Source organism: Onychomys torridus, chromosome 9, assembly GCF_903995425.1.
Source record: "Onychomys torridus chromosome 9, mOncTor1.1, whole genome shotgun sequence".
NCBI lineage: Eukaryota > Metazoa > Chordata > Mammalia > Rodentia > Cricetidae > Onychomys > Onychomys torridus.
In genome coordinates, this window is record NC_050451.1 from 89451923 (window position 1) to 89560055 (window position 108133).

Genomic DNA, 108133 nt, shown 5'->3' on the forward strand with positions numbered 1-108133 from the left:
TCTCATTGGTTTCCACAGTTAACTTTGGTGGGATTGTATTTGGTTTGCTGTTGGGATCTCATCAGGAGGCAGACATGGTTTATGTCTACCCAGGAAGAAATTCTCACGGTAGGTGGACAAGGATGTTGTGTGGAGTATTAGCCAAGCAGTAAAAGAAGAGACACCGTGTAGAATTTCAGGAGTCTGGGGCAAGGCAAGTTGTCTGGAAATTGCCCTGGCATGCCAACCAGCCCCAGCAGAACTGAGAACCTAGCAAGCACCACAAGCGATCGTACAACTGCAACTGCCGATCATGAGCCAGACATTGCCAGATTTACCAAGTCACGATGTTGGGCAGATACTGCAGCAAGTCATCGAAAGATAGGAAGGAGTCAAGGGATTGGAAAAGCCATCCAGGTATAAAAATAATAGCCAGAACATGTGTGGGAGAGTTGGAAATTCCCCAAGAAAGAGGCAATCTTAGTGTAATAACTTTCCCCCCACTTCTTAACTAATCTCTCCCTGATTCCCTCTCTTGAATACAAAATAGCAATATGTCAGGTCAAAATTCTGGAGTCATGATTTTTGACTCCTACATATCAAAAAGGATTGCTACTTGTAATATTATCTTTGTAATCTGCATCTGCCTCTCTGTCGCCATGAATGCTACCTTAATTATGTAAACTTTTCTGCATTTCCCACATAATTGATAAATGATATTTCTGCATACACGATCATGCTATTCCCCTACCTTTTGCCATAGTAAGATGGAACCCAGGGCTTCATGCACAACAGAGAAGTGTTCTACCATTCAGCTACCTCTTCAGCATCATTCCTCAAATAGTCTTTGCGGATCTACTATGCACTGGCCATTGAGTTAAACCCTAGAAATGTGAAGAAAATGAAATTTGTATTACATCTTGCATCCTGGAATTTAGTGTAATGGAGAAGGGACATTCAAAATCCTGCTTAAAGTCCTTCCGTTCGTACCAGCACTTAGTACATTGTCAGACTCATCTTTCACAGTGGCTCTGTATTGTTTCTCAAGCAGAATCGAATATCTATCTACCTATCACCTCCATCGATCACCTGCCTATTACCTGCATCTCTGTCAGTGCGACAGCAGATAAGGCCAGCGTATCATTTCAGTATCCTCACAAAGAAGCAAGAGGACCAGGATTCCAACAGCCTTCTTCAGGCTCGCAAACCCGTCCCACTCTCACAGCAGCGGGAATCGGTGACGCGCCCCCTGGAGTTTCTGCTTAGCCTTGCAAGAAGGCGAGCGCCCGCAAGCACGCGGCCCAGGCTAGCACGGGGCGCATGCGTAAAACTCGGGTGCTCGCTCGGGTAGGGAGAGTCCAAGTGAGAGGGGAGCTCACTGTTGGCTCCGGCTTTGTTTTCCTCGTGGCATCGGGCATAGATCATAACGCTCACGTTTAATCGCTCTGTCCACAGCAGCCGTCATCATCGGATGGCGCCTGCGCTGGACGAGGCTGAGAGTCCGGAGGTCGTGGAACTCTTTCGTTGAGCTCCCCCCGCGTGGCGGCGTGTGGATGGTACCGGCCGGAGCGCGCGGGGGCGGAAGCGGCGGCGGCGGCGGCGGCGGCGGCGGCGGCTGTCAGAGCTGGAGAGCGGCCGGCCGAGCAGTCATGGAGGGTCAGCGCTGGCTGCCACTGGAGGCCAACCCCGAGGTGAGCGCGGCCGGGGGGCCGCAGCCCGGGGCCCAGCGAGTCGGGAGGCCGGCGCCAGGTGGCATGCGCGCGTCTCTAAAACCCTCTTCTGTCTCGTTTCAGGTCACCAACCAGGTGAGTGCGGTGTCTGTCACCCCGGACGGACCCCGGCGTCCTTTCTGCCTTCCCCGCCAGCCTCGTCGCTGCTGGCCTTCGCCTCTGCACCCCCGAGGAGGATTCAGGGATCTCACCCCGGGAGGGTCTCCTGCCCCCTCCCCCCGGTCTGCGGCCGTGGGCGGCTCCGCCCCTTTCAGGCCACCACCTGGCTCCTGGCGGTGCCCGTGAACCTCTCTGGCCCTCCTCGGCCGGACCCCAAGTCTCCAACGCCGCCTGGGGCCTTGGGGGTCCGAGGGTTGGTGAACTCTCACATGGTATCCCCCGGTCCCCTTCCCTCCTCGTATGTCTCCTGGCTGTCGCGTTCCAGCATGTTCCCTGCCCCTGTCCATTCTAGGTGACTAATTTGCCAACACTTCCCGACTCCCGTCCCGGCTTCGTAAACTTGCCCACCCAGTTTTCTGGCTAATTCCATCTAACAACCTGAACCATGAAATCACCTTGCAGTAATCTTCTCTTGCACCATCAAGTTGCTTCTCTTCCCTGCCACGCCCCCTTTCTCTTCCAGTCTTTAAAAACCGTGTAGTTGCCTTTTGTACCATACAAAGCCCGGTTTAATCATTGTCGTGTAGTTAGTTCTTGGCCACCTGCTACTCTTAAAAGCAACTTTGTTTTGGATACTGAAGATTGGGGCAGGGGATGGCAAGTGGGGATGCCTATCAGCCCCCAAATTAGAAAAACAAAAAACAAAAAAAAAAAACTATTAGTTTTAATTTTTATATTTGCACAGGTATGTATTGTCTTAGTTATACTGTTTTTTTTTTCTCCTGCTTTCAACATGTAGTTCACCTTCGACCATGCTCTTAGTTTGTTATGTAATTTTCTTTTCTTTTTTTTTTTCCCTCCGTCTTAATCATCACTAAAGGATAAAGATGTATCATCTACTTTAAAAAATGTTTTTGGAGGCCAAACATCGTGGCCCATGCCTGTAGTATCAACATGTGGGAGGCTGAGGTAGGAGGATTTTGAGTTCCAGCCCAGCCTGGACTGAGACTGTCTCAAGCCTGCTCCTCACCTCCAGTTGTTGGTTTTGTTTTATTTTTAAGTGGATTTTGGTTTTCAAAGCTTTTAAGCACATTCCTTATGTAAAGCATACAGGCTTTATGTTGGATGTGACATTCTTTGTCTTTTTTCAAAACATTCTTATTGCATTTATTTATTTTGTGTGTGGATGGGTGATGTGCATGTTCAGAGGCCAACAGTTCACTCCTTCCCTCAGATGGGGCCTTGGGATTAAACACAGGTTCTCATGCTTGTTGCTGGCAAGGGCCTTTACTCACTGGCCCAGCTCCCTGTATCTTAATTGAGTTTATTGTGTGTTTTTCTTACTATCTCAGTGCTTACCTCCTTAGTAAGGTTCGTATTACTGCTCACAGTGCCTTTTCCTGAGAATGTCAACATTCTTTGCTTCTTACCTTTTTGAGACTTGCTCCTCTCTTTTCCTAACACATTTTATTTTCTTTGTCAAGAGAAAAATCGTAAGTCTGAAGAAATCAGAATTTGCAACTTCTGTGCATAGAAAGAGATGTTTATTCCAGTTGTAATCCAAGCTCATTTTTACACTTTACTGATAGGAAAATATCTTTCGTTCCATTGGCCTGTCTTTTTACCACTGTCATCTTAATTGTAGCTTTCTAAGTCCTCAAATAGTGTGAATCCAACATTGTCCCTTTTGAAAATTTGTTTAGGCTTTTCTACTTACTTTACCTCTCAGATAAATTTTAGAATCCTTGTCAGTTTCTACAGAAGTTGATGGTGAGGGTGTCAAGTGGATAGATGTGTTTCAAGGAATGAATCTTTATTGCCTTGGATCTTGTAATCTCTGAAGGAAGTGTGTCTATCTCATTACTTAGTCCTTTGGTTTCTTACATCAATGTTTGATTGTTTGAACACATTGCTCTTGGAAAATTTTGTTATATACCTACAAATTTGATGGTTTTTGGGTGTTCTTGTGTAGATGTAACTGTCTTGTTAAATAAGAAACACAGAGCCAATGGCAGAGTTAAAAGCAGTCTCTTGTGGAGAGGAAAGACAGAGCAGCAGTGAAGGGTAAGGTTTTCAGCTCTCAGCTATTGCTCTGACCTCTTGGCTTTTAACTCTGCCATTGGCTCTGTGTTTCTTATTTAACAAGACGGTTACATCTATATTCTTGTAAATGGTATGACCTTAAAGTTTTGTTTTTGAGTTCTTTGCTATGTATGGAAATCTAATTTAAAAATGTGCTCATATTCTCTACCTTGCTAAATCCACGTATTAGTTGTGGTGTGTCTCCCCTTTTGTGGGTTCTTTGAGGATCTCCAGACAGTTGTGTTGTCTGCACTCAGATGCTTCTTCCCGTTCTGAACAGCTTATTGCTCTTGGAGATACCTTACAGCTGAATCTGAGGCATCTTGTTTCTCATCGTAGTTGGGGAAACATTTACTCTTTTGTTCTGATTGTGGCAGCTATAGGTATTTTGTAGAGGCTCTTCCTCAGGCTAAAGAAGTTCCCACTTTTTCCTAATTTGTAAAGGTTTTTATTATGAATTAATGTTTAATTTTCCCAAGTGATTTTTTTTTTTTTTTTTTAGCAATTCTTGAGATGATCATGGAAATAAGTAAGACTAATTCTGTATAAAAAATAAAGGAGCAGAGATATGGCCATTATTACTCTGGTGCCCAAACCATAAGAATAGAAACTGTGGACTTATATGTCTTGTGAATATGGCTCTAAAAGCCTTCAACACTAGCTATAGAAAAGCATAAGCATATAACCAAGAGCAGCTTTTTCTTATATTGAAGAGTGATTTACCATTCAAAATCAATCAGTGTAATTAGCCTTATCAATTGATTAAAAAAACCTTTAAAATGATACTATTTATTGTTTTAAGTAACCAATAAACAAGTTTACATAACTGGACACTTAAAGTCTATGACTCAGCTGATAGAGAACCTCATTCCTGATGACTTTGATGAATTATAAAATGCATTTATTTATATTAATTAAATGTTTTGAGGTTACCTTTTGCATGACCAGTTGTCTGAACAGGTGCTAGTTATGCTTTGGTGGTTAAAATATTCTTGTTTTTCTATCCAATGGCAAGACAGAAAGTAAAGCAAAATAAATCTTTAGCAATTGTTATAAGTGCAATGGAAAAAATTAATAGCCTTTAATCCCAGCACTTGGAAGGCAGAGGCAGGCGGATCTCTGTGAGTTCAAGGCCAGCCTGGTCTACAGAGCTAGTTCCAGGACAGCTAGGGCTGTTACACAGAGAAATTCTGTCTCAAAAAACCTTAAAAAAAAAAAAAGAAAGAAAGAAAGAAAGAAAGAAAAGAAAAAAAATTAACAAGGTCTTGGGGTTGGAACTTAGGTTGGATAGTTATAGGATGCCCTTTTGAACTGACTTAACCAGAGATATAACTGTATGCCGTATCTGCTGTGCTTTGGTGTGGCTTGGTTTAAATTTTTTTTTTTAAGCCACATATGGTGGCTTGCAGGTATAATGCTAGCACCAGGGGGACTGAGGCAGGAGAATCAAAAGTTTGAGACAACTTGGTTTACAGAGTGAGACGGTCTCAATTGTTTTTCCCATTATTGGATAATGTGTTTTTATTTAGAAAATGGGCAACTGTCTTAGTTAGCTTTAACCAGAATTTTTGTGTTTCATTGGTGTCCATGTTTTGCACAGGACTAGGGATGGAAAATGAGTAGAAATTTAATTAAATGACTAGTGATTTGGAGATTTATCCCAGCAGGTCTTGAATTCACAGTCCTGCCCTTGCCCGCCTCGTGTAGGTTACAAGCACCACACCTGGCCCACCCCTCCCTGGTTTTTCTTATTTCTTTAGCCTAATGGGATCACAAGAGGAGCCTAATCTTGATTTCACTGTGTTAACCATCTGGCAGTTAAAGGCCTTATTAACTCTTAGTTTGAGCAAGTACTGTTTTATTCTGTGATGATGCCTGGTGCTACATTAGAATACTCATTGTATGTCTACAGCATGAAGGTTAGTGTTAACTGCCAGGTGGTATCTAGTATCCCCCTGTCATAGCAGATCCAGCAGACAGTGACCCACCCTTCCTTCCTTCCTTCCTTCCTTTCTTCCTTCCTTCCTTTCTTTTTTTTTTTTTTTTTTGTTAGTATCCTGTCAACCCCTTTAAAGATATTTTGCCATGCTACAGATTGGGCTTAAAATAAAATCATTTAAAAAAAGAATTTAAGAATTTAAGCTCTACCTTATTTACATATATATATTTAAATAGGTAAAAGTAGCTGGTGGAAAGTTGCAGATAACTGAGCATTAAGAATTACAACTTTTTAAAGAATAGAATAAAGATCCAAAGGCAGCAGGAAGTATAGTTGATATCCTGGGTAACCATTATACTAGACTTGACATGTCATTTTTTTGTGATTCAAGTATGGTCTGTCAGTCTGTCTATCAATCCATCCATCCATGTCTGCCTATCTGTCTGTCTATCTGTCTAAGTTGTAATTTAGAAAAATTACGATTTTTTTAAAAATAGGGAACCTCCCTAGAATTATTCTTAGTTGTGATGTTACTGAGGAAGTAACATTTTTTTTTTTTTGTTTCATATCTAAAGGAAACTTAAGCATACTTTGACATAGTTTTGCTATTTAATGTAAATGCTCAAAGGTGGAAACAGGGTTGGAGACCATCTCCTAGATGATTACCAAACAATAATAGCGTAGTTCTCTTGTAAGTAGATCCCACTTTTGGGAAACAGATGAGCAGGCCTTGATACCCGGTCTCCCGCAACTTCTGCCTCCCTTCTGTTTCCTGCTTTGTAACTTCCCCAAGGCATCATCTGTCTCTGCTGGTGCTACACCACCTCTGTCCTCTTTGTCTTCACTCTTGTCTAACTTGCTTCCATCCCCACCATTTCCTAGTGCCTCAGTTAGGGTTTCTATGCTCTAAAGAGACACCATGACCACAACAACTCTTAGGAGGAAAACATTTAATTGAGGTGGCTCACTCTCAGTTCAGAGGTTCAGTCCATTTTCGTCATGGTGGAAAGCAAGGAAGCGTACAGACACACAAGGAGCTGAAGCTGAGAGTCCTTACATCTTGATCCAAAGGCAACAGGAAGTAAACTGTCTCAACAGGTGTGATTTGAGCATAGATGAGACCTCAAAACCCGTCTCCACAGTGACACAGTTCCTCCAACAAGGCCACACCTCCTAATAGTGCCACTCCCTTTGGGGCCGTTTTCTTTCAAACCACCACACATTGTAACTACTTTTATCAGTTTACTAGTGATCACACTTCTGACTTACCCATGGGCTGCTTTTCTGTTACTGTGTCTCATGGCCTTTTAGTGGTATTGGAAGAATAACTGTTCTATCCTTCTTGAAACATCATGCTTCCATTTGACTTTTCTGATCATTGTGATTTTTCTAATTCCCCAGTTATGTCTTAGTCATCTCCCTTCTGCATGCTATGGAGTTCCTCAGGAATTCCTCTGTGAGGTTAACCTTGATTGTCAACTTGGTGTGTATATCTGTGATGAGGACTTTCTAGATTAGGTTTACTTGTGGGTATCATTTCGTGGTTTGGAGTCTAGGACTGAAAGAGAATGAAAAGTGGTGGGTGAGGTAGCTCAGCAGGTGGAGGTGCTTGCTCCCAAGCCTGGCGACCTGAGACCGATCTGTGGGACCCCCAGGACAGAAAGAGAGCACCAACACTGGGAAGTGCACACACACTGAATGTTTTAAAGTGCAAGAAGAGGAGCTGACGGCAGCAGTCTCCCCTCTGCTCCCTGACTAGTCACAGAGTGACAGCTGCTTCATGTCCTTGCTGCCATGCATCCCACCACGATGGACTGTAACCTCTAACTGGGAGCCAGAGTCAGCTCTTCCTTCTTTAAGTCGTTGTCAGGTGTCTGGTCACAGCGTCAAGAGAAGTAACTAATATGGTTCCTTCTAGATTAGCAATCTTTGCCTTGCGCAGTTTTCTCCTAATGATGCTTCCTGATATGTTGCTTTTATACTTTGTCATCACATAGATGGTCCAGTATCCCTCTCAGCTCTTGTGTATTTAATTACTTCTTTGATATTCCCATCTGATACTTATAATACCTCAAACTTGATAGAACTGAAAAAGAAACGTGAATTTCCATCCTCATACTTCTCTAAACTGGTTTCCTCCTCTGTCTTCCAAAGATATCGCCAGCTATCCTTTGCTCAGGCCAATGTTAGTGACTCTTCTGCCTGACCATGCTGTTTGGAAGATGCCGTACTGTGTGGCTTTGATTCTTTAGTTAACATCTCTTCTACATGTGTGCATCCTGAGACCATGGCTGTCTAAGCCTTTTGTAGTCTTCTGATCTTGAAGATTGTGTTCAAAGTGCAAGCCACCATCCTTGACTCTGTCAGCTGCTGTCGACGTCTGACTACTTGGGCTTATTTTTCTTCCCTAAAACCTGTTGTTTGTGTGCTACCATCTCCACTTTGGGTTGGTCTTAGAAAATGCACACTACATCTTGTGATCTGCTTCAGACACTAGCGGCCTTCACTGCTTGTTGTTCAGAATACCATGCAAGCACCTCTCACTGAGGCCAGATAAGGAGGCACTGCCCATCTCTGCCCAGGCTGCACTCCAGTTTTTAAATGCTGAGGCACCTCCCACTTGGAGTCTTCCCTTGCTTAGCCTATCCTTGAGTTGTTTGACTTGAGATATTTTATGGAAGCTTTTTTTTTTTTTTTTTTTTTTTTCCCTCATTTATGGCTCAATTTCAAGATGAACCAGTTTTTCTTTGGTGACATACTTGTTTTTCTTTCCTCTTTCTTCCCCACTCCCCTCTTTTCTCATTCCTTGTTTTTCTTTTTAGATAGGGTTTTGTGATGTAGCTGAGGCTGGCTTTGAACTCTCAGTCTTCTTGCTTTAGCTAAGATTGTAAGCAGGAGCCACCATATCCAATTAATTTCTTTAAAATTTTTACTATGTGAAATTATCTTACTTGTTTGTGTTTCTTTTCTCTTTGTTTTTTGGGTTTTTTTGTTTGTTGTTGTTTTTGAGACAGAGTCTCTTTCTGTAATTCTAGCTGTCCTGGAGCTTGTTTTGTAGACTAGGCTGGCCTCGAACTCAGAGATCTTCCTGCTTGTGCCCCCTGAGTGCTGGGATTAAAGGCGTGTGCCACCCTGCCCAGCTATGTGTTTATTTTCTTTGCCACTAAAATGTAAGTTCTTTGAGAGGAGAGAGATGGCTGGATGGCTGAAATGCTGTGAGTGTCTCATGGCCTCAGTAAGCTGTCAGGACAGTTATCAGAGAGTGAGCGGCCTTAGAAAGCTGCTCTCCTGCTCTGGAAAACTGTTCTCAGAATTTAGTGTGCTAATGAATCCTTTCCTGAATCTTTCAGTGAGCAAAATTCTCTCTTCTAAGGTGCTTTATTGTATTTTTTATTATAGCAATGAGAAGAACATTTAATTAGTAAAAGTGTTATTTATTTTTGCTAGAACAGATTTGCTTTCTTACAACTTTTGATTGTTCATCAGTCCTTTCATTCAGAACATCTAGAACAAATGTAATTGCTCTTTCCTGACATTACTAGAACTGAGCCCAGGGCTCAGTAATTTAAGTCCTATCTGAACATGCTCGTGTGTGTTACTTTTCTGTTGCTGTGATTAAAATGGCTTGACCAAGACAACTTAAAGAAGAGTTCCAGTTCCAGCGGGAGAAGAGTCCTTGGCTGTGGGAACGGTGGCTGCAAATGCTAGGCAGGAGGCGGGAACAGCGAGCTGAGAGCTCACATCCTGAACCCCCAGCACAAAGCAGAGCAGACAGTAGGGCCAGACTGGAAACAGTCAGAGCCCGCTTCCAGTGGTATATTCTAGAGCAAGACGGCACCTCCTACATCTCCCCAACCACCACCACCAACTGTGTGGCCAGGTGTTCAGATGCGTGAGCCTGTGGGGACATTCTCATTGAAACCATCACACCGTATTTTCCACTTGGACATTTCTCTAAATACTAGGGTCTCTGGTTGTAGTCTTTGGGGTCCTCCTCTTATCGTTAGCCTTTATGAAAGGGAATGCTGTTCAGGGCTCCTCCATAATCTATGGTGCATCATCTTGGCTTGGTACAGAGGGCTGTTGCTTTCTTGTCCTGCATGATGCTGCTTCTGAGGAAACCAGCATTGTGTCTCCCTTTGATAATGTTCACTTAGGCCATATTGAGCCTGCAGTGAAGAAGAAAATCTCTTTTTTCTTTTAACTTTCACATAAAATATTTTCAGTGATTCCCTATTCTTGGGTTGAGGAAATTTGATCTTGTTTTATTTTTAGTCAGCCTGTTAAAATTCATTTTGGGAGTTCCTAAGCTACGATTTCTAATTTAACTTATTTCCCTAGCTCCATGCATAACAATCACTACTAGTCTGCGGTTACTGGTGGTGATATGAAGCAGTTGCTAGACAAGTGTAATTAAGTCATAATTCCACTCATTAATCAACTAGTAACAAGCAGGGGCAAAGGCTGTCTCGAGTAGATCTTTACAGCAGAGACAGTGTGGTTGTCACTGCACACTTCAGAAGCTGAGGCCCTGTTCTGTCTTCAACTCCACTGTCTCTAGATCAGGGGCAGGGAGGGGGTAATGGGGAGGGGGGTGGTCGAGGACACGCAGGGATGGGACTCCAGAAAGCAGTTTTTGGACAAGGTTGAAAGGAAACCGATTCTTCTCCATTGATTTTTACTTTTTTTTTTTTTTTTTTAAGGAAAAACTTCTTTATTTTATATATTTATTTGAGACTGCATCTGTCTGTATAGGCCAGCTGGTCTTGCTCTGTTGACCCTCCTGTCTCAGCCTCCTGAGCGCTGGGACTATAGTTGTGTGCTCAGTGCCTGGATTTAACTATTCCTCATCTGGTGACAAATTTGTGGTAGAACATAAAGAATGTTAACTAGAGGCTGTTTTTAGGACTACTAATTTATTATCGTATCACAACAATAGTAGTGTACTTAAATAATATCAACACTGCCTAGATTTCTTATATAGCATCTCCTTTTACCAGGAGGTATTCTCTTAAAACTAAAATTTTTTTTATTCCAGTATATTGTAATTTATAAATTATCTTTCTCAATTTGATCAAAATTTTAGAGTTGTAAAATTTCAGTGAGCTAGTCAGTTAGAATTTTGTGGTGGTTGTTACTTTATTGTCCAGTATTTAAACTAGAAAAGACAGAAGACTGTTTGGCATTAGAAATTATAAACGTCCGATTCGTGCTTGATTCAAACAGTAACAGTTCTACAAATGCACATACAGGCAATTTCTTATGTTGTTGTTTGTGAAAACGTTTCTTGGGCACAGTTAATTTTTGTTTTATTCCTTTTCCTTTTTTTAACCTGCAGCTCACTAATTTGGATACACTGGCCAGCAAGGCCCAGGGATTCACCTTAACCTGCCCTGTTGTGGAGGCATTACAAGAGTTTGCACCATGCCCAGCTTTTTACATGCATTTTGAAGGCTTGAACTCAAGTCCTCAAACAACAGGGAAGCAAACACTTTACCTCTTGAGCCCCCCCTAGTCCTGAGTTTCTTTTTTAAGACTACTATTTTGAGTTTCCTCTTAGTTTTGGAGATTTAAATTAAAATATGTTCTAGTCCTATAGATTTTGTAACTTACTGATTAAATTTGACTATTATAAATTAACATATTTAAAAAAAGACAGTGAAAGTCTATACACTGTTCAACTAATTGTACTTGACCTTTTACACAATTTATCTTTTTAAAATTTTCATATATTATTTTAAATACAGAGTTGGTGTTTGTTTTGTATAGAAACAGGACAGTGTCATAATTACTTTGTTGTTGTTTTTTTAAGACAGGGTTGCATTGTGTATCCATTGCTGTCCTGAAACTCACTCTGTAGAACAGCTTGGCCTTGAACTCAGAGCTCTGCCTGCCTCTGCCTCCCAAGTGCTGGGTTTAAAGCTGTCTGCCACCATGCCCAGCTGTAGCACTTTAAAACTGTTTATTCCTTGTATTGTGTGATGGTTTCCAGTCAGTGACTCCTGGCATCCTGGAGCCAGAGGGTATATATAGCTAATATACTTAATAGATACTAATTGAATTGAGTTTCTTTACGTTATATTATTTAGTGGCAGGAGTAAAGAGAAGGTAAATTGTCACTCTTGTTAAGATTTAATAATTTTTATGATTTAAGCTAGTGGGCTCTTTAATCTTCGTTGTGTTTGTAGCTTATTCCTGATCAGTCTGATTACTACAGTTGCTGCTGTTAGATGTTGAGTCTTGCTTGGCGCTTGTTTTTGTTGTCTTTGGCTGACATAAAGATTTATATTGAAGTTTCTTTACAGTAACTGAGCAGTTTTGTCCAGGTTGCTTTCTTGTTACATTGTTTCTTTATTTTGTACTACACACATGGAATTACTGGGTCATATGTGTCATTTTGTGTAACTTTATATTAGTATGGTTTTATGAGCATCAAAATTAACAAATTTAAGCCCTCTTTAGGTCTTATAATTAGATGTTACAAGTTGGGGTACAGCCTGGTTTTTCCAGATTCTTGGCATCTTCTTCAAAGCACTGAAATAAGTAAGTGCACATGGATTTACAAAGATAGCGGGAATACTTTCATTTAAAATAAAATGATGGAATAGGTGAGGTACACTGTTGAGGTAACAGCGGGCCATGTGACTAAGTCCTTCAAGAGCCCCATTTGTTTGTGAATTCCTTTTATTAGTTCAGGAGAATGCGAAGTTTAATTACTAGGGGTGTAGTTGGGTGGTTCTCTATTTTGATTGACAGGTTTTAAGTTATGATCATTTCTGCACTATATACATCCTTTCCCATAATGCATCTGATTTTAATAATATGCATGCCAAATTATGCATGAACATAAAAGAGTAAATAGAGGAATCTCCCTAAAAGTTCATTTTAGGTACATAGTTTGTTTTACTGCATATGTACCCAAAAGCAGTTCAGACTGGATTGTCCTTTCCTTTCTTTGTAGTGAGCTAGCTGTGCATGGTAACAGGTTGCTAGGTACATTCATTGTTCAGAGAAAGGGGTATTTGGGTTTTTTATGATTTATTTATTTTTATGTGCATTGGTGTTTTGCCTGCATGTATGCCTGTGTGAGGGTGTCAGATCCCCTGGAATTGTAGTTATAGGCAGTTGTGAGTTGCCATGTGGGTGCTGGGAATTGAACCCAGGTCCTATAGAAGAGCAGCCAGTTCTCTTAACCTCTGAGCCTTCTCTCCAGCCCGAAATGGGTATTTGTGTAGTACACAAACGGCTGTCAAGTTTGTTATCAGAAGAGAGGTGGATGGCTAGCCCACACCAAGTAGAGTCCCAGGTTTGCTGAACTCCCCATGCTTGCCTGCTTCACAGATGTCAGTCTTGTCAGGGTAATATGCAGAGTTGATTTAATGAACATCACATTGTAGATAAGGAGCTAAATGTCCCAGTCTTCTTTAACTGGCAGAAAAAGGAGTATACATTGAATGTTCAGTGTAGACGAATTTCTAAACGGTTTTATTAAATAAGAAACACAGAGCCAAATAGAGGAGTGAAAGCTGTAGAGATCAGGGAAATAGTGAGAGACACCAGCTAGCCTTAACTCACTACGCCACTGTAGCTTCCTAAGAGAGAGAGCTACTTCCTGTCTACCCAGGCTTTTATTGCCTTGCTCATTATTCTGCCCTCTCATTGGCTACCTCACTTTCTTGTCACTGTCTGTCTGTGTATACCTCCAGGTCTCTATGGTTGGTACTGGGATTAGAGGCATGTGTCAACACACTTGGTTATTCCCTACTGTGTCCTTGAACACACAGAGTCTCTGCTTGCCATGTGATCAGATTAAGGGCATGTGCTACCACTACCTGACTTTTGTTTATGGCTGGCTATGTCCTCTGATCTCCAGGCAAACTTTATTTATTAACATACAAATAAAATATCACCACAATGCAGCATGAACAAGCTTAAGTAACATGCAGTCATACAGATGGCAAAGTTATCTATTAAAGTGTATTCATTTCAGTTCAAGTAATACCTGGTTTGGCCAGGTATATGTCCTTAGCAATGGGAAAAGATAAGAATTTCTTACATTAACACTGAGCCTTTTTAAAATATTTTTTGTTTGTTTGTTTCTAGGTAGGGTTGAATATTAAGACTGGCCTAGAACAGTACATTTAGAGGAAATGAAGAAGGGGAAGGGATATATTTTCAAATATGCCTGTGAACGTTACTAACCCTGAAATTATTAGTAATGTGGTGAAGAATGGACAAAGCAGAGAGGCCCTTGCTTTCTGTGTAGTTCTAGACCATGCAGCTTGATGGAGAGGCGATGTAATACATGCCATATACTTTTTTCCCCCAGAGATTCTTATCTGCATTTTATTTATTTATTTATTTATTTATTTGTTTGTTTGTTTTGCCTGCATGTGTGTCTGTGTGCCATGTTACTTTTTGCTTGTTGATAAAATACTTAGCTCTCTTTCATTAAATTCCAGGAGTTATTTTTGGCTATCAGAGTAAACTGTTGATGCACTAAAATAATTCATTGTTTAATTGATACAGTAAAGGCTGGAAATAAGTTCTTAAGGTGACTTGTATGTATTTTGTGAAGTCCTGGCTAACATACTCAATACCAAAGTAATAGATTTTGAGAACAGATTTGTTCAGTATGTTCTGAGTTTTAACTGTTATGTGATATAAATTGCTCTTGTCCTACCCTGCTCACTGTAGACTTGCTTTCCTGTGTTTTTTCACCTCTCAGACTGTGGTGTACTGACAATAAGGATTATGTGTATTTATGGTGTGCATGCTGTGTTTTGACAGTGCCGTCCTCTTCATTCTTACTGAACACCAGTAGTATTTGGTCACAGTCCTTTCCATGTACTTTCTGTAGATGCTGCACGTACTTGTTATCGTTTCCCTGTTAACATTCTTCAGGTTTTCCTTTACCACTTAACTTCTGCTGCTTTCCTTCTAGTTCCTCAAGCAGTTAGGCCTGCATCCTAACTGGCAGTTTGTCGATGTGTACGGGATGGAGCCCGAGCTCCTCAGCATGGTGCCAAGACCAGTGTGTGCAGTGTTACTCCTCTTCCCCATCACAGAAAAGGTAATTGCAAACAGACACAGAGTTTCTGATAAATGCACATTGTTGACACTGAGTTAAAAATGGTCTTTAAAAACAAATAATGCCTTTTTTGCATATAATCAGCAAACTAAGAAGTAAGGAAATCTTAAGGTCTCATTAAAATAGAGAAGATTTAGATAAATGAGGATTTAAATAAAATAAAAGCTTTAGATTAAAGATTGACAATAAAGCTCTGTGTTGGTCTTTTCCCTTCAGCTGTTTTCGCCTTGGCTTTGGTTTAATGTAGCATTTAATAACATTCTCATGAGTATTCTTTGTTTTTGTTTTTGTTTTGCCTTGGCTTTGGTTTAATGTAGCATTTAATAACATTCTCATGAGTATTCTTTGTTTTTTGTTTTTGTTTTGCCTTGGCTTTGGTTTAATGTAGCATTTAATAACATTCTCATGAGTATTCTTTGTTTTTTGTTTCGTTTTGTTGCTTTTTTGAGACAGGGTTTCTCTGTGTAACAGTTCCAGCTGGCCTGAAACTCATTTTGTCAGTCAGGCTGGCCTCGAACTCACAAACATCCTCCCACCTCTGCCTCCCAAATGCTGGGGTTAAAGGCATGCCCCACCACTGCCTGGCCTATTCTTTGAAATTTTAAGTAGATATTATAAAACATATGAATAAAGAATATTCAGGTTTTAAACTTATAAAGCATATAAGCTATTTTGATTATGTTTATAAAAAACAGACCTTTGTTTATTTTAAAGAAGTAGGGGAAACTGATAACATGGATCCTATTATTTTCAATACAGACTTAATTTGGGGAACATTGCTAAGCTTAGATACGGTTTAATTGGCAGAATATACTGAGCATGAAAAATAGCTACCTTAGGTCTGTTTTGAAATACTAGTCTCTGCAGTTCTGTGTGCATGAAGTGGAGTTGGAACGTTAAGTGCAGTTTATAACATCCTTGTAGTCTGACTGTAACCTTGGAACACTAAGATGAACTCAGGCCTTGTGAAAACAGAGATGTGCTTGTGGCGGTGTGGGAGAGCTGAGATGTGGATGAGTTGACAGGTGCACACTCAAGTCATGCTGCTCTGAGGACAGATCTGCCTAGGTCACCGAAATGCAGTGAGTTGCTTCTTGGTGACACAGATCCGTAGTTGCCCTGAGGATAAATAACACTGAAGGTCTTCTGCCTCCTCTGTGAGCGCTCTACAAAACAAATTACTCAATGAACTGTTCTCTCCATACTTGTAACAGTCGTAGAAATTTAGTTAGGATTTTTTCCTTTTTCTTTTTGAAACAGGGTCTCACTATATAGTCCTGGCTGACTTAGAATTCACTGTATAGAACAGACTGACCTTGAGCTCACAGATTCCCTGTTTCTGCCTCCAGAGTGGTGGGATTAAAGTGTGCACTGCGTAATGGTCTCTGTAGGAGTTTCTTTTTTTTTCTTTTTCTTTTATTTTATTTTGGTTTTTTGAGACAGGGTTTCTTTGTAGCTTTGGAGCCTGTCCTGGACTAGCTTTGTAGACCAGGCTGGCCTCAAACTCACAAGATTCACCTGCCTCTGCCTCCCGAGTGCTGGGATTACAGGCGTGATCCACCACTGCCTGGCTAGGAGTTTCTTAAATTACTAGTTTTAGATCAAACAAATTTAGTGATGGGTTTTGCTGAAACTTATGGGAGAGTTAAGACAAAATCTTACTGTATTAGTCCAGTGTTGTCATCTTTTTTGATTACTAAATAAACAGTTAGAGATCGATCCTCAGACTCCAGGAGTAATGAGCCATAAAGAGAGAGACAGAGAGACAGAGACAGACAGAGACACTTGTTTATAGCTTCGGCTTCTTATATTTTATTTTCAAATAGGATCCCAATATGTAGTCCCAGGTTAGCCTCTTTTGTAATCCTGCCTTGGCTTCTTGATGATAGAATTATCTCTGGGGTCTTTTAATGCCCTGATACAGTGCTGTCGGGCATGACACAAAAGGCTGACCTTATAGGCATGTGTCAGCATGCTTGACATAGTTGGGCTTTCTTAGGCAATGCAATATTAGGTCAAAATGCACTGACCCCGTGTGGGGGCAAAATGAGCTGTTGTTTGAATCAGAATTTCTGAAACTAGTGATTTTCATGATCTGCTTTTTTGGCAAAAATGAGTTAGCTCCTGTCCTTTTCCTTTAGTGGGTCATCAGCATTTAAAAAGCTTATAGTCCTAATCAACATCAGTGACTTATTACTAGCAAGAACACAGTTTTTATTGCCAGCACCACCAAAATGAAAACAGGAAAAGGAAGAAAAAACAGGCAACAAACAACAACCCCTTCTACACACAGTTTTAAAGTATTTGTACTTATAAAAGTAGGTAATTTATATCAGTATGTATGTATACTTATATAAGGTATTTACCACTTTTTGGTATCTCTTCTAATTTGGTAGATCACGTTTCTTCTCAAAAGTGACAAATTACAAACACTGAGAGTTTGTCTAGTACATAGTACATGTTTGGGAAATACAAGGTATTTTAGTCTTGTGACTCTGAATTTGGAAATTTAATATGGAGTTGAAAATACTTATTCAAACACCAATGGAACTGTCCTGGGTACTTCAGTATGTTTCTGTAATGTCAGCAATGGTGTTTCAAGTGTGTTCTTATTCTTACTTACTAGCCAGGGGATTATAGGTAAAGAGGTTATACATTTAATATATATGATATTTGTGTTTTTGTACTTGGTGTTTCAAGTGTGTTCTTATTCTTCCTTACCAGCCAGGGAATTATAGGTAAAGAGGTTATACGTTTAATATATATGATATTTGTGTTTTTGTACTTGGTTGTTTAATGTTTTTCCCCTTTTTCTTGGTGGTTTTTGTTTGCTTTCTTCTACCTTGTGTCATTTTAGGCTTTCTCCCTTAATATTAAATCTTTAGAAGTTACTAGGCCTTATTTTGCTTTGTCAGCATTAGCATTAAACAGCAAACTAAATGGTAGAACTACATAAACACTTTAACACTGAGACCCTGATATACTCAACTTTTTTAAAAAAATCAGTTTAAATGAATGATTTAATGTTGGCACCCTCTAAAGATATTGCTTAAAACTTTGATTTAGAAATACATTCATAAAATTATTTTTAAGCATAGATACATTTGTTCTCAGAAGTACTTATTATTTTTTAGATTATTTTTATTTTATGTGTATAAGTATTTTGCCTGTATGCATGCATGTGCAGTGCCCAAGGAAGCCAGAAGAGGGCATTTGAACTTCTGGAACTAGAGTTACAGCTACTTATAAGTCACGTTGTGGGCTCTCTGATTTAAACCCAGAACTCTGCAAGAACAGGAAGTGCTCTTAACTTCTGAGCCATCTCTCCGGTCCCTAGAAACACTTTTAAACTCTGGGTTTTCTATAGATACCTTTGTATCCTTTATTATGTGGATCAGAAAAAGACCCTGTGAAAGACTTCTGTAAAAGACCAAATGATAACAATTTTGGCTTTACTATAGGCATCAAAGTCTCTAACTTCTCAACTGTAGACAGATAGCCATATCAGTACATCAATAAAATTGTACTTAATGGAAACAGGAGTGGGCAGGTTTAGCTGTGTGGTATGCACTTTGCTTACCCTTCCTCTCTTGGACTCTCAAAATTGTAGACGCTCAGGTAACAGAAGCAGTCATCTTTCTGCTTTCCTTTCTCCTCACTCAGTTTTTAACATAAAACATGTAGATATACTTGTTTGTTTTATTCAGTGTGTGTGTCTGTGTGTCTCTGTTTGTGTTGCCAGGGATTGAACCTGTGGCTTCATGCATGCTAGGCCAGCACTACCGTGGACTTACACTCCCATTGCTGGTTGTACATTTGAATATTATATATATATTTTTTTCTTTTCTTTCTTTCTTTTTTTTTTTTTGGAAGCTGAAGATCGAACCCAGGGCCTTGTTCTTGCTAGGCAAGCGCTCTACCACTGAGCTAAATCTCCAACCCTTGAAGATTATATTTTAAACCAAACTATTGCAAAGGTGATTGTTTATTAGATGGTGTGCACATTGAAAGTGTTAATATAGATTCCTATGTGCCTCCTAGTGTGGTGGTATTGTGTTCCCTGAAATATTGTGCACCCTAATAAACTTATCTGGGGTCAGAGACAGAACAGCCACAATATTAAACATAGAGGATAGGCAGTGGTAGCACACACCTTTAATCCTAGCATTCCAGAGGCAGAAATCCATCTGTTCAAGGATACAGCCTAGCATTGGTGACTCACGCCTTTAATCCCAGAAAGTGAGCCTTTAATCCCAGGGAGTGATGGTAGAAAACAGAAAGGTCTATAAGGTGTGAGGACCAGGAACTAAAAGCTTAAGGATCAGCTGAGGAACTGGCAAGGTAGGTAGCTGTGGCTTGTTCTGCTTCTCTGATCTTCCAGCATTCACCCCAATAACTGGCCTCTGGGTTTGTTTTTATTAATAAGATTCTTTAAGATTCATGCTACATCCTAGTATGGTTGTACCAATGGCATATGATGCTGAGTGCCACCGAATATGCCTGCAGCCCATGCTTGAAAGGCTGAGGCAGGAGAATTATTTGAGCTCAGAAGTTCCAGACCTACCTGGACAACACAGGGAAACCCTTGTCTGGAAGCAAGCAATGAGTAAAGTAAATAATTCGAGACTGTCCTTTTTCTCATGTCTCTATTGACACAGTTTCCATTATCTTTTGTCAGTTTGTGATAATGTTATAATCTTGCCTTAAATATTTTCTTATTTAATCTAAATCTCATCATTTTATATCCTTTACAAACTCGAGTGTTCTTTTTAGTGTGTGGTTTTTCCATGTGTACTATTGACTTTTTTCCCAATAGTATGAAGTGTTCAGGACAGAAGAGGAAGAAAAAATAAAATCTCGAGGACAAGATGTTACGTCATCAGTGTATTTCATGAAGCAAACCATCAGCAATGCCTGCGGGACGATTGGACTAATCCATGCCATTGCAAACAACAAAGACAAGATGCACTTTGGTAAGTCATTCTCTGTCTGCTTTTCCCTTTAGATGTGTTAACTTGATTGAACAGTAGGGGGTGCTCTAACTCTCTCCAACTATAAAGCAAAGCATCTCTTTTGTTATGGGAATATATGTGAAGCCAGGAGAGAAGGATATTAATCCTTCCCATTTTTTCATATTGTTGATGAACAGGCTCAGCAAAAGAACATTTGACTTTGTTATTTATCCTAAGAAAATTTTTTACCTAAGAAAATACTGTATTCTTTTTTTTTTTTTTTTTTTTTTTTTCTGTAATTAAACTTAAATTTTTAATCATTTTGACATTCTCAGAATCTGGATCAACACTGAAAAAATTCCTAGAGGAGTCTGTGTCAATGAGCCCTGAAGAAAGAGCCAAATACCTGGAGAACTATGATGTCAGTACCTTCTTTCTGTCTTGACCTCATCCCTGGGCAGCGTTACAGGATTGTAGGTTCTCTTAGTGGTTTGTCTTGAATCTATAGTTGGGGGGAAAAAAATCATATCCATTACAAGGGCTTATGTTTTTTCAGGTAACTATACATGAAATATCTAAAATGTTGTTCAGTTGACAGTTCTGTGTCCAGGACAGAATGAGCAAATATATATAGTTTGCAAATTAATAACTGTACTCTCTAATCCAGCTTGAAATGATTGTTCTAATCATTTATTAGTTTTGAAATTATTTTTCTGAAGGATTTTTGTCTTTTAGTACTATCAATAGATGATGTTCTTTGAAATTAGAAAAGCAATATGATATACATTTATTATAGTGTTTAGTGTTCCAAAATACTTTAGTTGTTTTAAGTTTTAAAAACCTGGAAATTTAATAAGAAATCCTTATTTTGCATAAAAGTAAAATAACATGACAGTTGCCAATAATTCTACCAGTGAAAGGTAGCTATCATTGATATTTTTATAAGGAACATGTATGTATATACACAATATTTTTTTAAAAATTTGATCACACTGTAATACTGTTTTATAACTTGCTTTTTTCACTTATCACAAACGTATTAATACCAGTAAGTATATATTTAACATTATTATTTTAATGGCTGAGTAGCTTTCCATTGTACCGTATATTTAACCAGTAAAATGATGTTTGGAATCTAAGAGTTTTCTCTCTCTTTTTCACTACTTAAAATTATTGCAAATGTACATTACTGTGTCTGAGGTTTTAGAACCATCCTTAATTTCATATAATCACATATATTACATGTATCAACATAGTTACTCCTAGAAGAGAAATTGCTGATCAGTTTGCATGTCTTTATGGCTTTAATACTTATCACCAAATTGCTATATGTAACAGTTATACTTTCACCCCAGGTTTTCTAGTGTGTTCATTTCTCTGCATCTTTAATAATAGTGGGTATGATTAGAGCATTTTTAAGTTCAGATAACTGAATTCCCTAGCTTCTCATAAACGCATGCCTTTTGCTCCACATTTTAAATTGCCGACTGAAATGCATGAGTAAGCATAAATGCAGCCAGAGCTGCAGGAGCATGCACCTTGGAGAGACGGATGAGATAAGCTGCTTCAGTTTCTGTCTGTGAGCTGCTCACTTTATTCCAGGTCTCAGGGAATAAAGTGCTAAGTGTGGCCTCTAACAGCTAAGGAAGCTATTTGACCCTTTCCTTGCACTTTGCAAATTAACTGTGAGCTAGTCAATTTCCTAATGCTTAAGAGATTTGTGGGTAGAAAGGACAGCAGCTCATTTGCCTATCTAGATATAATTTTGAAAGGTTTAGTGCTAAACTGCTCCTAAAGTTCTTCCAGTTTCCCACCTCATTACAGGATTTTAGGTGGTAAAAATTGAGCTTTGTTACTATTTTCATTTAAAAGTTAGATATAGCTGTTTTATTTTTTTGTAAATAGTTTATATTCTTATTACAGGCTATTCGAGTTACTCATGAGACCAGTGCACATGAAGGTCAGACTGAGGTATTTCACATTTCTTTTAAAAAATGTTGCTGTGTATAAATTTGACCTTATGCTGTGGCTTTGGAAAAGTATTTGACGCCTTTGGTTTTCTTTTTCTTTTTCCTTGGAATTTGCTCATGCAGCAGCAGCAGTCAGAGTGATAGCAGAAGAAATGTTTTTCCAGGCTGCTAACATGCTGCATGAATGGCTGATTTACTTTGCCTGATCCTTTCACAGGTTACAGATTGTGTATTCTTTGCTTTACTTAACAGGTCGCCTGTTTCTTCCCTCTCAGGTTCCTGTGACTTCCACATACATCCAGTTTTTAGCCTGGATAGTCTTTGGGCACCAGTATCATGCCTAGCTTCCAGAAGAAAAAAAAAAGGGTGTTGCTCAGTGACTCTGTACTGGGCCACCATGATGATCTTCAAATTTATGCTGCATCGAGTTCTGCTGGGTCACTTCCCATCCTTCTCTTGCCTCTCTGCTTACTTTATTCATTTCTCTCATCCATCCCTTCTCTCTACTTCTCTCAAGCCCTTACTCTCGAAGGAACTTTGTCAGAAAATATTCAGTCAGAATGAATAGAATTGGATTAACTCAACTGGTATATTTACAGCACCAGGAAACTGGACATTTCTTCCTATGTGACTTGAAATCACACCTATCAGAGGGGTGATTATTTTGGGAGAAGAAGGGAACCGGTGGAAGGGGGAAGGTGTGGGGGCAAAAGAGGGCAATGAGGGAGAATGTGATAGTGTATGCTATATGAAGTGCTGTTAGGAAAATGTCGGAATGAAACTCCTGTTCTGTACAGTTAATGTATATTAATAAAAACGGGGGAAAGTCACATTTTCACAGTTAGGATGATATTGCTTATTGGCTTTAAAAATACTTGGGAAATTGATTTTAGATTATTATTAAACCCTTTTTACAGTGAAAATACTTTGATACTATGATATAGCTGTAATTGTTCTTTCAAACTGTATGACTATGGGTGTTGGACTAATTGAAACACTAAGTGTCCTTGTAATTGTCCCTTCTAAGCTGCTCAGTCTCTTTCCAAGTTGTAGACTTGATTTTTACTGTTTACAGTAGGCGCACACAGTAGGCAGCTGTGAAATTTGTTCAGTGCTCCTGCTGTATGCATGCTTGTTGTGATCTAAGGAACTCTGGGTTGCAGTGTTGTTGTTTACTAAAACTGGTGATGAGGATTGTAGAGAGGGCTCAGGGTAAGAGCACTGGCTGCTCTTCCAGAGGTCCTGAGTTAGTTCACTTCCCAGCAACCACATGGTGGCTCACAACCATCTGTAATGAGATCTGGTGCCCTCTTCTGGCCTGCAGGTATACATGCAGGCAGAACTCTGTATTCATATTAAATAAATAAATCTCTTTTAAAAAGCTGGTGATGAGGCAGATCAGTATAAGATTATTTCAGCTCCAGAAAACTGCTTTTGTGGTACTTTCTTTTATGTGCATTCTGGATCTCCATCCAAGTTATGGCTTTACTACTGAATGATAGTCACACCTCTTTCTGTCATCCTTTGTGACTGTGGATGCCAGTTGGCTGTCACGGGAATGACCTACTGGCATTGTAGAATGTCCTTTCCCACTGCAGTGATTCTCAAAGGTGGAATGGAAGGAATGTACCGTCTTTAGAGGGCTGGTTCAGGCCTTCTCCCATAGAGTTAATCTCTCTTACCACAACCTTACAGTTGAGAATCACTGCTAGAGCCGTATCATTTATGTCCATTATGACTCTGAGACACTTTGGGTTGAAAAAATTAGTTTGAGGGCCATTCCTCAAGTTTCTGTGTCAATTTCAGCCTCTTTAACAGCTTCTCCTAATCCCAACTGCTCTGGCTATTTTCCTGAAAATATTTCTCTCTACCAATATCTTATTTTATTGCTATTTTTTCTTATAATTTCTCTTTATGAAAATACTCCTTCTCTTGGCATCTGCATTTCTGATTTCTACTTAGCTTTTAAATTGGCTTCACTGTGACACTCTATACAAAGTACTTCTTATAGTCTGTATGTATTTGATCTGTTCTACACACTCTTTCATGTGACTTCAATGTTCTGCATTTATTTTCATATTCTTTCTTAGCTATTTAAAATGTATTTTTTTCAAGCAAAATGTGGTGATATAAGCTTATGTTTTAGCACTTAGACAGCTGAGGCAGGAGAATCAGCAATTTGAGATAACCTGGTGTGCACATTGAGTTCCAGGCTCACCTAGGCTGCATAGTGAGACCCTGTCTAAACAAACAAACAAACAAACTGTGGTATACATTTCCCTACATTTTAATAATTCTAGAATTAGGACCTGTTTGAACTGTTATCATAATTTACTTGTTGTTATTTCTCCCTTAGTGGTATATAAAATGCCTCCTATAAATAGATGGTACCTTAACTTATGAGGTAGGGAATTTTATCTTTTGTTGTGGTTCTTAGGTCTAGGACTGATATTTGGTTTATTTGTACATTTTAAATTATTCAGAACTGTTCTTTGCACATAGGCTCACTACATATTTACTATTTCCAGTATTAGATTAGAAATGTCTTTAGTGGTATAAAAACTTAAAAAAAAGTCTCACGGGCTAGGGTATGGCTCCGTAGTTAAGAGCACTTACTGTTCTTCCAGAACAGTTCTTCCCGCTGCTTGTTACTATGGTTACAGGTTATCTGACGCCCTCTTCTGCCCTCTGTTGGTACCTATGTGCATATGGAGCCATACATACAGTCAGACACACACCTTTAGTCTCACTACTTAGGGGAGGCAGAAGCAGGAGAATCTCTGAAGAGTTCTAACGCAGCGAGATCTATATAGCAAACTCTAGACTAACTAGGGATACACAATGAAACAAAAACCAAAAGACAAAAATCTTAGTTTTTTGGAGTTCTACAGTAAATATTTTCACTAGAGCAAAGTTAACATTTTTATATGAGTTTAATTCCTTGTTTTATGAGTTTGATTTGTACATTACAAGATGGTCTTATTAGTAGCCCCTAGTAATTATAAGTTAGTGACCTCTTGCCCCTGAAGAAAAAAAGCTGACACTGTATAGTCTCAAAATCATTTCACAACCAGCTTCGACCTCTATCAGGAGCAGTTTGCTTTCTTTGTCTTATTTCAAAGTCATTTGCCACCTGCTGCCCGTGGGCTTCAGAGTCGTGACACAGTTTCTCTATTCCAATTGTTCTGTCAGTTCCTACACAAGACCTAGGTCTTTCCCACCCAGTCATTTTGCCTGGGTTGCCCCCAAATGATAATTGAGTGGCTTAGACAACAGAAACGGTTTCCCTCACAGTTTTGGATGCTAGGAGTCTAAGATAAAGGGCTATCGGGCGTCTCTCCCTGACTTGCTGACAACCTCTGTGTGCATTTTGGGGGGTTTGGGTGATTGGGGAGGAGAGAGCAAGAGAGATTGAGAATGAAGATGAATGTGTTTGGTGTGTCTTTCCTTCTAAGGATTCTAGTTATACATCCTATGGCCTGTTTGTTCTGGTTTACTTTCAATTGCTATGATAAAGACACTGATCAAAAGCAACTTGGGAGGAAAGGGTTTATTTTACCCTTACAGCTTGCAGTTGATCGTGAAGGTAAGTCAGAGTAGGAAACAGGGTGGGAATCTGGAGGTGGGAACTAACACAGAGATTGTGAAGACTGCTTACTAGTTTGCTTCCCATGGCTTGCTCAGTCTTTCTTATACAACCCAGGACTACCTTCCCAGTGATAGCACCACCCTCAGTGGACTGGGCCCTCACACGTTAATCATTAATGAAGAACATGATGTACAGACTTGATTAACTACAAACCAAGCAGATAGAGGCATTTTCTCAATTGAAGTTCCTCTTCCCAATTCCTAATTCTAGCTGTGGCAACTTGACAAAAACAAAACAAAACAAAACAAACAAGCCCAGAAAAAAATAAACCAACTAAAATTTAATCAGGGCACTATCAAATAATAGAGACTTGGTAATAGAACTTTGGTTTTAGTATGATGATCAGCCTAATACCATATTTGGACTTTTCATAGCCTAGTAAACACAAGAGCCTTCTGGGCTGCCTCTTCTTGTTACAGAAATGGTGTGGCCCCTTTCTCATCTTTCACATCTCAGTCGTTTTTTCAGGGAGGCCTCTTTCACCATCTACCTGTCTTTCTGTCATAAAAATGCCATCTTCCTCCTGCTCTTTTAAAATAGTCTATAATGAGTTGCTTTTCCCTTTCATTTATTCCTTCATTCTGCTCATTTACTAAAATGTGGGTCACATGACATCACATACCTTGTTTGCCATGGATGCTGGCTAAAATAAACTTCAGTCAAAAATAATGTAGTATCAAGGTTAAAACATAGGATGTAGGTTTTTATACTGATTCCTCTGCTTATTTGTGTGGGCAAGATATTTTCCTTGTGTAAACTACTGATAATATTACCCACCTTATGAGATTGTTTGAAGATTAGTGAGTTGATCTCAAAAGCTGTTTTAAAGTAGTTCCTGGCATTTAATGGGCAGTCAGTAAATATGGATGGTGACGCTATTTTACTAGGTATTGAGAAAACTAATCTGAACAGTCATGATAATGAAGCCAGGTAAAAGGAAACTTGGACTTCTTGGGCATTTTAGAGTTACTAGAGATGCTATGTGTAGTGTTTATCAAATTGGGTTCAGATCATGAAATTTATTTACTTTATAGTGGAATGTAGTGTTTTTGACCTGTGAAAGGCATTGAGCTTATGTGTAGAAGTCTAAAGGTCATGGCAGATATCTTTAGTCTCTTATGTTTGGGTAGAATCTTGTGAGCTCTCAGGAGAGAATACCTGCAAGGCAAAAAGAAATTCCAGGGTTACTTAGGTGTTAAAAGGAGCGGACAGAAGAACAGGAGCCAGTAGTTAGTAGTGTACCCTGCAGTTGATCACAGATGGTGATGGCATCATTTCCACACTCAGAACATTTTGATGGGAATGGAGGGGCAGGAAGATTATTGCATGCTGAGATTTACAAACTAACTGAGAAGTCTGTTAAGTTGAGTCACTAGTTAGTGTTCAGAGGTCTTTTCAGAAGATTGGCTGTGGCCACAGGAGAGTTGTTACTTGGATGTTTTTCACTACCTCACCATTACTGTCTGTCAGATGTTGGCTAATTCAGAAGTTTGGACAGTGGACCAACTTCACTTAGCTTTGTTTACTCACTGAAGGACGTTTTGTTTTTAATTAAACTTAAAAAATAAACAGGAGAGTGGCTATGAATAGTTTTCAGTGGAGGAATCGCTCTATCCTGTGATTTCTTTTAATTTGCTCCTTCACCATTTTGTATTGGATTCTAGATAGTAAGAATGAAAGTGTTGTTAGGTTAGTTTCCCCTCCCTTGACAGTGCTGTGGAAGCGGTTCACAGTGTGGCTGATTACTTCGTGGGAGCGTTAGGATTACAGCTAGGATCTCCCTTACAGACGGAGCAGCTGCCACATCATGAGGTGCAGCCACTGTCCCCAAGGCTTAGCCAGAACTCGAACTCGGGTAGTCTCGCTTTGTGGTCCTCTCCTAGTCCTGCCAGCCAAGTGCTGGGATTGCAGGTTGTGCCCTGTGCCAGGCCACACAGCAAACTAACACGTCAGTAGGCGGATTGTGCAGTAGGCAAATTATGATTTGATTAAAGTGATGATCATCCTACCTTGGGTGGAATGGACTGAGTGAGAAATAATAAATGGATTGTCTTTGGTTGTGCTTGAATTGCATTTCTCCAGTGATTTTGTGTGTTTTTTTTCTTTAAAGTGCCATGTTAAAAAAATTAGTGAGGGGGCTGGGGTTGATTTAGCTCAGTGGTAGAGTGCTTGCCTAGCAAGCGTAAGGCCCCGGGTTCGGTCCTCAGCTCTGAAAAAAAAAAGAAAAGAAAAAAATCGTAGGATTATATTAAGCTAAGTTTCCATTGACAAAAATGTTGTTCTACATGTATACTACAGTAATATGTGGCCCAATGCTAAATGCAGTTAAATATTTTAATGGTTACTGATTTGAAATGACTATAATTAGGTACAAGCATATTTACTTAATTTAAAGAGGACTCTAAATATCCTATCTAAGTCCTTTTAGAATGTTCGGAACGTGGCAGGTGGTTCCAAATTGATATGGTCTGGGCTTCTACCAGGTAGATTAAAAGATTCTGTTCAGACATGATGATTTTGGTAGCATGAGTATTTTTAATTGTTAATGAATAGTCCACAGTGCAAGACTGGAAAAAGTCTGCAAATCATACATGAAGGCAAGAAAGAAAACTCCTGGTGTACTTTGCCTTCAAACTACTTTCACGGCATTTGCCAGAACCTTCATGTAAATTACAGTAATAATTTTTATATTTCTAGCTTACAAAAAGCATGTTATTTTACTATGCTTTTAAATAAACATGTCAAAATTGAAAGTATACCATAAGTATACTTAGCATTTAGTTATATACTTTTTTTTTTAAGATTTATTTATTTATTATGTATACAGTGTTCTGCCTACACGCATGCTTGCAGGCCAGAAGAGGGCACCAGATCTCATTACAGATGGTTGTGAGCCACCATGTGGTTGCTGGGAATTGAACTCAGGATCTCTGGAAAAACAGCCAGTGCTCTTAACCGCTGAGCCATCTGTCCAGTCCAAGTTATATACTTAATTGTAGCATCTTAGCATAATCTGAACAACTGAGAAAAAGGAGATGTTCTTAATATTTTAATATGAATATTTTATTATTTAAAACTTTTTCAAAACTGATTCTTTGCATACTTTCAGGTGAGTAATTCAGAATTTACTCTCTATTTTCTTAATTTTGATGCTTATATTTTTAGTTTTTCAACTTAAAAATAGATTTTTATTAAATATCATTCTTTACCCAAGTGTTTATTGTATATTCTTCCAAAGAGGTTTCTTTTAGGTGTGACTAAAGGGATAGGCATTCTTAAAGTTTTCAGTTGATAGTGTAAATTGTCTTTCCTTTACTTGGCAAACTAAACCGGTGACACGTTCTGTGTCAGAGGCCGTGCATGATGAATAGGAATAAGAAATAGTTTTTGTTTTCTGAAGTCTTTTTTGCTTTGACAGAGGGAAATAAGGTCTCATTTCTAATGATCCTTCAAAGATCTTTAGTAAATTTGTGAAATGAATTTAAGTTACAATATCAAATTTAAAACTTAATGAAATTACAATGTAATCTGGCCAGGTTAGTTAGTGTTGTTGACTTTTAAAAGCAAGTCTGTTTAATCATTGGGTAAGGTTCTGATTCCAAGTATGTAGTGACAGATAGGTATATATAATTAAGGATATACCACACACAGTTGTGTCTCTCAGTATTTCTAGTGGACAGATTGGCTCCAGGAATACTCATAGATAACAGATTCCTTGTGTAAAATGTTTATTTAACTTCTATTCATTATTCATTTTATATGTCCTTTGGAATGGGTTGATATTTGCATATAATCTATGCATATCCTCTTGTGTCCTTAAAATCATCTGTAGGTTACTTATTAATAGATATTAGATGTTAGGGAATACTAAGAAAAGAATATATAATAGAATTTTCAATCTGTGATTGGTTAAATCAAAAGATGGCAGCTGGCTTGTAGTGGCTTACGCCTTTAATCCCAGCACTTGGGAGGCAGAGGCAGGCGGATCTCTGTGAGTTCAAGGCCAGCCTGCACTACACAGTGAATTCCAGGGAAGGCACAAAGCTGCACAGAGAAACCCTGTCTCAAAAAACAAAAACAAAAAGCCAGATGGCGAGTTCATAGCAACATAGCTGTGTGTGTGTGTGTGTGTGTGTGTGTGTGTGTGTGTGTGTGTGAGAGAGAGAGAGAGAGAGAGAGAGAGAGAGAGAGAGAGAGAGAGACGGATGGATCCAGCCAATTAGAATCTAGGTGACTTTTGACTTAGCCAGTACATATTGTCAGTGTAGGAGACAAGTTTAAAGTTGTATCTTTATTGTGTAGATACAGTTTATGGCTTCATTGCAAACTGAAGTGAAGATATTTACAGTTTTAAAATATCTCATTACCTTTATTTTGTGTGCACCTGCATGCATGTGAGTAAATACCATGTCATGTGCGTGGAGGTCAGAGGCCAGCTTTCTGCAGTCAATTTTCCTTCCACCCTGGAGGTCCCAGGAGTCAGACTTGGGTCATTAGGCTTGGTGCAGGAACCTGTGCCCCTTGAGCTGTCTCACCTGCCCCGAAGCATAGCAGAAGTCCTTCCATTCAGCCACAACCAAGCCTGCATGCCTAAGGTTAAGTGCTCACTCTCATTTATAGTCGTCTCTGAGGACGCTTGTGTCTTTTTCCTCTGCTATGAAAGAAACAGCTGTTAGGAAGAACTTAGTTCCTATATAGAGTTTAAATTCCTGATTCTCTTGGAAGAGACAAGTGGAAACAGCAAAATGTAGCTAAGGTATGTAAGTCTGATTTTATCAACAAGATTGAGATAGAGACTAGGGAGATGGCTCAGCATCTGAGCTTGGTTCCTAGCACCCATGTCAGGTGGCTCATGACCCCTGGGCAACTCCAGCTCCAGCATACCTGGAACCCTCTGCTGGCCTTCTTGGGTATCCGTACTCACATGCACACATCTCCACATGGACATACACATACTAAAAACAAAATAAGTTCTTTTTAAAGTTGACAATAATTTCCTGCTCATTTTTAGCTTTTCTGTACTTTCCACAACCTGTTTTCCTTATTTTGACACGACTTGGAGTTGGGTTTTGGGAGGCAGTTCCCTTTCATTTTGTTCTCCACGCTGGGATGCCGGGCCTCCCAGCCTGCGTCCTCATGCTTTCCTCCTGCCTTCTCTTCTCCACTGCGGCCTGAGTGCAGGCCTTACGCTCCTCCTACCTCCTCCTTCTCTCTCCTGTTCTCGTCTGAGAAATGGGAGCACTAAGCTGTTCCTTTGAGGGAAACATCTAGACTGCCCTCAGCAGTTCCTCCTTTCAGACCTAACTAGATATGCTGCTTCCATCTGAAACTGCCTTAGGTATAAACATGGACCAACATGCATGGAGATGAGAAGGTTTTTCTCCTCATATTCTGACTTTACAGTTCATAGGGCAGTGTCAGGATGGAAGAATTTGCACTTAATGAGAACCGTATTTGGGGCTACACTCAAATGATATGAAAGAAATTCTGAACCTTAGCTTAGGTAGCTTGACAACAGTAAGCTCAAATTTCATTGAACATTAAAAATCACAGAATGAAGTGAAGGCAGTTGTTAGACTTGCAGTGGGGTGTGGATTGGGAAAGAGTATCTGGAGGCGGTTGGCCTCTGCTGCATATGGTGAAGAAAGGTGCTCTGGCGTACATGGCCTGTGGAGTCTGTAGTGCTAGTTTATGTATTTTGATTCTAGTTTGTGCTTTATTTTGACAGCTTTGCCAATTGAACAGGGATGAGTTTTTATCTTTTGCATGGATCTGACTACTTTACTTTTCTATTTTAAATTCAACTTTAAATTTCCTCTAAACCTTAAAATCAAAATTATAATTTAATTCTAAATGAATTCCTGCAAATTTTAGGCTAGATTTTAGCACATGTGTGCTTGGTACCTGCAGAGGTCAGAAAAGGGCATTGGATCCCCTAGAACTGGAGTTATGGATGGTTACATGCTGCCGTGTGAGTATTGGGAATCAAGCCCAAGTCCTTTGCAGGAGCAAATGCTCAGCACACAGGAGACTGAGACAGGAAGAGATTGAAGCCAGCCTAGGAATGTAGTGAGACCCCATCTCAAACTTCGCTCAACCTTCCCCCAAATTTCCCATGAAGTCTTAACCATAGTCCTTTGGTAGTCATGTTATATGTTTTGGAAAATAGTGTTTATTTTAAGTATCTTTCATGGTCACGAAATTACATGTTATAATGTAATTATAGATGTAATGACAAATTTAAATGAAAATGCTTTGGCTATAAGCCAAAATATACTTATTTTTGTAGCATTTTAAAATAATTTAGATGTTACCTACCAGACATTTGGTTTTTAACAGGGAAGTACTTTTAGAAAGGTCCTCTGCCCTCCTTTTTAAAGTTCTGGGTATTTTTATTTTGGCCTTTATAGCAATTCTAATTGCTTGGTGTTAAACTATTGGAAGAATACATTTTTAAAAAATATGTAGAGTATGTGCATATGATTTGTGAAAGGAAAATTTCTCTTTAAGGACCTGGGATTTATGCTTTTATTTACCTCTTTCCTGCAAATAGTTATAAATTTGACAGTCAGAAGGGAAATTAGAATTACATTTGGGAAATGCAGGTAGAAATAATAGATGTGTCTGTGAATCAGTTAAATTCTTGACATTGATGGAGTGAGGTAGCTCTCCATATTATGGAAAATATTGATATTGAAGCCGGGTATTAACAAATCCCATTTTGGGATTAAAGTTATATGGCCTCTGGCTCCAGATGAACAGATGAATCATTGATCTTATATTACCCAGAATTAGAGTAATATAGTCACTATTACCCTCCTCCTCATCTTCTTTTTTTTTCTACTTAACTTTGAGTTTATATAAGAGTCAGAATGTTTAGTTTTTTATTTAAAAATTTTTTTTAATCAGTTTCTTTAATGCCATTCTGTTGGAAAAGTAGAACATTTTTTTTTTTTTAATGTCTTTGGATTCCTAGAAAGTACCTGTCTGAAGAACTAGAATTAAGATATAGGTTTACAGATTATACCTTGTTTTGTTCCTCTCCCCTTAGTGGTCTTTTGTTTGTTTGTTTGTTTGTTTTTTAACTAATTGAAGGTTTCTGTCTGACAGCATCATTTCTCAACAGTTCAGATTATTAGCATTCTCACCATAAAATGTTTTAAGATCTGTTTATGATACTTTTAGACATAATGCTTCTGTATACTTAATAGACTATAGCTAGTAAAAATATGACTTTACATTTACTGAACAATAAAATATTGTGTGACTTTCTATTTTCATTTTATTACAGTAATCTGGATCAAACTACAATATTCTTGAATTATACAATTTTCTTGCATATTCTATGTAGAGTGGTAAAGTCTCATTACACCATCAAGATACCAATGTAGTCTGCCAGTGGGACATAGAGTTCTGTTAATGTCTTGGCAAACATTGGTACTGTTAGTACTCTTAATTTGATAATTATTAATGACTTTGGATTCCATTATGAGAGAGAGAGATTATCATTATGAGCTATAAGCAACTATAAAGGGAGTGAAAATTTATAGTTACTGCTTCAGTATTTAAAATTTCAAATATTTAGTTATTAGCCAAGCATAATAATGCATACTTTTAATCCCAGCACTTTGGAGGCAGAGACAGGGTTCCTGAATTCAAGGCCAGCCTGGTCTACATAGTGAGTTCCAGGACAGCTGAGACTACACAGAGAAAACCTGTCTCAAAAAATAAAATAAAACAGAAAAGTTACTTATTAAACCCTTAAGGCTGGCATAGAAGCAATAATACCCTGAATAATAGCTGTCTAGGAGTCATTTAAATATACATTCAGAATCTAAAATGGGGTGCTAACCAGGTACAGTTTCAATTCCAAAAGCTCTGATATTGGAAACACTTTTGGATAAGGGCCATTTGACCTGTTGTTACATTATGGGAAACAAGACAGTATAATAATGTACACATTTTAATACTGTATAACATTAGTCACATATACAAACATAGAATTCTTGATGTTTGAAACATACTGAGCTGGCATTGTGATGCCCCCCCTTTCCTCTGCCACATATGCTTACACTGAAAAATATGATGTGCAGAAATAGAGCTAAAATCACACATAAATATTATGACAGTGTTTGGGCAAAAACCTCTATCTTCATGTTTAGAAATGATCGTAATTTCTATCTTGAGGGATTGTTGTGGGACTCTGCGTAGCCTTAGTATCCTAGGACACCTGGTATGAGGTCTTGTTAGCTGTGACTACTGTTGTATAGAGAGATTTGTGTGAATATGTTCATTAGGACATTGTTTATAGTTGTAGAAAACTAGGGCCACTCTAAAAGTGCGGTGTCTTCAAGGTGCATCGTCTCTGACATTAGTCTTTAAAGACTAGTATGTTGCATTGGAGAATGTTGTGGAGATACTGAGATAGGTAGGCATCTAAAATATGACTGATGAAAAGGAAACACAGAGATTTGTCTAATTTTGTAAAAACAGAAGAGCTATAAATGTTAGCAAATTGTGACAGGCAAACTCTTGCAGGCTGTCAAGAGAATATAGAGTCCCTGTGAGCAGTCCCAAAGGGAGGGTTCACACCCGCTTTCTACAGATCTCACTGGATACAAAGGAATTTGACTGCAGGCCAACAAGGCAGAAAAGAGCCTCAGGTGAAGGTGTAGAGGAGGGGAACAATGGCCACTGTGGAAAGCACTTACCTGGGCTCATCTTTTCTGGAGAGCAAAGTTTAAAAACCCTGAACAACAACAACAACAAAAAAACCCTCTTTCTAGGATCTCTGAGAGATCCTCTACTACTCAGGGAATCCTTGGAAAAGCCCTGCTGTGCTTGATGTACAGGAACTAAGGAGCTACCAATGACAGATGTTGAACAAGAACAAAGGAAGACTTTTCATCACCACCATTAGACAAGAAAGCACCCCATGTCCTGAGGTGAGGGTGAGTGCGTAGCATGAAGAAAGACCTCAGGCACAGGCTCTGGGCAAAGGCCTAAAGCTTTTGATGGAGCAAGAAGTGAAATGAAAGACTTCAGTAACCCAGTGTTCAGTCTCAGTGTGGTGGGATGCTGAATTTTCACCTACGGTTGTCCTGAGGGTAACTATACCCAAAACAAAACAAGACAGCTCAACCTCTGGATGGATTAGAAGAGTCATTCCTCTGCACAGACATCATGATGGGGCATGCCCATTCCTAAATGTAGATACTATTTATCTCTGTCTCTGTCATACTATATAAGATGTTCGACTTTTAAACAAAAATAGCAAGAAAAATTACATCAGCTCTCTATCAGGAGACAAAGCAATCAACAGAATGAAGCTTAGCTACACTGTTAGTGTTGGACTATCAAAAAATATGTAATAATAGCATTAAAGGTTCAAGTGGTCAAGATGGGCAACATGTATCAAGAGGGGGAGATAGTTGGCAGAGTTGAAAACTCTAAGAAAGAATTAAATGGACATGCTAGGCTCAAAAATCAGGACCAGAAGTGAAGAATGCCTTTAAATAGCTTTCCAGTAGAGTCAGAAAAAACTGAGGGTGGAAAAAAGCTCATTGTATTTGGGCTGCGGTGACAGCTCAGTGTTTGCTCTGCAAGCCTGAGCTCCGCAGCACCCACAGAAAAGCCAGACATGCATCACAGTGTCTATAAACCCAGTACTCCTATGGTGAGAGGGGAGGCAGACACAGGAGAATCTCCCGAAGCTCATGAGCCCCCAGCCTGTGTATGGAACAGAAAATAGTGAAAGAGATTGCCTCAAGCAAGGTGAGAGATGTGGACCAGTGTGACCAAGGTTGTCTTCCGTCCTCCGTGTGCTCATGCGTGTGAATTCACACGCGTTTAAAAAAGGGTTCAGTGAATTTTACGACAAACCACTGAAAGTTACTTAAGTTACTTCACCTACAGAAAGAACTAAAAAGTCTGTTGGACAAGAAAAGACAGGAATATCTAGGCGCTGCAGGCAGTCTCAAATGGTTAGTATACTGAAGTGGAATCCTGGAAAGAGAGGCAGAGAGCAAGCAGTAAGAGGGGTAATAGGGAAAGGGGGCCTTTGGATATAAAACGTCAGAAGAGTCAATGGTTAACTGTTTTTTCGAAAATAACTGGCCACATCTTCAAGAACTTCAGAAACACTGTAGAGTAAATATTCCTGTCATCAGACACCCTCCCAGGTAATCAAATACTTAGAAAGACAAAAGATAAGTAGATGTTCAAGCTACTCAGAAGACCCAGAAGAAACAGGTATATAAGAAAGAATTATGGCAAGATTTCTCATCAGAAATTCTGCAGAGTAGAGCACAATAAGATACTATTTTTAAAGTACTGAAAGAATTCAGTGGAAAAAGCTTTTAAAATGGACAAATAGAACCTGTATAACAAAAATGAAGAAAACTCATTCCCACTTTATTTCCACTATAAGAAATATAAAAGAATTTCTCCATGCAGAAACATTGTGATAACAGGAAGAAATTTGGACCCACTCAGAAATTGGGAAGTCCTGGAGATGGGGCAAGTAAAGGTAACTAAAAATATTTTTAAAGATTTATTTGTACTTTTAACTCTGGGTATGTGTGCGTGCATGTGAGTACCTACAGAAGCCAGGACATCAGGTCCCACTGGAGCTAGAATTGTAGGTGGTTGTAAGCAGTCTGATGGGTGCTGGGAATTGAGTAAGAGCAGGTAGGTATTAGCACCTGAGCCATCTTTCCAGCTACATTTTTTTTTCTTACTTTTAATTGCACCAAAAGATACTTGTGTAGCTGGGCACAGTGGCACTCACCTGTATCCCAATACTTAGGAGACTGAGACTGGAGGATGTCAAGTGGGAAGCCAAATTGGGCTTTGTAGACCTTATCTCCAAAAGCAAATGAAGCCTGAATTGTCTAAATAAACAGTAACCACATATTGGAAGTTTATACCATATGCAAAAATATTTGATGCTAGTACAAGGAATGGGAGAAAATATTTTGATGGTACTGCTGTGAGGTTCTAATACTACGTGTCAAGTGGTGTGTAATTATTTGAAGAACATAGCGAGGTGGTGGTGGCGCGGCGGCCGCGCATGCCTTTAATCCCAGCACTCAGGAGGCAGAGGCAGGTGAATCTCTGAGTTAGAGGCCAGCCTGGTCTACAGAGCAAGTTCCAGGACAGCCAGGGCTACACAGAGAAACCCTATCTTGAAAAAAACCAAACAACAATGTAGTTGGAGTTCTCCTGCCTGGCCCACAGTCAGGACAAATCTCTCTCACCCGCCAGGCCCATAGACGCTCAGAACCAACCAAGTAAACACACAGAAACTTACATTGTTTAGAAACTGTATGGCCATGGCAGGCTTCTTGTTATCTACTTCTTTTATCTTAAATTAACCCATTTCTATTCATCTATACTTTGCCACATGGCTCGTGGCTTACCAGTACCTTACATCTTGTCATGGTGGCGGCTGGCGGTGTCTTTCTCCATCCAGCCTTCCACCTCCCAAAATTCTCTTCTCTCTTGTCCCACCTATACTTCCTGCCTGGCCACTGGCCAATCAGAACTTTATTTACACAGAGCGCTATCCACAGCACAACAACAATAACAGCAAAAAGAACACCAGGACTAAAGAAACTTAACTATAAATCCTAAGACAATTGCTAAAATAGATTTGTTTGTTTGTTTGTTTTTCGAGACAGGGTTTCTCTGTGTAGCTTTCACCTTTCCTGGAACTCACTTGGTAGCCCAGGCTGGCCTCGAACTCACAGAGATCTGTCTGACTCTGTCTCCCGAGTGCTGGGATTAAAGGCGTGCACTACCACTACCCGGCTTAAAATAGATTTTTTTTTAAAACTATAAACATACCTATAGTAAAGATTAGTAGAATCACAAAAATACTTTTTAAACACACAATGGAACAAAGATTGGAGTAAACAAAATTAACAATATAGATTATAATCCAACCATAGGGAAAAAATGACATGCAATTAATACTATGTAAGACATTTAAATGTAGATATGTAAGTTGAAGAAAAATTAACTTAGTTGAAAAACATGGCTCAACTATATGATGTTTACAAGAGACCATTTTAAATAAAATTCACAGAAAGCTGACAATTAAAATAATAGGGGGGCTGGAGAAATGATGGTCGTGTGGTCAAGAGCACTTGTTGTTCTTTGAAAATACTCAAGTTTGGTTCTTAGTACCCACCTCTAACTCCTGCTCCAGGTATCCAACATCCTCTTCTGGCAGCTCTGGGAAACTGCACACGTGCCATATACACTCACATACAGACACACACAATTTAAAATAGCAACATATTTTTTGGAAAATGTTAACATGTCATAAAGACAAAGACTGCTGGAAATGTTCCAGATTAAATGATTTTTAAAGAACCATGATAAATGATGAAGTCATGTTAGTCCCTGACCTGTTCCTTTCCTTGCCCTCCTTAGAGAAGCTGGCAGCACTCTGCCCTAGGGAAGTCACCATATTGATCCCAAATTTAGTGTGAATATCCTATCAGCGTTGCACACTAAGTCCCAGAACTTCTGGACTCAAGTGATCCTCCTGCATCAGCCTCCTTACTAGAACTACAGGTGCGTGCCACTATGTGCAGCCTCCTACAGACTTGGAAGACAATTGTGCATAGGCCATGACTGGATGAACCAGAAAAATTAACATACAGGTTGGACATTAGACAATCTAGATATTGTGCTAGTATAAAAACATAGATGATAATTGCACTACTGTTACTAAGAGATTTCCTTGATTTATACTTAGTTGACCTTCTATATTCATCATATCTGCATCTGTACAGTCAACCAACCACGGGTCAAAAATATGCTTTAAAAATGTTTCTCAGAGCTGAAGAGATGGTTCAGGGGTTAAGAGCATGTACTCCAGAGGACCCAGGTTTGGTTCCCAGAACCCACTTACCCACTTTAGGTATCTCATAACCAAGTGTAATTCCAGCCTGGGAGATCTGATACCTGGCCTCCAAAGGTATCTACATTCTTATGCATGAGCTTGTGCACATACACAGTCACACAAACAATTAAAAAACATTTTATATATATATATAAATAAAATGTGCTTCTTGCCAGGTGATGGTGGTGCATGCCTTTAATCCCTGCACTTGGGAGGCAGAGGCAGGTAGATCTCTGAGTTTAAGACCATCCTGATCTACAGAGTGAGTTCTAGGATAGCCAAGGCTACACAGAGAAACCCTGTCTTGAAAAAACCAAAAAAAAAAAAAAAAAAGAAAGAAAGAAAGAAAAAGAAAAAAATTGCCTGTATTAAAAATCTACAGACATTTTTGTCATTATTTTCTAAATGATACAGAACATTAACCTTTCATGGGTTGATACTGTATTGGATGTTGTAAGAAGTAATTGAGGTGACTTTGAGTATATGGGAAGATACATACATGCAGGTTATATGGAAGTACTATTACAAGATTTTATATAAGAGATTTGAGTATACCCACATTTCTGGAGCCATTCTCTCATGGATATAAAGAGACATTTGTGCTTATGGGTGAAAATATTGGATATCATACCAATAAATGGGTTTTGTTTACTCTTAGATAGTTTCAGGAAGAAAAGTTATGAGGGAAGACATGTAATTACAAATGATCAAACATGAGGCACCAAGGACATGCCTGGGTATTTCCTGTACCATTTGTAGTTTCTGTAACTTCGTAAATTTGAAGTTACTAAAACAAAAGTTGTAAAAATTGTTTAAAAAAATCCAAGAATGAGACCATTAATACCTATATATGTGTGCATATAGTAAACAACTTAAAGGAATGAGCGTGTCGGCCTGTAGGACAGAGTGCTTGTTTGCCTACTGCTTGCTGTAAAACAGTGCTCTCCTCCAACTTAACAGCCCTCTCCTGACACACAGCCTCCTGCATGTGCAGCAATGTCCTTATGTGCCTGCACATAGACTGTCAATCCTCCTTGTGCTATGAATAGTGAAATTATATCTACCTAGAAATCTCATGGCTTTGCTGGCACCCATGGAAAATAACACTTAATTATTAGATTGAAATGTAAAAATCAAATCCCAGACCTACTCTTAAACATGTTCTACTTGTTCTTAGTGTGTGTGTGTGTGTGTGTGTGTGTGTGTGTGTGTGTGTGTGTGTGTGTTTAATGTGATTTTTTTGGCCCAGAATACCTTTTCCATTTCATCTCTACCAACCTCCCATCATTATTTCACTGTGTGACTGTGGTATGATACTCTTTCCTTCCCTGGATTCTTAGAAAATAGTGTTTGTTTCTCCACCTCTCTTTAGTCTCTACCCCATCTCACTCTTCACTCCATTTTCCCTCGTTCATTCATTTGTCTTTTCTCTTCTTCCCGTTGCCTCTCATTTGAATGAACTCAGATTGAATGCACCAGTCTGTGAGAGCAAACACTATTATATTTACCTTTATTCCCAAGTGGAGTCAAGTCTTTATATGTTTCTAGTAGATGATTAATATTATGAATGCTGGCTAACATGCTGAACTTAAACCTCCAAGGGGGAGAAAATGACAGTTTTGTTTTAGGCTAGTGTTTAACTTACATAGATCAAGAGTGCCAACAAGGATCGTAGACTTTGAAGGGTCCGAAGAGTTTTGGAGATCGTTTCAAGCTAAAGTCCCTTTCCTAATGTCATAGCTGGTAAAATGTAGTATCACCAAAGAACTGACGACTAGCCTTTTTTATTCTTCTCACTGTAGTTATACTGGTGATGGCTTTGTCAAGCTAGAAACAAATCCCATATACTGTTGCTGTCTGCTGAAAATGCCAGTCGTAAGATGACTGGATTACCACTGATAAGTTAGTTTTACATCCTGTATATTTTGTGGATCCACAGCATTTGGGAAGTCATCCCCCAGTATCTAGCCTTAGACAATTACACTTGGCTCTGTTTTATAAGACAATTATAACCTAGTGTAATAAAAGCTGTCACCAGAACCTTTCTCTCAGCCACACAGGCTCTGTGCTGGTGATTAGGACCATTTAGCTCCAGAACCTCATCTCTTGGGTTTAGCTGCAGTCCTCCGATGTGCTGCCAACACGACCGAGGTCCTGTCACTTCACCCATTGGCGCTCTGCTTCCTCTGATTTGTAAGATATGAATACAGTTGTAACAATCCCACCAGTTACTGGGAGATTAATGAACTGATAGATACGTACCGTTCAGAGAGTACCTGATGTAAGTGGTACACATTTTGTATAATGTTACTATGTACTCAAAAGATGGACAAGAGGCTATAATGCTTTCCTTGTAACTTGTCAGCCAATAACAAGGATTATTAGTTGATTCAGGTCATCACCTTCAGAGGGGTTAGTTTTGCTCTTATTTGTAATTTTAAGGGTATACTCCCTTTCAGAGTTTATACTATCTAAATAATTGTTTTTACCAATGCCTATTATGATTCAGTTTCCTTTCCAGTTTTGTTCTTTATGTGACTTGTCTTTGTTATGTGGATTTTGTGTATTACGTTTTTAAAGCCAGATATATAGATATAGATATAGATACTATTTTAGTGGCTTTTAAATCTTTAGTTTCATGAGTCTGTGCAATGGAAATGAGGATATGTAAATTTTCAGATGTGCACTTAAAAAGTTATGTAACATAACCTTGTGCTTGATTATAAATTCCCACTTTACCCATTTTAAGCAACATTCATATGTGATCTTTTACTAGAATACAATTATTAAAAGTACTTGACCATATGAATGCAAGTATGACCATACGTTGCTTTAAGGATAAATGATCACCCAGTAACGTGGTCTAAGTAAAATATTCTCTCTTTTAATTATGTAGTCCTCCTCGCCATCCTCATCACAGCCTCATTCTAGCCACTGCAGAACGAAGGCCTCATCATTGTGTCACCATGCATCCCTGCCCTGGGTCAAACGTAACCATGTAGGCCCTGCAAAGGCTACCAGTCCATCTCTCCGTCTTCGTCGCTGGCGACCCTTCTTACGCCTACCATCTTTGGGTCTCCATTCTGTTGTAAGTGTAGTCAACCTTCCATCTCTTCTCCCAGTGACAAGGGCAGTCTTTTTGTTTGTGTGTTTGTTTTCCTTAAACGTCTCCAGTCTTTAAAGTGCTTTTCTCTTGGTTCACTCAACCATTAGCTTTTTCTACCCCAATAAGATTGCAAGCATACCTCCATGCTCTGCAGTCTAGCTTGACTTTGCCTGTGCCTTGGTGAACATCCATCTTTCCACTCCATATCCTGTGAATGTAAGGAGATGTGCCTGTTGATGAATACTGATTGGCATTTGTGATAACACGAAGTTCCTATGAATTGTTAAGTGAGTGTGTATTTCCTTACCCTTCAGCTTTCTGATTTCACTTAGATAACTTAGGTCAACAAATGCTATGTACCCTGAGTTCTTTGCCATCTATTCCTTTACTATTATTTTTTTTTCATATTTCTGAGCATGACTAGTCTCTTGCCATGCTCTGGGTCACTTTACTTACTCTGTCCTCAATCTAAATCCTTCATGGTGTAATGTGTTGCATCTAAACTATTTTATTCCTTGATGTGGCTCAGGTACTTGGTTTAATCTTGATCCAGTCTTTCCTGCCAATTCAGTTTCTAATGATCTTTTCAAGTAGGAGGTGGAGAGTTGCTCCTTGTGTATTGATATAGGCGTCCTACAAATTTTATTTCTCTTGTAAGCTAAAAGTATCAGCCAACTATTATAATATGCATATACATATGGCCTGAAATATCCAGGTTGATAGAATTTCAATAGTTCCCATACATTAAAATAAACTGCAGAATTAAGCAACCACGCTCTTGTCTTTGTGATGTTCTAAGCTACTGAAGGCAATGACTGTGGTTTGACAGAGCCCATCTAGAAATGAAGTATCTGAAAGCTTTTGTGTGTGCCATACACCCATAGGAACTTGTTATTTCTAGAAATCCTTACAGAGTTTGAAGCAAGATGTCTAAATATGCATATATTTTAACATTTAAAAGCAGTTGAATGTCAGATATTCTTCCTTCCCCCTCATTTACCCTTTTAAAGCTGCCTTCAAACTATCAAGTCAACAGTTGCCTTTAAGCGTTTGCTTGCACTGAGTATCAGTATGGTTATCACACAGTTTCCATTTGTGCTGAATATCAACAGACTGCTTAGTATTCTCTCCCTCTTCTTTCTCTCCTTCTCTCTCTCCTCTCACCAGATCACAGAATTTATTTGTTATTTTTATTCATCCATCCATTGATATTTGTGCTTCTCTGCTGTGTTATGTACTGTTTGACACAGTGAGAAATAAAGGTGAATTAGAAGAACACAGTGCAATCTAATACGTTCTGATCAGGAGATCATTTATCTAATTCTAAGCATGAATAATTTCTTCTGTATTTAAAAATTCTAAACATAAATGAGCATGTTATTTGGCATTTCCAGTGTTATGTTTTTGTGTATTGTTGTTTGTTGCTGCATCTTAGTTCCATTGACTTATCACTTTGTAAACATTTCCATAGCATAGTGCTTAAGAACATGGACTGGAGCTGCACTGCATGAGTTGTAGTCCAGGGGCCATCACTTGTTAGTCATCACATGTGTTACTTGACACCTTCCTACTCTGTATTCTTAAGTATAAGATGCAAATGAGCATATAAAGCTACCTGACTGGGTTTGTGTGATCAATTGGCAATACAAATAAGGCATTCCATCCGTGCCTGGTATAGATTAAGTGCCTTATAATTATACCAAACCTTTTTCTCATGTGAAATTTATATTTAGTAATTAATGAATGTATTGATTATTTATATCACTTTTTAGTTCTTTGGGATTAATGAGAAGCCTTCTAAATTGAGGATTTAAAAGATCGAAACCATAGGCAGAACTTGCCAATCTCTAGCTTCTGTTTTTCATATGTGTGGTAGTTGTTTGCTGACTCTTCTTGGACAGGAAGACATGCTGGAACTTGTTGCTTGCTTACTCTTGGGTTTCCTGGAATACTTGTTGGGTAGTTGAATGATTGCAGACATTAGACTCTCAGACTAATGGAGTTGGTCAAAGGATAAAGCTCACCAGAAATAATGAGGTTTTGAGGAAAGTTGAAACATTTACCTTTCATGACAAGTCGGAAGGCTTTCATACTGCTTTTTGTTTTAAGACAGGATCTCGCTGTGCAGCTCAGGCTAGCCTCAGAGTCTTTATCATCCAGCCTTAGATTGTGAGTGCTGCGATTACAGGCATGTGCCAGCACTCTGGGCTTGAGATTTGTATTTTAATGTTCACTTTTACTTAAAGGGACATTGGTGCATAATTTTGATACATTAGATTTGATACTTGCTTTCATTTGTGATGTATAAATATTATAACAATATATAAGGTTTATGTAATGCTTAACAGTTGACAAATATTTTCACAATCTCATTTAAACTTCAAGGGGGTGGGGCTGGAGAAATGGCTCACTGGTTAAGAACACAGGTTGCTCTTTCAAAGGACCAGGGTTCAATTCCCAGTACCTACATGGTGGTTCACAACCTTCTGTAAATCCAGCTGGGGGATCAGACATTCCCTTCTGGCCTCTGCAGGCACTGTATGCATGTGGTGCCCAGACATGCACGCAGAGAAAAACATGCAGACATGTGAAAGAAAAATTAAGTTAAAAAATGAAAATAAATAAATGAAACTCCTGATGCAGTTGACTACAGCTATAAGCTTAATACTCATTTACCTCAAAACAAATAGGGAACCTAAAGCTCCCAGGGATTGGGTCCACATTCAAGTCCCCAACTCCAGTTGAAGTTTTTTAACGTCTAGTGACCTTGCACTTCACTAGCAAATATGAAAAATGGAAGCTATATGATGTTTAGTTCTTAAGGGACATTGTTCAAGTAAATCATTTATGAAAACAATAACTCAAAGGCTTCAGGTGCTTGATGTTCTTTAAAAACTGTCTTTCTGTCAGTATAATGAGATTCTCAGTTAAGGAATTCCTTGCAGCATTTCTGTTCTGTAATGAATTTATGATTTTTCTTGGCTCAGCCTTGATAAGACCAGATTCTCTTCTAGTCACTGATAAAATGATACAAGATTGAATAATCACAAGTACTTTTTTGACAGGGAAGTAAAGAAATTGATTATCATTGCCTTTAAGTATGTGAAGAACCATTAGATTCAAGAAAGACTAGGCTTTTGTTTAGCATAATGGAAAACACCAGGCATATTTTAGCCTCAATATGAGACATGACTCTACAAAACTGTCAAATTAGTGGAATAGATTGTCTCAAAGGTTACTGGCAGTTCCCTGTCAGTAGAGGGGCTGTAGTAACGAGGGTGCAGTAATGGAGTGGTGATAAAACTACGTAACTTTGATTGTACCAACTGTATAATTCTTTAGTTCTAGGCTAAAATGAATGAGAGTTAGTTTGCATATCAGTTTGTGAAGACTTTTTTTCACTCATAACTGAAGGGAAATAATTTCAGAAGAATAAGATTAAAAAAATCATTTTGTCAGTAAACATTTAAAGACATTCTGTAGGCCTTACAAAAAAAGTAGTAATGAATAAAAAGTAATGGTTATTCTGTAACTTTAATTTCTGCACCAAAAACATTCACATTTAACTATTGAAAAATATATAATTATTTGAAGGTGAAACCTTTGGAGTTATAAGATAACTGTGTTACTTAAAATATATTAGGTAATAAAAAGCATAATTTGATTTAAGCTACTTGGAAATTTTTGCTTCATACAATGAAGTTCTGTATATATTTACCTGTGGTTGCACTTCATTTTAATTTATTTAGAATTGGTAAATAGCTAACACATTTAATATATATCATAAGATGCCAATTTGTGTATTAACTTTACCTAAGTGATTCAAATGTCTAAGAAATGTGAATATTGCTTGTGTAAATTGAGTTTGAGAAGCTTAGGAAAATGGAGGTATACTTAAAAAAGCAAGTTGTTCATTAAAAGTGAAAGAAAAGGAAGAAATATAGGTTATAGCTTATTGTATGTTATTTTTTCTTTCCTCCAGTTATAATCATTAGGACTATTTCCTTACATCTATTCATTTATAAGCTGTTTGAATCTAGAATGTTTGTTTACACTGCATTATTCAAAACATGAGATTTTTAAGTTCAGGCAGTAGCCCACTTTCTGGTGTCCTAAAATTTAACTTCAAAAGAGTTCCTAACTTCAAGGATTAAGAAAAATGTTTTAACATTCATATTTTTAAATCAGTTCAGTCATTCATTTCACTAAACGGTGTACATTGTGCTGTGCACACGCACAGCATCTTATGCTGGACAGGGAGAGTTCCAAGTTAAATGAAATGCTCAGTTTCCAGATTAGGTGAGACTGAAAGATGTGTTTTCCTTGTTGATGGTGAACATGATGTCACAAACATACACATGGCCACTGTGCATCATATCAGTCATTTGCTTTGAACCATATTGGATAAATGTTGTCTTCTGTCAGTTGATATTATTTATGTACACTTATTTGTACTTGATTGATTTGCTTAACTACTAATATACATAATATATTTTTCCCTCCTATTCTAGGCACCAAGTATAGATGAAAAAGTAGATCTTCATTTTATTGCGTTAGTTCATGTAGATGGGCATCTCTATGAATTAGGTAAGAACTATTTTAATTTATCCTGGGGAGAAAAATGACCAGGCTTTACTTGTTGTAAATGGGACTGTTCCCACTTTGTTTACTGAAATTGATAAACAGTAAATATAATGTATAATCAGAGATTATAAAAGTGATGTTGTCATTGAAAATGAGAGAATTTACAGAGAAGACAGTAACATCTAAGAGGTTTGGAAAACAACAGCGAGAAAGGAAGAGTTCTAGGAAAAACTTAATGGGGATGGCTGGAGAGAAGGTTCAGGAGTGGAGAGCGCTGGCTGCCTTCCAGAGCTCCCAGGTCCAATTTCCATAACCCACAGGGTGGCTCAGAAGGCTCTGTAACTCCAGTTCCAAGGGATCAGACATGACACCCTCTTCTGGCTTCTGCAGGCACCAGGCATGCATATGGTGCACAGACATATATGTAAGCAAAAGACTCATATGTAAAACAAAGTAATAATCAAAAGACAACCCCTCGCTGGGTGGTGGCAGCACACACCTTTAATCCCAGCACTCAGGAGGCAGAGGCAGGATCTTTGTGAGTTCAAGGCCAGCCTGGGCTACAGAGCCAGATCCAGGAAAGGTGCACAGCTACACAGAGAAACCCTGTCTCGAAAAACCAAAAACAAACAAAAAACAAAAACAAAAGCAAAACCTCTCAATTTGATTGGTCAGATTATTCTCTGAGCCTAAAGGCTTATGGGGAATTTATAAGGAAAGATATACATCAAAACTAAGCTCAGGCTGGAGAGGTGACTCAGCATTTAAGAGGACATGCTGTTCTGGCATAAAACCTAAGTTCAGTTCCCCGGCACCCCTATCAGGCAACTCCCAACCTCCTATGACTCCAGCTCCAAGGGATATTGTACCCTCCATCAGCCTCTATATGCATGTGTTCATGCACAGGTACACATACACACAAACACACACATATATTAATATTTTAAAAATATATAGAACTATATGTATTAAAGATTAGAGTTTTTCAAGTGAGTTTAAAGAAGTTGAAGAAGATGAAGAAATGTAAAGAAAGCCCCAGTCTTATAAGCATTGTAGAGAGTTGAGAAGGGTGCAAAACAAATAAATATGCATAGTTGCTGATTCCTTCAGCAGAAATTGGTATTACCCCAACATGAGTGACATTAATGGTCCTAATAAGTTCAAAAAGAATGTTGAGCAAGTCAAATAATTCATACTGAGTTTGTGAATAAGAATAGAGATTAAGAGAGTACAAGCTTTAAGAAAACAGTTATTTAGAAATCACTATTGGTTCTTGGGATTGTACCTAGGACCTCATATATTCGAGGCAAGCAGTCTGCCACTGCGCTCTCCATCCTGTGTAATCTTGTTTTTAGGACCATCTGATTGTAGGGTGATGCAGGTGATTCCTACAGGACAGTTGCTTGGCAATGCTACTTACTTACTCTTCAAATAGATTGTGAGGTTAACTGATGAAAAAGACCAAGTTATTTCTGGTTTTTAATCATTATTTCTTTTCCTTGAGGCCTCAGTAAGTTCCTAGCATATTTAAAAATGAATCACTTCTAGATAAATTAGAAGATTGAAGTTCAGTGGTGAATTCCAAGTAGACAGAATAAGCAGACTTAAAATATTTTAACTGATGTATCACTGTCTTTTAAAAGTAAGCTTGAACAATTGTATCTTTGGAATAATTTTGGATACTTATGGAAATTAGAGCTTCCATTTACCTTTCTTCTAGGTTTGTCAGATCCTGTTAGTATTTCTGAAACATTGGAAAATATGTTATAGATATGATGTTGTAGTATCCTTTAATAGCTCTTTATGTATTTCCTTAAAGAGGTGGATACTTTTCTGTATGACTGCCATATGAAATCAGCATTGATGCATTAGCACCTAAGGATCTGGTTATGCGTTTATCACAGTAATGCCATTTAGAGGTTCTGAAGTCAACCCAGGACTATGGCCCTGTTCTGTGTCTTTGTCTCCCTGAATCCCAAAAGTTCTTCAGCCTTTTATTGTCTTTCATGTCACATTTATTTAAGGTGATAGGACTTACTTACCTACTTTTAGATTTTCCTTCAGTCTGGGTTGTCTGCTCTTTCCTCATGATTTATGCATTTTGCGCACGAATATAACAAGAGTGATGCTGCATTCTTCCTAGTGCATTGGGTCAGAAGGCCATTTGCCCATTTCTGTCATTTTTGATGTTAACTTTTGTCACTTGGTTTAGTTAATATCTGTCTGGTTTTTCTACTACAATGCTAATTAGTAATTATTCTATGTTTTGTTATCCCTCTCTTCTTTTTAGATAGGGTGTAACTATATAGCCCTGGCTATCTTTAAAATCACAGAGATGTGCCTGCCTCTACCTCCCAAGTGTTGAGATTAAAGGTGTATGTCACTGTGCCTGGCCAGTGGTTACCATTCTTAACAGATATATAAAAATAGTCCAAGCCTGGTGGTGCAGGCCTGAGATCCTAGTACTAGGGAGGCTGAGGCAGGACGATCATAAGTTCAAGTCTTACCTGGCTTACAGAGTGAACTCAAGGCCAGTCTGGTCAATGTAGTGAGTTTCTACCTCAAATTAAACGAGGATCAAGGATGGAGCTCAGTGTTTTCTAGCATATTTGGTGCACTTGGGTCAGTCCCCTACCTCACAACATCAGTAGCAAAATCCAGCTGAAGGTCGGCTGTCTAGCACCTGTGCTATCTTTGCTCTAAACTGATGTTGAATGAAATAGTATATAGTTTCATTTTGCTCATTTTCTTTGACATCTAAAGACCAATTATTTAATATTTACTCTTAATAGGTTGATTGAAATTCTACATTATTTTAAACTGCTGCCTATGAATGAAAATTATTCAGGAGAGTTTATTGCTTCACTAGAGTCTAATAAGATATCAGAATATAAATGATACAACCCAGGGAAATATACACATTATTTATTACTGTTACTGAGGGGAAACCTACATTGTTTTGCTTTTACATAAAAATTAAAAAGTGAACAATACAGTTGTGTGAGGTAGACTACAGTGAGTATAATCTGTTCTTCCAGCAGCAGGACAGAGGGGCTATCAGAATGAGCAGTTGCCACAACACCATTTCATTATTGTGTTTGTTTTTGAAACAAGATCTCTCCATGCTGGAAGTTATAGATTTGGATCTAGATCGGTTCACTTGATTAGCATTGGCTTTTGTTATTGTGGACTTTTTTATAATGTTGAAAAGTACTAGCTTATTGAAGATGATTGTGAATTTGCATAAGTAGTCCTAGGTTGATGAAATTGTTGCTTTATGTTATTTTCATTGATGGTATTCAATTAAGTCACAGTTGTATGACTTTTTCATTGAGAAAATTATGCCATTCTTACATAAAATCTTCTGATTTAGCTTTTTAAAGGTAAAAAAGGTATTTGCATCTTTAGGAGTAAAAATGATTGCTGGACAGTGGAGGCACATGCCTTTAATCCCAGCACTCAGGAGACCAAGACAGGCACATCACTGAGTTTAAGGATGGCCAAGGCTACACAGAAAAACCCTGTCTTGAAAAAGCAAAAAAAAAAAAAAAATTATTATGGGCCAATTGGGATTTTCTTTTGTAGGAACCTATACATAAAGCCAAAATTGTTATTTGAAGATAGACATGCCTAGTTAAAATGTACATTGTAAATACAGGGACCATTCAACAGTAACCCAGAGAAGCCCCCCAATGCATCAAGGAAAGAAAGTGCAGCAGTGTAATGTGCTTATTTGAAATGAATAAACCAGAAGCAGAAGCCTCTGCTTGGGGTTGGTGTTAATCCAAACTCATACTTTTAAGTGTAAATGGTATAAGTATACTAATTGTGATATTTGGGGGAAGCTAAAACCATAGGTTACATATTTGAAAGTTCTTGTTTTAAGATGGATTGCTTAAACTACTTAACTCTCCTTGATTCACTGTAAGAGAGGAAATGGAAGGTAAGATACATTCTCTGGTAAAAACAAGGAACAATTTACCTATTTGTCTATTTTCCACAGATGGACGGAAACCGTTTCCAATTAACCATGGGAAAACTAGTGATGAGACGTTGTTAGAGGTAACCGGGAAAGAACTGGCCATTTCAACCTCCCTGACCTTCTTTAACCTTCTTGAAAGATGACTGGAAGTTTTTTCTTTTGTGGATGCTTCTGGGTCCTTGATCTTTTTAGAAAATCCCCAACCAAAATTTTGAATTAGTCTTAAAACTATGCAAGCAAGAGGCTTCCAGAGCTCTGTCTGAGCAAGCTGAAGTTTGAAAAAGATAAAAATGAGTTGCTCATTTTTAGGTCCTATTCCATTCAGTCCAAGATACCATTAATTGTGACTTGATCCTAATTTTAGAGATCTTTTAGTGGGAACAAGTTATGTGGTTTATTATCAAGGAATTATGTAATTTTCAGGTTAAGTTTTTTTTTTTTTTTAATTTTGTTTAGATCTCAGACAAATTCTTGTTATGTAAACAGTACTGGCTGGCCTGGAAACTGGCTGTGTGGACCAGGCTGGCCTCGAATTTGAAGAATTCTGCCTACTGAGGATTGAAATTAAAGGCTATATTGCCATGCCTCATGGGTTAAAAGGTTTTGAAAACCCCCTCAAGGAAGAATATTCATCAGCTGGGTTTCATAGCAGCACAGCTAGTTGGAAAAATTAGAGAAGAGAATGGGAGCTGACCTGCCTGACTACAGAGTGAGTTTAAGATCAGCCTGAACAACTTGGTGAGAGTGAAAATGGAGCAGGCACAGGCTTGAGTAAAGTGCTTGCCAAGACTCTAGATTTGATCTTCAGTCCTGGAAGAAGCAGGCGAAGGTGGTGGCAGTGTGTACTTTATGCTAAGCAAATGAGTTTGCCACCTGTTCATTCTTTGACGTTTTTAGTTTTCATTTCATTTTGGAAAAGAAGTCTTCAGTATAAAATTAGTGAGAATTAGAAAAATACAGACTTTATAAACTGAAAACTTATGCTTTCCTCCCATAGGATGCCATAGAAGTTTGCAAGAAGTTTATGGAGCGCGACCCTGACGAGTTGAGATTTAATGCAATTGCTCTCTCGGCAGCATAGCTTCTCGACAGAAACACCAAACACTGTATTATCTGCAACAAAAGTTACATTTCTGCTGCCATAGCTAACTCAAAATTTTTGATATTTTCATTAACTTGACTGATTAAACTTTATGTGAATAAACTTTGACATTACCTGTGTTTCTTATTGTTTTTGCTGCAACTTAAGGGTCAGTTCTTTGTTCCTTTTCCCCTATAACAGATTTATCTTGTTGCAGTACTGGCAATAGCCTTCTTACTCCTTTGATATTTCAAGAAGATCGTGTTTTAGGACAGAGGCACACTTCCCACCCATAGTGGGAATGTACGTTCTGTTTTATATGTATCCTTATGTGTGTAGAAAAACCGTTGTTGAGCATTTACTTGTAACAGGGTGGTAACTGTTTTCGGCACAGGACATAGCAGCTGTGCACGCTGTTGACTGATGCCATGTCACGAAGATCATGTTCTTGTGGTCAGAGGTGGGTAGCAAACACAAAAGGGACAGCCAAGCAGTGACAGAGGCCCCACAGTTAGAGTAGGTTCCTGCTGGAGAGTAACTGAGTGCTCTTTAGGTCCTCTTGATGAGAGGGCCTCTGTGAAAAGTTGACCGAAGCTGACACCTGAGTGACAGAAAATTATAAAGTGTGGGTGGGCAGGAACAGGAGATAATCATCTCAGCATCTTAAAATTGTGATAGGACCCGCTAGAAGGGTCCACTGGCCTGCACATAGGAAGTGAGGAACGTAGCAAACAATGGGGTCAGAGAAGGAAGGAATGGGTGCTGCAGAAAAGGGTGTTAGGATTTACCGCCATTGTGATGTCAAGTCATGGGGGTTTTGAGTGGGAGAGAGTGAGCTGATTTGATTTATAACTTTGGAAGATCATTCTGATAACTGTGGCTTCAGGATAGAGACAGAAGGGCTTGTAAGAAGCCCACAGAGGTAGCTCAGTGAGAGGTGCATTGGTGTGTGCTCGAGGAAGGAATGACTCAGGAAGTTTTCAAAGACAAGTAGACGGCTCTGAAAAGGTGGGAGAGTGTCTACAGAGTTGGTTACTGAGATGAAATCGTTTAGATGTTTGCAGCGGAGGGCCTACTTGGGTGTGTGCATTTACCAAAGCTCATTGAATTCCACACTTCAGATCTATATTTCACAGTATGTACATTTCAACTCAGATACGAGACAACAAAAACAGATTGGATTGGACTGAGTATAATAGAAGGGCCAGCCTGTCCTGAAATTCTGGACCAGTGACCAAGTTTGTAGAGGATTCACTGAATTAATGTGGTTTTTTGAGGCAGTTATGTGGCAGAAGTGTCTTTTAGCAAATCTAGTGTGGTGGTGGCTTGCAGAATGAATTAGATCTTTAATATCTAGTTGCATCAGTACCTGGGAACTTATAAAAGATGAGTTTCAGAATCTGCCCCACAACCTGCATTTTAAACTAGGTCCCCAAGTGACTCATGAATGTTTGGGGAATCTCTAGATTAGGAAACAATATGGTCTAATTGGGAAGGCCACTTTGGAGGATATTTAAGTTTCCCAGGTTTCCATCATTGTAAAGAGGGTCTAGATGAGTGCATGACAATTGGTATGGACTAATCTGAAATCCATTTTATACTGTGCCTACATACATGCATGATGCCTTTGGTTTATCAGTAAGGAGCTGAGCGCTCTGTAACATCTTATAACATCATGTATGTGTTCACACACATGTCATGCCTAACTGCATTTCCCCCACTATACATAACTGAGTTCTAAAGTAATGGCACAGTATCCAGGATTACTCTTCCTCCAAGTTTACTATGAAGAACACTAGGGGAAAAACTAATTGGTTGACATGTTTTTTTCTTTTTTAATGTGTAAGGGCCAAAATAGAGGGTATTTGCTTACTGTGTTTCACTGGAACCTTTAGTTTTCAGGGGAAACTCATCTGTCTGAGGATGGATTTGCTCTGTTTGATCTATTAGTCTCTGTTTGATTATGTGACATTTGGTGTTAAGTGACTTCATTTTTGGCATGGTCTTTTGGGGCTTAGGGCAGGAGGAGCTCTGTCTAAAGGGCCTCCTATAATGTTTAACAATCCCTTATGAGCCAACTTGAAATTTTTCCCTTGCTTCCTTTTTCTAAGTACTGGCCACATCATGTGCTCTGTGCCTTTCAGTACTGTGCTCAGTCATGTTCTTAAGACTTGGCACCTGTAGGACAGATAAATAGTTTTCTATAGAAATCTGTAGAGACAAAGGCCAAGAAACTTGTGGCCCTTTTCTTTATAATGTGAATCACTATGATAAATCTAGGAGGCATGTTCCTGATATAGAGAATAAATGTATTTGCATTAAGGGCTTTCAGAGTTGACTGTAATCTTATCAGGAGTAATTGTTTGCTTTGAATTCGTAACACAGTTAGGTCTTCCTGGTGATCTGGAGATTTCTTGAAGAGTGTATATAGATGATATGAACCTACTGTGTTACTTTTGGTTGTGGATGTTCTGGAGTTTGGTATCAGGTGATGTTGGAATGGCCAGGACCAGTCCACAGAGAAGGATACTTGTATGCCCTCACCTTCATACATGTTCACACTTGGAATAGGCCAGTAACTTAGGTCTAGATTCTCGGTATTATTTAAATCCTTGACTGATGCTAAGGAAAAGCACTTGCAAAGTGTTTAATCATTGTAAGGTATTTTGAGTGCTAGTGTGGTAATTTGAATGTAATTGGCCCCCATAAGCTCATAGGGAGTGGCATTTTTAAGAGGTGTGGTTTTGTCGGAATAGGTATGGCCTTGGAGGAAGTGTTTCACTGTGGGGGTGGTCTTTGAGGTCTCATAATAGGCTCAAGTCAGGCCCAGTGTCTCAGTTCACTTCCTGTTGCTTTTGGATCAAGATAGAGACTTCTCAGCTCCTTCTCCAGCACCATGTCACATCATGATAATGATAATGGACTAAACCTCTGAAACTGTAAGCCACTCCATTAAATGTTATCTTTTATAAGAGTTGTTGTCATGGTGTCCCTTCATAGCAGTAGAAACCCTAAGACAGTTTAGAGAGCTTTTTCTACACATAAAGTTTGATGTTTTTTATCTTTTAAGATTCTCTGGTAAGATTGTGTTCCTGGTACTTCCATAAAATTATTACCAGAACCCAAGTATGGAATATGCTGTGTTCAAATAGCAGAAAATGGATCACTATTTTTTTTTATTTTGATACAAAAATTTGACCTTAAAATAAATATTGTGATATCAAAAATTGAATACTGTTAAGGCATGGGCGGGGGGGGCTGTGCCAGTGGGTCAGTAACTATTGTGACTTCATTTCTTATATATTCTCACTTTTTCTTTTAAATAAAAGTTACTTTAAATCTGTCTTTTGGTAATTCTAAACCTGTTATTTATAGCTGTGTATTAGATGAAGGTCCTCAGTGTGACATTTCCACAGTCCACACCTACATACTCTAAAGGAACCCACCAAGAGAATGAAGGCAGTCTATTGTCCATTGCTCCGGATACTGTAGTTGGGAACCCCTCACTGCATACAACCTATATTGGAAACTTATAAAATGAATTAAAATTACCTAGAAAATTATAATAAAGATTTTTAGATACACAAAATACATGTGGTTTGAATATGAAATTTCACTCATGATCTTAGGTGTTTGGACACTTGGTCCCCATGTGATGCCACCGTTTTAGAAGGTTGTGGAACCTTTAGAATTGGAGGCTTGCTGGGATAAGTCAATGGGGTTGGGCCTTGAGGTTTGATAACCCAGACCCACATCCTGTCTTTCCTGTCCTTGGTGGCTTCCTGACTAGGGATATGATGTGACGAGCTGCCTTAAGACACCAATGACCATGCCTTCCCAACCATAGTGAGCTATATCCCTTTTGACTAACTGTAAGCCAAATTAAGCCCTTCATTGCTTAAGTGGCTTCTAGTCAGGTGACAGTATGAGAAAAGTCCTCTAGTAGGGATGAGTATAAATTATTTTAAGTTGTCAAAAACAAGTCCCTAGTGTTACAATTCACCTAAGAGGTGAAAATGTATTTTTTGAAGATATTTCTATCTTGAACATGAAGGATTTGAAGTACATAGGAATGTTGTAAAGTCAGCCTTTTTTTTTTTGGTGGTTTTATTTCTGTTTTGTTTTTAATGTAAGATTGATGAAATTTTGCTTATTGAGAATTTATCTGTGTGGTGACATACAATGGCATGTCAATTTTGCTTTAGGACAAAGCTGTAGGAAGTAGTTTTCTAGGAGGGATCCTTCTCAGTGTTCTTGACCACTGAGTGTTTTAGGGAGGAAGCTTCTACCTCATCTACCTCCACTGTGCTCTCGTACACATTGGTCATAGTGCGCACAGTGAGCATGAATGCTGTGCTGTCTGGTTTTGTTTTTGTGTGTTTTTATGTTTGTGTTTTAACCACCAAGACCAGACATGGTATTTCATGGTCTGGGTATAATTTAAAAAATGCCTTTTGAGAAATTGGCTTATCTTACCAACTAAAAAGCAAACCACCTTCAATTTGCCTTTATTGAGTATGAAGAGAATGTTTTCTGTCAGCTGCTGTCCAGTATGGCTTGATAATTGAGCACAGTATGAAGGTTTCAAGGTAAGTGTTGATTTTGTTTTAAGAAACTTTGAAGCCATGGCTTGTGAGCAAAAACGAATGTGAAATGCTTAGTCAGCTATTCACCTCACTTACTGTGAACTGTTACCCATTCTGAAAGCATGTGTTCCAGTTACCACAAGAATCCCAGTGAGGGCTTTCTGTTTCACTGGACTAATAATGGCCACCCCCTGTGGTCTTAGCCTGGACTACCTGGGAAATGCGACTAGAGCTAAAATAACAGGAGACACGGTGCTTGGGACAACTATGGTATCTTTGCTTTTCTTCTCCTCTCCCTCCCTCCTTTCCACTCTCCCTCTCTCTAGCCTTCTCTCCTCCCCTCTGTCTCCTGACCCCTCCCTGCTTTCCTCCCTCTCTCTTGCTCAGTCCTTCCTCCCTCTACTTCTCTCTCCCTCTCCCTTTTTTCTCCTCTCCTTGCCTTTCTCCTTTCCACCTTCTCTCCCCCTTCGCCTCTCTCCCTCTCTCCCCCTTCACCTTTCTTCTCTGTCTCATTCTCCTCTCCCTTTCTCTCTCTTGCTCTCTCTCTCCTCCAGCTCCCTCACCCTCTCTGCCCAGGCTAATTTCACCTAACTTGACAAAAGCTAAAGGAGAGGGGCCTCAATTGAGAAAATGCCTCCTGAAGAGTCTGCAGGAAAGCTTGTAGAGCATTTTCTTAATTAGTGATTGGTAGGGATGTGGGGGGTGGGCCACCCCTGGATTCTGTATGAAAGCAGCTGAGTAAGCCATGGGGAGCAAGCCAGGAACCAGCACTCCTCCAGGGCCTCTCCATCATCGCCTGCCTCCAGGTTCCAGCCCTCCTTGAGTTCCTGTCCTGACTTCCTTCAATGATGAACAGTGATGCAGATGTTTAATACAAACAAATCCTGTTGTCTCCAAGTTGCTCTGGTCACGATGTTTTGGCACAGCAATAGTAACCCTATACACAATTCACTCCCCCCCCCCTCTCTCTCTCTCACACACACACACACACACACACACACACACACACACACAGCAATAGTAACCCTATACACAATTCATTCTCTCTCTCTCTCTCTCTCTCTCTCTCTCTCTCTCTCTCTCTCTCACTCACACACACACACACACACACACACACACACACACTGTATATATTCTATTTCTATAAGATATTTATATTCTACTCTATATATTACATATATAGTAATCTAATAAATCCTATATATATATATAGAATCACAGGAGATAGTCCATCTAATCCAACATTGTGGGCTATGAACAGAAAGCTCAAGAATCCTGAAGTTGCACCAGTCTAAAAGGCTGGAATTACAAAGAAGTGGGCTCTAATGCAGTGAAGGAATGGACTTGCTGGAATGCTAAGATCAAGCAAGAAAAGAGTAAAAGTTTCCTTCTTCCATGTCCTTCCATGTTATTGCAGCAGATATGGCCCTGATTAAAGGTGTGTCTTCTAGCCTCAAGATTCAGATCAAAGGTGTGTGTCTTTCTACCTCAACGGTCAGAACTAGAAGTGGCTTCACCTAAGCAAAAAAAATCCCTCATGGGTATGCCCTCCATTTCAGGATTATAGTTCATTCCAGACATAGTCAAGTTGACAAACAAGAGTAGCCATCACACATGGCAAGCAACACTGAGTGTTTAATATAGTGGCTGGCTTTGTCCTCTGATCCCCAGCTTTATTGGGGTACATAATATATCACCGCTCATGTGGGCCACAGGGACTATAGGCTTGGGGACTTTTACCCACTGAGTCATCTCACCAGCCCAGAGCTCAGGTTTTCGGTGAGAGACCTTGTCTCATTTTGGGCACTGAGTACTCTAGGTGTAATTCAATATCTTAAGCAAAAGTACTTTCATGCAGGTTATGTAAGAGAAATATAAATGAAGTAGATAAAGGCTGGCATTTATCTGGCGTTTATTATTATTCCCCTCACATATGCTACAATAGACTACATTGAAAGCAGTTTCAAAGTTTATCTCTTGAATCACCAGATTTACCTTTTAAAAGAGAATTTAATAAGGAGATGGAATGAATAGGTCACCTTTCATTCCCATGCACAAAGGAGCCCTGCACACTTCTTTTGGTTCTTAGAAATGGTTTAACTCAAAAAATAAAAAAATAAAAACAAAACAAAACAACTGAAGTTAGCAGACATGCAATTTAGCAAGGCTGATTGGAATTTTGATCTTTCCTGTAATAATACTATACCTAAGCACACTGCTCATAAGGAAAGAATTTTTATCTGACTCTTACTTTTGTAGGCCAAGAATGTTTTTTTTTTCTTTTTGGTAGCTACATTTATAGTATTGAAATCACCCTGAGCCATTTTTTAAACTTTTTATTTATTCTTTATGTCTTTCACATCATGCATCTCCATTCCATTCATTTCCCCATCCCTTTGTATCAGCCCTCTGCCCCTACAACGCCCCCCTCCAAAAATAAAAAATAAAATACAATAAAACTTAAGAGAAGAAAAGAAAAAAGGAAAAGGAAAAAAATCAACCTCTTCATGGAAGCTGTAATGTAATTTAGTGGGTCATGCAGTAAACTCTTTTATCCGTGTATCTTTACTTGCAAGTGTTCATTGAAAGGAGTCATTGGTCTGGTTGGAGGCCTCTGGTTTCTGCTATACTATCGTACTGTCCCCTTACTGGAACTCCTGTTAAATATCCTATTGTTGCCCTGTGTTGTGGAGATCCTGCAGCTTTGGATCTACAGGACCAGTCCCTTCATGTGCTCTGGCAGATCACAGATGGGGTGGATATTGGTGTGGACCAACTCTTAACCCTGGTTCTGGGCCTGAGTAGTTGCAGGGTTGGTCAGACCACCAGCTTTCCTATGTCCTCACCACCAGGGTGAGCTCTCCTGCATTGCCCTGGCTAGTTTATCCCTTGCAGTGATGAACAAGGGGCAGAGCCAGTTCTCCTACTTTCTCAATCCTCAGGGTCTGTTCTCCCACACCTACACCTTCAAGGTCAGCTCTACTGTGTTGCCCAGGTGTGGTGTAGGGTCAGCTGCAGCTGATGAGGGGCAGGGACAGCTCCCACTTTTGTGACCTCAGGGCCAGTTCTCTCACCTGCCGCAGGCATTGATGGGCACAGGGTGTTGGGGGAGGGCATCTCTCCCCTGCCCATGCTGCCACATGGCAGATGAGTAATACAGACAGCTGTCCCATGTTCACAATTTCGGGGCTGATTCAACCACACCTCCACCAACAAGACTGGCTCTCTTGTGCTGCCCAGGTGAGGTTCGGGGCCTGCTCTCCTGCAGCTGGTGGGAGACAGGCAGCTGAGCCATTATTTTAACATTTCAAGTTACTGTTACTATTTATGCTTCCTTTATGGACATTTAAATTTGGGTGGATTTCACATAGTGTTAGAGGAGCAGGACAAGGTCAAGTTAGTTAATACATGAGTGTGAGGTAAACCTATTTTAATTTTTATTATGAGTGCTTTGTCCTGATTTTTTCAGTTGGACTTTTTATACTGTGAATAACATTCTGAGCCCTGGAAATTTGGAAGTCTCTATAGACTGCCTATATCTCCATAACAGAGAAACTAAGAATAGTTCTTTGCATACATTGTTGTTTTGAAAGAATGAAGGAAATGTAACTCCTAAAGGCTTTTCTTTAGGAGCTCATGTAGATAGAAAAGAAGTTACCAGGAAAGCAGGAACTAAATTCTGCAACCAAAATAAAAACAAGCTAACTTTGCAGACATCCTCAACCTGAATTTTGATTGTCAGTAAGTAACCACAAGACTGCAAAGTTTGAGTCTTCTGTTACCAGTTTGTATTACTCTTTGTCCCTGGCACTGGTAGATGATAGCTCAAGGCAAGCTGCAGTTTCCCAGGTGCTTTCCAAGTCCTGGGAAGAAGGGTCTGCACAAATGCCCTTGGGTGACCAAGCCACTAGAAGCCTTGGGAGCCTAGGTTTGTGTACCATTTAGTGTGCGGATCCTGCTGGATTTTCCTGTGAAAACTTTCTCTCATTCTTTCTCTAAATCGTATAATTGTCTGTAAACACATTTTCAAATTAAAATGCTCCTAACTCTAATCATGCTTTTTAAGAGCCCCTAAGAAGTATAAGCCTCAAGCTCCTTTCAAGGGATTAACAAGAAATGACACTTAGGGCAGGATAACACTGATTTGCAACCACTGTCCTAACCTGGTATTAAGTCTTTTAACAGCTCCAGCAGTATCTGGAATCCCGATATCTGGCTGAGTGATTTGTCTATGCATAAGAAGAGTCTTTTTCTTCCATCCCATTCCCTGAATATGCTTTTAAAACTTAGAACCTCCCAAGCATCCTTTGGGGTACTAGTGCTTTATGGTTGAACTATTTCTTTGGCATGTAATTTTGGTGGCACAAGTCATTACTATAAATTATTTTTCTGGAAGCTGAGTTTGCTAGCTCATGCTTTAGGCCCCCCCTACTTAAAAGGCTGACATAGAAGGACCTACATAATGAATTCCTAGCCAGGATGCACAAACCTGATCAAAGAAAAATAGAAAGGTACAATGATGATACAGTTTGAAGAAATTTATTTCACTTAAAAAATAAAAACTGTAATATGAGAGATTGGGAAATGACTTCCCGTGTAAGCATGAGGACTTGATTTGACCCCCAGTCCCCATATAAAAATCTGGGCATGCATGCCTGTACCCCCAGTGTTGGAGAGGTGGAGACAGAAGGTTCTCTAGGTTTTGCTGGTCAGTCAGTCAGGTTAACTAAATCGTTTGGCTCCAGGTTCAGTGAGAGAATGATAGAGGAGGATGCCTGATGTTGACCTGTGACCCTCCACAAATACCTACACACAGGAACACAGGCACACCCCAGTGCTAACATACATACAAAACCCAAAAGAAAAAAACTAAACTTCTACTATGAAATTAGTCTTTCACTATGATGTTTATTAATTATTCTTCCTCCACCTCCTTCCTTCCCCCGCCTCTCTCATTTCCCCTTAGACATCTTACATGTAGTTTAGGTTTGACTCAAACTCAGCCCTTTTTTGACCTCCCAAGTGTTGTGCTGGGATATAAACTGTTCTACCACCCACCCTTTTCTAATTGACCACCCCAGTCTTCCGACAGCATCTCTAAGCATTCTCAAGAGTCTCCCTTCTTCTCTGGTTCAATTGTTTGCTTCTGTTAGTTTCTCAGTTTTGGCTTACGTCTCCCCATCTGTGAGAGGCAGTGACCCTTCCTATTGGGACTTGGTCTCATGTTGGGCGTTAGTCACTCCTCCATGTACCATTATTGAAAAGCGATATTCCTTACAGAAAGTTTCTACAACTGAGAAGGGAATTAGAAGATATCAGTGACTTCTACATCAGTCCTTTGTTTTGAACATAACCATTGTCAAAATATAAAGCCAAAAAAAGCTAGACGGTGCAGTTATGTGGCTTCCCAGGCCCACCTTCTACCCTGAGATTTACCTTGTTGGATTTGACCTTGTATTTTCACGTGAAAAATTTTATAAATGTTTCAGAGGACCTAGTTCTTTAATTGGAAAATATTCGACTTACTACCTACAGGAGTTGTTTTTGCTCTGGGACTTATTAGATGCACTTAGAAGACTCCATACAGGGGTACAGACTTCAGAGTTTGAGCTTGGTGGAAGTGGTAGAGATGGTGGTGGGTATCCACAGCTGCAGAATGAAATGGTTGTTGGCATTCCAAGTGCAATCTATGTTGAAGTTTCTGGACCAGTGGGAAGTAACTAGGACCTTTTCTATCCTTCCTGACTTCTTTTGTCTTTTTTTCCCCTGAGTATCTCTTTTAAATAAAACACACCACACGAGATCTCCCATGATTATTGCTAAGGATTGCACTGTGTCATTCCGTGTTAAAGAGAGGAAACATTTCTCTAAAACCAACATATCTAGCAAAGAATTTTTCCTGTCCGTGATAAAAGCAACATCGTTTCAAGCTTTGCCTCTGGCATTCTTCTGATTGTATAGAACATGCTCAGGACAACTCATGTTGTAAAGCTCTAGCAGAAGATCATGTATACATGTGCATATGCGTGTACATAATGTGTGTGTGTGGGAGACTGTGACCCATATCAAAGTCTTAGACAGGGATTCCTCCCCAGTTAATTGTTTCACTAACAGAAATAAAGTAGATAGATAGATGTCTTCTTTGTCCACAGAAAGCCCAAGTTTCATGGATTTTTTTTTTTTTTAAACTTCAATTACAATGGACTGACTAGTTTGGTCTGACTGGTGTTTTTGCCAATAGGAACAAAGGAGGTCCACAGTAGAGCTATATGGCAAGCTTTGTTCTACCTTTGGAGAGGGAGGAACAGATCTGTTTCCCTAAAGACAAATCTTCAGGTCACAATGGAACACTGAACCAAGAGCCAGGAAGTCCAGCTCATGGTGTGTGCAAAGGTTCTCCTCACTGTGCAGAAGTGATGGCTTACTTGATATCACTGTGATCAGGTGGTAAACACAGGGGTTCAATCTGAGCCCCTTGTTTTGAGGACTAGTCCGTTCTGTAATTTAATGTTTTAATTATATCTCCTTTAGTTTTTGTTAGTTTTGATCTCTTGAGCCAGGGTTTTACCACATAGCGCAGGCTGTCCTCAAGCCTGTAATCCTTCTGCCTCTGTCTCCTGAACAACTGAAATTACAGGTGTATACCCAAATGTTTGTCAGCTATCATAGTCCTAAAGTATATATAATACTTACACTTTTCCTAATCTTTTTGGAAAGACAAACAGACAATAGGAGGTTACTTCTCCTATTGAATGCAGTTAGTGGGAGAATATGTAGAAATTCTCAGCCCAAGCAGAAAGACACAAAGAAAAACATACGTTGTAGGGAAAATGAGACTTGGCTATTTTCAGCTTTGATTATCCTTACTAAAAATATCTTTCTAGGGAAATGCAGACTTTACTTCAGTGAGCTTCAGGAGGAGTTTAGTAAACACATGCTCATTCTTTCTTTCCCAGGAGTCCCAATAGTTTATTTTAATGCTAACTCTAGGGTAAGTCCTTTTGATCTTACTGCTCTCGCGTAAAGAATTATAAGGATGTCTAATTCTGGCTGTAAGAAGAGACCCTGAGAGAGAAAAAGAAAAGGCCTTAAATTTATGTTAATAGTTTGAGTTTGATGGTGGAAAACTGTTCTTTATGTTAAAAAAGAAAAAGAAAAAAAGAGAGAGGGAGACTCAGAAGCATCTTAAGATCTTTGCTGTTGGCAGAAAAGAACCAAGTGCTCTCTAAATTACTGGTTTGGCTCCATGTTTTGAAAGTTGCCATCTCAGTTGATCTCTTAATGACATGTCTGCACATCCAGGGGGAAGGTCGATAAGAAACAAGAGCTTCTCATCTGTCTCTCCCTTCTGGGCTGGTTAGCCATTCAACAGATTCAGAAGATAAATTGCGGAACCCCGCCCTAGTCCTCTGGGCAAAGCACTGCTCCTCAGGCCGTCCCGAGAACTCCTGTCTGTCTGTTGGTGAGGGATGATGCCTGGAATGTCCCTTGTAAAGTTCTTCATGTGTCTCCTGGCCCACCTACACTTCCGCCATTATGTTCATTCTGTAATCATCATCTATAACATTCTTGCTTCTCCCCCATCTCTAGTTTTCATGTGCAAATACAGAATTGAGCCTTCCTGTCTGAATCCCATCATGTGAGTGCTGTAAACATCATAATCCCCTCATCACTAACCCTGAAGGAGGCATTTTTATGGGTTGACATGGAATAATTAGAGATGGGATAATTATAATTATTGTTATATTATAATCTTTATCTACATTCTAGAAATGATTCTTCTTGTTAATAATGCTGCTAGAAAGCACAAGAAGTGTTCATGTAATCCAGATGTTAGTTACCTGTGAGTCCACAAAGACGGAGACTTTCATGAGCAATGAGCAAGTTCGGTGAAAATTTGAATGATTTTATTAGAATAATTCTCACTGTATCACTCTTTTAACTCTGCCCAGAACCAGATCCCTCTTCCCTTTGCCCTCCCCCCACACCATTCAGTTTTCTTCACGAGTTTTTCTATCCAATTCACTTGAAGTCCTTTCCACCATACTCAACTCATTTGCTGCAAGAATAATGGATCTAAGATTCACTTTTGATATATCAGAGAATTTTCTAACAAAGTCAATCTGCCTCTGAGGTCCCAAAATAATAGTGCTTCAATATGGGTGATTTTCCCTGAGGGAAATTAAGCAACAAATGTCTGAAGACTTTTAATTGGTGCATCTACAGGGAGAGTACTGGGATCAATTAGGTATAGGAAAGGGAGACTACTAAATAACCTACAGCACATGAGACTGTCACTCCTAAGAAAGAATTATCCAGTTCAAATTGTTATTAGTATTTCTACTGAGAACCTCTGCAGTAAAGTAGTTCTTGTATTGGTTACAATAATAATCAGTAGTTTTATTTCTTTCCCTTTTTTTTTAAAGGCAGGGTCTATGATAGCACAGGCTCATCTTGAATTAACTACATACCCAAGGATAAGTTTGAACTTCTGACCTCCCTGCCTCTACCTCCTAAATTCTAGGATCACAGGTATGCACCTGGATTATCAGTGATGTTTTTATTCTTACACTAGCAACACTTTGTTCTATATATTGAGTTATAAGTAGGGAACTGATCCAGATGCCTGGTTTAATGAGGAAATCAACAACATGAAATTTTTGGAAAAGGAGTTGTGCTAGTATAATGAAGGTAGATCCAACTTAGCCAGGATTTGCCAAAATGTTTTGAAGGTTTCTGCAAGGGAATAAAGAAAGAACATGCAGGGAGAAAGGTAGGCAGGTAAGGAGGCACATTTCAAGAAAAGGGAGAAGCATAATGTTCTGGTTTGAATGACAGCGTTCCCCATAGGCTCATATGTTTGAATACTTGGTCTCCAGTTGGTGGAACTGTATGGGAAAGGTTAGGAGGTGTGGCCTTGTTGAAATAGGTGTGTCACTCAGGGCCAGCTTTGGGATTTCAAAGGACCAGAGCTATTCCTATTGTGTTCTCTGCCTTCTGCTTACCATTTGACATGTGAGTTCTCAGCTCTTCCTCCTGCCATACTTTTGCTCTGACTTCATGGATTTAGCCCTATGAAACTGTAAGCCCAATTAAGTACTTTCTTGTACAAGTTGTACTCTACTGGTCATGGTGCTTTATTGCACCAATAGAAAAGTAACTAATATAGAAGTTGGAATCAGGAGTGGGTGAGAGACGTTGACCAGGAGTGGGTTTTTTGTTTTTAAGTGGAAGACTTGGAATTTTAGACTAGAAAAGCAGTTGAATGCTAGAAGCAGGGCTTGATGGGCCATCCTAGTAAGAGCCTAGAGGACAGTGCTGAGAGCTCTGTAGACTGTGGAGGTCCAGCTCCAGAGACTTTAGTGGGAAGCAAGGATTTTATCAGCCCAATTAGGCTAGTGGCTAACTGTGTGATATTTGCCAAAAATGTGTCTGCTTTTTGCCCTTGTCCTAAGAATGTGTCCAAGGCTAAATTAAAAAGTCATGGATTAATTTCTTTGGCCAAGGAGATTTCAAGACAACCTAATATTGACTCTGTTATGTCAATTAGTAATCATTCTTATGCAGGTCTACAATGAAAAAGAGAAAGTGGAGCAAAAAGAAACATAGAAAGTATAGTTTAAAGAGAAAAGAAGCACAAAGAAATTTTTTTGAAGATTTAATCAATGGTGATGGTAGGCAAGATTGGAACCGTATAAAACCTACATTTTAGCAAAGTCCTGCTAGTTCTGAAATCTAGCAGAGTGCGGAGGACCTGCACCAAAGAAGCAGCACTGGTGAAAAGAATGGGGTCCATTGGAAAAATAAGGAAAAGAGAATGGATGGAGCTTGGAATGGGATAGACTTGGAGGTAAGAGATGAAGTCCAGCATGATGCCCAAATTGTAAGCACGATACCATTTACCCTCACAGGAGAGGAAGGAGGAAAATAGAGCTTGTGGCATGGGATACAAGTCAAGTCTGGACATAGCTTTGGGTCATACAAGTTTTTCATTTATAAAGTAATATAGGGGGAGGGGAAAAGCTGGGTATGGTGGTGCATGCCTTTAATCCTAGAACTTGGAGGCAGAGGCAGGCAGAAGCAGTCAGAGTTTGAGGCTGTCCTGGTCTACAAAGTAAGTTCCAGGACAGCTACACAGAGAAACCCCATCTAGAACCCCTCCACATGCCAAAAAAAAGATAGATAAATAAAATTAACTTTAAAAAGAAATATACATCTTTTACAACAAAACAAAATAAAATATTTTGAAAATAAAGATGTTCAAATTCTATGCATGGTGGCTTTAATCCCAACACTCAGCAGGCAGAAGCAGGTACAAGGTGAGTTTTAGGATAGCCAGGGCTATGCAGAGAAACACTGTCTCAAAAACAAACAAACAAACGGAAAAAAAAAAATCCCAAAAAAGGATGCTAACATTTTTTTTTCTCTATTTGAAATAGCCATTGTTAAAATTTCTCAATTTGTACTATATGGCAAATTAATAATTTAAAAGAATCATTAGCTGAGTTAGCTGGGCATTGTGGCACATGATGTACAACTTGAGAAACTAAGACAAAATCAGGAGTTCAAGTCCAGCCTTGGCTACACAGCAAGTTTAAGGCTAGCCTGGGGTGCATGACATCCTGTCTCAAAAAATGTACCTCTGATTTAAGGGGCTGTATACAATATTTTTTCCACTTGGAAATATATTTAATCATTGTATGGATTTGTAATAGGGTCTTACTAATTTGTCCAGACTGGCCTGGAATTTCTGGGCTTCAGTAATCCTCCTGCTCCACTCCCTCAAGTAGGTGAATCTCCAGGACAGGCCACCATATCTGACTTTTTTGCAGTCTGTTTTAAGTCCCTTTCTGCATCATTGACTATCCTTTTACATTTTAAATGATGACTGGGTATCTCACTCCAGAGAGGAACTTCTGTTCATTCTGTCTTCTCTGTTATGAGAGCCTTTGGGTTCTTTGGGATTCTGATTTTGTAACCAATCACACCAAGGCTCTCAGAAGCTTGAATCATCCAGAGGGTGGAGCAGCTGGTGGTTTTTATGGTGCAAGATAGGAATAGGGAAGAGTGAGATGTGTGGAAAGGGTGGATAGGGAAGCTAAATAGACGTGTCAACTAACACCAGCATCCGCGGGAGAATACCAGCTAGCCTTGTCTCTCAGGAGATAGAAACAAACAGCTGAGGTTTTCCATCTCAAGTCATTTAGTCATGATAGAAGACAGATGCTCTGAGAGGGCGTGGCCTTAGATGAGGCTGCCTGGTGCCGCAGAGGCCAACCTGGGAGGTGTGACAGTTTTGAGTGTCTGCTAACCTCACTCCAGTGCTTGGCTGCCTGTGGTCCTAAAAAGGAAGGTTTGGGTGGGGTGTCTGCATCCGCTGCAGATGTTCATGCAGTCTCTATTTCTATCTTTGCGCTTCTATCTTTAGGAGAAATTCCCAGGAATAGAATTGCTGGAATAGACCGTGGGCATTTTAGCAACATTTGATATTTATCGTCAAAGGAGTTTCCGGAAAGTTTGTGGCCTGTAGTTGGCTTTTTCTTTTGGCCACCAGCCCCCAAATAACAATATGAAGACTTATTAATTATGAAAGCTTGGCCTTAGCTTAGGCTTGTCCCACTAGCTCTTATAACTTAAATTAACCCATCTATCTATCTATCTATCTATCTATCTATCTATCTATCATCTATCTATCTATCTATCTATCTATCATCTATCTATCTATCTATCTATCTATCTATCTATCTATCTATCTATCTATCTATCCATCTATCTATCTACCTATCTATGTATCTATGTATCTATCTATGTATCTATGTATCTATGTATCTATCTATCTATCTATCTATCTATCTATCTATCTATCTACCTATCTATGTATCTATCTATCTATCTATCTATCTATCTATCTACCTATCTATCTATCTATCATCTATTTATATTCTACACGTAGCTTTTACCTCTTTCTCATTCTATGTGTACAACTCTTCTGCATCTCCATGGCATCCTTCAAGAGTCTAGATTAATCTCTTACCTCCTCTCTTTCTGCCTGGAAATCCTCCCTATATACCTCCTGCCCAGCTACTGGCCATTCAACTCTTTTTTTTTTTTTTTAAATCAATCACAACAATATATCTTCACACAGTGTACAAATATCCCACAACAATGGCCCCTTCCCCACCAACAAAATGAACACTGTCTCATTGCCAATGCATAGAAAACATGGTAACTTCATTGCTTGTTTTCTTATTTAATTTTTCTTTCCCAAAACAGGAATTTACCCTGTAGCCCAGGTTGGCTGTGAACTGCCTACCCACTACAACAGCCTCCTTAGTGCCGGGACTACAGGAATGGGATACATGCATGACCTTTTCTATGTTTTCTAAATATTGAAAAGTATCCTAACTTCTCTTAAACAATAAATGCTTTTGATGCCTAATTTAAAAAAATATTTAAACATTTTTTTTTGTGTATCTATATATATATATGTGTGTGTGTGTGTGTGTGTGTGTGTGTCTAAGTTTATGTATGTGTGCTATATGCATGCAGCATGCTTAAATGTTTTACTACGTCTATTTGTGTATATGTGTGTACTTGTTGGACAGCACAGGTGTGAAGGTCAGAGGACCACTAATGGAAATCTGTTTTCTCCTTCCACCATGTGGGCTTCAGGATCGAACTCAGGCAGTCAGGCTTGGCAACAAGCATCTTTATCTGCTGAGCCACCACACTGGCTGCAGGTATTTAATTGCTGTGGATTTCATCTTAAACTCCTAAGATTAGTTGTAGTTGGAGTTTTTCTGCCTGGCCCAGTCAGGACAAATCTCTCTTACCCGCCAGTCCCACAGTCGCTCAGACCCAAACAAGAAAGCACATGGAAACTTACATTGTTTACAAACTGTATGACCGTGGCAGGCTTCTTGTTATCTACTTTTTCTATCTTAAATTAACCCATTTCTGCTTATCTATACTTTGCCACATGGCTTGTGCCTTACCAGTGTCTTTACATGTTGCTTCTCCTGGTGGCAGCTGGCGGTGTCCCTCCCCAGCCTTCTACTTCCCAGAATTCTCTTCTCTCTTGTCCCGCCTATACTTCCTGCCTGGCCACTGGCCAATCAGAACTTTATTTACACAGAGCGATATCCACAGCAGTTAGTATCTTTCTCTAAGAATCTGTATGCGTCTTCCATAAAGATAATATAGCTTAATATCTGAAATAATGAAGCAAAGAATTATGTTTCTGTGTTCTGGGTTGTGAACCTGCAACCTTAAGGAGGCTGAGCCAGGGTTGGTGGCTGAGTTGACTTTAAATGGAGTTTTCAACATTTTACAGCCCTGCCATATGTACATTTGAAGAAATAAGTGGCCATCCCCATTCAGTAGGAAAATTCTATACATGAAAGACACACACACACACACACACACACACACACACACACACACACACACACACACACACACACACAGCAGCCAAAGGGAAGCAATCGTAATTCACAGAATGCCTCCCTCATGGTAAGTATACTCTTGAGCTTTTACATTCACCATCATATTTAATTATTATAAAACAGTTCTTTCAAGATGTTATTGTCCTGCACTTTTTGGATGAGGAAACCAAAGCTTTGGTAACTGGTAACATATGTTGCTCAGGTTCCCAGGCTTGTCCTGTCACATCCTGGGCAGCTGCCTCTGAGGAACAATGTCAGGCTACACAGCATGTGTCAGCCAATTTTTCTTCTTTTTGCTGTGAGAAAACACCATGACTAAAACAATTATGGAAGTTTATTTTGCCTTACAGTCCCAGGGCACTGGAGTCCATAATGGCTGGGGAGGAATGGCAGTGGGTATCTGGAGCAGGTAGCTGAGAGAGCACATCTCCAACCACACCCAGAACAGCTCATGAGTGAGCTGGAAGTGAGGTGAAGCTGTAAACACTCAAAGCCAGCTCCTAGGGACACACTTCTCCAGCAAGGCTGTACCTCCTAAAGGTTCTGTAACCTCCCCAGACAGCTGGGGACTGAGTGTTCAAATACCTGACTTTATGGGGTGCATTGCTCACTCAAACCATCACCATGCAGAGGCTTCTGATAGGATGTGCTTATATAGTAACTGTACGAGCCCTCTGTCCACTGCGCTGCTGATATAGACGCTCTGGTGTCTCTAAGTGTTTAAGTATTATAGCTAGTATTTTTCTCAGTGTGGTAGCGCACACCTGTAATTTCAGCACTGAACTGGCTAAGGCAGGAGGATTGCCATGAGTTTGAGACCGTTCTAGGCTACATAGTGAGGGCTTGTCTCAAAACAACAATCCCCGATAGCATCCATTAAGCATCACATGAAGTATTTATTTCATGTTTACTAAATACAGAGCATTTCTGGGATAGAGAGAGGCAGAGAAATATGTTCTTGTTTTCTCAGATCATTCCATCCTCTTCTTGGGTTTGGACTAATAAGAGTGTAGGCAGTACATGGAGATGGTCTAGCCAGTGGTCTCCCACCTCAGCAGGAACAACTGTGTTCCTGAAGCTTGTCACCCAGCTCTTCTGAACAGACCCACTGATTACAGTGGGTGCCAAAAAAAAAAAAAAAAAAAAAAAAGATGGAACTAAAATAAACCCGCGGAATAAACAGAAACCGTCAGTCACCCCAATCCAGATGGTCTTCATTCATAAGAGCAAATGGGTTCCCATGCAGCCTTTAGATCTAACTTCCAGGAGGCAGGAAATACTGAGAAAGAAATATGTTGAGGACACCACAAAAAAGCCATAAGACAAATCCAGAAGGCAGCCTGCTTTTTTCAACACACAATGCCATTCCAAAAAAGGAAGAAGGGGGGAGAAGGAGGCCCTTCTAGGGTAAAAATTCTGCAATCAAATGGAATGCAATTCCCCAGATTGCCTCTTGGTCTAGGTAAGTCAGCTGCAGAAGATGTTTTGGGATCAGATAGGGAAATCCGAGCCTGGGCTGGTCATGAAATAACAATTTTATTGGCTTTATTTAGTTATATGTGAAGTGATATTTTGACAATGCGGGGGGGATGTTCTTTAAAGACGAGATGCACGGAATATTTAGGGGTCAAATCTCTCTGACTTTAAGACTCTGTGTATTAGAGAAAACGAAGCGAGATAAGGCCAGGTGCTAAGGATCATTAGGCACAGAAGCTGTTTCCTAAGACTAGTTTCTCTGCCGTATGTTTAGCTTTTTTTAATTGGGAAGATAAGAATGAAAGGTTGCTTCTCTTCAAGAAAAGATGGATCAGTCTCATCTTTTCCCCAAGGTGAAGGCCTAGGTGGCCTGGTTGGGGCTCCCGGAGCCGGGAGGGAAGCCCCAGGGTCCACAGGCTTTAGACCACCTGTGCATCTCGCAGGTCTGGCCTAGCGCACCTACTCAGGCCCTCTGCTCACACTGGATAAGCTGTCACCGTGACACACCAGTAAGGGTCAGAGTTTGGAGTAAACTCCGGGTAAAGGCGGTCCAAGGTCCAGAACTGAGCCAAGCGGGGCAGGGGTGGTGTCGAGGCGGGTGAACAGCCAAGTTCTTTCGGTTCACCGAACCTCTTGTGGCGGGAGAGGGAAAATGAAGCCGCAGGTCTCTTCCTCCGGACCCACCTGCCACCCGCTCCGCCCAGGCTAGGGGACCGGCCGCAAGTGCCCCAGGCGTTACCCTCACCTGCGGCCGGAAGCCCGGGAGGTCGCGGGCACTGCGAAGCATCTGGGACCGGTCAACCGGCTCTGTGGAGCCGGAGGACAGTGGCAGCGAGGCCAGGCGTCCCCGCGTCCCCGCGGGGGAAGTTTCTTGGCCCGGAAAGGTGCAATTGTGTGCAGCTATTCCTGGTATGTCAGGCCGCAGGCTGTAGGGGCACCGCCTCCCGAGGGCCTGGGACAGGGAAAGCGGGCGGAGGCGGGAAGGATGCGGGCTGGGGCGCATCTCTTCCCGTCCCACCGACGGTGGCATCTCCCCCGCCCAGATAGTCTGACCAGAGAGGTGGCAGCAAGGACCCGGGCGAGGAGCACGGATGGAAGCTGGTACCGGCCCCGTAGGGGGTGGGCTGGGGCGGGGCCACTGCTGAGGGCGGCGACAGAGCTTGCGACTTTTGAAGTTCCCAGGAGTCCCGGCTCCCGCTGCGCACCGCTTCCAGTCAGCTTCTTCACCTCCTTCTTCTGTTCCTGTCCCGCTCGAGTTGAGCTGATTTCAGGAGATTCCAGAAAGCAACGCGTGCAAGTTCTGCTAGGTTCCTGAACTTAAACTGCACGTCGCAACAAAGGGAGGGGGACGCGTGGGAGTCTGGGTCCCGGCGAGCACCCACTTAGCTGCTTTCTCCCTCTCTTGCCCTAGTCATGGAAGGGATGGAGGACGCCGAGGCCGATTGCTCCGCTGCATTCGCAGAGGCTCAGAGATGGGTGGAGGTGAGTGTTTTTTACAGCTCTTTGCAGACGAATTAGCGTACTCCGGGCTGGGCTGGAGTTTTAGTAGACTGGGTTCCTAGGCAATCTGAGTTTATGTCCGGTGGCCTAGCCTGAGTAAAGAGGAGACAGTTTGGGGGACCGTGAAAAATGTCCCTTTCCAATCCCCTGATGTCCAGCCTTCCTTGGACTTTCTTGCAGATCTCCTAAGCGCTTGCCCACTGGGTTTTGATACCGCGCATCCCAGAGGACCAGTCCAGGTCCGGCTTCCTCAGATGTCTGTGTGAGGGCACTTCCCAGAAAGCTGGACACAGCTCGGCTGGGGTCCTTGAGTGCATTTCTTCGGGATGCTAATGCCTGAAGGGCACCTGGATAGCCAGTGTAGTCAGTGTGAGTTTAGGGAGGTGGGAGATGCTACCCTTCCCTCTACCCTTCATTGTCTCTGGAGTGGAAAAACTAAAATATCCTAGGCTCATTTACAGATGGCTTGTTATTCCAGTCGTGCCTCACAGACAAGGTCTTCTGTTCCTTTTATTCCTGTGAAGGAGAGATAGTCCCTACCTCGTTGGTTGCCTTAGGACTAGGCTATTTTATTCTGGGGTTGACAAGTTGTGTGTGTGTGAGGGGGGGGGTGGGGTGGTGCGCATACCTGTGCGCATTCAACTCCTCACCTGTGCTCTAGCACTGAGTTACAACCCCCCACTCTGAGATGTCTTCTAGGATGGGTCAAAAGAGTTCTTCCAAACGTAGGAACCACAATAACTTCTTGTTACAAAATTGTTTCCTACAACAGCATTGAAGTCATTTTGGAGTTATTGGTGTCACATGCTGCTGTATCCAATATCTAGTAATTTAATTCAGGGCCTTGGGTACGCTTGACAAGAGCTCTACTCCTTAATCACACCCACAGCCTCAGTATATTTAAGAATTCAAATTCTGCTTAAAGATTTCCTGAGAAAAGCAATACTACTAAGAATGTCAGAGAAATAGTACATATATGTAATTTTATTTTCTTTAAAGAAACCTATGTAGGTCTGGGGAGATGGCTCATGAGGTGTCACTAGCTTGAGAATCCAAGTTTGAATCCCTAACACCCACGGAAAAAGCCACTGCAACCCCAGGACAGACAAAGCTGTGGAGACAAAAGGATCCATGCAACTTGCTGGCCAAGTGGCCAGCCAACCTAGCCAAAGTGGTGAGCTCTAGCTTCAGTGGGAGATATTTAAAAAAAAAAAAAAAAAAAAAAAAGCCAAGAAGAGATTGAGGAAAAAAAAAAAACCTGACATTGACTTTTAGTTTCCAAACATGGACAAGTGCGCGCGCATGCGCGCGCGCACACACACACACACACACACACACACACACACACACAGAGAGAGAGAGAGAGAGAGAGAGAGAGAGAGAGAGAGAGAGAGAAAGACACACAGAGACAGAGAGACAGAGAGAGAGAGAGAAACAGCATGTAAAAGTAAAAATAATAAATGTTAAACGTTACATTTCTACTTTTCAGCAAAAGGACATGAGATGTGAGTAACATTGCTTTCTAGATGGTAAGGATGTCTCAGAAATTAGCTTTTGGTGCCTTTATGGGCTGAAACTTTGAGCTGTCTCAAGGTGACTTGGAAAGATGTGAGGGAGGGCATGGGAGGCTGAGAAGTTATAAACACCATATTCAGAATAGAAATGAGAGTGGAAAAATCCCAGCAATGTAGTTAAGAGAAATAACTTTGCTCATTCACAAACCTGGAGAAGTCAAGGCTTCACCTGTAATTTTCCATTAGTGGTGTGTGCTCTGAGTGAATTCAGAAAGCAGGGTAAACTCACCATTCTCTTTTTTTTCATTTGAGTGTGGGGAATGGAAGGGATGCTGGGGTGTTCTCATTCATACATGGCTCCTGGGTGGGACATTGGCACTTTTGGGTCATTCACAACTCCCAGGTGGTATCTGCCTTTTCAAGACTTATACTTGTTTCTGGAACTGTGGATTATTTCACACTGGTGGTTAGTTTCTAGATTTTAGGAAAGTCAGTATTACTTGGTTGTTCTGGCATGCTTACAATTGTATAAGAGTTCTGTGAAAAATTTGCATACTCTGAACTCCTGGCAAGTGTTAGTGTACAAAAGATAACCATTGTGTGTACTCCCTCATCTTTCCTTCCCTTCCCTTCCAGTCTATGGAAAGGCTTAGCAGCAGGAATTTGGCAACTTGGTACATTCCTTATTCTTGAAGAGCGCAATGTTCCTAAAGCTGCTGTCAGATCCTTTCAATACAGTTACAGAAATTAAAATTAAATGCTTTTTCCTTGCTCTCCAGTTGGGCTACTGTTAAATGTTTGTTGAGAATATTTAAATTTTTTTTGCATTCATATATATGTATGTATGAGACAGGTTTCATGATGCAGCTCTAGATGGCCTGGAACTCGCTATGTAGACCAGGCTGGCTTTGAACTCATGCAGATAGATCTTCTATTCTGGCTCCAAAGTTCTTGGACTAAAGGCATGCACCATTATGCCTGTCCTCATATTCCTACTTAAAAAAAATTCTTTTGTTTGTTTTCTGAGACAGAGTTTCTCTGTGTAGCCTTGACTGTCCTGGAACTTGCTCTATAGACCAGGCTGGCCTCCAACTCAGAGATCCACCTGCCTCTGCCTCCCAAGTGCTGGGATCAAAGGTGTGCACCATCGCCGCCCTGCCCCTACTTCAAATGTTTGCCAACTATTCTTTAGGAGTGTGCTGGGCATTTGAAGTGATGCTGGTTGCTTCTGTTGTTAGTGTTTGCTTTACAATTAAAGCATGTGTTTAAAATAGTCTTTTGCCCAAAGACATACAAGGTCTGACTCTCATTGCTACAACCTGTTGCTTTCAGGAAATCTTAGTTTGAAGATCAAGTATTTCTAAATCACTTTGGAACATGAGTGGGATACTGGCATAAAGTTCCCGTTTGTTAATATTCTTCTGTTTTGTGCTTTCTGTTGCTTTTCTCTGCATAAACTTCGGATTCATTCATCTCATGTATGCATGGATGTGCCATGTGCTATCACATGTAATGTTGTGTAGAGTCTAGCCTGCTGTCTTTATCTTCACCTAGAGTTTTATATGTACCTGTCCTTTCTGCCGTGCTGGAGCTGGGGACTGAGCCTCGCTGCCTCACTTTTTCACTGAGCTACCAACCCTGTCAGCTGCAGCTTTGACTGTCTCAGGGCCAAGAGAGTCCAATCACCTTGTAATACTTTAAATGATGACTGGACTCCATGTCAGTATGGACTTCCCATTTCCATTTTCTATCTGGGAGTACAAATACATACTTTTATTCTTACAACCAAGATTGAAATTATTAAAATTCATTTTGTGGCCAGTTATGGAGCAAGTGAGATGTGAGGGCTATTGTCATGTTATTGATTTCTCTTCTGCTTCATTTTAAATTATATTTCGATTCTTAAGAAAAAATGAGTATATTTAAACAGGTCTGTCCACTCGGGGATTAATTTTGCAGCAAAAACAAATGTGGGACTGGTGCCCTTTAAGATAATGCAACAGAATGATATCAGATGGATTATCTAAGTGGAAATGTTGTTTGGAATATTAATAATGTAGCAGAGCTAGTTTATGATTAAACATTGGTTAAAAACTGAGTTAGGCAATGGTTTGCAGTCAGGGCTCTCCTGGCAAGGTCATAGAGTAGGTGATGAAGTGGTAGAAAACACAGCCTAGACTTGCTAATTTTAGTTTGCTTCTGCTGTACCTTTTAATTTCCTATACCTAATAGTTGCCTCTGTCTGCTTAGGGACAAACCCTTAACTTAAGCAGCTGGAATCCTGATGAGATTAAAAACCAGGGGTGCTGTTCACTGCCTTGCTTGATCACTGGTTTCCAGTCTGAGAGTTCACGTTGCTATCGAGGCAGAAGGATGCAACACCGCTGTGTCTGTGGCTGGCACGGAACAGGTTCACTTGGGTCACTTCCCTCCTGCTCACCCGCCCTTCTTCTTATCTCTGGGTCTGAGTCCTTCTGTATCACTGTCATCCTGTACAAGAACCAAAGGGTGCCAGCCTGAGCACCTTTTGCCAAGTCTGGCACCAGAACAAGAGTCCTGCATTGTGGTTCACTCCCCACTGGTCTGCTCCGCCACCTGCCCCATGGTTTACCCCTCAAAGGCATTCTGTCGCTCTATTCCTATTATTCTGTTTGCCTCTTGCTAAAGAATTTTAAGAGCTTAAAGAATTCCTTGGTTTTAAAAATTGTACTTTCTGGGTCCACCGCTGGTATAAGCAAAACTCTACCCCTTTTTCTCTCTAAACCGTGTCCTTCCTAACCGTGGCTGTCCACCTCAGGTCTGTAAGAAACTGCATGCTCACTACACACCAGCGCTGTCTACAGGCCAAGTGACAGTCTCATGAATGAGCACTGTTGCTTTTCAAATGCAGATAATGTGAAAAATATTCATTTGAGACTGTTTCTAGATTTGGAGAAGCATATTTGTAATACATATAATTTCTTTCTTTCCTTCCTTCCCTCCCTCCCTCCCTCCTTCCTTCCTTCTTTCTTTTCCTTTCCTTTTCTTATTTTGAGACAAGGTTTCTCTGTGTTCTGGAACTCACTCTGTAGACCAGACAGGCCTTGAACTTAAAGATCTGCCTGCTTCTGTCTCCGGAGTGCTGGGATTAAAGGTGTGTATTACCACTTCTCATGGCAATATATGTAATTTCAATTGCTGAGCTGAATTGTAAAGTTCCTTGGAATAGTGAACTTGATGGGATATACAAACAGTATAACCTATACTTGTAACAAATAGCTACATGCCAGTCTGTTACAAGCAATCTACTGTTCAAGTCATGCTCAGATAAGACCAATAACAGTGTAACCAATGGGCTCTAACATTATTTCCTTTTCTGCCCATGGTGGGGTGGATCAATCTCCACTTCTTTTGGTCTATATGGCTACTTAAAAACCACTAAGCCACAGCCCTTCATCATTGCTCTTGCAGAGGATGTGAGTTTAGGTCCCAGATTACAGCCACCTATAACTCTAGCTCTAGGGGATCTGACACCCTCTTCTGGCCTCTGTGGGCACCTGTGTGACAATGGACATCTCTCTGTCTCTGTCTCTGTCTCCCTCCTCCCTCCCTCCCTCCCTCCCTCCCTCTCTCTTTCTCTGTCTCTCTCCCTCCCTCCCTCCCTGTCTCTCTCTTTCCCTCCCTCCCTCTCTCTCTCTCTCTCTCTCTCTCTCTCTTTCTCTCTTTCATGTGCGCCTGCGCACACACATGAAAAAGAATAGAAAGTCATATAGGCGGTTCTTATACCAGCTATGGTATAGAAACTTTCTCCAAGTATAAGCCTGATCTTGTCGGTTCCTTATGTTTTGAGAAGTCATATGAAAATTATTTATTTTCATTTTTATAAATGTTTTTAATGAAAAATTTTGAAGTCCATATCCTTAACATGTCACTCATTGCCCTTTGTAATCTGGTCCTGCCCTATTTATTTATCTTATGTTTTGGGTCCTTTTCTTCATTACTGCCCGTGTAGTTTTCTCCTATCAAGTCCATGGTATTTGTGCAGTTTCAGGAGATGTTGACTGAAGAGTGTTTGTACTCCCCAAGTATTGCTTGTTTCTCTCTTTACATACAACATAGATTTCTTCCCTCCATGCTGGCAGGTACGGACCACCCCGTTAATCTGGAATTCTTTGCTTTTTCATACTTAGGCTAAATCACCCTTTTGTGAAGTCTATACTGGACCTTTAGACCTCCACTTCTGCCATTTCTTCCTTTCTTTTGTAAAGATCACCTATGTTTTTTATTGTCCAGTACAAATTTATCTCCCCGTCAGAGACGAGGAGTCTCATTCCTCCCTTGAGTGTTCGGCATGGTACCTGGAAGTGCTTGCTTAGCACAGGCATGAGCTTAAGGCTACAACTATAACAGACTTACAATGCAGCACCGTGAGGATCAGAACACATTTCTTCTTCCAGTTGAGAGTTGTACAGAATCTGTTGCCGTCATTTGGTGAGGACTCCAACATCACCATTTGGTGAATTGGCAGCACCTCCAGCTCACTGCTGTAAAGGTGACTTGTGTAGTGTGTGATGGCACTGAGGGACAGCCCAAGTCAGACAGGGCAGCCTTTGAGACACTAACATATTTATTTGTCTGTTGAGCTGGAACGTGGCAGCTTTCAAGCACATGAGCTTTGCCTACAACATAACTTCAAGGAGTGGCCGATACCAGTGTGGTCTTACTGAGAAAATGTCTTATATGCAGAGAAACACATAGATTTTGAGTGCACACCTGTTGGAGCTCTGTGTGCTCAATCTGCAGTGTATCAGTCAAGGGATAGACAGTTTCTCACTCAAGAAAGTTCCCACCCAGAAGTGCCCAGGGGGTTCCACCTCTTCTGTAAATAAGTTGTTATTCTGACTTTTAGCTGCATAGATTTCTCATGTGTTTGCATAGCCAAGAAACATCCCTCCCCCTCCTTTGATGCCTGATGTTTCACTCTTTCTTCAACAAAGTGTCTGTTTGGCAAATAAAAAAGGCTCCTAGGAAAGGCCGGGGTGGTGAGAGGCCAGGGAATTCCTAAAATCCTTTGGGAAGGAACAGATTCTCACAAATAGGAACCAGGGCAGTGGTGCTACCAGAATAGCCTGGTTCCAGGAAGCCTGAATAGCTGACTTAGAGAGTTTCCTGAGGAACTGGGAGGATCCAGTACATTTGTCATGGATTCTTCTACTGGTGTTTAAAATCTAGAAATGGATGTGTTCATAAAGTAATGGAAAGGACTACTTGCACCTTCATTGCAACAATATCCTTGGGTCAGCTGGAGAGTGGACCCTCTAGGTCAAAGGTGATGAGTCACAGCTTGAAGCGAATTTGCTACCCATAGCAAGGATTCCGATACTTTGGCTAAGGTTAGAAATCAGTGTTGGCCTCTTCCCCCTCAGTGAGTAGATGAGTGATGGCTCTTGTACTTTTTCTCAGAGCATTGATTGTCTTGACCGTTTATGTCATAGATGACTCCTTGGGTTTTCACCAGTGAGGAAGGTGAAGTTAAGATGAGGAGGGTTGCCTCATTTCAGTGAGGTCACCGAAGGCTAACCTAAGTCACAGCTGGTGGTGTTTCTTCAGTAACTGGTGAGCATAGGGGTCCTCGGGAGTCTGCTCCTAAGCCAAGTCAGGCATTGTCCTTTCCAGTATGTGTGTGACCAGGAGGGTGTGGATTGACTCTGTGAGCTTTGATACTCCTTGTGTTCCCTCTTCCCTGGATAGATACCAAGTGCATGTTCAGACTTGAGATGTCAGTGTTGTTGTCTTGCCCTACAAGTTCTGGACAGACAGATCTCAAATGTTTGATGAATGAGTGTGTGTGTCCAGTCGGAAGGCTGGCTTATTTAATTGTTGTTTTTAGATCTTAAGCCTGTTACCTATCAAGAGTGTTTCAGAGCCCGAAGAAATGATAAATTATACATATCTGTGCTTACTCTTCAGTTCCCAAAGGTAATTATTGGGTGTGTTTCTTTAAAAACATGTTTGATGTACTGAAAGCTTAATAAGGATAATAGCTGTCATACCTGCACAACACTGGACCGGAATTATTTAGCCAATCAGCTCCTTTGCTAAAGAGATGAGGCTAATAGGAAGCCTAGATATGAATCACAGAAGCTCAAACCAACAGCCTTTTCAAAGATTATACAACACCATAGACAGCACACTAGAAGACTGTTTCTCATCCCTGGGGCTCAGTGTGTTCAGCCCAGGGCTTAGGTGCCTCTTAGGTGCCAGGATATTATCTCCATCTTCAGGCTTTGTAGAGAAGAAGGGCATGCAGAAGAGAGTTTAGAAAAGCTTTGTCTAGGATTAATGGAAAGAATTTGTGAGTTTATTGGTCATAGTGAGGGCTATCATAGCATGCAGTGCTAATGGGTACTAGCAGGAATGCCTCCACTTACATTAGAGACGAGTATGTGTTATGAATTGAAGTGTTCTTACTATACATATTAAGTTTTCTGCTCTGACAGAAACGTAACAGTTATAGAAAAGAAAAGATTTTTAATAGCTTCCTACCATCATTTCTAAGCATGTCAAGTACCAAATTTACATAGCTTTGAATTTTATTGTAATGGGATGTTTGATTTTAATAATTGCAGTTTGGATTACTGACTTAAGTTTCATAAAACACCAATAACAAAAATCATTAAATGAACTTTGGCTTGTGATTAGAACATAATTTCTAAGAATTCCTGGGCCAGCCCAATACATACGTTTGCTATTTTGTGCTCCATAGTTATGTGAAACAGTATTCACAGCATTGACAATCCTAAAATCAAAATATCAACTATCCTGCAATATCAGCTAGTCAGCTCACATTTAATTCTATATATAAAAAAGCACACCTACTTCATCAGTATGTAAATTAGTTTTTTGTAATAAATGATAGATTCTATGTATATCAAAGAAGTATTTTAACATAAATTTATGTATGATTTATTATCAGTAAGTGTTTGATTTTTATACCTATTTTATGTGTGTATATACATAGAGAGGCATAAAAACCTCTAGGATGGGAAGGAGTCGTGAGTGTGAATTACACCAGAATGAGCTGACTTAAATGATTAGTGATTAGCCAAGAAGAGTGAATAACAAAATTAAACTAGCTAATAATTTGAGATTCTGCATCATGTAAGACACCTGGTAAGTGCACTGCCCCCACCTCTCCTTATACTGAGGGACTGTTATTGCCCAAACCTGTTTTTCTCAGACAAGGAAGAAAGGGAGAGGTAAAATACATGTTTAAGAAAGCCCTGGCACTAATCTGTGGTGGCTGGAACTGGAGCACAAGAACTTGGACTTCCTTGGCTTGTCCTCTTTGGCTGTCGGAGAGTAGCACTGGCCAGTTATGACAGTGAAGAGTTAGTTGTGTGATGTAGAAGGAGTGGGCTCTAATTCATCATTGCAATGGGCACTGTTAGCTCATTTGTTGTTTATTGCAAACCCTGTTCCCAGTTCTCAGTATGTGTTCTGTCCGGTGATGTTAGTGCATGGAAAGCAGGTGACCATCAAATATCACATCTTTCAGAATTGCCCATAGACACTCAAGTAATTGCTGCCTTTACATTTACATATTCAAATATATTTAAGTGAACTATTTAATGATCAATAAACCATAGAAAGTATTATAAATGGGAGCATTTAAAGGTTGATTTTACTCTTAATAGTGTGTGTGTGTGTGTGTGTGTGTGTGTGTGTGTGTGTGAGAGAGAGAGAGAGAGAGAGAGAGAGAGAGAGAGAGAGAGAGCGAGCTGTGCACATGAATGTGGATGATAGTGGAGGCCAGAAGAGAGTACAAGGTCTGGAATCTCAGGGAGCTGTGAGCAGACCACATGGATGAACTTGGGTCCTTTGGAAGAGTGGCACTCACTCTTAACCTCAGAACCATCTCTCCAGCCCCAAAGGGGAGCATTTAACAAATTATTTATTATTCTTGATAGTTTCATACGCAAGTATAATGGCTTTTGGTCATTTGTACCCCTCCTTACCCTTTCATCCTTTTCTTGCCACTGAAATGCCCCTTCCCAACAAGTACCCATCTATTTTAATGTCTCCTATGAAAACAAACAAACAAAAACAAACATTGATTGATTGATTGTATATGTGGGTACGTGTGTACAGGTGCCATGGTGTTCATGTGGAGGCCAGAGCACAGCTTTCAGGAGTCAGTTCTCTTCTTTGACAGGATGAGTTCTAGGGATTGAGCTCAGGTTGTCAGGCTTAGTGGCAGGCAGTTCTACCTGTTGAGAATCTTTTTTGTCTTTGTGTGTGTGTGTGTGTGTGTGTGTGTGTGTGTGTGTGTGTCTGTGTGTCTGTGTAGAGAGAGAGAGAGAGAGAGAGAGAGAGAGACAGAGAGAGAGAGACAGAGAGAAAGACACACAGAGATGCACTGAATTTAATTATGGTTTCTTGAACAAGCATGGTAGGGGTTTATTTACTGGTGCACAGGCAATTTAGCAGTGGCCCCACCACTGAAGAAAGCAACATTTCCTTTCCTACCAACCATTATCTGCCAATAGTCCTTCATGGGGCCTCATAAGCCTTTATGAGGAACATTTACACATTATGTATGCGTGCATGTCTGTGGGTGGGTTTGTGCATCTGCAGGTGTGGTACCCGAGAAGGTCAGAAGAGGTTGGCAGACCTTTTAGACTGTAGTTACAGGTGTTTTTGACCTCTGTAATGTGGGTGCTGGAAACAGAACTTGCGTCCTCTGGAGAGCAGGAAATAGTCTTAATGGCTAAGCTATCTCTTTTGTCCTGGGAATACTTTTCTATGGTGACAATGAGTTCTCCTTTGAGCTAAGGTATAATATAAATCATAATTTTGATAAGACATCTCAGGAAAGTGTTGATATGTAGCCTACGTTTATGTATCCCATGTCAGTAGTTGATCATGCCTCAAATTATATAGTTGTTACCAACCTCATAATAAACATTGGCTTTGTAATTCTTTCTCACGAGAGCTTAAACTTTATCCCATAAAAACAAAAGAAAGAGTTAAGTCTGCTGTCTTTACCTTTTGACTAGTATTTGGTCAACTTCTTAATGGGGAGAAACTTGTCAATCTATGAAAAGCATCAGGCTTCATTCATGCTGAGCAAGCATCCTACCCACTGTGCTTGCTACATTCCACCTCTAAATCCCAGATTTGAAACCACGGGCTAGAGGGCCCACATGATCTATTCACCTCTTCTTGTCTCATTTTCTACATCCTCCTCCAGAGTCACTTCCTACCCTTATTTACATGTGCAAAGAAGGTTTTTATTTTAGGGTCTGTTTCTTCTGGAGAATACCCCCTCTCTTGTTGAATGTGATGTCTTCATAACTCTCCTTCGCTCTAAGTTCATGACACTCACCATCACTTGTTTCTGTGCTTTATTTATTTATGTTTGTCTATTAATCTCACTAGAACCTTTATATCTGGAGTAAGGACTCATTTCATTTTCAAGCTCTGACTCATGCTGGTTATTTAAGATGTACTCAATAAGTATTTTTTTTTTTTCTGGGCAAGCAAATAGATGAAAGAGTACATGTCTTTTAATGTTTAATACTTGCAATCTTTTTAGCCTGTGATGTAACTAACTGACTTTTCCTGGCTCAGCTTCACTCAACACGAGAAGTTAATTTTGTCATGTTCGGATTTAGTTTTTTTTCTTTTCAGCTCAAGATTGAGCAAGTTGTAGGCATGGCTGTTAAAAAGCAAGTTCAAACCATGAGAAATTGACTCTGCTCAATCAATTCTAAACACGCCCCCAAAGAAACAAGTACAGTAAGGAAACCATGCAAGAAAACTTGAAGGGTGAGGATGAGCCTTCGTAGCTGATGCCCTCTGCAGTGGACAGGGTGTCATCATGAGACTGTGGGAGTCTATTTACACAAAAGCTCTCACTGACCCCAGATTGTGTGACTGTGGTCTCTCAGTTACTTTTCTATTCCTGTGATGAGATACCATGCCCAACACAAAGAGTTTATCGGGGCCTATAGTTTAGAGGGTGAGTCCTTGGTGAGAAGCATGGCTGCTGTTAGGCAAGCATGGTACTGGAGCAGTAGCTGAGAGCTCACATCCTTACCCACCAGTAGGAGGCAGAGCAGAGAAAGATAACTGGGAATGACATGGACTTTTGAAATGGCAAAGGTCATCCCCAGTGACACACCTCCTCCAAGGCCATACCTTTTAATCCTTACCAAACAGTTTCCCCTACTGTGGACCAAGTATTCAAATATATTGGCCTATGGTGACCATTCTCCTTCAAACCACTAGGTAGAGGAGTAGAAAATACCTTTACTATGTCCACAGATAAAAGAAAATAATAGCCTGATTTGCTGATGCATAGCTGTCATCCCAGTAATTGAGAAGTAGAGACAGAAAGATTGCAAGTTCCATGCTTTCCTGTGCCATATCTCAAGACACTGCTTAAAGAAGGAAAAGATAAAACAATGGAACATTTGAGAACAGGAAACTTTCTCCCTCCTTCTCCAACACAGACACTAGCACCCCCCCACCCCCTGTATTTTTGCAGTGCTATACTTCCCATGCACTTTTAGAGGAATTGTTCTGAAAGACTACATACAATTAAGCATGCAAGCTTTCAAAGAAGCTTTGTTCAAGAATGAGGGGACAGGGAAGTCTGAATAAAGATCCTTGTCCAAGTCGGTACTGGTACATGCTGACTTTTTCTCATCTTACCCTTTAGTTCTTCTTCCCAACTCTTCCATACGTTAAAGGATGCTTGCTATCATTATAACTTCTTTTCAAAATAATGAGGAGAGAGAGGCTCGGAGATGTTGAGTTTCTTTCCAAAGCCACACAGCTCATTCTGGCAGAACTGGGGTCTCAGCAGGTAGAACCAGTAGTTGACCTTAGCTTTGCCTACTAGAAAAATTCAAGGCTAGCCTTGCTTGCGTTTTGTTTCTCCTTTCTTCTAGTCTGCCTGCTGTGTGGCTTCTCTGGTAGCTGTAGCTGCTGTGTTGACATGCATACCCCCTGCCAAGTTATTAGCTGTTCTTGTATGTGAAACTATCTTGCTTAGTTTTCTTATGACACAACTGCAACTAAGATGCTTCAGTTGTGGGAATGAAGATGTAGCTCAGTTGGTAAAATGCCTGTCTAGCTCACAGGAACCCCTAGGTTGGTTCTCTGGAGCTACGTTAGCTGGGCTTGGTGAGTGCTGCTGTATCTGTAATTTCAGCAGCTGGGAGGTAGAAGCAGGGGGATCAGAAGTTCAAAGTCACTCTTGGCGCTGTTGCTTCTGGGTCTGTGGTGAGTTGGAATATCTTGGCATGAGGCATGTAGTAGAACAAAACAGCTCATGTGGTAGACAGGAAGGGGGAGCCTATAAGATATACACCTCAAGGGACCCCCCTCCCATGCACACGCATCTCCTCCAGTCAAGACCCTAAAGTTTCCAGACCTACCCAAATAGTGCTACCAGGTGGGCTTCGAGCCTTCAATAATGAACCAAAGGGACATTTCTCCTTCCCCTTCTCCTCCTCCTTCTTCTCCCTCCTCTTCCTCCTCCTCCCCCTCCTCCTCTTCCTTCTTCTCCTCTTCCTTCTTCACCTCTTCTTCTTCCTCCTCCAGACAGGGTTTCTGGCTGTTCTGGAACTCTCCCTGTAGACTAGGCTGGCCTCGAACTCAGAAATCTGCCTGCCCTGTTTCCCAAGTGCTGGGATTAATTAAAGGCATGTGTCACCACCGCTGGGCCCACAGGTTCTTAATTCAGATTGTAACTGCCCATAATGCATAAGGATAGAATTCTGAGCTCTGAGAAGTCCTCTCTCTTAAGACAACAGGAGAAGGCAGGGGACCTGTAGGCCACAAACCCATTCAAACTTGCAGGAGAGTCATCTCCTGTTTGTTCAAAATACAGTCTCGGAGTGTCAGTGGGGACCAAACCAAGGCCACAGTCCAGGCAAAGGCCCTTCTCAGAGAAGAGATCAAAGGAGCTAAGATACTGATCTTCTCTTAGAAAGAACATTTATTTGTGTTAAGAAAATCATTCTTACTTCAGCATACCTTACTGGATATTTTAGAGGCACAGGGGATTGTAATTGAAAACAGCAAATCTGAAAGACTTACTGAGGTCTTCTGTGGGGAATGTTCAAGTTGAATACTATTGTCGTTCAGAAAGTCCTCTTCCTACCCTGAAGGCCACCTGAAAGTCCTACAGCGGAGCCCACCTGAGAGCCATCTCATCTCCCTTACTTTTCCCTCCCTACACAAGGAAAACCAGCTTCTCCTCTCAGCGATTTGAGCTCAAAATAATTTTGGGAAGAGACTTTCACTCACATTTTAGAATCATTGTATGTGAATGGTTTTGGTTTAGTGACTCTAAGAGCTTAAAATCATATTAATCTAGTTTAGTTCATGAATAGATCAAACTTTTCTAACCTACATATTTCCACAGAACTTGAAGGTGTGGAACTGAAGGTGTGTTGTTTCCTAGTTTTTCTTTTTTCCTTTGTCTAGCATCATAGAGGGGTGAGAACAGCAGGTTGTGGGCAGTACTACACAGGTGTGGCTCAGACATGACAGACTGCAGATAAAAGGTGTAAAGAGCAAGCTATGCAATGTTCCTAAGCATAAGTTCCCACACATACTAAATGAGAATTGCAAATGGGACAAGGTTAAGAGAAGTGAAAATGAGTGTGAAACAGCACAGGTATTGAACACGTACCGATGACCTGGATCATCATTGCCGTTCTACTTGACTCCTTATATGATGAAGATGAGATAGCTAAAAGCTGTTATTTCCTTTCCTAGGGTGGCTATTTACCTAGCACGGATGGATGGATCTCTATGCGTCTGTTCCATGGTGCATTTGGATATCTTTCTATTTATTTTGATCTTTGAGTTATGAAGATGAGGGTTGTGTTGTTGTTAATTGTCCTTTCTGTTTTTCTTTCTTTGCGATGGAGTCTTGATGTGTAATTCTGGTTGGCCTGGAACTTGCTGTGTAACTAGGGGAGCCTCTAACTTACAAAGATCTGCTTGCCTCTTCCTCCAGAGGATTAAAGGCATGTCATACATACCACACATGACTATACAAAATATGAGTTATGATTAAGGACCATATACATTCTTGTGTGTGTGTATGTTTGTTTGCATGTGTGTATGTGCATGTTCATAAATATGTGCAGGGTACTAAGTTGATGTTGAGTGTCTTTCTCTATCTTTTTCCACTTTATGAGGCTGAACCCAGAGTCCACCCATTCAGGCTAGTCAGCTAGCCAGCTTGCCCTGTGATCTGCCTTCCAAATGGTGGAATTACAATTTGCTGCCATGCCTGCCTGCCTTTGATGTGGGTTCTGGGGATATAAATTCCAGTTCTCATAGCAAAGATTTTATCTACTGACGACATCTCCTCAGCCCAACTAACTTACTTTCTTCTTCTTCTTCTTCTTCTTCTTCTTCTTCTTCTTCTTCTTCTTCTTCTTCTTCTTCTCTCTCTCTCTCTCTCTCTCTCTCTCTCTCTCTCTCTTTCTTTCAGTTCAGACAGGGTTTCTCTGTGTAGCTCTGGCTTCCCTGGAACTTGCTCTGTAGCCCAGGCTGACCTCGAACTCACAGAGATCCGCCTGCCTCTGCCTCCCGAGTGCTGGGATTAAAGCATGCACCATCACTGCCTGACTGTCCTGCAACTGCAGTAAAATATCCATTTATCCTTAAGGGCTTGAAGTCAGAATGGACAAATACCTCAAGAGCAGTCACCGTGCTTATGGATGTTGCTTTTGACATCTTCCTCTTCCTGCCTACCCTGCCTTCATTTTGCCTTGATATGCTACTAGTTCATTCTTGTGTTAGTTACTCTTCTTGCTACTGTTACAATATCCCTGACAAAAGCAACTGAAGGAATTGCTCATTTCTGGGTATAGTCTGTCATGGTCACCGCAGGCAAACAGGACTGTATGAATGTGAAGTGGCTGGTTGCATTTCTTCAACAAGGAAGCAGAGAAAGATGAATGCTGGTACTCAGCTCACTTTCTCCTTTTATAGAATTTGGGACCTCATGGAATAGGACTGCCTATATTCAGGGATGGGTCTTCCTTCTTTATTTAAACCTTTCCGAGCACACCTAGACACGTGTTTTTAAGGTGATTAAAATCTAGTCAAGTTGAGAATTAAGAGGATCCATAGCAGTGTTGGAGAGATGGATGGCTCAGCAGTTAAGAGCACTGGTTGCTCTCCCAGAAGACTAGGGTTTGATTCCCCACTCGGAATGGTGGCTCATAACCATAGGTAGCTCCAGTTCTAAGAGATCTCTTGCCCTTTTCTAGCCTCCTTTGGTACTATAGGCACATGGTACATAGACATACATGCAGCCAAACATCCATAAACATAAAATAAAAAAAAATAAATCTGAATTAAAAAAAATGATCCATAACATCCATTAATGAGTATTGTAAGGCTAGTTGACTTATGGGAGACATTTTACACTGAAGGAAATCAATTCCACACTTATCTCTCTGGAAATGCTTTTATATTTTTTTATACTCAGTGTTCCTTTCCTTTTAACTGGCATCAACTATGATGAACTGGGAATACAGAGTCATGTGGTTTTTTCCCAAATAAATTATTTTTAGTATCTTTGTACAGGCATTTACATGTCTGTCTCAGCTATTCTTTGTTTGTTTTTTTTTTAAATAAGCATTTTTCTTCCTTTAAATTACCGTGTGTGTGTGTGTGTGTGTGTGTGTGTGTGTGTGTGTGTGTGTGTGTGTGTTTTGGAGGCAGTCATCTGGTTAATTTACGTCTGCTGTATTCAGTCTGGAAAAGACAATTGCCAGTTCTTTTCCAAGAAGGACACTTTACGATGCTCTTCTGAAAATGAGCTGTTTTAGAAAAGAGATACTTTTATAGTTCATGAAAAAAGGGAAGAACACTTTTAGGTATTTTATTCAAAGGATAAAGTTTATACAACTGCCTGTTTTTTAAGCCAATTTGCAAACATTTTTAGACTTGGAAAATGCTTGTCAGACCTGATAGGTATGACTTGCCAAGTAGCTGATGCTTTTGAAATTTGGACTTAGGTCTGGTAGAAGAATGTGGTTGACAGCCACACTGCAATTTACAGTAATCCTTTTTATGTAAGGAAATGACTCCTCTTGGCTTAATAATTTCCAGATGACTTTCTGGCTCCTTGATGATTGCCAAGTCACTTAAAATTCAGGTTTCAATATCCAGTTTACTAACGGCAACCCTTGCTGCTTGGGATGTCCAATGTGATGTTAAAATACTTTGTAAAACTAAGCACTTTTGGGGAAATTGCAACTTAGGTGGGCTTTTAGGGGCACAGACTTAAGATGTGGCCAGTGTCTCAGCATTTGGCATGGCTTGTAACTAAAAGCTATTAAGGATCTCTTGCTTTGGGGTATGTCCAGGCTTGAAAAGTCATCAAGATGAAGAACCATGAGGAAGTCTTGCCAATGCCATAAAAAACTTTCCCAGAAGCCCATTTGATTCATGAGGGAATCAGGAATGCTTCTGGTTGGATGTGTTACTGCTTTCCATAAGGAGCTTCCATTGTTACAAGGTTGGCAATATGAGGTAGACAATGAGTGTCTACCATGCTTCTTTTCCAGTGTTTCATTTTTTATGGCCTTTCCCTTTTTTATGATTGCCATTCCTGTATTAGTTTCCAGGGATTTTTTATAACACCCCCCCATTCCAGTATTATCTGTTTCACTTAGTCCTTTTGTTTTTATCTCCTTTCAACTTTGGTATTCTTTAACTTGCAAGCTTCTGGTGATTCTGTAAGCTGTCTTCCATCTAGTCCCGACGTGGCCAGCCATGCTCTTCATATAACGCCGCTCTAGAATGACCCACTCAGTCTCTGCATGTTAGTCTTTCCTGGGAGACTTGTATCCCCAGACTCTGCAGGATCCTCGTGCATGCCCTGCAGTGCAAACTCCGTTCTGCTTCTCTAGGCCTTTTGCCCCACCTGCTCTCTCTGCTTTAGAAGCTTTGGTAGTTTTCTCTCTTCTGAGTCTCTTTGTCCTTGTGTGTTGATGTCTTAGATTCCTGTGCTCCTAGTTTGTATGGTTTTGAGGACCAGTGAAGACAAATGTGACGGTAGTTGATAGAATAGTTTGAAAGCAGGTGTGCGTGTGTGTGTGTGTGTGTGTGTGTGTGTGTGTGTGTACACTTTGATGTATATTATAAAAAGCAGAGTAGAAAAAACATGGGCTGAATAAGGGTTCCAGTTATTGCTGAGGTATAATTTCACACAGTTGAAATGTCACTCTATTAAGGATGTTAGAAATCTTACAATTGAAAAAGCAACTATGAATCCAAGTCCCTATAATGAGGTGAAATAAACGGGACAATGAAAATAAGGCAAGCAGAAAGTTAAGCTAAGGGAAATAAAAAGTTAAAGAAAGCTCCTGCTAGATGCCCTATTGCTTTTTTTTTTTTTTTTTTTTTAATTTTCCGGAGCTGAGGACCGAACCCAGGGCCTTGTGCTTGCTAGGAGAGTGCTCTACCACTGAGCTAAATCCCCCCCCCCCCATGCCCTACTGCTTTTAATGGGCCATTAGTGTAGTCTTTGGTCACTTCAGAGACTGAATCTCAACCCCATCTGTACCTTTAGCAGCCGAGGTTTAGCCTGTACTAGTTCAGTCACCTGGAGGGCAGAGTGCAGAAAGAGAAGTGACCAGTGCCTAGTAGATAATATATAATAGATATAATAGATAATAGATATTATAGATAATAATATAGATAATAGATATATAATAGATAACATATAATAGATAATCTGTGAGGAAGGAGGTGACTGTGCATGTGTTCATGCATGTGTGTCTGCGTGTGTGCGTGCACATGAACGCATGTGCTGATGACTGAACTCAGCACATGCTGTCCTGATGAACCACACCCTTAGCCAAGACATTGGTTTGTAAAACCATTGGGGAAAAGGTGCTCCTTCGAGAAAAAGAAAGCAATTAACATTTATTACATATATTGAACATTAAGTCAGGCTGCTTCAAACAACTGTATTCTGTAGCTAAGAGAACTGGCAACCCCATGGCCAGAGTGCTGTGGAATAGTCCTTCTGTACACTATGAAGATGTGTTGCTCTCATTGTTAATAAAAAGCTGATTGGCTGATAGCTAGGTTGGATTTTCCGGGCAGAGAGAATGCTGGGAAGAAGGAGGGCAGAGTCACAGGAGCCTCGAGCCAGACCCAACCTGTCTCAGGAAGAGCAAGCCTTGGTTGGTGTCAGAGTTGGGTTTAGGCCTGGTACACTTACTGCAGCATGTGAATTGCTTTTGTTGGTAATGATGGTAACTCTTCCTAAATAAGAACAATGAGGTCCTCCTCTTACTATGACCAATTATTCCTCTCTGCCTCAAGCTTCACAAAAGGAGGTACCAAATCAGCTAGCACCAAGCACAGAGCCTTTGGAGCCTTTTCCAACAGGAAAGTAGCTATAGGCGGAGCTCACAGCTTTGTAATAGCTTTATACTTAAGTTTTCACTGGGTGAGACCGGAGACTCAAAGCCTTAAAGATGTTGCTTCTGGAAGGAAAAGAGGCTAAGTGAAGGAAAACCGTCTATACAAGTGATGCAGTCTGTAATGGATTTCACATTTTGTGGCTAAGCAGAGTAAACTCCAGGTCCACGATAACAGTCCAAGAATTAGTTTTCTGATATTCTAGTAAAGTCAGACTTCAATTCTGGTACCACAGTCCATGGATCAGGAATCACTCGCCATTATGAAGATCAGAAGTGCTTGCATCAGTCAATATCAATTTAGTTAAGATTCCTAATTTCTTAATGCATAAGTGATCTTAGAGTTAGAAAAGAAATCACACCAGGCATGGTGCACATGCCTTTAGTCCCTGACTTGGGAGGCAGAGGCAGGTGGATCTCTGAGATCTAAGCCGGCCTAGTCCACAGAGAAAATTCCAAGACAGCCAAGGAGCCAAGGTCACACAGAGAAACCATGTCTCATAAAACAAAAACAAAAACAAAACAAAAAAACAAAAAAAGAAAGAAAAAAAAGCAGAAAGTAAATCACTGTTTTATTAGTGGGTAGTGTTCTTGGATAGAGAACAAAGTTAAATTATAAAGCAGCAACAAAATGGTTTATTATTTTCATATTAAAAAATGTACTTTTTTCACTCTAATCATTGTAAGACTATCTCTACTCCTTCACCAAATAAGAAATTTGGGAAATTGTTGTGGAACATTGTTTTAACTATGTAAAGACGTGTTACATTTGTTTATGCTGTGGAACATTACTTTAACTGTATAAAGGTGTGTTACATTTGTTTATGCTGCATTTATTTAACAATGTAAGGATGTGTGTTTAATTACGTAAAGATGTGTTGCATTTGTCTCACCTTCCCTGCCTAAGGCACCTGACTGGGCTCACAAAAAGCTGAATAGCCAATAGCTGGGCAGGAGCGGGATCCACGGGGCTGGCAGGCAGAGAGAATAAGTAGGAGAAATCTAGGAAAGTGAGAAGAAGTGAGGAGAGAACGAAGGAGAAAAAGGGAGAGATGCCAGAGGACATGGAGAGGGAATTAGGAGGTACAAGATGGAACAGAGGTAAACAGCCACGAGCAAAACATTAATATAAGTGTGTTAATTTTAGTTATAAGAGCTAGTGGGACAAGCTTAAGCTATAGGCTGGGCTTTCATAATTAATAATAAGTCTCCGTGGTTTTTTTTTTTTTTGTGAGCTGGCAGCCCTCTAAAAAAATATGTCTACAGGAAATATACCAGGAGTCTAGAAAGAACTACCACAATTCCCAAGGTCACAAGACATGACTTTAGAGGCTGTGTGTGTAGTGCAGTGGATGAGAGATTGCCGAGTGTGCCTGACGTCCTGTGTGGGATCTCTAGCACCAAATAACAAACAAATGAGAAATAAATAAAAATTTGCAGAGGAAGGAAAGAAAGAATGGAGTCATGGGGAAACTTTAAAGAACAGCAGCTCTAATATGTGCATAGGAAGGATCTGGGGACCAACAAGGGACCTAAGGGGGCAGTGGGAAGGCATCTGCTTGAATGGCTGAGTTTGGGAAAGGGGTACTGTTACTGAAACTAGAAAAACAGATCTTGGCTTTGTTAAGTCAGGGTGTTGACTCTTGGCTCTAGATTTCTACATGCTGATGGGAAATAGTCTTGCAATCTCACTTCTCTGATGCCCAAATACTGTGCATGGAACTATGAGCACAGGCAGGTGTTTGTTGGATTTGATGTTGAGAGAGAGGAAGCCTTCATGTATGTATGTTTGTGTGTGTGTGTGTGTGTGTGTGTGTGTGTGTGTGTGTGTGTTAATTGCATTGCTGGGGATAGAACCAAGGGCCTGGTGCAGGCTGAGCAAATGCTTTACCACTGAGCTATATTCCAGCCTAGAAGTTTGAACACACTACATCTTACTGTGCTGAAAGACACTGTAGACCTTTTGTGGGTGGGCTGTATTAACTGAGGACCAGAAAGATGGTTCAGCAGGTAAAGACATTTGCTGCTGAGCTGGATGACCTGAGTTCAGTCTCCAGGACCCTCATGATGCCCTCCCACAAGCTGTCCTTTGACCCCCACACATGCATCATGGTTCATGTGCACATGTGCATGTGTGTGCACATATGCACACACACACAAATGAGTAAATGAAATATAGTAAAATTGAAGGAATATATTCTCTTATTTTTGACCACTTTCTATCCAACTATTTAGATTGGCTATTCACCTTGAAATCTTTTTTAAAATTAGCATTTTTCAATATATACAGAGGTTTTGGTTTGTTTTTTTAATTTCACAATGTTGGACTGTACCGTTTTCTCTTGAATGATGGCTTTGGAATGAATGCGTGCCTGTCTTGTGTTGCTGAAGAGTTGTCACGGGTTTCTGAGATGACGTGTTTAGCCTGTGGTCAGTAGACTATAGAAGGTTTATAGTTAGAGCCAGTGGAGAGAAATCGCAGCCAGGTTCTATTTTCCTATAAAATGTATGTCTCTTGAAAAGGTCACGTCAATCCTTTTGGGTGTGAAAAGGTTCATGTAAGGATAGGCACAGCAGCAGCAGCCTCTTTGAGGGCCTGACCCGGTGCCAGTGCCAGACTTGGGGATCCTCCTTTTCCTCTCCCTTGCAGAGTGGGTCCACGAGCCACTGAAGAACCAATGTCGCTCTTTAATACTGTCATGGCTCCATGTTCTCTAAAACGATGTGTTGAATGTTTTATCTCCAGGGCTTCAGAATGTGACTGGGTTGGACACGGTCCTTTTAAAGCAGTCATCAAGTGAATGGGAGGCCGCTAGTGTAGACACTGATTTCCTAATGCAGAGACTAACTTTGGGTGTAGAGATGGCCCCACAGAGTGAAGCTGGGCGTGTAGAGGTAAGGAATTGGGTCAAGGCGTCTACTAGCAATAATTACCAAGAGAGCTAGGAAACTAGTAAAAGGTGGGGAAAGGGGGGAGAGAGAGAGAGAGAGAGAGAGAGAGAGAGAGAGAGAGAGAGAGAGAACATGGCCCTGCAGGCCTATAGAACTTAGACTGCTAGGCTTGGGAACTGTGCAAAAAATTTCAGTGAAAAAAGCTCCAAGTCACTCACTTGTTCTGCTGTATCAGCCCTAGACCACCAATGTACTCACTGCCACCCATGTTGTCCGATAAGATACTTTTTCTTGCTAATCCTGTGGATCTGAAATAGTTCGTGCATGTGTGTCCAATGTGTATTCTTGTGTGTTTGGGTGACATCAGCACTTGATTTAGCGATCTGGCAAAGGAACATAAAATGTTGGTTGCTCTGAAATTTCTACAGGCTTTGAAAGACACACACACACACACTCACACACACACACACACACACACACACACACACACACATTCAGATTTTATGGTCCATATCCCTGCCAGGCAGAGAAGAAAAAGAATACCAACTGCACAGTGAATTGGATCCCTCCCAGGAGTGGTACATCACCTCTGCAGGTCTTCTGATGCTGTTTCAATGTGTGTTTCTCAAATTAAAGAGAGCTGAGTATCTCTTTATTGTTTCCCTTTCTCATAGCCTTTTCCCACAGGCTACTAGATTTCTTATGGAACATATGTTTTTTTTAAAGATTTATTTAATGTATATGAGTATTTTGCTTGGATGTGTGTATGTGCAATATATATGTGCCTGTTGCCAGAGGAGACCAAAAGATGGGGTCAGATTCACTGAAGCTGGAGTTACAGATGGTGTGGATACCATATGGATGCTGGAAACCATCCCTGGGAACTCCGTCAGAGGAGCCAGTACCCTCAACTGCTGACCCATCTCTCCAGTCCCTTTTGTACCATACTTGTTTCTTTTTTATTTAAGAATGTTTTAAATTCATTTTACATACCAACCACAAATCCCCCTCTCATCCCAACTCCCACTCTCCACAACCTTCCCTCTTCCCTACCCTGCTACCTCCCATCCCCTCCTCTAAACAGGTAAGGGCTCCAATGGGTGGTCAGCAAAGCCTGGTATGTTCATTTGAGGCAGGACCAAGCCCCTCCCGCTGCATCAAAGCTGAGCAAGGTGTCCGATCATAGGTAATGGGATCCAGAAAGCCAGCTCATGCACCAGGGATAGATCCTGATCTCACTGCCAGGGGCCCTCAAAGAGACTCAGCTACACAACTGTCTCCCATATGCAGAGCCTAGTCCAGTCCCACGCAGGCCCCGCAGCTGTCATGTACTGTACTTCTTGATATAATCATTTGTTATACTTAGATGTTTAAAATATCTTCTGAAGGCCTACATTTATATTACTCTATTTGGTTTCTTTTTTGATCAGTGATTCCTTACTCTGATGTCATATTCCTTTGATCTTTCATGGTTACCAATGTCATGGTTCTTTAAACTATAAAGACATTTTCCTTTATATTTCATATTCATATTAAGGCAAGGAAACTCCATTTATGTTTGCACGTGATATTAATGTCAGGTTGTTTGTTGGTTTCTCTGGTTTTCCTGGCACTGAGCACCAAATCTATCCTTTCTTTCTTTGCTGATCCAAAGAGAATATCCTGGTCCATATGAACACAGTCCTGTTCTGTCTCTCTGGAGCTCACTTGGAGGCATGTCAAGTACCAGATGCTATGAATATCTTCAGCTTTTCAAAATTGATTTCACTATTTTTTATTTTTAATCTCTTCTTTTTCAACCTATATGCTTTTTATTTCCTACCATACTTCATTCTGTAATATAGGAGATTAAATACATATATTTATGTTATGTGTATGAACACCTTGGCTGCATGTATGCACACCACATATGTGCATGGTGTACACAGATAAAGAGGTGGTCAGATCCCCTAGGACCTATGGTAGGATCAGTTGTGGGTTTCTATGTAGGTGCTGGGAACTGAATCCCGGTCCTCTGCAAGAGCATCAAGTGCTCTTAACTACCGAGCCATCTCTAGCCTCATCTAGTAGGAATTTTTAAATTAAGTCTTACTCTTTTAGGTTGGCACACAAAGCATTGGATTTCACTGGCATTTTCATACCTATGTGCTATAATGTAACTTTGCTCTAATTCATCTTTTTTTTTTTTGCTTTCGTTACCCCTCTTCTTTTAAGACAAGGCATTACTATGTAGATCATATGGTCCTCAAACTCCTGATCTTCCTGCTTCTATGTCCTGAAATTATAGTTGTGTGCCTGGCTTTAAATTTGTGATATTTCATCATCCGATTTATGATTCATTTGTAAAGCTTTTCAGATAATTTTGTTGGTATCTGTTTGAAATTACTTGACTTTCTAGACCAACTTAGGGAGAATTGACATCCATTCGTACAATGTTTTATCACATCTGTGAACAGGGTATGTTTTCTTATTTTTCAAGTCTTTTAAAACACTTCCTTAACCATTTAAAAATGCAAAAGTTGTAATTCACCAGGTAAAATCTAGAGACTTCATAGTATTTGCTTTTCTCTGAGTGGTATATCTTTTATTTCAGTGTAGAAAAATGCCATTGACAACATATTTTCCATTCAGGAACTCAAGTCTCTAATTAGTTAATCAGTCTAATTGCTTCTTTCTCTGCATAACCAATATTGCTCAAGATAATTACTTTGCTGCTTTTCTCTTAGCTTATCATTTTTTTCTTGTCTTAATATGCTTGTTGGGATCTCCAGACTACGCAATGTCTCTTACTTGGTTCTGTCTCAATGCAGACGAATCAAATGTTTCTCTTTCCAACTCTGCTACTCTGTGTTATAGTTTTGCTATATAGTATTTAAAGATGAATGTGTGGGCACTTTCTTATATTCTTGTTTTTTAGACTATTTACCACAATGAGATATTGAAATATATACCACACTAATATTTGGTTTATTAAATTGCTTGAATTATTTTTCTCTAACCAGTTAATATACTAACATATTCTGACAGGTGCCTTTATGTTAAGCTGACATTTGGCATTATGGATAAACCCTTTGTTATTATGAATTTTAGATATATGCTCTTAGCCTTTATTGGTATTTTCTAATTTCTTTTGTCATTCATATTCACTAAATTTTCCCTGTACTTTTGGGGAGAGGTCTATTGTTGATTTAGAGTTAAGATGTTTCAAATCTCATAAGATGAATTATATTGTTCCTTCTTGTCCTATCATATGCATAAAGCCTTACATTTGTGTCTTTTTGCTTATTTGTGTGTATTTCTTAGGATTCTGGAAACATCTATTTTATTTAGATTCTCAAATGTTAGTTTATAAAGTTCTTTTAAAATGACTGTAAATTAATTTTAAAATGGCTATTAAATGCCTGCTATATTACTATTGGATCCTGGTGGTATAGCAACACAAACACGTAGCCTCCAAATCCATAATCCTGTCAGGTGTAGTGGTGTGGGAGTTAAAAACTGAAGCATGCCAGGTGGAACTCTGTGAGTTCCAGGCCAACCTACTCCACATAGCAAATTCCAGACAACCAGGACTACATAGTGAGGCTTTGTCTAAAAAACAAACAAACAAACAAACAAAAAACAACAACCAAAAAATCCAAACAAACAAAAAGTAAAAATAGCTGATATTGTATATATAATAAGATCATAGTTTATTGCCTATTTTGACTGTTTTGCTAAGTGCAGTTTAGTGTGTGTATGTGTGTGTTTAAATACCATCAGATTGTTATTCAGAGGCATGTTTTTAAGATTTTTACTTTTAATTATGTTTCTGTGTGTGGCTTTGTATGTGTGCAAATGCCCACAAGGGCCAGAGGCATCTGATTCCCTTGGAACTGGAGTTACACACAGTTGTGAGCTGCCCACTGTAGGTATTAGGGACCATACTCCCTCACTAGAGCAGTGTGGGCTCCTAACTGCTGAGCTGTCTCCCCAGCTCTATAGAGTTATGTTTATCTTAGCAACCATTTCAAAGAATACATGTTGGTTTTGTCAATTTTATCTAGTAGGGGACTCCTAGATGTTTAACAGCTAGCACAATGATTGTTTAATGATCAAAGGGCAAAACACTAGAAATAGCAAGAAAAATTTCATTCAGCAACAGTTTTGGTTAATCTACCTTTTTCAGTATATGTGCAGGGAAGAGAACCCTGTTTTGTAGGATTTTTTTTTCATTTATGCCAATCTTCCTTCTTGTTTCTTTTCATTTTTGCTCTTAGGAACTTCTTGATTGACCAGCTGATTAGGAACATTTCCATTTATCCTTTGGGAAGATGTATCCATTTATTGTCACTCTTCTCCTCTAGGGTTTTCCTTTATTACTTAGGCTTCTTCAGAATCCCATGTTCCCTCCTAGTAGGGAGAGGCCCAGTGATAGAAAAACCCCTTGCTCAAATGAACCATCTGAAGGAAATCTGCTAAGTGCCTTCATTGGCTCCTGGCTGCAAGAGGTTTCAGTTTATGGTCTGGTGGTGGTGGTGAATCTAAGGACATCAGTGACAATGAGCACATGGCAGAGGAGCCTGATCCTCTGATGGAGAGAGAGAGAGAGAGAGAGAGAGAGAGAGAGAGAGAGAGAGAGAGAGAGAGAGAAAGAAAGAGCGAGCATCATCAATACGCTCTTTGGGGGACCAGCCCCAAGACCTGTTTCTTGCTACTGTGTCCTGCATCCTAATGATTCCACCACATCTAGACATTGCTGCCCCCAGCTGTGGACCTTAGTGCATGAGCTTCTGGGAAACATTTAAGATACAAATTGTGCTGTCTCAGGAAGTTGTAGAGTTGAGGGTTGGTTTGCTGTGCCCCTGGTAGAGGGCACCTCTGTTCTTGAATGTGACTCCATTAGTGGGTCATGGGTTCTCCCCTTAGAAGCCTGTTCTCTTAAATCTTTGAGATTCTGGTTCTTCCATTCCCCCATGAGTGACAAGACACGATATCCTTTAGCCCTTGTAAGAGCGTTTGGGTTGGTTGATAAAAGGTACTCTGGAGATAGAAATTAAAATGTCAGCAAAGAAGTTTACCCAAGTAGAATTAGTTTAAAAAGTTCAGGGCCATGGGAATTTTTACAAATTTATTTTCATGATTTATTCCTAAAGTTCTCTTTAGATGACTTCATTCTATGCATTATCTTAATTTTTACTTCTGGTGAGATGTGCCTGCACTTAAACAGTGATCTTTGCATAGCTTTGCCACCCATCCTCATGTGAGAACACTTACGGGGCTGAGACTAAGGTTTTCTCCTGTGTTTCTGAGAATAACATGCACATATAGTCAGTACCAAAGAAAACAGAGAAGTGTTAAGCCAAACATGGTCAGACATCACTTTGGGATACAGGACATAGCTATTAGATACTGGAAAGCCAAGTTTAAAATTCACAGCTGTGAATGTGCTTTGTAAATTGCTGAATGTGACTGTGGCACATCGGTGAACTTCTCCAGGCTTTAGCTTTCTTCTTGCAAAGGGGTAGGGAGACTTACTTCATGGGATTTCGTGGGGGCAACAAGGTAAGTAAAAAGCTGTTTCAGCTGGAGTCATAAAGGAATGGACTGAAATGTGGCTGCCAGTAGGAAGAGCATCAATTCTAGAAAAGGTATGCCAGTCTGGGACATTGTATGGCATGCATTTCATAACCACTTTCATACCTTGATGGCATTATTGGAGGTGATGGAATCTAGGATGTGGATGGAGCCTGATCACAGGGAGTAGGCCTTTAAAACATAGATCCTTTTCATGCTCTTTTGTTGGATGTGGGTACCATGAGCCTTTGACCTTTCTCTAACCCAAGTTTATTTCTACTCTCAGAAGTATTTTTCTTCCTTAATAAACTATCTCCACATCTGCCAATATCCCTGGGTCTCTGTCTCATTCCTCATTTCAAGATAGAAGAATTTGAGAAACCCCAGCATGTGTTAACCAGCCCTGATTGATGTTCACCTCTACCAGGATTATATCACTTCAAAAACTTAAAAAGTCATGGTATTTCATTTATTTATTATGTGTGCATGATGTATGGATGCTGGGTGTGCATGCCTATGCCACAACATGGGCGTGTAGGTCAGAGGTCTTTCTAGAGTCTGTTCCTTCCTTCTCTCAGGTGGGTCCCAGGGATTGAACTCAAACCAGGCTTGGGAGCAGGTGACTTTATCCATTAAGATATCTCGTTGGCCTTATGTCACTTTTAGAATGACTTGCTGTTACAGGATATTTGTATCACACTGTGAATCCCGAGATTGTGTTATTTACTGGAAAAACCCCAGCCCTAGTACACACTTTAATCCAAGAGCTTTCTGCTTGAATATTGTAAACAGGATTAAATAAAATTAACCTTAGGTCAAGAGACAGAGCAAGCAACCATTTGACAGGAAATAACCATAGAGAGATAGAGGAAGTCAGGAGGACAGAGAAAGAGATGCACAGGAAGTAGAAGGGAGGGACATCTGGTTGGAGGAGTTTTTGTTTGAGATATAAGTGGTGGCAGAGGAGGAAGCAGTTAGGTGCTTTTTCTGCCTCTGTGAGCTGTCAGGTTTTCACCTCAGCATCTGACTCCAGAGTCTTTACTGATAAAATAGAATGAGGAGACTTAGTTAAAAGAAAACACTTGGGATAATGCTTAATGTTTGAAAGATGATTATGTGAGCAAAGGGGTTTATTTGGCTGCATCAGGCTCAGTGCCACACTGGTGGTTAGGAGCTTGAAAACTACTTTCCTATGTGTTTCATATAACTCTTGTACTCCCAGTTGTTAGGGGGAGTTCACATTTGCCAGATAAGAAAACTAAAACTAACAAAGGACTTCTATAGCTTCTTAATGCCAGAGTTAAGATCTTTAAATTGAATTAATTATTATTTTTTGTGGGGTATGTGTGTGTGTGTGCGTGTGCATGTGCGTGTGTGTGTGTGTGTGTGTGTGCATGTGCGCACACACATATGTGTGCCAACAGCATGTGGAGATCAAAGGTAGATGTTGGGTGTCTTTCTCTGTTGCTTTCCACCTTATTTTTTTGTGAGCAAGCCCTCTTGCTGAACCTGGAGCTCACTGATTGGGTAACGCTAGCTGGTCAGCAAGCTCTGAGGTCCTCTCCCCTTTACTTCTGCGGGGCTATGATTACAGATGTGCGCCATCTCGCCCAGTTTTTTACGTGGGTACTGGGCATCTGAATGCCGGTCCTCATGCTTTCCTACCCCGTACTTATCCTCTTAGTCGTCTCTATCCTTAGCTTCAGAAATCCTTTCATTTTGATTAGGATCGAGCATATTTTCTCATAGGCTTTTCCAGCTGTTAATTAAAATTACTAAATTCTAGTTGTTAGGATGAAATGATATGTTTTAAAAATCCAGTTTGCATATTTGTTGATCGTTTTCTGTCATGTGTCCAGGAGAAAGGGGGAAATGCACCCCAATGCAGAAACCAAGTGGCACCGGGACTAAAGCCTTTACAAAGGAAGAGAACCCTTTAGCAGTTCCCTTTAATTAGCCCACTGCTGTTCTTTTCCATATGGAGGTTTTCTGAGTTTGATTGATGTTGAGAGTTTAAAGGCGAGCTGTCGCATCCTCGGCGACACCACATCTTGAAAGTGGCTGACATACCAGAGTTTTCATTTGTGTTTGATGCAGATGGTAACCCAGATGACTGAAATACTGAGGGGGATAACAAAGTGAGCTTCAGACGTGCTTGGTGATGCACACATCTATTAGGTTACTTGATCATGGCAAGTGTATCATGTCCGTTCAGACTTCTAGGTGTGGGGCAGGTATCAAAAGTTTTCTCTGAGCTTTATGTTAAGTTAAAAATAGATTTGTGAAATATTTGCTTACTATATTAAAAAAAACAGGCATAATTCTTATTTGTATTATAGTACCCATTTTATTGTTCAAATAGAATTTGGTTTGAAATTGAAATTTTAGATTTGCAGTGTATTTTAAATTATCAACTTAAGAAATGCTGATTTTAGTCACTAGGGCAAATGAAGAGGTGTTGGAGAGGTGGGAAAGATGGAGGAGCAAGGTGGTTTTTTTATTTAAATTAATATTTGGAGGTGTTCTTTTGGGGGGTTGCAGCAGGGTGAGGGGTAGATATGGAGGGCCTTGGAGGTGAGTGGGATTAGGGTGCATGATATGAAATTCCCAAAGAATCAATAAAGAATTATGTTATAAGAAATGTTGAATTTAGGGGCTCTGCAGTTAAGAGCACTTGCCTTTCTTCCAAAGGATCAGGGTTTGATCCCCAACAACCACATGGCAGCTCACCACCATCTGTACCTCCAGTTCCAGGGGATCCAATGTCTTCTTCTGGCCTCTGTGGGCACACAAGTAGTAAGCAGATATATATGTTAAGAAAAACACCAAAACACATATAACAATAATAATAATAATAATAATAATAATAATAATAATAATAATAATGTGAATTTTAAATAGTGTTCATATTGGAGACTATCACTTCTACTTCCATTGAGGTTATTAAAACAAGGGTCAGGATCATTTGTAAACACACTTACCACCAAGTCTTAAGACCTGAGTTCAAGCCGGGTGGTAGTGGCACATGCCTGTAATCCCAGCACTTGGGAGGCAGAGGCAGGTAGATCTCTGTGAGTTCGAGGCCAACCTGGTCTACAAAGTGAGATCCAAGACAGGCTCCAAAGCTACAGAGAGAAACCCTGTCTCAAAAAACCAAAAAAAAAAAAAAAAAAAAAAAAAACCAAACAAACAAAAAACCAAAACAAATCCCCAGAACTGACAGTGAGAAAACTGACTTCTGAAAGTGGTCCTCCAACTTCCATATGTGCTCTGTGGCTGGCACACACACACACACACACACACACACACAGTAATAAAATTAAAGAAAAATAATGCTTGAGACTAGGGAGATGGCCTTGTGGTGAAGGCACTTGCCTTGAAGCATGAGGACTGGAGATAGTTAGGATCCCCATAACCTCAGGGAACACCAGGTAGACACAGCTACCTGGTTGTAAGTCCAGCTTTAGAAGGCAGAGACAGGGGATCCATGGAGCAAGCTAGCTAGCCAGACTAGCCATATCTCCAGCTCTGGGTTTGATTGAGAGACTTGGCCTCAAAAGAATAAGATGGGGCCAAAGTAATGGCTCAGCAGGCACAGATGCTTGCTGCCAAACCTAGTTACTTGAGTTCAATTCCCAGAAACCTATGTAAAGATGGAAAGAGAGAACCAACTCCAAAAAGTTGCCTTCTGATCTCCACATCTCCACCCCATCACACATGCATGCACTGATAACACAAGTAAACACTTGGGGAATATTCCCTTCAGCCTCCATGTACATATATGTGCACACAGGTGTATCCATGTACATTCTAACATGTATACATCTATGCACATATACCACAGTCACATATGTAAAAATACTAGAGAATTATCAAGTAGCCAGAATTATGACTAATTTAGTAAAATGGCAATTAATAAGGCAAAACCATGTAGTTTATCTAGTTGTTAAGAGGTTTATTTTGGGGTAACTTACAACCAGTAAAGGGGTTGGTTACAGGATCCAGGAGAGATGAGGTGCATTCCAGTGTGGTTCTCTGGAGAACTCTGACTTTGTCTGCAATCCATCATGCAGGACCATGAGGAGCCAAGAGAGCTCACACATACACGTCTTGGGTCTTAAGGGTCCTGTCTCGGCCATGCCCTAGAGGCAGGTCATAGGCAGAATATTTTCAATTCTAGAATAAGGGTATCCATTATTATTATTATTATTATTATTATTATTATTATTATTATTCCATTATTGTTATCATCATCATTCTTATTATTTCCTTATTCCTCCTTCCACAAACAGGTTAAGGGTTTAGGTTGAGCTCCATGTTGGAACATAGCTTTAAAAACAGAAAAGAGCTGGGTGGTAGACCACAAAGTATATTGTTTCCATTATTTCCCTTGTAAAGGCTAAAACTGAGGATTCTCATGCTGACAAAAACTAGCTTGTTTGAGCACTTGGCTGTTATCTCTCTGCAGATTACTCATGTCAGATGAACAACTTATTTTTGAGCAGGTCATGTATAACTTTCGCCTCAGCAACTTCATTTTTGTTTGGTCTTTGGGCTTAAGAGTAGGAGTTCAGTTGAAACCATTAGCCTCTATGAATTTTGTCTTATATACACACAAGTTTTATTTAACAATAATAGTTACATGTTTCACTTTAGAAATTAATGTTAACTGGGCTGGAGAGATGGTTGCTCTTCCAGAGGACTGGAGCATGGTTCCCAACAACCACATCTAGCAATCCACAACTGCTTGAAACTCCAGTTCCAGGCAATCGGACACCCTGTTTTGTCCTCTCTGTGCACCCACATGTACCTGCATGTACTCACACACAGATACACACACATACACACAAATAAAATAGTATATAAAATAAACATTTATCATATGAAAAAATTCCCTCTAACTCTCCACAATACGTTTGAAGCCGAGAACAAGGTATTTATAACGTAGATAGTTTCTGATTCTTGAAGGGATATTTCTTTTTTACATTAATTAATTTTCTCATTTATTTTATGTCCTGACTGCAGTTTACCCCCCCTGCTATTCCCTCCTCTCTTCCCCTCTGCTCTCCCTCTTCAATCTACCCTACCTTCACCACCTCTGTTCAGAAAGGTGCAGGCCTTCCATAGGTGCCAACAAAGCATGGCATATAAAGTTGATGTAAGACTAAGCTTCTCTTCTTGTATTAAGGTCAGTCAAGGCAATCCAGCATTAGGATCAGGTTCCCAAAAGCCAGCCAAAGCCTTAGGGACAGGTCCCACTCCCACTGCCAGGAGTCCCACAAGTAGATCAAGCCACACAACCATTACCATATTCAGACAGCCTAGGCCAGTCCCATGCAGGCTCCCTAGCCATTGGTCTATAGTCTGTGAGTTCCCATGAGCAGGCCAGTTGCTTCTGTGGGTTCCCTTGTGATGACCCTGAACCCCTTGACTTATAAAGCCATCCTTCCTCCCTTTCCTCAACAGGATTTTCCAGGTTTGGCCCAGGGCTTGGCTGTGGATTTCTCCATCTGTTCCCATCAGTAACTGGACGAAGGCTCTCCAATGACGATTGGGGTAGTTACCAATCTGATTACAGGAGAGAGGCAGTTCAGACTACCTATCCACTATTGCTAGGAGTCTTAGCTGGGGTCATCCTTGTGGTTTTGTGGGAGTTTCCCTCACATCAGGTTTCTACCTAACCCTGAAATATGCCCCCACCAAATCATCTCTTTCATTACTTTCCCCCTTCATCCACTCCTCAACCTGATTCCTCATCTTCCCATGCCCACCCTCCCCCCAGTTTACTCTGGAGATCTAGTCTATTTTCCCTTCCCAGGGAGATCCATGCATTCCCCTTTTGGGCCCTCCTTGTTAACTAGTCCCTCTAGGGTTGTGAATTATAGCATAGTTATCTTTTATTTTGCAGTTAATATGCACTTATGAGTGAGACCATATTGTATTTGTCTTTCTGGATCTGGGTTACCTCACTCAGGATTTCTAGTTCTATACATTTGCCTTCAAATTTCCTGATGTCATCGTTTTTCACATCTATGTAATACTCAATTTTGTAAATGTACCACATTTTCTTTATCTATTCCTCAGTTGAGGAACATCTAGGTTGTTTCCATGTTCTGGCTATTTTGAATAAAGCTGCTATGAACATAGTTGAACAAGTGTCCTTGCAGTATAATTGAACTTCCTTTTGTTATATGCTCAAGAGTGATATAGAAGGATCTTGAGGTAGATTGATTCTCAGTTTTCTGAGAAACCACCATATTGATTTCCAAAGTGGCTGTACAACAGTGGAGGAGTGTTCCCCTTGCTCTGCATTCTCTCCAGTGTAGGCTGTCATCAGTGTTTTTGATCTTAGCCATTCTGATAGGTATAAGATGGACTCTCAGAGTTGTTTTGACTTGCATTTCTGTAATGTCTAAGGATGTTGTGTATGTCTTTAAGTGTTTCTCAGCCATTTGAGATTCTTCTGTTGAGAATTCTCTGTTCAGAACTGTACTGAAGAGACGTTTCTACTCACTCTTATAAGGCAATAATATTCATGTGTAGACTCACATTCATATTTCTGCTTAGAGTCCATCTGAAAAGTTTATGCTTTCTAATTGAGGCTGACAGTGACAAAAATATTATTTTCAAATAGACAAAGAATTTATATCTTTGTCTTTAGTTATATGGTTGTCATTAGATTAGATTGCAAATCTGAAGGTAATTTAATTCTCCAATTAGATACCACTGAGCAGAAATCCATCTGTTTCTGCTTTGAAGATAACAAATCTCTTGTGTGCTCTTGACATTACTTATGGCTAGCTTTTTTAGGAATTCTCTTGTTTGTATTCCTTCCCCTTTTCAATATTCTTTTTTCCTTTTTCTTCCTTGGTTTTATGAGACAGGGATTTACAATATGACCCAGGTTGGCCTAGAACTTGCTGTGTAGCCTTGGTGGGACTTGGACTCACCATCCTCCTCCCTTTGTCTTATTAGTCCTGGCATTATAGGTGGATCCAAGATTGTTTTTTTCAGTAGCGTTTTTTGTGATGTTTTCTTTGTGCTTTTTTGTGATATTTCAAATTTTCTTTAAAAAAGTTTTAAATCTGTAAATGGAATTTTAGGATAAAGCCAAATTTCTTAAGAATTTCCAAGTTGGTTAAGAAATTCTCAGGTAGCTTTTTAAATCAAAAAAGATGCCATCATTTTAATTTTCTTATTCAAATTGGCTTAGAGAAGCTTGTTATATGGCTCTTTCTAAAGTTGCTAATTATTTTACATTGCTATCACAAAGTGCTTGAGGCTCTGTAGTATTAAAAAAAAGGAGATTTATTAATATCACAGCATGGGACCCCAAAAGGTCTAAGCATGACAGTGGCTCAGGCAAGGGTCCCCATAGCTGCATTTTACCATAGTAATGCTGTCCTGGTTAAAGTCGTCAGAGAGGAGGGAGCCTCAGTTGGGAAAATGCCTCTGTAAGATCAGCTGTGGGCAGGCCTGGGGGTATTTTCTTAATTGATGTGGAGGGGCCCAGCACATTGTGAGTGGGGCCATTCCTGGGCTGGTGGTCCTGGATTCTATAAGAAATCGTGAGGAGCAACCAGCACTCATCCATGGCCTCTACCTCAGCTCCTGCCTCCAGGTTCCTACCCTGCTTGAGTTCCTATCCTGACTCTTCTATAATGAACAGTGCTAGGGAAATGAAAGCCAAATAAGCCCTTCCCCCAAAGTTGCTTTAGTCATGATGCTTTGTTGCAGCAATAGAAACCCAAACCAAGACAAATGGCATCATGACATGAGCATGACATGTGGAGAGGAGAGATTATGTGGTGATACAGGAAGCCAGGGAGCAGGCAGGGGCCAATCTTTCTTGTTCATAAGAAAACCTCTGTGGAGAGCTAACCAGGATCCTATGAGAACTGTCTTACTTCCTGTAGTGGGCAGCCATTCCAGCTTTGATCTGGAAGTTCCAACCCCCATTGAGGCTTTGGTAACTGTCACACCTACAAGGCAGAGCCGAGAGAGGACCCCGAAGACCTGAGATCGGGATGGGCCAGCTCTCTTGGTTCCTGGACCCTGGATGCTGGAGGTAGACCAAGCAGAGTTCTCCAGAGAACACTGCCGGACTGCGCTATACTTTTCCCAGACCCTGTAAACTATCCCTTCACTTTTAAGTTACCCCACAAAATAAACCTCCCTTTTAACTACGTGGAGTGGCCTTAATAATTTCACCAATAACTTCCCTTTAAGAACAGCAGCCCAATGACCCAGTCATTTTCTATGATGCCATACTTCCTAAAGATCCATGCTACCTCCATGCCACAGCTGTAGGGGGATCAAATTTCCCGACACATACACCCTTGGGAGTACACTTAAATCATAGCCAAATGATGTTATTTAAGCTATTTACTCACTGTAGGACTGTTTATATTTTTCTGTCTGTCTAAAAAGACTATAAATCTTGGAATATTTTAGAAAGATGAAGATTATATATATTTTGACCTCCTCTAACGGTCTACCGATTCTACATATTCTCTTAAAAGAAAGTTGCTACTATGATCAGGTGAGTGGG

The 108133-nt window shown here is 40.2% G+C and overlaps 2 protein-coding genes across 3 annotated transcripts in view; both read left to right on the forward strand.

The window, feature by feature from the left end:
• Positions 1–1540: 1540 nt before the first annotated feature.
• Uchl3 (ubiquitin C-terminal hydrolase L3) lies at positions 1541–51296 on the forward strand. The gene is made up of 9 exons (XM_036199503.1): positions 1541–1670; positions 1773–1784; positions 14774–14902; positions 19737–19893; positions 20208–20293; positions 21796–21843; positions 46022–46097; positions 50098–50156; positions 51074–51296. The coding sequence occupies exons 1-9, from the start codon at positions 1629–1631 to the stop codon at positions 51155–51157; spliced, it is 693 nt and encodes a 230-aa protein (XP_036055396.1). The 5' UTR covers positions 1541–1628; the 3' UTR covers positions 51158–51296.
• A 20779-nt stretch (positions 51297–72075) lies between these two features.
• The window catches only part of Lmo7 (LIM domain 7), a 214716-nt gene continuing 178658 nt past the window's right edge, over positions 72076–108133 (forward strand). For both annotated transcript variants that reach the window (XM_036199233.1, XM_036199235.1), the window contains exon 1: positions 72076–72146. In XM_036199233.1, coding sequence (XP_036055126.1) covers positions 72078–72146 — 69 coding nt within the window. In that variant the 5' untranslated portion in view covers positions 72076–72077. The remainder of the gene's footprint in view (positions 72147–108133) is intronic.

Bases quoted from the DNA above. Each gene is read 5' to 3' on its own strand.
- Uchl3 (XM_036199503.1), top strand. From the start codon at position 1,629: ATGGAGGGTCAGCGCTGGCTGCCACTGGAGGCCAACCCCGAG. The intron at 14,903-19,736 runs GTAATTGCAAAC...TTTTCCCAATAG, and splicing joins TCTTCCCCATCACAGAAAAG to TATGAAGTGTTCAGGACAGA. The intron at 21,844-46,021 runs GTATTTCACATT...CTCCTATTCTAG, and splicing joins CACATGAAGGTCAGACTGAG to GCACCAAGTATAGATGAAAA.